This window comes from Cololabis saira, chromosome 17 (assembly GCF_033807715.1).
Source record: "Cololabis saira isolate AMF1-May2022 chromosome 17, fColSai1.1, whole genome shotgun sequence".
NCBI lineage: Eukaryota > Metazoa > Chordata > Actinopteri > Beloniformes > Belonidae > Cololabis > Cololabis saira.
This window is the reverse complement of record NC_084603.1, coordinates 40,799,991-40,944,169: the sequence shown is the minus strand read 5'-3', so window position 1 is coordinate 40,944,169 and position 144,179 is coordinate 40,799,991. Positions and strand designations below refer to the sequence as shown.

At 42.3% G+C, this 144,179-nt stretch overlaps 1 protein-coding gene across 1 annotated transcript; it reads left to right on the top strand.

Annotated features, from left to right (window-relative positions):
* The first annotated feature begins 40,418 nt into the window (after positions 1 to 40,418).
* LOC133463416 (collagen alpha-1(XIII) chain-like) lies at positions 40,419 to 137,769 on the top strand. The gene is made up of 39 exons (XM_061744949.1): positions 40,419 to 40,439; positions 49,184 to 49,219; positions 51,415 to 51,441; positions 60,186 to 60,236; positions 63,788 to 63,823; positions 65,043 to 65,069; positions 65,386 to 65,412; positions 73,531 to 73,557; positions 73,651 to 73,677; positions 75,896 to 75,922; positions 84,769 to 84,831; positions 87,495 to 87,587; positions 91,239 to 91,280; positions 91,372 to 91,389; positions 92,655 to 92,681; positions 93,089 to 93,133; positions 96,081 to 96,125; positions 102,522 to 102,557; positions 102,651 to 102,704; positions 104,755 to 104,841; positions 105,596 to 105,622; positions 105,701 to 105,736; positions 105,841 to 105,897; positions 105,987 to 106,010; positions 106,092 to 106,145; positions 108,787 to 108,831; positions 110,147 to 110,278; positions 111,376 to 111,447; positions 113,537 to 113,578; positions 113,668 to 113,718; positions 114,625 to 114,651; positions 114,762 to 114,848; positions 116,362 to 116,397; positions 118,379 to 118,432; positions 118,530 to 118,583; positions 119,896 to 119,931; positions 126,841 to 126,927; positions 134,529 to 134,567; positions 134,681 to 137,769. Exons 2-39 carry the CDS (start codon positions 49,217 to 49,219, stop codon positions 134,681 to 134,683), a joined length of 1,725 nt encoding a protein of 574 aa, XP_061600933.1. The 5' UTR covers positions 40,419 to 40,439; positions 49,184 to 49,216; the 3' UTR covers positions 134,684 to 137,769.
* The last annotated feature ends 6,410 nt before the right edge of the window (positions 137,770 to 144,179 follow it).

Sequence of the window (144,179 nt, the reverse complement as noted above, 5' to 3'; positions counted from 1 at the left end):
GTGCAACAAGACAGCATGGCGTTGAGAGTTTGATTGTGATTTGGGCCCCCACCCCCACAGGCCGTCTCTGCATCCGCTGTTGAGCAACTGTCTATAATATTGACATCTTTAAGCAATTTCAGCAATCCTTCTGTGTGCTGGGAACATGTTTGCTGCGTACATGCATATGTTTTATTTAGCAGCATGTACTGTAGATGGTCGGTTTGTATGATACTTTTTTACATTCAAACAAAATATGAAACTCATCTCCAATACGGTTGAGGTTACAGAGTTACAGAATCTCTGACTTCTATCCAGACCTTTATACCTTCCAGTGACTTTTGGTATTCTGCTGTTATTCATCCTAAAATGACAAATGACCTGTCAAACACTGTTGCAGCCGTTACGATGACAGTGAAGTGATTCTGAGCCTGAACAAGCGTGTTATCTTTAAAAATAGTCTTCCAAAGAGACTGAAAGGAGCCTGAATGGGACTTTCTTGTCTGGGACAATTTTTTTACCAACCAGGACTGACGTGCCTCCTCTCTCTCTGAGTTCCTCCAGCTCTGAGAGGAGGAGGGAGTCATTCATTCACCATCAATAATTACAGTCTATCCAGCAGGACAGCCGCTACACAAGCACTTTATTCTCCTCACATACGCCGATGACATAAGTCTAGCTGGAGCCTCACGCATTGGTAAGATCTGACTGTTAGAGCCGTCAGACATATGAATGAATGAATGAATGAATGAATGAATGAATGAATGAATAAAGTTTATTCAGTCATGACAACACAACACAACACAAAAACAACACAACACCAAAAAACACACACAGCATTAACATTTCACACCAAACCAATAATCATGTGTTGAACAATGACTGAAAAGGCTGAAGCAAACTGCTTATAAAAGCCTATCCTTTATAATCAACTTTCTTTTTTTGCCTACCGACCTCCAGAAAACCAAAAAGAGAATAGAAAAGCAAAGAAACAACAGAAAAGCAAAGAAACAACCAATGGCAAAGAAACAACAGAAAAGCAAAGAAACATTAACAGATTTGATAACAGAATCGCACTTATAAGCTTCAAAAATAGCTTTACAAACCATTTTCTTAAAAACCCAAAGAGAATGATGTTTTTAAATTTATCTTTGCATCATTCCAGAATTTAACTCCAGTAATGGAGACACGTCTCCTTTTGAGACCTTTTTTAGCTTTTTGTTCAGTAAAATTGCAGACACCTCTAAGATTATACGGAGTCTCCTGAATTGAAAAGAACCTCTGTATTAAGTCAGGGATCATTTTTGATTTTGCTCTGAACATAATTTGCATGATTTTATAATAAAACAAATCATAAAATTTAATAACATGAGAATTTAGAAAAAGTGTCTCTGCGTGAGCGTATAGTAATCAGCATATCAGCAACATATCAGACTTTGTAAAGGAGTTGGGGAATGTGGGAAAGCCAAAATCCACAATGTTGACTACAGGAAAGGCCGAGGTGAGCGGTGTTTGGGTGTTTGGGTGTTCAGAGCAGCAGTATTTTTCTGGGAGAAGACTTTCAGGAAGCAATGTTCTGCCAAGCAGGTAGGCCTTAAATCAGGATGTTTCATGTGAAGAGCTCTCTGTGGTCTCAGGATCACCGTGGCAGCATGTGAACAAATCCAACAGCACCCGCAAAATACTGCACTCCTGTGTACAAAGGTGCACATGAAATAAAGGATAATAAAACATACTGCAGGATCAACTTATTATGAATGACTTGTGTGGAATAAAGGGCTTGGGAATGCTGATTGGGGGTTGTGGCAGACAGGTTGGTGGATATTAAAGTGATGAGCAAACAACAAATCAAGAAACGACGAGTCATAAAAAGACAGAAAATACATAATCGGGGAAGGAAAGGAGGCCAGTAATGAGTAAAGATTCAGAGTATGAGACCATCAACCAGAGGGAGGCGGTGTCATCTTTACCCATCTTTATTTACGATTTTAATTCTAGGAGACGATCAAACCAGCCAAACCAAAGTGGAATCTTCATGTCTCTAATATTGTTGCTGAAAGCTCGGCTCAGACTTCACCGCAGATGATTTAATTTATTAGTTCTCTGGTCTATGTCTGGACAATTACTCTACTGTTTCACTTAAAGATTTACAATGAATAATTTGATGTTACAGTCAGTTCAAGTTACTGTAGACAAACCAGTGTTTTACAGCTCTATATATCATGTCAAGTTACATAAAGTAAAATTCAATTCAATTAAAAATCCCTGAAGGGGAATTATTTAAATCATGTTCAACTTGAACTGAGCTGTGTGTTGTTGGTACAGTTTTAATTGTTTATGGTATAAAGTCGTGTTGTTTGAACCCCATATTACATAAATCTTCATCTATCAAATGGATATTTAACTCAGCTTTATGTATAGTCACAAACGTCCATGTGGTGTTGGGAGGTATCATTGAGAAATCCTGAATCCGACTTGTTAAAGCCAAATCAAAGCACCAACGGGTGATTGTGAGCAAACCCAGTGCCTTTATGCTGCTTTCATATCACGGATGACTTTTCCAGATGTGCACTGTTAGAGGCTTCAGTCCTTTTGTGTTGGACATGCAGCTCTGATTCGTCCTCGCTGCCTCACTGCTGGTCTTATTCCATTTCCCCTCGATGGAAGTTTCAGATGAAGCAGGAAGCCACAGAGTTTGTGATGCATAAGGTCACATAATGCTGTAATTTGACCCCGAGGGCATTGATAGCGTGATGTGTTCACTTCCCAACTTCCAGCTGTGGCTACCTGACTGAAGTTCCCACCGCGCTGTGCGATTAGCAGTAGCTGTTTCAGGACACCCACACTTTTCAAAGTGATCTCATTTAAGACTAAAGTCAACGAGTTTAAGTCCTGCACTTTAACCCGCGCCTGACATTGTCATTAGTTCAGATTCATGAACAAAAGAAATTCATTTTAGTCACGATAACAGACAAACGCGATGTTCTTCATCTGATAACACAAACAATAGTTTCTCATACGTCCAAAGGGCTAGAACAGGGGTCTGCAACCCAAAATGTTGAAAGAGCCATATTGGACCAAAAACACAAAAAACAAATATGTCTGGAGCTGCAAAAAATGAAAAGTCTTGCATAAGCCTTAGAATGAAGACAACACATGCTGCATGTTTCTATATTAGTTAGAACTGGGGGAGGATTTTTTTTTTCATTATGCACTTCGAAAAAACAGTCGAAATGTCGAGAAAAAAGTCGAAATGTCGAGAAAAAAGTCGAAATGTCAAGATCAATGTTGAAGTACAATCTCGAGAAAAAAGTCAAAATGTTGAAAAATAAGTCAATGTTGAGAAAATAGTCAGAATTTCGTGAAAAAAGTCGAAATGTCGAGAAAAAAGTCAAAATTTCAAGAAAGAAAGAAAAGAAGAAAAATAAAGAAAAAAGGAAAAAAAGAGAAAAAAGGAAGAAAAAAAGGAAAAAAGGTAATACATTTCTGAAAAAGCTCCAGGAGCCACTAGGGCGGCGCTAAAGAGCCGCGGGTTGCCGACTCCTGGGCTAGAGTAAAAATACATTCATCCATATAAAACTAACTGTTTGCATACCTGGAGTCCAGTTGTTTTAACCTTCTATGATTAATTAAAAATGGAAATGAGACATTTTAAGTTTGCTGTTCATGTGAATCATGGCTCACACTTTCTCGGCCAAATATCCTCCCAGCGGTGACGTACGGTGACGGCAGCATCATGTTTGGGGCTGGAGCATCATGGAGGGTCCTGGAGTTGACCTACTGTAGATCTCACTCCAGGATTACTCTTAAGGCCTGATGTGTGCTGATACATGCATTTCTGAGAGCTCTGCACCACGGCCATAATTACACATTATACAGTTTTATACCGTTGAGAAATCTAAAAGAAAACGACTAATAAAATTAAAAAACAATGCATGTATTAAAACATATAAGTAATATGAATTCAAGTAAATCCATGGAAGTAAATCCACCACAGAAGGACTTGAGAGAAACCAAATCCACCTTGTGGAGTGGTACGGTCAGAGTCCACACCTGAACCTCCAGAGAGCTCAATGTGTCTGAGCTGAAGCAGTTCTGGAGAGATGACGGATCCAGAACGTTGTTCAGCTCTGATCCAGAGATCCTGAAGTCTCAACACGCTGTCGAGTCCAAGGGTTCCCTTCCCTTCCCTCTAGTACTGTGGATAATTAATATGTGACATCATCACAGTTTGCATGCCATTGCTTCAAGCACATTGTGTTTGTCTGTTAGTGAGTTTGATAAGGATCAGATCAATTTAAAACCATAAATCCAAAATGCTCACAGCCCTTTTCTTTACTATCCTTAGGATACACATATTTTTCTTTTTTCCGGTTTGATTGACAGATGTCCTTCACCTTGCCCCCGAAGGTGATCAGTAATGTATTTTTCATAATTAGTCTTATCTCTGCTGTGTGACCTGGAAGTTTCTTTTGGATGAGTGAGAGGAAGGAAAAGCGTTTGCAAAGCTCCCCGTTGTTTGAGTTAATGACGCCGTGCAAACAGACGGTGAAGATTAATGAAAGCCTGTGTTTCCTTGCACGAGTTTGAGAAAATAAGAAGCACCTACTTTTTCTCCATTTGCATATTTAATGCTATCAGATACTCAGGCGCAAACAAAACTGCCTTTTTTCAGGGAATCTTTGCTGTGAATTTTGTCATGGACCCAGAGTGCCTGAGATTCCTCTCAGCAGCCAGAGAATGCGCCTTCACCCCCGTACACGCTATTTCTTTGCTTCTTGTTGTCTTGTAAAGACGTTAGAGCGCAGGTCTCTGAGGTGAGCTGAAGAATGCGGCAGGAAAGCTACGACTTTACCAGAGAGCTCCAGGAGCAGTGGAGCTTTGCATGGCTGCAGCGTTAGGTGCCCTGGCTGCTGCACATATGTGATACGAGACTGATTGGAGATGAAACTTTATTCCAAGTTCTTCTGCTTCAAAGTGTCAATTCATCCCAGGCCCTGAAAAAGCCAGCTCTGATGTGGTCCTGCGTGCACCACTTCATCCATCCAGAGCTCTGCTCTGCGGGTCACGGGGACTAAACAAGTCATATGAAAGTGTTGGCTCTCTCCTACTGCAAAGCTCTGGGAACTCATTTCACTGGTGACTGAGTCACCGTCCAGCTAAGCTTTTCTCCAGAACCCAAAATAATATTTCCCAAACGCACACTTATCAACCACATTCACCGCAGAGGCCCTCATCTAAGTATAATTTGGTGTTTGCTAAGAAATGCCTCGGTCATACTTTGGAGCTGTGAGGTGACTGAATTCTACGACGTTATGACTGACGATGTTTAAAATTACAGCGTTAGACCTTTTTGAGGAAATCCAGATTGGTGGTGTGATGTTGAAAGCAAAGATTACAGTCTCTTTTCAGAGTAAAGGCCCCTTCCAAAGCATTTTATTTGTATCCATGTACAAAAGTTGTTCCCTCCGGTCACGCTTTTATGCTTTTGCTTGCTTGTCGGATTTTTCTGTAAGAACCTAATGAACGTAATCTGATCACAGTCGGTCTTAGTATTAAGTCAATCTAACCTCAACCTACAACTAATTGCACTTCGTCAATATTTATTCAAGAAAAATTGAACCAAAGATTTAAAAAAAATAATAATTTGGGCAGTCCCAGCACCCGTCTATGACCATGGGGCGTTGGGTGGGAAGGTGCAACCAGGACCACGCAGACCTTTACAAAAGCAGCAAAGGGGATCCATTTTTGGTACACACCCCTCTGCAAAGGTTTATAAACTAGTTGGAAATGACAGTGAGAGAAGTTACTCAGAATCAGAACATATTCAAGACTCTTTTTAATCTTCCCAGGAGTACAGTTGCTGTGAATTTTGTCATGGACCCAGAGTGCCTGAAATTCCACTCAGCAGCCAGAGAATGCGCCTTCACCCCCGTACACGCTATTTCTTTGCTTCTTGTTGTCTTGTAAAGACGTTAGACTTTCTACAGTTGCTGGGCGTAACCTCCTGTCTCTAAAAGAAACAAAAACAAACATTGAAGCACCACCAACGTTCACAAAAACTGCATCTGAGCAAACCACAAGCCTTCAAGGACAATGTCCTCTCTGCAGATGAGACCAAACTGGAGCTGTTTGTCCTTAAGCTCAGCACCGCTTCTGCAGGACAGAGGCGGGACTCTTAGCCCAGTGGGAGGCACGGTGGCGGAGGGATGATGATCTGGCTCTGTTTGTGCAGCCTCGTCGTATTTGAGAGGACCGTGACCTCCTGCATATACCGCAGTACTCATGGTACACGTGAGTCCGCCTGTCCAGCGATCGAGAAGCTGTTAAATCATGGGTGAAGCTAATGTTGTGTACATGATTTCTATCTTCGGGGATTCATATTTTGTTGAATAAATAACTGTACTGTGAAATTGTTGTTGTTTGCCTGAGCTCCTGACATTAAAGCACACTATGTTCAGATTATTTTTATTGATGTTTTTACAGCAGCTAACAGGTGTCTGTTCCCGTGCTCCTTGTTCCCTGAGATCTGCCCGCAGCAATAAACCTCCACAATATATCTTTCTATATCTTTTGAGAATTAAATCATGACTTTATGGCTAATTTCCCTTGTAGATCAGCCGCATCGCCGTGGGCGATGGTTCTGCAGTGTCCCCCTTTTACGATGACTTGTACACAGGCAGGCTAATTCAAGAGATGAAAACAACACAAGATGTACTATCATGGCTGGAAAGAAAGCAGCAATGGCATCCAGGGCGTGTACCAGCGGATCCAGCATTTACATTTTTAGCAGTTTCTACTTCACCGGTGCAGCAATGGCGAGCACCCACGGGGTCGGTGGGTCAGAATGGAAGTGGAGCAGATGTGATCCAGGTTAAAATGGATGGAGTTTTAAGCTGGGCCTCACAGCCTTGGATGGGTCATGCGCCCCCTCACAGCGCTGCTGTGTTCATTCAATACAATTCAATTCAATTTTATTTATATAGCGTCTAATACAACAAAGTTGTCTCCAGACGCTTTCCAGAGACCCCGAGCAATTATTACATAAACAATGGCAGGTAAAAACTCCCATAGTGGGAGAAAAGCCTTAAGCCAAACAGTGGCAAGAAAAACTCCCCTTTAGGAGGGAAGAAACCTGGACCAGGACCTGGATCATAAGGGGGGACCCTCCTGCCGAGGGGTCAGACTGGGGGTTGGGGATGTCAACAGCACAGCAGGCAGGTGGAAGCAGCAACGGGATGACCGGGGGTGGGGACCGCAGGCCAGCACGCAGCTCCCGAAGCTCCGGCCCAATCAGCAAGCCCCAGGTTAGGTTCAGGGTCGGGGAAAGGTTGAGAAGGGGGCAGGGCCAGGGAGAGGAGTCTTGACGGACAAATCTCTCCCCCGCCTGACCGGGCCGTTACCCTGCCCCACCCACGCTGCAGGTTCCGGTGTTGTGCATTCAGAGATGCTCTTCGCCACCAGCAGAGGATGCTGCACCATGTACAAAAGAGAAAAAAGAGAAAAAAGGGGGGCCAGCACAAGAAACTACAGGAGCGATGGACAAAAATGATAGCTATGTGATACTTATAATAAATAAAAATGGAAATGGAGACGAGAGGAAGGGAAGAGGAGAGGAGAAGAAGGGTGAGAGGCACCGCCCAGCGGATCATGTCGGTGCCCCCCTGCAGCATAGGCCTATAGCAGCATATCTACCACCAAGCTATATTTGAGATTTACTATTATAGTTTTGTTCTATAGCTGCAACTATGACTACTGACTCTAACACACTAGAGTTTACACTACCTAGAGATTTACCAACACCAGCTAGATGTTTACTAAACACTAACTATAGGCTTTACTAAACAGAAAGGTTTTAAGTTTAGTTTTAAAGGTGGAGGTTGTGTCAGCCTCCTTAACCCAGATTGGAAGTTGGTTCCAAAGTAATGGTGCCTGATAGCAGAACGCCCGCCCTCCAAATCTACATTTGGATACTCTAGGAACTACGAGTAAACCTGCACTCCGAGAACGGAGAGCTCTGCCAGGGACATAAGGCACTATCAGGTCTAGCAAATAATGCGGAGCTAAGCCGTTTTGGGCTTTATACGCAAGTAATACAATTTTGAATTGGATTCTGAATTTTACAGGTAACCAATGGAGCGACGCTAACACTGGACAGACGTGGTCTCTCCTGCTGATTCCTGTCAGTACTCGTGCTGCTGCATTTTGGATCAGCTGGAGCCTATTCAGCAAATTACTTGGACTTGTATTTTCATGTACATGTCTTTCCAGTCATAAAGACAGAAGTGTGTCAAAAGCTGCCGTCACAGTTGTTCGAGGCTCCTTTAGGTCATTTACCTCCTAACGTGTGTTTCTGTCAGCTGCTTTTATTTTATTATTTTATTTACAATTTTAATTTCTTTGAAGACCGTTTGAACCAAACATGTTATGTCATCACTTTCTCGTCATATTAGTTTAGATCCATCTTGGCATTTCAGACCTGTGGCACATGAAACATTTCCTTGTGCATTCGTGCTTGAGTCTGTTCACGCTGGTGAAATGATCGTGATCTTTGTCGTTGCCACAGCAAATCTTATGGTTCTACAGTGGTTTTGATCAACTATATTTGTGAGAAATGCACCGCATGGAAAGAAAAGTTACAGAGTGTGGAAAATACCCAGAACGTGTGTGGCATCGAGTTGGTTGACGGTACGGTACGTTGTTGTCCGTTTTCTTTCCTCAAGCATTCTACTAATTAGAGGTGAATTGATCTCAAGTCTCTCGGGGCCTCCACTTAGCGAAGCTCTTGTCCCCAGGGGTCAGAGGTCGGAGCCCCTCCCCCGGCCTGTCGGAGAGCGTTTGTGTGTGAAGGTAGATGATGACACCGCGAGAGTGAGCACAATGACTTCTCCAGCTGTGAAATGAGAGAGTGCTTTGTGCTGGTAGAAAGAGAGAAGGGGAGAGGGAGGTGTGGAAGGAAAAAAAGGTGAGATGCCATTTAAAGTGGTGTGACAGGGCTGGGGGGACAGGGCTGGGGTGGGGGCAGTTGGTTTGCTCATCTAACGGCGAACTGAGCGTTTCAAGTCACTAACATAAACAGGGTTATTTACAGTGCAGGTGAATCGTCAGGCCACTTGTTCAAGCTGTTTGGCAGAATGTTTACTCAGGAAGGTTGAAAGCAGCTCATGCTGTGTTCCAGCTGCAGACTTCTGCACATCCACCCCGAAGGCCCGCTGCTCCGTCCTGTGCCCCATAGGTATGAGAGCGCTACAAGGACGTATAGGTGCCGCTAACCATCCGTCCTCGGCGATCAGCAGGTTTTCTCTTCATTTGATATTGTGCCAAGAGGAACTAACATGAGCCGTAATCGGTTTTCCTCGAGGAGTTCATGGTTCTCCAGTCATTTGTGGACGTACCAGCACATGTTCCTCACGCAGTGTTCAGAGGAACTCCTTCAGGCTCCTTCAGGCTCCGTCAGCCTTAAGAGGCGTTCACATGTCATGTCATCACAATGGAGGGAATGTGCATAACGTCACAGATGCGACTTCACAGCGGGTTACGCCCACTGAGTGGCAGAAAGACTGAGTGTCAGAAAGACTGAGTGGCAGAAAGACTGAGTGTCAGCGTAAACTTTCAGTTTGAGCAACTGGAAAACATCTAAAATGGGAAAGAGCTGTTGTGCCATCGACTGTACTTGTAGGTTTAGCAACAAATCAGAGTTATCGTTTTACAGACTGCAGAAAAACAAGCTTAAGAAAGACAAATGGATCGCTGCAATTCACAGAAACAACTGGATTCCAGTTACCGAAACGTGGATTTGTGGTTCCCATTTCGTATCAGGTAATGTTGGATTTTTGGGTAGCTAACGTTAAACGGTCAAATCATAAAGTTCAGTGTCCTCATCACTTTAATTTCTACAACAAATCCTGCCTTGAAGTCGGAACAAGCGTCAAGACTTTTGTAAGCCTTCAAGCTTTGCTTCGTGTATTTCCCCGGCGTAGAAACTATTTTTGCTGATGTTTTGCCACTCAGTGCGAGTAAGGGGGTGTGGTACAGTGGGAAAGTGACGTAAATGCAGACCCTCTATTAGCAGGAAACTGAGCAACATGGTTTTGTTCGTCTAAAAAGAACACGAGGCACGACTCAGATTCCCAGAACGCCTCTGAAGGAACCAGCAGCCTTCTGGAGCCAAGACGAGACAGAGGTGGAACTGCGTGAGATAGGCCTTCAATGCACTTCATACAGAGGAAAATGGCTGTGATTGTGTACTAGTCAAGATCCCGCGCTGTGCATTCAAGGATTAAATCTCCCCCCATGTGTGAGAGAGAGGCCACAGGGGTGTGTGTGTTGTTCTTTTTGTTTACTTTGTGTCCTAGTCAGCTCAGCAGGGGGACGATGCAGTGCCTGAGACTAATCCAGAGGCCGAGCGCGAGAACGTTGCCGGGGCACCCTCCCCTCCTATCCCGGGTTACAGAGTAGTGTGCTAGTTAAGTTTGAGCTGTCTGTCTCTTTGATTTTTACTAAACTTGTGTTCTGTGTTTTTGTTGTGCAACGAAATACTTTCCTCAGTTGGATATGGCTTCACTTGTAATGATCTTATATTCTTGCATCATCAGGAGTATATTTGACTTGTACGGTAAATGTACAATGTTGTATTTCCTGGTCTGCTGGCATCTGATCAACTTCTTTTTATACCACGGTCTGTGTGAATACTCAATTCTGATTGGCTGGCAGGTGTAGGTTATAAGTGATAACCTACACCTAGGTGTAGTTCGGCCAAATTGCCCGATAACTTTAATATCATTGCGCTGGATCAACTGCCAGGTGGTAACCACGGCAACAGAGATTCAGAGAAGAAGAGCCGGCTACTGCAGGACGGCGACATGAGTGATTTTGTAATTACTTTTAATTCAATTCAATTCAATTCAATTTTATTTATATAGCGTCTAATACAACAGAGTTGTCTCTAGACGCTTTACAGAGACCCATACCCAGAACATGACCCCCGAGCAGTTATTACATAAACAATGGCAGGTAAAAACTCCCCTAGTGGGAGAAAAACCTTAAGCCAAACAGTGGCAAGGAAAAACTCCCCTTTAGGAGGGAAGAAACCTTGAGCAGGACCAGGCTCATCAGGGGGGACCCTCCTGCCGAGGGCCAGACTGGTGGGTCAGGGACGGCAACAGCACAGCAGGCAGGTGGAAGCAGCAACGGGATGACCGGGGGTGGGGACCGCAGGCCAGCACACAGCTCCCGAAGCTCCGGCTTTAATTTATTTGGTGAATTTAACAATTTAGATGACTGGGATGCAGAAGAGGAGAGAAAAGAAACAAGCCGAGCGGAGCTGAGCGGACTAGAATATCTCCCGTTACCAAGGAAACTGAGTTATGGCTTGTTAAAAAACTTTGTCCATATATTTCTGATAATGTACACCTCGTCGGGGATTATCCCTTACATAACTACTCTGGGGTGTGACTTGTCTGCAGGAAGGTCTGCTCCATCTGTCTCACAGGGAGAGCTGGACTAGACTACCAGGAAACCTCTGTGGGAATTATGGGGAATGAACTGCGTTAGGCTAACATGCAGCTTAATTTTAATTGGCAAAAAAAAAATCACATTTAATGCAAATTCACCAGATGGTTGTTGAAAATGGCATGTCTCATCATTGATGTCTATATGTTTGTATTAACTTATGGAAAACTTTCAACTTTGAAAATGTGAAACTGTGTCCTTAAAACGGTCTCGGAGCTGGTGTTGGGTAGTACGTGGACTAATTCATGTCACCATTTCTTCCAGTCATATATAGAACACACAACGCTGGTAATACGGCTGTGGCGCTGTGGCGCTGCGTCAGTCGGGATGTGTCGTTCCCTCTGTGTTTGTCAGTAACAACGTGAGCTGGTGGCGGTTTCCCTCCATTAACAGCGCAGGCACTCGCTTCCAAACCACACAGTCTGGGTTGTCACATATCAGTACCCAGAGAACAGTTTTGCTTTTCAGCCTCAATTTTGATGATAGAGGGGTTGGAAAGTGAGCAGTGGGAGTGCAGGAGGGGTCGCTGGTGGGGGGGTGGAGGAATGTGCGAATGTCTTGTCAGTCAGAACTACTGAAGCTGGAGGTAAACGGCGTTCCTAGCAGCCGGGCCTGCTTTTCTCATTTGGGGCAGCTCCAGACGAAACCAGATCCCATTGTGTGATCGAGCTTTTCATTTTGTTTGTCTTTGCAGTTGATGTTGAATACCTCGTCAGCAATTACTGTTTATTTTGATAGGTGGGTTTGGGAGTAAAATGAGACCGTTCACTGACCACTGACCCGAAGGTTTACCACAGGAATGACAATGTCCCCCCTGTGTGGGGTCAAGTTCTCATTAACTATGTGCCTGCTAGCATAAATGAGTAAATGAGCTCTGTTTCACTAAATATCTCATTGTGTGCAGTCCTCGTGCTCGCAATGATAACAGGGTACAGCAAAGGTCTGATTACTGATCACCTTATTTGAATGTCATTTCAGTTTTTGACGTTTTCCTCATTTTATCGTCCACTCTCATCTCATCTGTTTCCTGTTCATACATGGAAACCCTGCTCACGTGATGGCATAAAGCACCAGAGCGCACGTGTACGTTCAAACCTTAAAACTTAAATGATGTGGTTTGTGAACATTTCCAGGACTGTGTCGGCCTGCTCGGATCAACAGATATGGAAGCCTCAAACTAGAAGTGGAACCTGGCTGTTTAGAAATGACATTAAAGGAAACATTATTTATGGTACTACGGATGTCAGCCTTCCTCAGCCCCGTATCCATGTATCCATGTCCCTCAGGGGTGCTTTGTGGGGGCGCTCGAGACTCTGGGGCACTCGGTCCTTTGCTATGGACTATTTAGCCCCCACACAAACGGAACGAGAGTTTCACTGACTACGTTTACATGCAGTCAAAACTCAGGTTATTGCTAATATTCCGGTTACTGAAACATTGGGAATATTCCGTTTACATGGTAATTAATCATTTGGGATATCTGGATCAAACCAGCGACGCGCAGAGAACGTGATGACTCAATTCCCGTCATTTCCACTTCTTCTTCCTGTATCCAAATTCAAAACAAATGCTGCTTCGCGCAAATTCTTGTAAATCTTCTATCCCGGTACTTTCTACCGTCTACAAATGCAGAAATGTTCATATCCTTCATTCCATTTATGAAGTGATTAGTCTCCTCCTGGTCTTGTGTTTCTCCGTGTTTATAAGAACTTCCTGGACTCAAAAGACCAGGATTCCTTGTGAACAGAGCATGAGCAGAAAACAAATTCTTCTTCTTCTTCTTCTTTGCATTTTTTGGCGGATTGCAATACCAACTGTAAGGTGCATACCGCCACCTACTGAAGCGGAGTATGTAGGATCTAGTTGTCTATAGCTTTACATTAAATTATCTAATATAATAATAATTATAATGAAAAGAGAAAAAAAACTACAAAACAAGGCCGCTATATACTCACTATATCCTGTAAAACAGAAAACAGATTCCTGTTCCGTTTGATGGGGATATTCCGTTTGGTGTTTACATGACCCAATATTCAGGTTTTAAAAGGAGTAACCCAGCAAATTCTGGTTATTCAAAGGGGTTATTGGTGTTTACATGGCCGTGCAAATTCGGGTTATTGCCAATATTTGGGTTTTAAAAGGGTTATTGATGCATGGAAACACAGTCATCGCATCTCCCATTCCCTACAGACATAGTGCTCATCTAACTTTTCTGCTGATATCAAGCTCATATTAAGGGGACAGTTTGCGATGGACTACTGAGGGCTGATGTTTTTGTGTATACCTGATTCATGTGTTTTGGACGGGGGAGTCCAGCTGATGAACGGCAGCGATGACAGCTCTTATTCTGAGCCTGGCCGCATGACATTTAATTGCTAATGGCAAACAGGACATTTTGAAAAGATGTGACTGTTTTTCCTCGTACACTGACACTGTGTTATTACCCTTTCCTCATCTGGGTTAGTGTTTTAACCACATACAAATATACTTAAGGATATTTCAGTGCTGTGTGGAATTAGGTTTTCTTTTACCTACCTCCTCAGTGCCCGTTGATGTTGATTCATGGATTAAGTTGAGGCTGGTGGAAGAATTCCGTTGTGGTCCTTATGTGAGCATGTTATTTGATGAGAGATGAAACTGAGACCAACCTTGAGAACATGTGTTGGTATAAGAAATGAAAAAATGTTATGGAGTCTCTTTAACCAGAGCAAGAACCAAGCTATTGCTGCATGTTACTTTGCATATTGTTTCCACTGTATTCAAGACCAGAAGAAAATGAAAGTCTTTCATGAAGATCCTCGTCGCCTGACCGCTGAAAACACAGGAAGGGTCATTTTGTTTTTAGGGGGGTGAAACTTAAATTTCTTAGTTTCATACGGTTTTTACTGCTTTCTCCACTGCTTTGTTAATCAATTTAAACATTATACACATGGTTTGACATATAGTTTTATTATTATTACAATGTATTCTCCATTGACTGAAAAGATCTTCTGGTTTATGGTCCAGGACAAGGAAGGGTGGAAAAGCTTTCCAGAAACTTTTCATGCAAAGTTAACCTGGGGAATTTTGGAAATACTCCTATTTTGAAATAAACTGAGCAAGTGGTACTGTTCTGTAGATTATCATTGGGATGAAATAAGCACGAATGTACATAGAAACAATTAGAATCAAGAATGATTCAAATGTTTTCGAGTTTGTGCTGAACAAATGAATAGAAACAGACTGGATGAACAGGTGAATATTACTTTTTTTTGTCTGCATAGATATATATTAATGGTTAATACCAAGTTTGGTAAAACCAAAAGCATATATATGCATTTTAATATATAGTCTAATCTATAATGCTTTTTTTTAATAATTAATATTAACATATTTGAGGAGTGGTTCCCACAACGGGCACACAAGCCTTTGGAATCTGCAAGAGAGAAAACAAACAAGCAAAGAAAGAGACACGAGAACAGGTAGAGACACAAACAGCAACCGTTCCAGGTCTCTAAACCTAAATCAAGCAGGCTACTGCGATTATCTGTCCCCCAGAACTGTGGGGTGAGCATGTAGGTGAGTGAGCAGGTGTGTATGTCTGTGTAACTGTGTGTGTGTAAAGTGAAAACAAGGCTTTACCTGATCTGTAAAGGCTGAGTTATGGTTCTGAGTCAAAACGATGCCATGCCTACGGCGTGGGCTACACGTCCACGGAGACCCTTGTGATCACTTCACTGTTAACCCTTGTACTGTCTTTGGGTCAAAATGACCCAATTCTCCTGTTCCTTCTTTCCTCCTGCTCACTCCTTCCTTCCTTCCTTCCTTCCTTCCTTCCTTCCTTCCTTCCTTCCTTCCTTCCTTCCTTCCTTCCTTCCTTCCTTCCTTCCTTCCTTCCTTCCTTCCTTCCTTCCTTCCTCTTTTCTCCCTTCCTTCCTCCCTTCCTTCCTTTCTTCCTTCCTTCCTTCTTTCCTTGTTTTCTCCCTTCTCCATCCCTCCCTTCCTTCCTTCCTTCTTTTTTCCCTTCCTCTTTCCTTCCTTCCTTCCTTCCTTCCTTCCTTCTTTCTTTCCTTCCTTCTTTCTTCCCTTCCTCTTTCCTTCCTTCCTTCTTTTTTCCCTTCCTCTTTCTTTCCTTCCTTCCTTCCTTCCTTCCTTCCTTCCTTCCTTCCTTCCTTCCTTCCTTCCTTCCTTCCTTCTTTCTTTCCTTCCTTCTTTCTTCCCTTCCTCTTTCCTTCCTTCCTTCCTTCCTTCCGTTCTACCTTATTTCCTTCCTTCTTTTCTTCCTTCCTTCCTTCCTTCCTTCCTTCCTTCCTCTTTTCTCCCTTCCTTCCTCCCTTCCTTCCTTTCTTCCTTCCTTCCTTCTTTCCTTGTTTTCTCCCTTCTCCATCCCTCCCTTCCTTCCTTCCTTCCTTCTTTTTTCCCTTCCTCTTTCCTTCCTTCCTTCCTTCCTTCCTTCCTTCCTTCCTTCCTTCCTTCCTTCCTTCCTTCTTTCTTTCCTTCCTTCTTTCTTCCCTTCCTCTTTCCTTCCTTCCTTCTTTTTTCCCTTCCTCTTTCCTTCCTTCCTTCCTTCCTTCCTTCCTTCCTTCTTTCTTTCATTCCTTCTTTCTTCCCTTCCTCTTTCCTTCCTTCCTTCCTTCCTTCCTTCCTTCCTTCTTGCTTCCCTTCCTCTTTCCTTCCTTCCTTCCTTCCTTCCTTCCGTTCTACCTTATTTCCTTCCTTCCTTCCTTCCTTCCTTCCTTCCTTCCTTCCTTCCTTCATTCCTTCCTTCCTTCCTTCCTTCCTTCCTTCCTTCCTTCCTTCCTTCCTTCCTTCCTTCCTTCCTTCCTTCCTTCCTTCCTTCCTTCTTTCTTTCCTTCCTTCTTTCTTCCCTTCCTCTTTCCTTCCTTCCTTCTTTTTTCCCTTCCTCTTTCCTTCCTTCCTTCCTTCCTTCCTTCCTTCCTTCCTTCCTTCTTTCTTTCCTTCCTTCTTTCTTCCCTTCCTCTTTCCTTCCTTCCTTCCTTCCTACCTTCTTTCTTCCCTTTCCTTCCTTCCTTCCTTCCTTCCTTCCTTCCTTCCTTCCTTCCTTCCTTCCTTCTTTTTTCCCTTCCTCTTTCCTTCCTTCCTTCCTTCCTTCCTTCCTTCCTTCCTTCCTTCCTTCCTTCCTTCCTTCCTTCCTTCCTTCCTTCCTTCCTTCCTTCCTTCCTTCTTTCCTTCCTTCTTCTCTTCCTCCTTCTTTGACCCGCAGACAGCACAAGGGTTAAGTTAATTTTGCCGCAGTTCAAAGTCCGGCTAATTCCATGGGGATCTGTGTGTGATGTAACAATCGCCTGCAACTCATCACATCGTATATTCAGGCTGCACAGACATTGAAACGGTTTTGGGTTTTTTTGTAGTTTCTGAGTTGGTGGTGCTTTTCAGACACCCAAACATATGCTCTCAAGCAATGGAACAATAGATTTGTTTCATAATACATCCCCTTTAATCGTCTGTGAGCGGAGACAGACATGTGGTGGTTTTATTGGTGGCCCTGCCTTTGTTGTTAGATAAATAGGCCAAGCCTGATGGAGTCAAAACCACCTTTCCTACGCAAGGAGTAGTGCAGAGTGTGAAGCTGGACAAACGCCAGGCTCCAAAAGCACATCTGGCAAACGCATTGACTCCACTTGCATTTATTTCAACAATCTCCCTCCCTCTCTCTGTCTGAGCTTCTGTTTTAATAGCTTGCATATCATAGTGTGTCGCTACTATTTCTCCTGCCTGGCAACTCAATTTAAGAATGAATCACATCTTTAAATCCTCACAGCACTTCATTGTGAAACCTGGCCAGAGGCCGACTTATGAAGTCACACGGGGGAATATGGTTGCAGCGCCGCTGCTCCTGACGCCGGCGAGATTTCCCGTCAGTGTTGTGACGAAGCCGGGATGAAAGTTCTTATCTCAGTGCCCGCAGTAGGATGACAGAGAAGAGTTCACATGAGAGACCCTCGTGTGATTTGGTTGTTTTAAGACACAGGAAAGCGACTAATTACTGTGTAAAATCTATGATATAACTACATTCCTCAGAAAATTACGTTCAATGTCCTTCGCTCAGTAATGGATATCACTGAGACATACACTCACATGTTGAAAAATGTTAGCTCATAAAGGTTCCTGCAGCGTAAAAGACACATATTATGACTTTTATACAATTTCTAAGGTGTGGACATATTTTGGTCAAAATACCATTAATGTGCAGTACAACAGCTCCCCCTTCCCTCCTGATTTTGCAGCTCTGTTCATAGCAGCTGGTTCTTGGGAGTGGCAGCAGACACGCCTCTTTAAGCTGCTGAATGTGCCTCTGTAAAGATCCATGTTCCGGCGTTATGTTGCCCACTTCCGAGGTACGGCAAATATGTCCCGATGTGAAGCTTGTCCGGATAAACTCAGCGATGCAGGATAACCCGCTCTGATTGGGTCAGTTGACGGCGCAGCATTGATGAATGACAGATATCCAGTTCTAAGTGATCCCAGGTAAAGTGACAGACTTGTCTGATGAATTAAAAGGCCTTAGCAAGGTTTTGAACGGAGATTCTTACCTTTGTAAAGCTCCAGGACGATTCAGATATCCTGAATTAACATAGTTGTGGGGGTTTTCAGGGGGAATAAATTGATTGCGGAAATGCTCCCATTTGTAACAATTTCATACCGTGAGTGTGACTGAAGCGATAATTCATTAATCAGATTCTGAAAACAACAACACCACCATTCAACTGACCTCTGCGAAAAACAGACTTCAACATGAAATTATGCAGGAAGGGCAACTGTTGAACCTGCACAATGGACTGTACTGTTGTGTTAACCCACACTTAAAACCCGACGATGAACTTGTTGCTTTAACCTTTCCTGAGATGTAATTTGTCTGGGCTGAGTAAAGTGCTGCAGGGTGAGGTAGAGGTGTGGTTTCTCCCACTTGTCGCCCACTGTCTGCTGCTGATGTGGAACTTGGAGGAAGAGAGTGGCGCCTGCACGCTCTTACATCACAAATGACATGTGGGCGACCTACCGTTAGAATCTGGAGACAGGAAATGGACAGAAACGACCAAGAATGAGGTTATCTTTAATTTGTCTTAATGCTTAAGAACAACCTGACTCTGATGGATGGATGGATGGATGGATGGATGGACGGACGGACGGACGGACGGACGGACGGACGGACGGACGGACGGACGGACGGACGGACGGACGGACGGGCGGGCGGGCGGGCGGGCGGGCGGGATGGGTGGTTGGTTGGATGGGTGGGTGGATGGATGGAGGGATGGATGGATGAATGGGTGGGTGGGTGGGTGGATGGATGGATGGATGAATGGGTGGGTGGATGGGTGGGTGGATGGATGGATGAATGGGTGGGTGGATGGATGGATGGGTGGGTGGTTGGATGGAGAGGGAGGGATGGAGGGATTTACAGGTTTCTACTGAGTGTTTGTTCCAGATTAAATTAGAGATTGTCCATCTTTTTGGACTTCCTTCCCTTGTTGCCACCAGTGACATGTTGATGCAGTTGCCTACGACCTCACTGGATTGATTACAAATGAATCAGTGAGCTGCTGCTTTGGTTAGTAGAAACCCAGGGAGAAATCTGAAGGGACATCCCAAAAACCCTGCACACAAACCCAAGTGTAAAACTGATGAAACTCTTCTAGCTGCCTCGTCGCTCAGGAAACACGCTTAATCACAGAGACAAATGTCTTGAAGGTTGTCAATTAGTCATTCAGAGAAACTTGCTTTACAAATAATCTAAGCACATTAATAGTCGCAGACGGTTGGCGTTGATTTTTTAGCACTTTAGCACTGTATTCCTTTTTTTTTTGGATGCAAAAGGTTTGCGTGATGCAGAGCTGCAGCCGACTGACATTTGTGTCCCTGCAGGAATCTTACTTTGGCTCAGCTTTTGTCCATTAACTCAAGCCCTCAAGGTTTGGCTTGCAGCTCCACCTCTGACATCCTCTCACTTCCCCCACAGCTTCTGTGGTGCCTCTCCCTAACCCACAGGACACATCGGAGCCTTTCCTGATGATTTTAAAACCCTAACAAAGATGGATTGCAGCTACAATTACTCTGTGTAGCACTCTCCTCTATCTCTGCTTCACTTCCCATTGTGCTGCCTCTTCCTTTAGTTGGTGACAGCCTGCACAGGAAGTGTGAGCTGGATGACACATTAGTTTTCATAACAGAGGTCTGTGGACTGTTGAAGGGGAGAAAGGACCCCTCTTGCGTTACAGTGTGGGACGTGGTCGCATCCTTGCCAGAAGTTTCGAGAACACTTTTTCCTCGTGTCTCCATTGCTGAAATCCTTTCCTTTTTTCCTCAATGTGTTTATTTCTCCATTTTTTTTTCTAAATCACAGTTTGCACATTTTAATTTTCTTCCTCTTTGCCCTTTTTTACACCAGTGAATCATCAGAAGTGTGTTTCCATTTCAGCCTTAAGGTGAGATTGGAAGGAATTACAATTACATCTCCGTTTATAAAAGCACCAACCCATCTTCCTGGAAAGTCAAACTAATTTCTTTTCCCTCCAGAGATCTTCTGTGTTCTGTTAATCCCCCCCCCCCCCCCCCCCCCCCCTCAGGGCTAACAACAGTTGACTTTGTTCAAAAGCAAAACTTGAATTAATTCCTGAATACAACCCACCATTAACTCAATGAGAGAGGAGCCGGACAAACAGGCTCATTAAAGCCTCGGCCGATTGGAAAGAAGCTCTGACTGTGCATTTCTGGTGTTTAGGGGAATTAGTGTGTCAAAGAACTGAAGCCTTGCTTCCTGGGGCACTGATGAAAGTCACAAAAAAAGTAAGAGAACATTTGGAGTTGAAACTGCAGGTATTGTGGACCGTTCCTTCTTGTAGGATTGCTTCAGGTCAGATACATCTCTATTGGCGCTTTTCCACAAGTACCTACTCAGCTCTACTCATCTCAGCTCGGCTCGGCTCAACTCGGCCAAGTTTCTTTTCCATAACAATTCAGCACCTGGAGCAGAAGTGGGAGGTTGGAAAGAAGCTGCTGTGACGTATTTGATTGTGTGATCTAAATGAAGAAGACAACAACACTAAAGATGTAGAACCTGGAGGAGATGATAGATGTGCTGCTGGGTCTGTGGCTTGTCTTCGATATCAAGTTAAAAAATGACAGTGAGAGAAGCTTCAAGGGGCAACGCTTTTTTTGTTTGTTTGTCTCTGCGCTGCTGAAAAGTCAGCTGGAGCCGTGAGCAGCTATGAAGAGACAGAGTTCCTGGTAGATCTGGTCGTTCCTTATCTCCGTCTAGATCCCTTTTTAATTCTCTCCTCAGCACCAGGTTTATGAACATCTGACCCTCAGAGTTGGATCATGAAACAGACTTTTGCTGCCATTGCCTTATGAATAAAATGAACAAGAATCCGTCAGAGTCTCTTTCTCTGATTTCCTCCTCCTGACTCAGACGTCTGACTCCAACCCCCCGACCAATCGGTGGCCTGTAGTGTGATGATGTCAGATACAGCCGACTCAGCAGCTTAGAACCTCGGCAGAATAGATACAGAAAAGTATCTACTCGGCACGTTAGACGCCTAGTGGAAAAGAACCAAACTGAGGCGATGCGAGTCGGGCTGAGTAGCTACTGGTGGAAAAGCGCCATATGTTGGGACTCCAGAAGGTTTTCACGAGCCAGTCATTTCCACATTGGCTTCACTTTTCAGATCCAGTGGGTATGTCTGTGTGTTTGCATGCAGATTGGTGCGCTTCCCTCTGTTTTCCTGCTCCAGGCTGTCCAGTAAAGGCAGTATTTGGGTTGTGGAAGACAATTAAAAGGCTGAACGAGATCATTATTCATGTGACTCTGCCTCAGCACCTTTCATTGATATACACATTTTTGGAAGAATGTCCTCTTTCCAAACTGGAATTTTCTGGGCTCTGGACGTTTCTGAGACATGCCTTTTCCTTCTCCTGACTGCAGTTTCAGAGAATAATCGTTGAGTCAGGTTAATGGTGGTTTTTCTGGCATATAAACAATGTCGTCTTTGTGGTGGTGTGCTGTACGAGCCACTGTGTAATTACTTAATCCTTGGCTGAGTGTTGTTTTTTCTTTTCCTTAATGTCTTTCTTTTCCATTTTTGTAGTCTCTGGCCTGATGGGAAAGAAAGTGCACGCTCTCCACAACGTAATTTTGCATTTAGAGCGAGTGTCATTAATTATTATCTTTTCATTCCTTGAATTAGAAGAGCAACGCATGATACAGGTAGAGAAGGCATTGTAAAGTCAGATGCCGTTTGATTCATTGATGTGGGTTCATTTCCCCTGAAATTTATTTGATCCATTGGATATCCTGCAAGACTTTCATACACAAATAATCCTTTCATAATTTCCACATGGATATTTCATCAGTGTGAACAATGTGCTTTCCCCAACCCCTAAAGCATGTTGGCTCTAAAGCCTGGACTCTGGAGTCGTGTCCCAAAGAGACTTACGGGTGCAGAATTGGGATCTTCTGACCGTGAACCTTCCTCTTCATGTAGGAAATTTGACTTAATGCACGGAGTCACCCTATGTGCAATATTTTCCCCAGGAGTTTCCAAATAACTTTTAAGCAGTATGGGAAAAGTCTTTACACAAGAATATGGCCCCTGACATTTCCTTAAAACATCAGTCGAGCTTGGGGCCAAAGAATTCGCAAGCGGCTTTATAACTTCGACTTCATGTTTTACAAGGCAGCACATTTGTAAGAGTGCCATGGGAACAGCTATATTGTCTTGTTAATATGCAGGGGATGATGATAAAGAGTGAGCACCTAAGTCTGAACTCCGTCTCCGAACTGTCTGCTGCCCAGGACTTTCCTCTTTGCAGGCCTTGCAGCTCACTGGACTCGCTGATGGAAGATCAGTGTCACTGAGATTCACTTGTATTTAATCTTATAGACTTAGGGTGCTTTCAGACCTGTGGCCCGTTTGTTTTGTTCCGATTCAGGGGCTAAATCGATACAGTTGTTTGGTTTTTCGTTTGTGGCGTTTGTGTTCACAAGGCAACCGTCTGTAGCGGTTCAAAGCTGATAACATGCGTGAACCAACTATTCTCTCATTGGTCAGAAATGAATGCGGAAGGAGTTTCCTCTTCCGTACCCCGGGAAAAACAACAATGTTATGAGTGAGTTGTGTCGGTTGTTGTGTGGATTCTGTCCTCACTGCAAACGAACCGCTCCAGATCTGGAATGGAAGCGAGCAGAGACCACCTCTCCTAGGAAATCTCGGCTCGCTTGTTTTGTCCCGCATCGGCGCAATTGCTGTGTTCACATGTACCAAACAAACCGATCTTTAGGGGGAAACGCTCCCTGTTCCGGAACAACTGCTCTAAACAAGACAGGTGTAAAAGCAGCCTTAGACTTCATTGGGGTGTTTTTTTTATGAATTCCTCTGTAAATACATCAATAACTAAGCAAAAAAGAGGTTTTCATTTTGTCATTCAGCTGGCCTTATGTTTAGTGGCCTTTGCTCACTGAGAACCCAGAAGCCTGGATGTTTTCGGGTTGGGAGGGGCATATTTGCCAGAAATGGTGAAAGGTATGAAATATTAACCAGGATTTTTCCACATTGAAAAAAGCGGTGTAGGCGTTTTCCCTGGCTCTGACGGGGAGAAGTGCAAAAGTTCACTCAGTTTCATCCTTTGATAGATACACTCCCCTCAGCAAATCCCCTCGGCTGTTTGCACAACTGCAGCTGAAAATCCTCGAGGTGTGAAAGTGAATTTACATTGAGTGGTATTCTTTGCTGCTAAAAGAAAATAATCCACGATTTGGAAGTGGCTTCGGCTTCAGTCAGATGATTAATGCTTGGCTGTGAAGGTGATTGGACACTCTCTGCTGACAATGTAAGCAGGCTTTCCACTTTCCTGTCACCGTATCTGTGAATGAAGCCTTTTGACGTCAGGGTGTTTTCAGCTTTCTCAACCGTAGACAAAGATCTCAGGGTCGCCTCACACCACCTGCACAATTCATCAGGCAACTTAATGAGGATGAATGTCTGATTTACAGTAATGTTTCAGACAAGCACATGTAGCTGATACCTGCAATAAGCCGCTCTGAAGAATAAAGCATCTCAATGTGTCCAGCAATAGAACAAGAGCAGCACAAAAATGGCTCAACAGCGCCCCCTAGGAAACTTTGCGCCTCAAGCCCCACAATACGGTTTGACGTACATGCACGAAAATTGGTACACACCTGTATCATGTCGCAACAAAAAAGTCTCTTGGCGCCATGGCCGAAACCGAACAGTAAGTCGGCCATTTTTAATTAATCGTGTAATTTTGGCGCAATTTATGCCATTTCTTGGGCCGTACTTGCACCTAACATGTGCACCCTACTGTGGACCGTGACTTTCTCAGCAGACCTTTGTGTTCATCTTTGTGCTTTGTGTCGTCCTCTTTCAGCCTAGATTGACACATTTCCTTGAATGTTCTCTGAGATCTGTTGAACCTAACAGAAAGCTGACAGCTGACACGTTTTTACCGACCGCTGCTGTGTGTCCGTGGACGCAACTGGAGAAGCCGGGAATCCGATAGATGGCTGGGGATGAGTGGGTGGCTGTGCCGGCCTTTGATATCCGTATTTTTAAAGATCTGAAATTCCACACGTTATTCCTGGATTGTGCATGCAGAGACAGAGAGTCTCAGGAGAGCCTGAAGAGAGTCTCAGGAGAGCCTGAAGAGAGTCTCAGGAGAGCCTGAAGAGAGTCTCAGGAGAGCCTGAAGAGAGTCTCAGGAGAGCCTGAAGAGAGTCTCAGGAGAGTATGAAGAGAGTCTCGGGAGAGCCTGAAGAGAGTCTCGAGAGAACCTGAAGAGAGTCTCAGGAGAGCCTGAAGAGAGTCTCAGGAGAGCCTGAAGAGAGTCTCAGGAGAGCCTGAAGAGAGTCTCAGGAGAGCCTGAAGAGAGTCTCAGGAGAGCCTGAAGAGAGTCTCTGGGGTTCCCAGGAGACCAGCCCACCGGGCCCTCTTGCTAGTTTCCTCTTTGAAACACACAAGGCCAAGTAAACATGCACATCAACCTGATGTGAAAAACCCTGAATGCAGGCATTGTGATGTAGAATTTTCAAATTGGTTTGATTCACCGCACGAATCGGCACAGATTACTTTTGTAATACTGTATTTGACCCACTCTTGTACGATTTGACCGTACAAGTAACATACATAAACATTATATATATATATATATATATATATATATATATATATATATATATATATATACGGTATATATATACGGTATATATATATATATATATATATATATATATATATATATATATATATATATATATATATATACCGTATATATATATATATATATATATATATATATATATATATATATATATATATATATATACCGTATATATATATATACCGTATATATATATATACCGTATATATATATATATTTTTTTTTTAATATATATATTGTAAAAAATATAGTCTCTCATTCATTCATACAAAATACATATATAAGACTGCACAATTTTCTTTAAATTGTTTATCAAATAATTGTAGGGAATTATATTTTGTCCTGTATTCATTAACGATATGTACCACAATATTTGATTTTTGAAAAAAGAAATAACATGATAGCGTTCAATTTAAATAGAAAGAAATTTAAGCTGAGAAGTCAGAGCTAGACCGTTAAATCATTATATCCCAATCAAAAGTTTGATGAACTATTCTAGTGACAAATTTCAAATTTCAAGCTTCAAGTGTGACGTATTTAATGAGGCTGTAATACAGGACAAAATATAATTCCCTACATTTATTTGATAAACAATTTAAAGAAAATTGTGCAGCCTTATTTATGTATTTTATATGAATGAATGAGAGACTATATTTTTACAATATTTATATATATATATATATATATATATATATATATATATATATATATATATATATATATATATAATATTTTATACAATATTTTTATTATAAATTGGGGCAGAAGCAGAGACATAATTAAACGGTAAATGACAAATAAAATGATAATAACAGAGGTAAAATAAGAAGAAGCACCAGTTGTTAAAAAGTAAGGGCAGTAGAGTCCAGCAGGTACATCACATTCTTACAATGGTAAGAATTACGTTTCTATACGGTCAAAACGTACAAAGGCAGGTCAAATACAGTATTACAAAAGTAATCTGTGCCGAAATTTGAAAATTCGACGTCACAATGGCTGCATTCAGGGTTTTTCACATCAGGTTGACGTGCATGTTTCAACGGACAAACTTATAAATACTTATAATGAGGTGAGAGCACAGTCTTTTCACTGTGTTATATTTACAGATCTCAGATTTTTGGTGAACTGCCACAAACTAACGAGCCTGAGTGCTGAGTAAAGGCCTGACTCAGAGCGGCGCTGCAGAAGGGGGACACTCATTACCATGATGGTGTGAGATATTGGATGTCCATTTCCGGCCCCAGCTCACCAGGGCTCTTCCATAAGCAGAAACAACAGGTGTTGGTGATGGACGACATTAAGCCCTGGGGACGAGAACACTTCAAATACATGATATCAATGCAGTTGAGCAAATTCCTGTTTCATGTGTGTGTTTGTGTTTATGGCTGCCAAGATTGCCCAGATTGTTTCATGTCGTGCCCATTGCTTGTTGCATATGCCGTTGCTTCAGAGGGCCCACGTCAGGCGCCGCTTCATGTACTATATTTGAATCCACCCCCACCCCCCCCGGCCCTCCAATGTGCCTTTGGATCAAGGTGATCCGCAGCGTGTCCCGTAGGTGAGCGGGTTCAGCCAACAGGATGTGATGGCAGGCCCAGAATGCAGCAGTAATCTGCCGTTCAGGTTTGGTTTCCAGATTCCTGCATGCGTCGCTGGTTTCAGCTTACCCATCGGGGCGTGGATGGACCGCAACTGCTGCAACCCAGACTGGGTTGGCCGGTTCTTCTCAAAACAGAAATGTCACAAATGAAAAGATGATGGGTGCTCACAAATTAAAGTCGGACATTTTATTTTAAAATTATAGACCAGGGGTCTTCAACCGGGGATCCACGACCCCTAGGGGGGCCGCGGAGGGACTGCAGGGGGTCCAACAACTTAGAAAAGAAATAAAGGCAATTTTAACCAAAATAATTTGTGAGTTAAAAAAATAATAATGATAATATATAGGCTATATACAGGACTGTCTCAGAAAATTTGAATATTGTGATTTTCTGTAATGCAATTAAAAAAACTAAAATGTCCTACATTCTGGATTCATTACAAATCAACTGAAATATTGCAAGCCTTTTATTATTTTAATATTGCTGATCATGGTTTACAGTTTAAGATTAAGATTCCCAGAATATTATAATTTTTTGAGATAGGATATTTGAGTTTTCTTAAGCTGTAAACCATGATCAGCAATATTAAAATAATAAAAGGCTTTCAATATTTTAGTTGATTTGTAATGAATCCAGAAACCAGAAACATTTTTGTTTTTGTAATTGCATTACAGAAAATCACAATATTCAAATTTTCTGAGACAGTCTTGTACAACACTTGATGGCTGTAATAAAGAGGTCTGCAGATACAATAACAAAGCTCTAAACAGAACCAAGAAAACTGCAGATTCATGTTATATGACATGTTTTAACTGCAGGTCTCAGATAAAATCAGAACGTACAATCAGCATGCAGCATAAATCAGAGAGCCACTCCTTCAAAAATAGCAAAAAAAAAAAAGGAAAAATGCTCAGGCCTAAAGAGGGAACCTGCCAACCTCAACGTTTTTTTTGGATGCTTTGCCCAAAAAGTTATTGGGGATGAAGAAATGATTGCATAGCTATTTTTTTCTTTCATCTATCTCAATTTATACTAAATGTAAAATGTTTTCTTTTGCTCTGATTCATTTAACAAATTACGTTTTATTTACATTCAAAGACATTTTTCCTCTTCTAAATGCACATTATGTCAGTACAAAGAGAAGAAAGTGAAGTGTGAGCAGACCTCTAGGTGGGGATGGGTTTGGAGATGGAGCAGCCTGCCGAGCAGACAGATTGAGTCCTAGATAAAGCAAGGGATTTGATTTGACATTTGACAGAAGAAGTGTGTCGTTAGTGACAATCCCCACCTGAGTGTGACTGACGTAGCAACAACTCTGCTGACCCATGTCTGCTTTCAGCAGTAATTGATTTTTTCCGATCCCTCTCAGCTCTCTCATTGTGCTCCTGAAAAGGTCAGGAGCAAACATATTGGTTTCTGTGAACGGCCTGTTTTCTGTGAGTCATGGAGGACCTGATGAGCGTCTTATCTTTCAGCGGGAAGGTCAGCGGCCTGAACTCTGCCCCACCACATGTGCACATGTCCAAACCCCCACGTCACCACTGACTACGTTTACATGCTGTCAAAATTCGGTTTACGGTCAATATTCCAGTTACTGAAACATTGGGAATAATGTGTTTCCATGCGTGAGCAAACAGAGTTATCCCTGTTTACATGGTGATTAATCATTTGGGATATCTGGATCAAACCAGCGATGCACGGAGAACATCATGACACAATTCCCGTCATTTCTGCTTCTTCTTCCTGTATCCAAATCCAAAACAACAACAACAGCAGCACGGTGGATAATCAACAGCCCAGTAGAAGTCGCCTTCTTTTGTGCTTTGGTGCTGGTACTGACCCACCAGGACTTAACACTGTTCCTCGTCGCCTTCTTCATTAATGGAAGGCGAGAACGTGAAGAAATGGCAAATGGAGCCGGAGCTGAAAAACCCCGTTCCACCAGAAAACCCCGGACACTTTGGATGAATGTGCAGTCAGGACTGGTGGGAACGGGTCGTAATGTTGGAGTTCACCGACACCGACTGGCGGGAGAATTTCCGTATGTCGCTTCCTGGACTCAAAAGACCAAAATTCCTTGCGAAAAGAACATGCACAGAAAACAAATTCATGTTCCTGTTGATGAGGATATCCCGTTAGGCGTATACCTGACCAAATATTCATGGTTAGAAAAAGAGTCATATGAATATGAGCAAATTCCGGTTATTCAAAGGGGTTATTGGTGTTTACATGGCCGTACGCAACCGGGTCATTGCTAATACTCCGGTTAGAAAAGGGTCATTGATGCATGGAAACGTAGTCACTGACGTCCTCATTCATGTGTGATCGTAGAAACAAAACGTTCTGAAGCAACTTTTCCTAAGTGCTGTCTGGAGACCCTCAAGGGCATTTCTGTGATGACTGTTGGAACTCTGTTTTCCCATCTTTTATATAAAATTATAACTTGAAGAAACACTGATGTACCAAAGGTGTGATTATGAAGTGAAATGGTGGAAATTGGTGGGAAAATGTCAAAAATTGGCAGCTGTGGTTGGGTTTGATATGGGAGCTTGAAATTAATCTTGAGAAAAGCAAATGCTTGTACTTTTTGTACCTTGTACTCGTCTCAAAATGTTCTGGAGCTGGGAGCCAAGTCGTAAATCACATTATTATTGTGCCATTTAGCGACCTGTCCCGTACCTACAAACATCACAGACCCATGCAAGGTTGGCTGTTTGTCTGATGTACAGCTTTTGATGTCCAAACACAGTTAAAAATCAGAGTATAGTATATATATATAGTAATCCTTAAAAAAAAAAACGTAACTTTGTTCATACCCCTACCCGTTGAAGGATTTAGGTGCATGTTTGACACGCTGCTGCCCTGAACGGTGGCTGTGCTGCGTTTCTGCGGTCGGATTCATCCAAATTCAGTTTTTCAATCTATAAATCAAACTAAGTAATTTAGTGAATCCACAATGTGGCAGGGCATATGAAATGTTACTGTCATTTTCAGTCTCTTCTGAAGAATAAGCAGCAGATTTATGGTTAAAGCGTGCAGTGGAGTCAGCAAAGTAATTTTCCACTCAAATGTTTGGTCACAGTGAGCGCAGCGCAGTCAGCCGCCGGTTCCCACCGAGTCTCCTCCCCAGCAGAGCGGGAATGATGGACTCTGGTGCGTCAGGAAGGTTCCCAGTCCCTCGGCCAGTCTAGTCAGGCTTCTTTACAGTCTCTCTCATGACAGATGTGATGAAAATGAAATCTAGATTTTAAAGCTCAAGTTCTGAAGAGCAAAAAACCAAACCAAGACATTCCATCATCTGTGAGCCAATGGCGGCTGGATGTGAAATCAAAGCCCATTTTTATACAAATCCTCCTCATGGACCATAACTACACATACTTTTCTTTTCTTGGAGGGACTTCACTTTTATTTCAACTCAGTTTTCACATAAGCTTCCCAGTCCTTGACCCTGGAGCTCAGAAGAAGCATTTTTCTCCCTTAGCCGGTTCAGCGCACCAGAATACTTCACAGCCAACATTTACAGAAGCGTCAGCAGGCTCTACGATCTATTTTGAATGAGAAATTAATATCACCACGGATTCCAACCATAAAACCTCTTTAGCAAAACGTAATAAGATACAGTACATACAGTGTGACCAGTTTTTTTTATTAAAGTTCCCTAAATGCTTAAGCCTGACCTCCGAGTAAAGTGATCTGATGATTCATTGAGTCCAGTTTCTTCCCGAAGGCCAGCATGTGCAGCAGACTCAGGTAGAGAGGTGTAGGAGGGCTCTGGCTCTCATTGGCCACGGTTACATGATGTTTTTTAATTCTGAATTAATTATTACGGATGAAATAAGTCAGAATTAAACTATTTTCCTTCGAGTTTACATGGAAATACTAATTCCAAATTGTGGTTTACATGGAAAACACATTTCAATTCAAGTCAATTCAATTTTATTTGCATAGATTCTAATACAACAAATGTCTCTAGGCGCTTTCCGGAGACCAGAACATGACCCCCCGAGCAATTATTACATAAACAATGGCAGGTAAAAACTCCCCTAGTGGGAGAAAAACCTTAAGCCAAACAGTGGCAAGAAAAAACTCCCCTTTAGGAGGGAAGAAACCTTGAGTCCGGGCCTGAAATTGGTGTTGCAATAGTCCAAGCGGGAAGTGACGAGGCTGTGAACAAGGATGGCGGCAGTGTGGGGGGTGAGGGAGGGGCGGAGGCGATGGATGTTACGTAGCTGGAAGTAGGCAGACCTGGTAATGTTATTGATGTGGGATTGAAAAGATAGTGTGCTGTCCAGGATGACAGCCAGGCTCTTAGCTTGGGGGGAGGGTGAAACAGTGGAGTTGTCGATGGTAAGAGATAACTTTTGGATAAAGTGGATTTGGTGCCAATGAGGAGAACCTCAGTTTTATTACTGTTTAATTTTAGGAAGTTTGGGGTGAACCAGGTTTTTATTTCAGAAATGCAGTCAGTAAGGGAGGTGGGCGGGAGAGAGGACGAGGGTTTGGTGGTGAGGTAAAGCTGGGTGTCATCAGCAATGGAAATGAATGTTGAATTTGCGGAAGATATTGGCGAGGGGAAGGAGGTAGATGATGAAGAGTAGGGCCCCAGGACAGAGCCCTGGGGCACACCAGAAGTGACGGAGGAGGGGATGGATTTCAGGGACTTGGGTTGAATGAACTGAGTGCGGCCAGAGACGTATGAGGTGAACCAGTCCAGTGGAGTGTGGGTGATGCCGATGGAAGATAACCTGTTGAGGAGGGTGGTGTGACAGATGGTGTCGAAGGCCGCACTCAGGTCAAGGAGGATGAAGATGGTGAGGAGTCCAGAATCAGCTGCCATGAAAAGGCCGTTGGTGATTTTGATGAGTGCTGTTTCGGTGTTGTGAAGTGGGCGGAAACCGGACTGGAACTGTTCATACAGGTTGTCATGGGACAGGTGAGAATGGACAATGGAAAATTTTGGAGATGAAGGGTAGATTGGATATCGGACGGAAGTTGTTGAAGTTGGAGGGGTCGGCACCAAGTGTTTTCAAGATTGGAGTAATGGCAGCAGTTTTGAAGGATGCAGGGACAGTTCCAGTGCTGAGAGAGGAGTGGATGATGATGGCAGAGATGAGGGGAACCAAGGAGGGGGAGCAGGCTTTAACAAGTTGTGTGGGGAGGGGGTCCAGTTGGCAAGTGCATGGCTTGGATTTCTGGATGAGTTCTGTGATTTCTGAGAGAGTGGGGAGATGGAAGGAGGAGAATGGGTGTGTGGACGGATGAAAGTCGGCCTAGGAGCTGAGGTGAGAGGTTGATCCGAGGTGCTGGTGGATGGTCTTGATATTTTCATTGAAAAATTACAATAATGGAGTTGCAGAAGGAGGTTGTGTAGAAGTGGGAGGGGAGAGAGTCCTGGGGTTGGGTCATATTGTTGAGTAGGGAGAAGAGTGACTTGGAGTTTCCTTTATTGGCAGTGATTATACCGGAGTAGTAGTGGGTTTTGATGCTGACAATGGCGTCCTTATAACATCATATGTGATTATTGTACATTTCCTTATGAATAGTGAGACCAGTTTTTCAATGGAGGTGTTCCAGTTGCCGACCTTTAGCTTTCATGAGACGAAGATCGGGGGTGAACTAGGGGGCGGAGACAGAAGAGGAAACTGATCTGGTTTTTAACGGAGCAAGGGAATTAAGAATATTATCAATCAATCAATCAATCTTTATTGTCACATCATATTACTGAGTAACATGGGTACACATCTTGTTTGTGCAGGCTCATCATTGCAGTTAAAAGATAGACATAAAACATAAATGTTATATGTTATATGGAGTCCAGAGTTGTAATGAGAGACCAGACCATCAGGGGTGGATACATGTGAATGTCAGGGAGGCAGGAGGAGTGGACACATGAAGTGAGAGTGGCGGGGTTAATATTTTTTAAATTACGGAATGAAATAAGGTGTGTTTTTTTAGAAATGGAGAGAGTGAGTTTCACTGTGAATGAAAGGAGAAAGTGGTCGGTTATGGGAAGTTCATCAGCTGTAAGGTCAGAGGGAGTGACACCGGAGCAGCAGGTTAAATCAAGAATGGGAAATGTCTCCCAGGGCTTTTCTTGGTGCTGCTTCCAGATGATGAAGTCTCATCTAGCATCTTCCTCCCGTTCTTTCGGCTTCCATCAGTGACTACGTTTACATGCAGTCAAAATTGGGGTTATTGCTAATATTCCAGTTACTGAAACATTCAGAATATTCCGTTTACATGGTAATTAATCATTTGGATATCTGGATCAAACCAGCGACGCACGGAGAACGTGATGACACAATTCCCGTCATTTCTGCTTCTTCTTCCTGTATCCAAATTCAAAACAAATGCTGCTTCACGCAACTTTTCGCTCACCTTCTTGTAAATCTTCTATCCCGGTACTTTGTACCGTCTACAAATGCAGAAATGTTCATATCCTTCATTACATTTATGAAGTGATTAGTCTCCTCCTGGTCTTGGTTTCTCCGTGTTTATTAGAACTTCCTGGACTCAAAAGACCAGGATTCCTTGTGAACAGAGCATGTGCAGAAAACAAATTCCTGTTCCGTTTGATGGGGATATTCAGTTTGGTGTTTACATGACCCAATATTCAGTTTTAAAAGGAGTAACCCAGGGCTCATATTGGGGTTTTTAAAAACCGGAATATGAGCAAATTCTGGTTATTGAAAGGGGTTATTGTTGTTTACATGGCCGTGCAGATTCGGGTTATTGCCAATATTGGGGTTTTAAAAGGGTTATTGATGCATGGAAACACAGTCACTCCCAGGATTGATTGGTAGGCAGCATTTTCCGAGTGCTGCCAGTGAAACTCTGTAAAGCGTCAGGGTTGGCTGTGGCGGTCCCGGGGGAGCTCATGCAGGGTTGCAGACAGACGCTGCTTGAAACCACTGAAAGTGATACCGCGGTCGGTGCTTTGATGCTTAAAGATATGGCTTTGGGAACTCTACCCTGGCTGGCTGTGAGGAGGGTCAGTTTTCATGTATCCTTACTGGTTGAAAAATATTTCTGGAGTACCAAAGTAGGTAATTAGACCTACTTCAAAAATCTGATTGGGGTCAATGATTATGGCCCATTATCAAAATAATCATTTTAGACATGCAGACTGTACTAAATGTGATGTGGACTGAGATGAACTGTGATCGACTGTTACATATTTTCTCTTTGTCTGTCTTGCAGGACCTCCAGTAAGTAGATCCGATGCCTTTGGTGACCTGCATGTGGTAAAGTGACAATTTATTTTCCTTTCTGGGTTTTGGAGTGCAGTAGAAGAATTAAAAAGTGATCTAATACTCCCACGGACAGTTCAAAGCCTCGGCCTGTCAGGATGCAGTGCTAATCTGTACATTATATTGCTTCTTGTTTCACGAGCCAAATATTTTACACAGACTTTATGATCGTCTGCTGTCCTTTAAACCTGTCTACACGGCGGGCACAGTCTAACGCTGTTGGATAGATGGGTAGTGGATGTGCAGTCCTGTCTCTGCAGCAAGAGGCTTCTGGCTTTAGATCTGCTTCTCAGAAGGGTTTCCACCTAAATGCATTACCTTTAACTCACCAGTAAGTGTGAATGTAAGCATTAATGCTTGGTTTCTGTCCTGTGAGTCACCAGTCACATTCCCAAAATGACATCCTTCCTCTCGCCCACTCAGAAGTTTTCAGTTTAATGCAAACAAACAGTTCACATCATCATGATATTTCAAAGTAAAAGCTCCTGACTTCTGCGCCTCTGTGGCACATAAATTAGGAAGCTGCTCCCAACAGCTGGCTGCTCCAGCTACTCAGGCTTTTGTACAACCGTGTATGTATGAGCTCTGCCAAATGTCCCTCCCTGGAAAAACTGAAGGAGTTCTTACACTGGAGAGTCTGAAGTAAAAGGTCAGACAGCTTTCATTTGTGCTCTGGGCAGGACCATCCCCTGAGAATCAGCACATTAGATACAGCTCAGAAAATTACACATATTTTTACTCCATGTCTCACAGTAAACTTCCTATTTCAGGTTAGTTAGGGTTCCGGATTAAAAAAAAAATGTATGCAGAGATGTCTGATGAAAGTGTGAAGTACAGTATGAAGGTGGAGCCGTCATGATGTCTGTTGCACCTCACCCACTAGACAGGACAGGGTTTAGTGAAACAGCATCTCTAGACATGAACCAAGTAGTTAAAGTTTGGATGTGGATGGCTCTTCGGTATTCCAGTGACCCCAAACATTCCTTCAAATGAGTTGGAACCAGAGTTATTATCGTTCACAAAAACAAAACAAAATAACAAAAAATAAAATTGAAAAAACAATTTTGTTAACTGAACTAAATAAAAACGAAAATTAAAAGACAAAAACGATAACTAACTGAAACTATATTGCGTGTTTAAAAAACGAACTAAAACAAACTGAAATTATGGATATAATTTCCTCCGTTTTCGTCCCTGTCAATATAAACCTCTTGGTTTGATCAATTTATTCCTCTCTGGCCGTTTATTTCCAACTGGCAGCTCCGGCACCTGAACGCCTCACGGTCCGTGACGTCAAAACTAAAACTAAAACTAATAAAAACTAAACTAAAACTAAGCATTTTTGAAAATATAAAAACTAATAAAAACTAGCAAACCCACACTAAAAACCAATTAAAACTAACTGAATTGAAGGTGAAAAAGTCAAAACGAAATAAAACTAAACTAAAATGAAAAATTCAAAACTATTATAACCAGGGCTGCACATAAGTGGGCCGCCAGAGCGCATGCGCCGTCAAAATCCACAGTGCGCTGCCAATCTTGTGCTGCGAAACGCTTTTGCGTACCAACAGCTGGGGCTCATATTATTGGTTGTGGCCAGACCAGAATACTAATATTAAAACATCTATTGGGAGAGCTTTTCCCCAGAACTGCCACTCAAAGTTGGTACTGGGCTGGCCAATCACAGCGCGTCCGTTGCTGCGGTGGGTTGCGCAGGGAGAGAGGTAAGGATCAGTTTTACTGAACAAACCTAGACCCCGACAAGTCTCGTCAAAATGTCCAAGAAGCAAGCGCCATTAAGTAATTTTTTTGGCGTTCCACCACCACCAACTACAAAGAGACGCCAAACTGAACCACTACCCGAATCAAACAGAAAACGTGTGTTCCGCCGAGAAGTGGCTGCATGATGTTACGCGGCGACGCGCACCGTACGTTCGCGCTCCCGCGTATCCTACTCCGTAAGCTCTGCGTTGGTGCAACGCGGAACCATGAATCAGCCGGTGTCCGTCACTGCGTGCAGCAGTTACCTGCGCCAGCAAGACGCTGCTCTCTGATTATGGCTCACAGTTTATGAAAACCCCAAATAAAAAATAAATTAGAGAATATTTTATGAAATCAATAAACAATTCCATCATCAAAATTATAACAAATAAAGGTTTAACATATCTTGCTTTGCATGTAATAAGACTAGGTAATATATTAGTTTCACCTTTTAAGTTGAATTATTGAAATAGATTAACTTTTACACCATATTCTAGTTGAATTATTGAAATAAATTAACTTTTACACCATATTCTAGTTGAATTATTGAAATAAATTAACTTTTACACCATTTTCTAGTTGAATTATTGAAATAAATTAACTTTGTAAAGGACCATATTGAGCCATTCATCTTTATAAGTGAATAAATATCGTTTTGCCTATAACTTATTCCTGCATCCCTCTTTTATCGATCCGGCGAGACGGGTCACCGCGTTTTTGGAGGCCCAAGTCACATATCCAGGGGCTCCTCTGAGCACCAGACCAAAATAATTATGTGCAGCCCTGATTATAACCCTGGTTGGAACACGGCTAAATAACAATGAAGGGAAGGTATTGCAGTGCAATCACAAAGTGACCTCAGTCCAATAAAAAATAAATAAAAATAAAATAAAAAAAAACAAGACACGTGAGAGCAAGATGTTAGAACTGGATCCAGCAGTTCTGTCAGGAGGAATGGACCAGAATTCCAGTACGACATTGTGAGAAGCTTGTGGAGGGAAAACCAAAATGTTTGAGCCAAGTTAAACAGTTTGAAAGCAATTCTACCAAGAGCAAGTACACTTATGTCCATGAAGAATATGAGGGAAAAGACATGAAAATAATTTTAAACATTAAGATATGTATTTTCTCAAATATCCAGGGAATGGAGATTTCTTGGACATTTGATCTGTTTTCCTCTGGTCGGTGTTTGTGGAGGCTAGTGAACTGTGAGCAGGTCTGCCATCTGCACGCAGGCAGACGGCCGTTACCCACACCTTTACAGGAAATTGGAGCACCTTGGGAAAAGACAGGCTGACCCACAACTGGTCCGACACCGGCACTTCCTCGCCGGGAAGCCACCGCAATAACAACCGCGCTCACTTATTTTTAACAACCGATAACAGAAATTAATACTTTCGGAAGATGATTCATTTATTATGACTTTGAAATCTAATACAATGAAGAACAAGAAAGTTTCTCACCTTTTTAAAATCCGTTTGATCAGAGCAAGCGATTGTAGTAAAAAGCCATCACCCCCCTCTGTGCAGGTTTCTGGGAAGATGGACTTTAGGTAAACTGAAGTTAAATGTCCCATGCAGAAGCTCCACAAGGGAATGTCACGCTTCAAGGCCGAGTTATCCATCGCTTTTCTGTGCAGTAGCCAGTTCTTCTCACGTTCACACGGGACCGTGTTCTCAGCCCGAGTGTCCATCACGGCGCTCAGAGAGACCCGGGAAAACTTTAACCTGATACCACGTTTCTCTCTTCATCCATCCGCTCAAACGCTTTTTGCATCCTGTTTAAAAGCATAATAAATTATGTTTGATAATGTGCACTAGGAATAGGCGATATTTTACCGTTCACGATATACCGAAAAAAAAATTCCCCACGGTAAGAATTTGTCATCTCGCGGTAAAAACGATAAATTCCTGTTGATGATGTTTTTGTGTAAAGCTGATTTATGGTTCTGAGTTAAATCAAAGGAAGGAAGGAAGGAAGGAAGGAAGGAAGGAAGGAAGGAAGGAAGGAAGGAAGGAAGGAAGGAAGGAAGGAAGGAAGGAAGGAAGGAAGGAAGGAAGGAAGGAAGGAAGGAAGGAAGGAAGGAAGGAAGGAAGGAAGGAAGGAAGGAAATGAGCCAGAAAGAAAGAAAGAACAAACATGGCGGAAGGCGGATCTGAGAGCGAGGAGCTTGAGTCATCAATTCAATGTAATTGGTGTAGTTTAGTAGCATTTAGTATCTTTTAGAGCAGTGATTTGGGGGCTCCAAAGACTGAATGTGGTGATAGATTTATAGTTACAAAGGTGGAGTTGAATTGGTATTTTTTTTATCGTCATTTTTATCGTTATCGGGATAAATGCCAGAAATGATCGTGATGAATCTTTTAGTCCATACCGCCCATCCCTAAGCACTTTAATAATCACAATCAAGAGAGATCTCGCTCTGAGCTGCCAGTCAAAACATCAAAACACGTAACGCGGTTTAAGGGAGTGCTTTCAGACCTGTGGCCCGTTTGTTTTGTTCCGATTCAGGGGCTAAATCGATACAGTTGTTTGGTTTTTCGTTTGTGGCGTTTGTGTTCACAAGGCAACCGTCTGTTGCGGTTCAAAGCTGTTAACAAAGGCCACGAACCAACTGTTCTCCAATTGGTCAGAAATGAACACGGAAGGAGTTTCCTCTTCTGGGAAAAACAACAACTATGGAGGTTGAACCACAGTTATGAGTGAGTTGTGTTGGTTGCTGTGTGGATTCTGTTCTCACTGCAAACGAACCGCTCCAGGTCTGGAATGGAAGCGATCCGAGACCACCTCTCCTAGGATCTCGCCTAGCTTGTTTTGTCCCGCATCCGAGCAGGATTGCTGTGTTCACATGTACCAAACCAGGGAGCGTTCTTTAAGGGGAAACGCTCCCTGTTTCGGAACAACTGCTCCAAACGGGACAGGTGTGAAAGCACCCTAATATTCGTCCAGGCAGTCTTTTCAACTGCAAACGTCTTCACGTACGTGTCCGGTCGTAGCGATGCAAAAGTCCTGCCTAAAATAACACCAGCAGAACTGGACCTAATCAAAGCCCTCTCCCGTCCAGCCCAGACCACGTCTTATTGAGCAGAGAAGCCCCCATGAGACCGTACACGCCACGTACGATTGCCAAGTACACCCCCCCCCCCATTCATTCAGAAGCACTTGGCCAAATGGGAGCCACATGTTGGAGGGTTCCTGTGTAGTTCAAGTGAAGGGTTCCTTCCGGTGTGGGCTGACCTTTGCCCCGTCCAGACGTTCCCCGGAGAGCCGCTGGCTGCCGGGCCGGGCAGCACCTTGGTGCAGCATGTTCACACTCAGCACCTGGCAGTGCACCTCATGCATAAGGATGGGAATCTTATTCTTTATCGATTCTCATTTGGAAAAAAGGAAAACAAACAGATCGATTAGCATCAACTTTGAACAAAAAAATAAAGGTGAGGTCAACAGTGAGGTCTTAAGAGGCCCAGCCTTGGGCTCCTCGTTGGTGTGCCAGGGGGTCCCCAGAAAAAATGATTTGTTTTGAACATGAATATAAAATAATAATGATAATATAAATATTCTTCTGTAGAAATTAAGTAAATACAACATATTATTCTGTGGCAATTACACAAGAATGTCCAGTAACATGTTCAACGCCACAAACTTAGTCACTGCTTGGTGACATTCATCTATTCTGGCCTGATACTCTTCCCTGCCTTGATGAAAGGAGAAACTAGCGGTATATGCTCTTTAACTTCTCCATAGATGAGCTGACGAGCTGCAGTTGCCCGCCAGAGCCCGGCTCGTCCTTGTTGCCAAGCGTTTAGCTCTTCTGGCCACACGCCGGCCGACTCCGCGCTGTTACCCTACGGTGATTGTTACCCACCAAAAATAAACACATATATAATTAGCAGAGCATGTACTCACTTTTCAACATGTCTAATGACACAAAGCTAATGCCGTATTAAAATGATTTTAAAAAAAATTATATTTGGTAAAAATCCATCAAAAACTAGAGGATGTTTCAAATGTTAGGTTTCAAAGGACTACGATCAGTAGATCCAGTATCTCAGGTTGTTCTCACACAGTCCTCTTTGAGGAATAAAAGTTACAGGTATGACATAAAAGAAAATGCTCACATGCTCTAAAAAATAAAAATAAAAGTCATTCTCAGAAGTTAAGAAAATAATAAAAAACATGGAAAGAGTACTCTGCTTGTAGAGAGTAAAACTAAATGATGTACAAGTCACAGTGTCCTGAACCCAGAAAGGAGTAAGTCAGAGCAGCCCAAAAGCCTGTCTCTGCTCCCAAATGTAATACAGCACAGAGGATAACTACATATACATTGCTGAGGGACGGACTAAAGACATGTCTAGTGACACAAAGGTAATGCCGTATTAAAATGATTAAAAAATATATATTTGGTAAAAATCCATTAAAAACTAGAGGATGTCTGTTTCAAATGTTCGGTTTCAAAGGACTACGATCAGTAGATCCAGTATCTCAGGTCGCTCTGACACAGTCCTCTTTGAAGAATAATGATGACGTTCCCAAACCGAGGAGAAAGCCGCTCTCTTCAGCGCCAGCTCCTCCACGGCTTCCAGGAAAAGTCAAGAGTTCCTGTTCTACTTCCCCCCAATTAACTTTTGGTCCTTCATATACGATTTGTCTCCGGAGTGAAAACAAAACCCTTTGGACTGTTTCAAAGTGCTCCCTCTTGTTTGTAGCCGCTGCTGAAAGGAGGTCCTCGTGTTCTTGTTTCTTGTCTTTTGTTGTGTGATGGATGCCAGCATGAACGTACCGTAGCCGCCATGTCCGCTTTAACAGGACGTCCAGGCCGAGAGAGGCCGGTTCAGAGGTCTGGACAGGGTTTCTCATGCAGAATCACAAAGACTTGAGCATCCGTTCACCTAATACCAACATGTGCATGAGTATTTGTGGTGTTTTTGAAGTGGCATGCCACTGCATCAACAGTGTATTATTGTGTACTGTCACTGAGCTGATGGGTTAAAATAAAACACAGGAACAAGGTGGTATCCACCTCTGTCCTAGTCTTTTTATTTTGGCTCAGTTCAGCGCAGGTGTCTCATTGTGTGGACTTTATCTGTAAAATGTACTCTTTCCTTTTTGTACCAATTTTCTTGCACCCCTTTTTCAGGGTCCTCCTGGACGAGCCGGCTTTCCGGTAACTGTCTCGTTAACTTGTGTCTGTGTGTCTCTCTGTGGAACTAAAATTGCATGCTTAAGTGGTGACCGCTGCAGTAGTGATCTCTCTGCATGTTGCCTGCTGCCTGGAACTGTCTCCATTTAGATCACAATACTTCCAAAGGTGTCTCTGGGACAGTTTTAATAGTTTTCACTAACATACCACATCTCCATCCATCCATGTTAAATACCCGTTGAGTCCTGTCCAGGGGCCAGGAGCCTATAGAGGGAATGCACATGACGTCACAGATGCGACTTCACAGCGGGTTACGCCCACTGAGTGTCAGAAAGACTGAGTGTCAGAAAGACTGAGTGGCAGAAAGACTGAGTGTCAGAAAGACTGAGTGTCAGCGTAAACTTTCAGTTTGAGCAACTGGAAAACATCTAAAATGGGAAAGAGCTGTTGTGCGATCGACTGGACTCATAGATTTAGCAAGAAATCTGAGTTATCGTTTCACAGACCGCCAAAAAATAAGCTTAAGAGAGACAAATGGATCGCTGCAATTCACAGAAACAACTGGATTCCAGCACCGAAACGTGGATTTGTGGTTCCCATTTTGTATCAGGTAATGTTGGATTTTTGGGTAGCTAACGTTAAACGGTCAAATCATAAAGTTCGGTGTCCTCATCACTTTAATTTCTACAACAAATCCTGCCTTGAAGTCGGACCAAGCATCAAGACTTTTGTAAGCCTTCAAGCTTTGCTTCGTGTATTTCCCCGGCGTAGAAATTAAGTACATATAAATATCAGGAAACTGGATTTGTGGCCAAATATTAATGTCCATGGACCACTGGTTCTTGGTAACTGTACCAAATATTAATGTCCATGGACCACTGGTTCTTGGTAACTGTACCAAATATTAATGTCCATGGACCACTGGTTCTTGGTAACTGTACCAAATATTAATGTCCATGGACCACTGGTTCTTGGTAACTGTACCAAATATTAATGGCCATGGACCACTGGTTCTTGGTAACTGTACCAAATATTAATGTCCATGGACCACTGGTTCTTGGGGTAACTGTACAGGTCACTGTCAAGTCCAACTGCCTTTAATGTAAGCTGATAATCAGCTGTTATCCCGTCTTCTCCACTAGTTGCAGCTGTTTTTGCTGATGTTTTACCCACTCAGTGCCAGTAAGGGGGCTGGTCCAGTGGGGAAGTGACGTCAATGCAGACCCTCTATTCCAGCTCCTCAGGGCTCCACCTGGACACTTGGAATTACTCCAGTGATTAAAGTCAGCCTTTGCAATTCGTTGAAGAAACACAAAAATAAAGGTATTAGTTAGGTAAATACATCTTCATACAAACTACAATACATTCATTTTTTGAATTGCCTTATTACTTATTTCCCAAAAAGGAAACTAAAAAGAAAACGATTATGGTCACAATACTAGGTACATCCATGGTTCAGCATCTTGTAGTTCCAAAGTTTATCAGAGTCTCACATGGTTCTTGGGTCCAGGATAGTTTTACAAAAGAATAGAATAGAAGAATAAACTTTATTGGCCAAGTATGAACATGCCTGACAGGGAATTTGACTTCGGTTGTTTCGGTCACTGTACCCAGATTTAAGGGTCTAATTGATGGACAATTTACAGGGTCTAATTGATGGACATGTGTCTCCATTACCAGGACTAGCCCCGCAATGAACATTTTCAGAGACTTCTACAGGGCCAAAGATGTGCCTGCTGTGGATTCGGACTGGCAGGCTGAGACTGGACTCAGAGCAGCCCACCGGTGGGCCGGTGATGGCTTTGTTTAGCCGTGTCAGAGTATGGAGCTAGAACAGTCTCATAATTCACAAATGCACACGTCGATCCACAAATACACAGGACAAAATTCACAAATGCACAGACCGATTCACAAATGCACACGCCGATCCGCAAATGCACAGGACAAAATTCACAAATGCACAGGACAAGATTCACAAATGCACAGACCGATTCACACGTGTTTAGGACAAGATACACAAATGTATTTTTGATGCACACACTAATATAACCTGATTTACAAACGTTTTTTTTGTCTGTGAGCTGCGCTGGATTTGCGTGTGACTTTTGAGACTCCCCTCCCCACGTGTGAATTCACGTGTGAACACACGCCGATCCATTTGTGGATCGGCGTGTGTATTTGTGAATTATGAGACTGTTCTAGCTCCATATCTCAGAGTGCTCCTTGAAGTTAAAGTCGTGTCTTCGTTGCAGTCTATGCAAACAGAAACACAGCACCAACTCATCTCATTTTAGTTACTGCTCTTCTTGTATTTAGTGGCAGTTATCAAACATTACAAGTGGTGCACTGACACCACCAGGTGGAGGGTCAGGGACTTTGCTAAGTCAGAACATCCGACCAGCTCCGGTACTGTAAATAGACACTGGTTTAAGACTGAGGGGAAGGTCGGGTCAGTTATAATTTTAGCCTCCCAGTTTTTTACCCAGGTTCCCTGCTAATGGAAAAGGGACTAATGACTGCAAGTTGTCCGGGTGCTCTGGCCGCGGAGCAGCAATGTCTGCCTTTCGGCTAACAAGGCATTGGGCAATAAGGCCAAGCGACTCCACATTCGACTCATGTGTTCATAGTCTCATGTGTTCATAGTCTCTTGGACAGATGGACTCTGAAACAAGCCTTGTGGGTTGTTCAAATACTCATTTGGGATTCTCGCTTGTTTTTCCTAAATGTCTTGGTCTCTGAGAGTTGTATAGTCTGAAGTTGGCATCAATTTTCTGGGATATATCTTCCTGGGAAACTGTCATGGTTGTTTTCCACGTGTTAAAAATGGTTTTTACTGTAAACCGTTGAACTCAAAATTGTTTGGAAATACTTTTATAACCCTTTACTATTGATGTGCAGCAACAGTTGTCTCTAAGGCCATTGCTTATGTTTTCCCCTCTTGGCAGTGTGTCAACACACACCTGACCAGCAGACTGCCAGAATGTCTTCTTTTATAGAGGTCTGCATACCTGCGATCATCGATTTTTTATGGGCTAAAGTTTTTACACACAAACAAAAGTTCCCAAGCCACATTTGACCGTGAGGGGAAATGATTTGGAAAACAGTTGCTCTTTTAACATTTGGATGTCATAATGTAAAATTTTACAACTTCTGCAGATTCTGCCTCTGTCTGCCAAAGTCTTCCACCTTCTACAATGCTGCACTTTAAAATCCTCACGAAAAGGAAAGGTGCTGCTCGCTGCTCGTTTCTTCCATGATTCAGGTTTTCTTGTAGATCAAAATGTGTTTTTCTTTTTCTTTATTGAACAGAACATGTAAAAAACATTAACTGTAAATCACTTTGAGATATTCTCCAAAAGCACAGCAGGTTGCATGTTTTTTTTCCTCCGTCACTGGAAATTCAAATAAATAAACAGATGGAGATATTTGCTCACGACTCAACAGGAAAGTGAGCAGATTTGCTGCGTACCACACAATCTCCTGGATATTTAAAGCTTTTCAACTCTTCCTAAAATATACTGAAGAACAGGGTTTTTTTTTTCTTTTTTCTCCTTTGCTGTCCTTTTATAAACTTTTATTGTAGCTTCTTAAGTTTGGTTAACTTCCTTATATTGGACATATTCAGCAAGTCGATGCTTTGGCCTAATTTAACCACAACTTTGTAGGAGATGTTCTGGTTTTAATTTTTTCCTCGTTTTTATTTTCCCGACGAAATTAGGGCCTTTTTGCCCCCCTAAACGTGCCCCAAACATGCCCCAAATTTTGCATGCAAGCCAGGCCTGGTGAAAAATGTGATATTTAATGGTTTGCATTAATGGGTGTGGCAAAATGGCTCAACAGCGCCCCCTAGAAAACTTTGTGCCTCAAGCCCCACAATACGGCTTGACGTACATGCACGAAAATCGGTACACACCTGTATCATGTCGCAACTTAAAGAAAAGTCTCTTGGCGCCATGGCCCAAACCGAACAGGAAGTCAGCCATTTTGAATTAGTTGTGTAATTTTGGCGCAATTTATGCTATTTCTTCGGCAGTTAATACGGCCCAAGCCGTAATGTGCACCCAGGTGTTATACATCAAAATGTGCGTCTCCATCCTGCGACAATGGGCATTACTTTTCTCAGTCAAAAGCGTTACCTAGACGCCAAAATGCGTGCCCTCCCTTTACTGTATCTGATTGGTCCATATTTGGTAGTCCCTACTTTCTGCCATAACTTTTGAATGGTTTGACATAAAGACTCGTGGGTGGTGTCATCGGACTCGGATTTGACTCCTTCACCTTAATAGGTGCAAATTAGCCCCGCCCCTTCTTCTGATTGGTCTATATTTGATAGTTCCTATTTTCTGCCATAACTTTTGAATTATTTCACATAAAGAGTTATGGGTGGTGTCATTGGACTTCGTTTTGAGTCTTTGACCTTTATTGGTGGAAATTGCACACGCGAGGGCCCGTTCATCGCTGCTTGCAGCTTTAATTGTTATTGCATTGTTAAAATATGGGGAGTGATGAAAGACAGATATCTGTATATTATCTGTCAGATATGCAGATGTAATCCAGACTTCCGTGGTGGCAAAGCAGTCGTGAACAATCACGCTGCACAAGAGTTCATGATGAGCTGTGTTTTCTCAGGAGGATGTAGGAGTTAGATCTGTCTCTTGTTTAGGTTGTTCTTCAAATGTCAACAGACTGGACGTCGCCCAGAAATCCTTTACCTTTTTAAGCACAAAGAGAATTGAGAATAAAAATTCCCATTTTTCTTGCTTTTACCATCAAGTTGCATAGTTGCAATCACATCATAAAAACACAAGAAGGGCATTCCTTAAATGTGGATCAACTTCTTTAGAGGAATGAGTCCCTCACTAAGTTGAAAGTCAGGCCTGTTAGTCCACCAACAACCTTCTGACCAGAGGATCCCAGAGTTTGACAAAACCATGCAGACCTTGAAAAGTTAAAATGATAAAAAAAGGGTCTTGTCAGCACTTTAATAGGGCTTGGTCGTCTTGACGTCACCACTTGGTGGAGCCGCCATGTTGGATGCTACCTTAGCTGCTCTTCGGACCACTGCGCACTGTGTACAGACGTGCTCCCTGTTCATTGTGTCTTACTTGTAATCGTTACTTTCCGTTATTCTGTGAACCATGGTAACCCGTTGCTGTGTTGTGGGGTGAAACCGCTCCGCACATAACAGATGGGGGAAAAGATCGCTAATAGTTTAACTTTTGTTCCCACTGTTTGCCGGCTTTGTGATCTGAAGCTCTTGCATCCATTAGTGAACGGCACATGAGACTCCAACGACTTATAGCAACGGAACTGCTCCGAAGTGCAGGCGCTCACACCACAAACAAGGTAGCTGAAGACGTTGGTTGTGCAGAACTGCAGCAATGAATCCAAACCGTTATTTTCTCCATATACCGGTCCCTGGCTTCCTTGTTTAAAGTATCCCGGTAAATTCCAGATCCTTTCCGGCATTTTAACTTTTTTTTGTGCGTTGCATCTGTTCACTTGGTGCTACCACACTGCTACTACACTGCTGTTTGTTTACACTCACGAGGCTGCCAACATGGCCGCCGCGTCCCAGATTTCAACTTGGCGACCAAGTCCTATTAGTTCCAGGAAGATGCCTTACCTTTGTTTTTGTTAAGACTGGTCAAAAAACATTACAATCATCTAAATGGGGTGAAATAATACTCCTCAATTTGGGCTTTATAATGTACACCATATAATACATTTAGATTATGAAGGAACAAGGGCTCATAGTTCAAAACGTTTCACAACATCGGCTGTCAACATGTGGGTGCAACCCACATGCCTTGTGAAGAGTGTTGCTCACAGCTCCAGGTGGAGGTTCCATCCACATGATCTGGAGGCCAAAAATAGTTTTAATGAGTTACTAACTATTGCAAGCAAATATATTGTGCAATTTTACTGAGTATTTACGTATACCAAATTTAAAAAAAAAAAAAGCTTAAAAGTGGTGCACTGCAGCAACATTAGTGTGTCTGCAGTATGATCAACTACTAACAGCATTGAGGGGATTTTTTGGATTTATTTGAAAAAGCAAATTTTATACTACAGGTGCAAACTCAACGTGCTTCAGACAGAGAACAGAGGTACATTGTACATGACAAAGACATTAAAATGATTGCACGTGTATTGGTAAGGGAAGCTTCTCAAGATACTTTTTTAGTTTCCCTTTACAGCAGGATAATGTGGCAGTGGAGACAGGGACTGCACCATAAGCTGATTCAGTTTTAAAAAACCCTGGATACCAGTACTGAAACCTGGATTTCCACTTCTGCATATTCAAATATTTAGGTCCAGACCTAATAAGCCTTGAAATCAAGCTGTGTTTTCATTGAATGTAGTAAATGTAGCATTTAAGGTCTGATAAACCAAAGGAAGTCGACTGCTCTGTTAAGATGGATGGCGTTTAAGTACAGTATTCCCTCCTCACCTTTTGCAACACACATTACTTGTATGTCTGTTTCCAGGTGCACAACACTTAGAGACTTATTACTACAGTACTGTTGCGATCAATAAGGAAAAATAAATAATTCACTTGTGATCAGTGAAAGCTAACATGATTTATGTGCTTTCATCCGTTGAATAAGTCTTCATTGGCGGTAAACGGAGGCGGGTGCTGGTGACTGTGCTGGGCTGTGTTTGTGTTTTGGTGGGAGTCGGGGGCTCAGCCAAGGCACGTCCAGGCTGTAAATAAGCCTGAGCCGGCCCGACACCGCACCGCTCTGGGCCCCGAATAAATCCTGCTGAGTGTAGCCAGTTTGTCAGAGCGAGGCCCGCTGTGTGAGCGTGTGGTGAAAACCCTAATGGAGAAGACGCTCTGAAGGCGCTAATAATTTGAGAATCACATAACAGAGTGAAAGGTATGAGGGAAAGTTGAACGGAAAACAGAGAAATTGCAACCATTTAGATTCTTTCAGTGGAATGCCGTGTAAAATATGACCTGAATGAGGTTTTACAAAACACTCAATTCATCTCATGGCTATAAAAACAGAGTCTAGCGAAGGCTGTATTTTGTGGAAATAGCAAATAATCATGCTAGGCACTTTGAAAAAGCCCCCGTCTCTGGATTAAAGCCACATTTGCTGGTGCCATGTTCTCCCCGAGGGCTGGGTTTATATCAGGACCTTGGACAGGGCTTCAAAGAGCTGCAGCTGCAGCGTGATCGTATTTAAAGGCTTAAAAAATACACCACAAACTAATGACAGAGATACCAGCACATGTGATGCAGCAGGACTAAAAACAGATGAATCTATATCCAGACACAGCGTGTGCAGGAGATGAGGGGAGCAGTTTGATTAAAATGTCAAAGGCAGAAAACATTTTTTTTAATACAATTGATGGATACATTTCTTCTGCTGGCCTTAACTATCTCTTATATCCAGTTAACATGAATTGTTTCCATATGTGTTAAGAAAAATACAATTATGTGAAAAATGAATCCCTCAATCTTTCAAATTACAGTGACAAAAAATGAATAAACTATTTTGATTGAAATGTTTTTCTGCCTAATTTACAATCAGCTGTGAGCTGAGTGTTGCCCCTACACACACACACACACACACACACACACACACACACACACACACATCACATGTAAGTAACGCTGACTGTTTGGCTGTTGATACAGTTGTCAGGAGAACATTAGAGCTCGGATCTTTGTTTTGTTGAGACTTTCAGACACTTAAGTAAGTTATTTTGACCTAAAACGTGAGTGGCATGAAAGCTTACAGCTGTATGATGTAAAGTGAAAGTAGATGCCGAAGCACACAAGTATTCTTAAAGCTGAAGATGCACGGAATATGAATTTGCACGGCCATGTAAACACCAATAACCCCTTTGAATAACCCGAATTTGCTCATATTCGGGTTTTTAAAAACCCCAATATGACCCCTAGGTTACTCCTTTTAAAACCCGAATATCTGGTCATGTAAACGCCAAACGGAATATCCCCATCAAACGGAACAGGAATTTGTTTTCTGCACATGCTCTGTTCACAAGGAATCCTGGTCTTTTGAGTCCAGGAAGTTCTTCTAAACACGGAGAAACCAAGACCAGGAGGAGACTAATCACTTCATAAATGTAATGAAGGATATGAACATTTCTGCATTTGTAGACGGTAGAAAGTACCGGGATAGAAGATTTACAAGAAGGTGAGAGAAAAGCAGCATTTGTTTTGAATTTGGATACAGGAAGAAGAAGCAGAAATGACGGGAATTGCGTCATGATGTTCTCCGTGCGTCGCTGGTTTGATCCAGATATCCTGAATGATTAATTACCATGTAAACGGAATATTCCCAATGTTTCAGTAACCGGAATATTAGCAATAACCCCAATTTTGACTGCATGTAAACGTAGTCAGTGTTCCAAAGATCCTCCAGCAGGAGTCCAGCCCTGGCATGACTGCATCCACATCTGCTCCTCTCTGCTCTCAGCTGCAGGCATGGCACGGTCACATGACTAACACATGATTCCTGTCCTTAAAGGGATACCATGACACGAGGACATTCAATCCCCTGCATGAGCAACGTTTCTTCTTTCATCTCTAATTAATGGCACTGAATCACCGTAGCAACTGCTTCTGTTATGCCACATCAGTGGGAATAGTTTACCATTCAATTCTGATTAGATTACTTGTGAATCTAAAGTGACAAAGCACCTGTAAGTCACAGTATCCCTTTAAGAATTCACGTCAGTCTAATGATCATATTGATCCCCATTCCTTCTGAATCTGTATTGGTCAATAGGGCGGCAAAGGAAGTTTGGGAATTCCTGGAAGAATGGTGAGTGACCGTTTCCTGCGTCCAAACACACTCGTGGTTGCAAAGCAAATGTGAAATATAATCAGGCAAGCATATCGTTATCAATACAGCAACTTATCAGTACTCTTATTAATTAAGACTTGTTTCTGTAATTTGGAATAAAAGTTACAGGTAGGCCTATGACGTAAAAGAAACTGCTCACATGCTCTAAAACAGGGGTCTTCAACTGGGGTTCCGCGGCCCCCCTAGGGGTCACGGAGGTCCTGCAGGGGGTCCAACAACTTAAGAAGAAATAAAGGCAATTTTAACCAAAATAATTAAAAAAAAAAAAAAAAAAATATATATATATATATATATATATATATATATATATATATATATATATATATATATATATATATATATATATATATATATATATATATAATCTGATTGAGAAAACTCCATTAACAGACGATAATAATCAACTTTTGACAATAACTATTTAGTCTCCAACTCTACATAAATGATTCCTATGACGTGAGTCATGTGACTAATGTCAACTTTAGAGTGGGAAAATGAGCTGGCTAGCCGTAAGAAAAGAAAATTCGTGCGAAATTGACTTGTCTATTTCTTATTTAACGCTAGTTAGACCTGAAGGATAAATTAGTGACAATAACGAAGCCTAAAGCTGGAGATTGTAACGTTCCAGCTCGGCCTAACGTTACTCCTTCCACGTCTGACGAGGACAAATAACCTAGGCTAATAACCCAGTCAGGAATTGGTTAATAAGGTGATATAAGCAGAATAAAACACATTCAAAAGTTATTATAAGCCAGGCTTAAACTTTGACACATTAAAAAAAAGGGAAAAAATAAGAATTACAATCAGGGATCCCTGCTCTGTTTTTCTCTCATCCAAGAGTCTCTGGGGTAAAAAAGGTTGAAGACCCCTGCTCTAAAAAATAAAAATAAAAGTAATGTATACTTCTCAGAAGTTAAGAAAGTAATACAAAACATGGAAAGAGTACTCTGCTTGTAGAGAGTAAACTGAGATGATGTCAGCACAGTGTCCTGAACTCAGAAAGGAGTAAGTCAGACTCCAAAAGCCCGTCTCTGCTCCCAAATGTAATACAGCACAGAGGATAACTACATATACGTCTCTGAGTGAAGGACTAAAGACGTAGTTTTAATACTGGGATGCTGGGATGAAGATGTAGCGGCTTTGCTGAAGCGGTTAAACACACAACTCTACTTTTGGTTGATACTGTGTCACATGTGTCTTATGTGTCTTATTTGCAGGTGTTTATGGTGGTGTTACTATCAAAATACTCCACATATCTTAATACAATTATTGTTTACTTGACTTAAGAGCTTGATGCAGATTACTGCACCTGTTTGCTGTTTCCTTGCAGCCTTAATCAGATTAATGTTAGACATTGCTGTCCTTGTAAATGCACTCAATCTAGCAACAAAGCTGCTAAACACAACTGTCTCGTATTTTAGCGTGGCCCTTTTAAAAGGGGTTACTTGGTGGTATAAAATAGCTTATTAATCATTTTCCAAAGAAAATGTGAAGTAAAAAGTATGCTGAATGATTCCACCATAAGAAAGGATGTTCAGTCAAAAGCTGTGAGAAAATCTGACAATATATTTTCTGGACTATAAGCCGCACCTGCATATAAGCCCCATCCGCTCTATTTTTAAATGATGTACATATTGTACCTAAATAGATCCTTTCCTAACAGTGTCTTTTAACACGACAGCAACTTTGCTGATTAAAACGGGACAGAACCAAGAGAAAATAACCGGTATTTATTTATCTATTTATCTGTTTGAAGTCTGCTTCTACTTCTATCTGCTAAAGAAGAAGTAGCGTATTCTTCTTTGCATTTATTTTGTCTTAGTTTTGATTCTAATTCCGGTTAGAGCGCCCCCGAGTGGTGGAAGAAAAATCTACAGAATAGCTGCACCTTTGTATAAGCTGCATGGTTTAAAACCTATGAAAAAAGTAGCAGCTTATAGTCCAGAAAATACGGTAGTTTGTTTGCAGCTTCCATTTAGCTCCACCTGACCTCCACATTTGTACTGCAGCTCCCTGTAACTCCTTCACCACTCCCCCATCAGTGGGCTGAGGATGCTGCATGTCCCGAACCCTCTCCACGTCTCTAACACTGGTTCCTCTCTTTCTCCCTTCACCTACTTGCATGTGACTGTATCTGCTGTGACTGATCCCAGGGCTTAAAGGGACACCCAGGGGAGAAGGTAAGTTTAGGAGCATGTGCCTTTAAAAAAACAAAGAAAAAAAAAAAAGAAAAAAAACATCATTATTTGACACACATCAGAGCCAATCTACAACTTTGTCCAAAAAAAATCTGGCTTCTGCTTGGCGTCTTTCGTCGTGCTGGTTTGAGTCAGTGTCACGATCATGCTATACACAGGACGCAGATGCAGGGTATTAGAGTCTTTAATCAGAATTTCAGTTTAATCCCAAGGAGAAAAAAAGCAGGCTATGAAATATTTTGTCTAACGTGCTTCTTCACGAAGAAGCAGGGTTAATCAATACCAAAACTCAAAATCACTCCACATGGAGGAAACAAAAGGCTATGCAAAAATTTACTAGAAAATCCAACTACGATATAAGACTTACAACAAGAAATCTCTCACTTGGAGGAAACTGATAAGAACTGTGGCAACAACTGTGATCTAAAACTGTGAAGACGGCTGGGGTGAAGCACATGAACCGAGACGAACACACTGGCACAATTTCCCCCTCTACGTTTTGAAAAATACCATCATTTCCATGAACCCGCATAAATATCTGTTAAGGTGCTATGAGCAGCCAAACCTGCAGGGGGCAGTGTAACGAGAAGATAAGGTCATGCTAGCCAATCAGAATCCTGGAAAAAAACATTAACAAATGACACGAGTAACTTCCAGTTACTTCCAAGATGAACGGGAGTCTTTCTTTTGGAGTGACAGAGAAGTTACTTTTAAGTGTGACGTTAGAATATAAATAAGGTAAAATAAAATAAAATATTGACGGTGGCCGAACAAATTGTAAACACAGGTCACACACATGACGCTGGTGACGTTTCTGTCGCATAATGTGACGTTCTGAAGCCTAAATGTCCGTTTCTCTCCGTTTACAAGCAAACGTGAAGACGGAGTTTTTGAAAATCTCCACTTTGCCCGGAGTTTTCAGAAATGATGGTTTTTGGAGACTTTGAGCTTCGTTTTAGTGTAAACGAACGGCCAAAACGCATGAAAACACCACCGTTTTTGCTACGTGGAAACGGGGCCGCAGACCATTTGAACACATGAGGGTGATGATCAGGAATCAGGGAGGGTGTGTGGTGACACATGAGGAAGGGTAAGTGACCTGAAACGAGAGTAGAGTTACTTCTTTCAAAAATAAACCAGGAAATGACAAGACAAAAAAGGCCCAGGACAAGACAACCCCACCACGGTGTGACGGTCAGATGGGTTAGGAAATGTCAGAACTGCTCGGCCAGCTGCAAGTGAGCGGCCTGCAGGCACATGATCCAGAGTTCATCAAGAGCAAGTGTTTTTCACCCATATAAGGCATCAATCATACAGTATATCCATGCAGCACACCGAAGGTACGAGAAAAGCTCCGCTTTAGCCATATAAACACCACATCTTAACACCAAGCAGCTGCTAAGTGAACACATCATCAAAACATGGCCAGCTGTTCTGAGCTCCACCAGTCTGTGTTGTAGCTTCTATTATGGCCTGTCTCAGACCAGGCCGTGGGTCGCTAGAAAAAAGTCCAGTTGGGAGGGTTGAGTCTCCCATTTGCAACATTCCTCAGATTGGGCCCGTTGAGTCGCGACGGCGTTCAGACGTGCAGATCTGGGCTCAGGGTTGAGCGCACTGGTAGCATGTGATATATATCACAAACCTGGGTCTGTATTTTAAAACACCACTGGGGTCACACTCTGTAAATGGTTTTCCATCTCGGTTGGATTACCTGAAGTCTTTACACTGTGAAACACGATAGCAACTATTTGTCACATAAGTGTCTGAAAGCGCTAATTTAAGGCTCCCCAGAGAAAGTGGAGAGACATTTATGGAGGCCACAGCAGAGTACATGAGGAGATTTTTGACAAGAACTTGACATAAACCAGGTAATATTTGGAGATAATTGTGTTGTTACTGGTGTGTTGCGCAACACTTAAATCATTAATTTGAGCTGCCAGCTGGATGCAAAAAAGACTGATATTTGCCTCAAGGTAGACATTATATGACAGATGACTTTTACCGTACACTTCAGTTCTCCCACTCGGCTGTATAAACTGCAAAAGTGTTTAAAAAATATGCTAAATATGAAATAAATCTGTTAAAGTCTGCAGGACATGAGCATAAGAATGGAAATGAATGCTTTCATTCACACTAGGGTAAATGTAGAAGAATTGGATGTCAGCTGCAGTTTGCTGAAGGTTGACGCAGAGTTCAACAGTGAAAGTCAACTCTGCTGTAGTTGTATTATGTCCTTTTTAAATGTATCGCCAAATAAAAACCAATGCTGAGGAGTTTTTAAGAGATGTGTAGTGTAAATGAAAACAAGTAGGCTTCCTATTGTTCTGTCAAAGAAGCAGTCAGTTGTGCAAACTCTGAGTTGTTTCTTTGAAACATTTTAGAAATGTTCCCTAGAAAATTAAGCTGTCTCAGTGTCTCATGGATGAGTTTTGGTCCAGTCTTCTTTTTTACAACACTGCTAGTAGTTCATTGAGGTTTTTTGGATATTCATTAATTCACAGATCTTTTAAGGTCCCACCATAGCATCTTAATCAGGTTTGGGTCTAGACTTTGTCTAGGTTGTTCCAAAACATTGATTTCTTTATTTTTATTCTGATGCAGATTTGTTGGTCTGCTGAGTTTCCACCAAGCTTTAGTCGTTGGACAGATAACCTATTGTCCTTTAAAATACTCCAGCTTAAGCTTGAATTATGGTTCTGCGTTAAACCAACGCAGAGCATATGGCGTTGCTGTGACGCCGTTGTGATGCCGTCGTGACGCCTAGGGCTAGGGTTAGGGTTAAGGTTAGGGTTAATTGTTAGGGTTAGGGCTAGGGTTAGGGTTAGGGTTAGTTGTTAGGGTTAGGGCTAGGGTTAGGGCTAGGGTTAAGGTTAAGGCTAGGGTTAAGGCTAGGGTTAGTTGTTAGGGCTAGGGTTAGGGTTAGGGCTATGGTTAGGGCTAGGGTTAGGGCTAGGGTTAGGGTTAAGGTTAGGGCTAGGGTTAGGGCTAGGGTTAAGGTTAGGGTTAGTTGTTAGGGCTAGGGTTAGGGTTAAGGTTAGGGTTAGTTGTTAGGGCTAGGGTTGGGGTTAGTTGTTAGGGTTAGGGTTAGTTGTTAGGGTTAGGGTTAGGGTTAGTTGTTAGGGCTAGGGTTAGGGTTAGTTGTTAGGGTTAGGGCTAGGGTTAGGGCTAGGGTTAGGTTTAGCTAAAGCTCTGAGCTGTTCTTGTTTTTTGCATATCTCTGAGCATTGCATGATTTGAGCTTGGAGACTGGATTGAGGTCTGTCTTGATTGTTTTTCATTTGGGAATAGTATCTCTCACTAGATCATTGGACTCCAATTTGTCTGGAAATGGTTTCATGACATCATCATTGCTTATGTCTTTCCTTTTGTGAATTGTTTTAACAAACACACCTGAACACAAACCAGCAAACTGACAAAACATGATATCACATATCAGGAGATGTTATCAGTGAAGGTTGATGAGTTAAAGGAGAAGGTGATCATTTAGCAAATGACAGTAAAGCTAAATCACGTTTTTAACTGTTTCTGTATCGTGGGCATCGTTAGCTCGTTTAGCCGTTGCTGGTGACTACTTTAACCTCTCATCGCCCTCGTAACCAAAGTAACCACATCCCTGCAGATCGTCACTTGTCTGGTTTACTGAAGCTGAAGAAAGCAGATGAGGTACTAAAAGCTCTTTTTGATGTTGTGGATGTTCTGTTTCAATCACTTTGTCTCATGGAAGACTGGGACCACCGGACATGTCCTAGCGGCAGCTTTACCCTTTGGAGCAGAGAAGCTAATTAGGGAGAGTGGTGGAAACCTGAGCGGGACCTCAGTGGTTTGTGGGATTGGTCAGAGACGGTCAGGAGAGCTACAGAGACGGCCGCTGTCGCGAAGCAAACTTCTCTTTTCAAAGCGAGGGGGTTGAGGCACGCTGCTGTTTGTCCTGTAGCGTGGCTGGAGAAACACTGGACACTGCAGGATCAAAACCATAAACGATGCGGACACTTCAGTTCTGTTTAGCTACAGAACAAAACGCGGGACGCCGCTTTCACGCTGCAGTTTTAGGCCCAGTCTGCCGTTTGGCAGCAGCCTGTGTTGAAAACTACTCCACCGGCATGTGTGAACGCCTCAGAGATCCAACTGTAAGATGTTTAGTGTCCCAAATATCTGGAGTAAGCCAATTCAATTCAATTCAATTATATTTTATTCATATAGCGTCTAATACAACAGATGTTGTCTCTAGACGCTTTCCAGAGACCCAGAACATGAACATAAACATAAACATAAACCCCCGAGCAATTATTATATAAACAATGGCAGGTAAAAACTCCCCTAGTGGGAGAAAAGCCATAAGCCAAACAGTTGCAAGAAAAACTCCCCGTTAGGAGGGAAGAAACCTGGACCAGGACCAGGCTCATAAGGGGGGACCCTCCTGCCGAAGGCCAGACTGGGGGAGTCAGGGACGTCAGCAGCACACAGCAGGCAGGTGGAAGCAGCAGCTGGATGACCAGAGGTGTGTGTGGGGGGGGGCGTCAGCAGCACACAACAGTCATGTGGAAGCAGCCACATGCAGCCAACAGCCAATGAGAAGTAGAGCACGGGCTGGCGTCATAGTAACTGCCATTCCATGACTGTTTTGGCTCAATAGAGGGAATGATGTCACAGATGCAACTTGACAGGGTTACGCCCACTGAGTGTCAGAAAGACTGAGTGGCAGAAAGACTGAGTGTCAGAAAGACTGAGCGACAGCGTAAACTTTCAGTTTGAGCAACTGGAAAACATCTAAAATGGGAAAGAGCTGTTGTGCGATCGACTGTACTCATAGATTTAGCAAGAAATCAGAGTTATCATTTTACAGACTGCCGAAGAATGAGCTTAAGAGAGACAAATGGATCGACTGGATTCCAGTTACCGAAACGTGGATTTGCGGTTCCCATTTTGTATCAGGTAATGTTGGATTTTTGGGTAGCTAACGTTAAACGGTCAAATCATAAAGTTGAGTGTCCTCATTATTTTCATTTCTACAACAAATCCTGCCTTGAAGTCGGACCAAGCGTCAAGACTTTTGTAAGCCTTCAAGCTTTGCTTCGTGTATTTCCCCGGCGTAGAAATTAAGTACATATAAATATCAGGAAACGTGGTCAAATATTAATGTCCATGGACCACTGGTTGTTGGGGTAACTGTACGGGTCACTGTCAAGTCCAACCGCCTTTAATTTAAGCCGATAATCGGCCGTTATCCCGTCTTTTCCACAGTTTCCCCTACTAGTTGCAGTCATTTTTGCTGATTTTTTGCCACTCAGTGTGAGTAAGGGGGCTGGTCCAGTGGGGAAGAGACGTCTATGCAGACCCTCTATACTTCAAGGGTGTTTCAAAATGACTGTTTCCACTAAGTCATGTAATGTGACTAAGTCATGTTTTCTTCTGAAACTGATGCTGACGGATGTGTTGGATGTGAACGCCGCTGCAGCGCTCACTTTAATGCAACCCCGTTCCCTTGAGGTTCAATATAAGTGACTTCTGCAGTGATTGAATCATTTTCTGGCTCTTCTAAGAAGACAGCTGAGGTCCCGTAAAAGTCTGCAGGTTACAGCCCCACGCGTTCATGTCCAGAGGTCGTGGCGCCGCCGTTTCCACAGCTTGACCTTATATAAATGCATCATTTACCAAGTCATCAGCTGTTTCGACCGCAATTTGCCAACCTCTATAAAATCTTTAGCCGTGTAAGAAAACCTTTTAAAAACTCACATTTTCCACTCGCAGGTGCCGCTGTTAAACTCTACATAAAGTGACTGGTGGGGTCTTTCGGCTTTAACAACCCCACATTTGTTGGAATGATACTTTTGTCTGTGTTGCTTCTCTCAAGAAAAATGATTTAGACGCCACTCAATCCATTAAAGTAAAATTAGAATAAGATGTCAGCCTTCAGACTGTGCGTGTGTGTTTACCTGTCATTTATTCTACAAAACTGCCTGATCATTGGATCATTTGACGGGTTAAAACAGTTCAAGCCAACCTTTCAGAGAACATGTACCCCTCCAACAGATGAAAGGTGATCCATTTAAGTTTAAGGGGTACCGTATTTTCCACACTATAAGGCGCACCTTCAACGAATCACGTACTGTAAAACCTTTTCCATATATAAGGCAGACCGCATTATAAGGCGCTACAGTAGAGGCTGGGGTTATGTTATGCATCCATTAGAGTCTAATGATTAGACGGTGCTGCGCTAAAGGGGATGTCAACAAAACAGTCAGATAGGTCAGTCAAACTTTATTAATAGATTACAAATCAGCTTTCTGACAACTCCATTCACTCCCAAAATGAATAAACAACTGTTTTATTATTTTCGAGTTGCGAGACCTGTTGCGGCTCAATATTGATCCATATATAAGGCGCACCGGATTATAAGGCGCATGGTCAGCTTTTGAAAAAATTGAAGGCTTTTGGGTGCGCCCTATAGTGCGTAAAATACGGTAAACCCAGGAAACAACAGGTGGTCACAAAAGACCAACCTGTCCGGGCGAAGGACGGCTCAATGAGTTCAGCGCGCCCCAGTTCCGAAGGCTGTTGCTCTGGTGTCGGCAGCGCAGGTTCAAGTCCCGGCTTGTCGCTCTTTGCTGCGTGTCTCCCCCTTCTCTCTAAAAAGAACTGTATACTTATTCTTGCGTATACTTATTCCTGCGGGACAGCTGCTACATCACTGGCCACGTTATTTGATAAATTAGTTTTACATATATTTGTTTGTTTTTAACATTTATTTATTTACTTGGTCGGTTGGTTGGTTTGTACTTTTGGCTTTAAATTGCTTCCATACTAGTTTTTTTCTGCCAGACATGTTTTTTGTCAATTCAGCCATTTACAAAGAATTTTCCCGCCAACAACCCCGAAGCTGGCTACCAGCGTGATGAGGGTGGACCAGCGCCGCGCAACCCGCAGCTGCAAACTGTAATCTGGCATTTCATGGTGGTTTTAGAGCACGGTGGTTTTCTGGTGGGGGGTTTTCTCACTGTAGTCTTTCAGCTCATGTTGGTACAGAAGGTGTTTCACTGTTGATCGCGATGCTCTCCTCCAACTTTACAAAGTCTTACGTTTTCATTCTGGGCTTCATTTCACACCAAACCACGTTCATGTCTGGGTCACAAGAGTGGCGACGGCTGATGTGTGCCGTTTGTGTTTGAACAGAAAAACCTGGGACCTTCAGGTATCTGGACATCCTACCCAGGGATGAACCAGACCAGTTTCCTGATGTTTAACTCGTTGCCGCACGGGGGCCCGCCCTCGCCCCCTCCAGCCCATATTCGGTGCAAACTCACTCCAAAATTTACAAAACAAGGTCATTTACAAATCTTGTACAAACCAAAGGTCTAGTAGATCCTATCCAGTAAAGTATTTAGTCCAAAATACATTATTATACCAGTAAATATCCACAAACAGCCGCTCTTCATCTCGAGCGTTGTCGGAGAAGCACATGTTATTATTTGTTTACACTCGGTAACTCCTCCGTCCTGCATGTTTTCAGACAGGAGAGCGCAATGCTAAAATGGAGCGTACGCTCTACTTTGATTGACAGGTCATCTGGCCATACAAGAGCTTCCTGTCCCCTCATAGCGAATGAGCCTGTGTTGGGGCGGGACGAGCACGTCCGGCTTTTGTCATGAGAAAAACCTCGGCAACTGCAGCATTCGCCCAGAAGATGGTGCAACTGTAAAGCAAATGAAATGCTGAACACAACGATATAGATCTGTACGTGGTAAATTCAACGGTTCAAAAGTTATGCCCATGGGACATAATTGTTATAACTGTGTCTCAGTGTGTTTTAAAACCAATAAGTCACAGATTCTCTCATCTGCAGACATCTGATTACAAAACACATTTCCGGCTGAAATAAAAACTTTCTATACAGTTGGGGGAAGAACTTCCGAGTGTTACCTTTCAAAAGAGACCAGAACCATCCATGTACTTCAAACGGTTCAAGAACAGCTTTCAATTTACTTTGGGTATAACTTGGATAGGCGTTTTGGGCGACTTTTACAAGTGCAGGAACATGTTAAGTAGATGATGTCACAACAAGAGGTCCTTAAAATGCATCCTGCGTCTTAAAGCACGTCCACATGTGTCTCCAGCTAACTCAGTTGAAGTCAATTATCTTTTCAGAAACTTGTAAAGCCCAAAGATTCCAAGCTGTTCTCCAAGTCACCCCACTCTTGAAATGTTTCACTTTTCAGAAAGCCATAAAAAAGTTTTATTTCTAATAACAAATCTTATTAAAAATAAACATCTGGTTGCAACTGTATATTGTGCCGTGTTACATGCTGGAATGGAAGCGTTATCTTGCAATTAACCTTTTTTCGTCTCATTAGGTTAATACTCTGGGCAAAAGTAGTGATATTTTAAAGGAGGATGATTGATGGTGGATTTTACACTGAGACTACCCCCACATTTCTGAAAATGAAGCATGTTAACTTGGGAATCCTTAAAGCCTGATTTCCTTGCTGGCTGGCATGTTAGCAGGTAGCTGACAGAGTTTAATATCTGAGCCACAAAACTGTCCCCAGCTCCCGCCAGCTCTACATTTCTGTGCATCAGCAGCATATTCTGGTAGATTCATGCGGCCCTGCTTCAGCTCTTCCCCTTCAGAGCAACGTGCTCCTGAACCTTTCTCACTGTGTTTTAGAGGAGGCTTGGAAAGCCCAGAATCCCCTCTCACTTACTGTTTCATTTCCATTGTCTGTTCATAGGGTGCACCAGGAGAGCCGGGTCTCTCCATCATCGGACCGCGAGGACCTCCCGTAAGTGTCTGCACCTCTCAACATGTCAGCCTGCAGCGTTTCTGCCGTCCACTCCTCCTCGCTGCGCAGCACATCCAGGCTCCCCACCCGTCCCTTGAAATACGGAATTGTTACGTAATTGGGAATTAAAAGTTGCGTTCCGTATTGAACCAATACTATTTGCCATTTCTTCACATTCTCGCCTTCCATTAATGAAGAAGGTGACGAGGAATAGTGTTAAGTCCTGGTGGGTCAGTACCAGCACCAAAGCGCAAAAGAAGGCGACTTCTACTGGCTGTTGATTATCCACCGTGCTGCTGTTATTGTTGTTTTGGATTTGGATACAGGAAGAAGAAGCAGAAATTACTGGAATTGTGTCGTTCTCCGTGCGTCGCTGGTTTGATCCAGATATCCCAAATGATTAATCCCCATGTAAACAGGAATAACCCTGTTAGCTAACGCATGTAAACAGATTATTCCCAATGTTTCAGTAACCGGAATATTGACCTTAACCCGAATTTTGACTGCATGTAAACGTAGTCACTGAGACGGGCTGCTGCCAGGAATTACTTTCTTTTCTCTCTTAAGAAGACACGGTTCCGTTTTTTGTGTTTTTACTGAGAATGACATTTGGGTTTAGCACATTTTAGTGATATTTTTGCATTGTTTTTATTTACATTTTACAGTGTCCCAACATCTCTGGAATGAGAGTTGTAGCAGATGTTAGATTTCCCTAGAATAAACTCTGTTGTTGCCTCTGGGGTGCTGGACTCAACCAAACTGTATTTATTTAAAAGATGGTGGAAGTACCACAAATGCTAGAATAATGCTATATAATTACAGCCTGTGTGGAGAGAGCGGTATTGTTGTAGAGCGATGGAATGGAGATTTGGCCAAATCTGGGCTCATTAGTCATGCTTGTTTTATAAAGAATCAGAGCGAGGGGCTCCGTCCCGGCCAAGTCACCGCCACTATTACTTACTCAGACACCAGGACTGAAGGGCTACTATACCACCCCAACTCTGGGGAAGCCAATTGCTGCATTTTCTTCATTTCCAGGAGCACAATTCACAAGTTACATAATTTATCCTTCAAAAAAAGAAAAAAAAAGATAACCTGGAACCTGGCCATTGCCAGGGGAGCACACATCTGTTTTTCTAATTGGCGGTTATTGTGATCTACACTGGTATGTGCCCGATCGTCCTGGATGGTGATAGGCAGTTATAATGAATAACAGGCCCCAAAGAAGCCCCGCACAGCCGGAGCACAGGTCCAGATCTCAGATAACCAGTCAATCAGGAACAGTAGGAAGCCGCTTCGCCTCAGCAGGTGACGTTAGCCCCGACCCCGAGGTGGAACAAGGAGCTGGATTCAAGAGAGGTGAATAAAAGCAAAGGAAGTGACAGCTTAGGCAAGCCGAGGGCCGTGACCTCGTCACCGCCGCGTCGTCTCATTGGTCGAATGGAGGGAAGGGTTTAAAACGTGTCCACTAGGAATGGGCGATATTTTACCGTTCACGATATACCGTCAAAAAAATTCCCCACAGTAAGAATTTGTCATCTCGAGGTAAAAACGATAAATTCCCATTGATGACGTTTTTGTGTAAAACTGATTTATGTTTCTGTGTTAAATCCATGCACAACAAATGTGAAGGAAGGAAGGAAGGAAGGAAGGAAGGAAGGAAGGAAGGAAGGAAGGAAGGAAGGAAGGAAGGAAGGAAGGAAGGAAGGAAGGAAAGATATGAGCCTGAAAGAAAGAAAGAAAGAAAGAAAGAAAGAAAGAAAGAAAGAAAGAAAGAAAGAAAGAAAGAAAGAAAGAAAGAAAGAAAGAAAGAAAGAAAGAAAGAAAGAAAGAAAGAAAGAAAGAAATGAGTCAGAAAGAAAGAGCATGAAAGAAAGAAAGAAAGAAAGAAAGAAAGAAAGAAAGAAAGAAAGAAAGAAAGAAAGAAAGAAAGAAAGAAAGAAAGAAAGAAAGAAAGAAAGAAAGAAAGAAAGAAAGAAAGAAAGAAAGAAGGATAAATTCCTGCTGATGACGTTTTTGTGTAACAAACATGGCGGAAGGCCGATCTGAGAGCGAGGAGTCATTACAGTTTTGCAGTACAAGTGTACTAATTTAATTGTTTTTTTTTGTTTTGGGGCTCCAAAGACTGAATGTGGTGATAGATTTATAGTTACAAAGGTGGAGTTGAATTGGTATTTTTTTTATCGTCATTTTTATGGTTATCGGGATAAATGCCAGACATTATCGTGATACATTTTTTAGTCCATACCGCCCATCCCTAGTGTCCACCGCAACGGCTGAAGATGTGAGCAGCATCGAGCCACCCCAGTCACACCGCGGCCACTTGCCCTTCCACCTGTGTCACCAGTCTGATATCTCCCCTGATTCCCTGATTGTTTCCACCTGTGTCTCCTCCTCATGGGTATTTAGTCTTTGTCTTCCCCTGTCTGGCTGCCAGAGTACCTCGTCCTAGCTAGTACATCCAGCCTGTCACAGCCTTGACTAAGAACCTTCGACCCCTTGCCAAGTTTGTATTTCTATGTTTTTGTAATCCCTCTGAAGAAGAGTGACCTTGTTTTTTGATAACGTTTTTGGTTAGACATCAAAAGTAGTTTTGATTCCCTTTCTTGTTTCCTCCCTTTTGGAGCGCCTAGTTTCTTTATAGTCCTGACTAGTGTAGCTTAGTTTTTTACTATTGTCAGCTTAGTTTTTTTCCCTCCGTGAGAGTATTGATTTTGAGATTTATATAGGGTATTTAGATCAGTGTAGCGTTTCTCCTCTGGTTGGAGTGATTTTTATTTTCGTTTCTTTCTCCTGGGTTTTTGTCACCGCGCCCTTTGGTGACGTCTCGTTTTTCATAGCCTGTTTGTTTGTCACCCTGTCTTGAGAGATTCAAGAACATCTAAATAAAAACCTGTCATTACCGTTCTCGGTCTACATCTGAGTCCTCCTTTAAACCCAGGTCTGACAACCCTGTCAGCGGGACGCATCCCTCTTGTTTACAGTTTAAAAATAAGATGCTACATAAAGTTGTTTAGCAGCTGAAGTCTGAAAGGTGACTCATTACCTTGAAAAAGTATCAGCTTTTGAGTTTTTCCTGGATTTTCAACCACACGTCATGGTCTGAAATTGATTTGAAATTGGAGCAGTCTAGTAAATTCTTGACCTTCAGAGGAAAACTTAAAACGTCATCATCTTTATTTTTCCTCCGCTCTCTTCCCAGAGAGCGTTGACTCCGGCAGACCACCGTGGACGAGAGCGAGGGCTCGTTGTTATCACTCTGCGCTCGTTGAGCTCTATTCCCCAGTCGGCCATTTTTGTTAGATCAAAAGCTCTTTTCTCTGAATCTGTTTTCCTCCTGTGTTTCCTCAGACACGCTGAGACACTCGTACCGGACGTACTCTCCGGAGTCTTCAGTATCACTCCTTCAGTCAAGATCGATTTAACTGCTTACCAAACGCGTTGACGAAGTTGACAGGCCGAGGAAGACGACCGCTTCCTTGGACCTGTTTCTAACTTACTGTATACCAAACTCTCCAAAGTACATCATTCTTTTCTTTCTGTCTTTTTAGGGACAACCTGGCACGAGAGGATTTCCAGGCTTCCCGGTAAGTTAGGACCGTGCCGTCTCCCAGAACGATGCAGTGAATCGATCATTGGGGATTTCAGAAGACAGCATTGCATCTACTGTACATCACGACTGTTGCTGACATGACTGTTACGACGTGTTTAAGATCAGGGCCCTCGTTTACAATGATGCAAACCTTCAGAGCAAACTGAACGATGTGCACTTCGCACGCCAGGACGTCTGCGACACCAGATCACCAGGCGCATTAGCAGCACAGATGACGAGCTGATGAACTGGTAGAGAAAGAAAACGCACATATGGACCTTGAGCTGTCGTTCATAGATCCATGATCTCATACAAGATGAGCTAATGGGGATCCATTCAAATGTCAAGAATCGATTCCATTCTGATTCCTAAGATTCGGAATCGATTATCACGCTTTGATTCAATCCGATTCGATTTCATTCTGATATCAATTTGGGTTAGTGTTATTAAAACAGTTTTTTCAGCTGTTGCATGAATTATGACTGTAGTTCTGCAACATATTAATACTAGTATTATATTGAGATTCAACAGCAAGTATTGCAGCTAATGATGCTGTAAGGACCAATCAGCTCCCAGAACTGCTTTCAGAAACATCGTGGGGCAGAATTACCAAACAGATCCAGGGAGGAAACAGAGACGGAGGAAATCAGTTTTATTTTTTCCCACATTCCGTTTAAATTTTTTTTTTATTTTTGGTCTATTTCAGTTTTGAATTTTCGAGAAATTTGGTTTTTAAGCATTTTATGCAAATGTGACCCGAAGACAGTATATAAAGTAATGAAATGTTGACAATTTATGCAATTATAACTGAAAACTTTAATGTTTTCATACCTTTAAACATACTGTATTTAAAGGCAAAAACATTGTGTCCGACAAAACATTCCTTTTTTTGGGCATAAACAAAAAAAATACCAAAAGTTGTAATGTAATGATGAAAAAAAATCGATCTTTAGACATACAAATCGATTTAGAATCACACAGGTGTTATGTCTGAGTTTGGAGATCAGCTCATCAGACCTGCGCCATGAACCAGGAGTTAGCTACACCTAACCATCAGAACATACATACGTCTTTCAGTCTCATTCCTCTCCAGATTCAGCAAGCATCACTTTCAGTCTGATGTGATACTGGCACCAGCTTCTCTCAGATATGCTTTAGGGTGTCACCACTTCTCCCTGCATGTTCTCACACATCTGCTTCTGCTCTTCTTCCAGGGTCCTATTGGGTTGGACGGCAAGCCTGTGAGTAACCCGTCAACACGTCAATTAACTGAATAACTGAGTGCAAAAATGGATGAGCATTTCTTCAGTGCCCAGATGGATGGGTTGGGTGGCTTCATGGATGGATGGATGGATGGATGGATGGATGGATGGATGGATGGATGGATGAGTGGGTGGATGGATGGATGGGATGGATGGATGGATGGATGGATGGATGGATGGATGGATGGATGGATGGATGGATGGATGGATGGATGGATGGATGGGTGGATGGGTGGGTGGATGGGTGGATGGATAGATGGAAATGACTGTGTCCACTGTCTTTTTCTTCACACAGGGGCAGAACGGACAAAAGGGAGACATGGTAAGTGTTTACCCCTTTAAAATCTGACATATGAAATAACAAAAAATCCCAAACGTCTTTTTATTTGCAGTGTTAAAAAAAACACGCCCGGAAAAACCTGAAAAATGAAGGCGATATATTAGTATACAGAAAAGGTTTCAAAAGGTTGCCAAAAAGCAAAAAAAAAAGGCGAAAAATCGGACGCTTATTGCTCGGCCGAACTTTATCTTAGAGACATCGTTCAAATTTACAAACACTTGGCCCGATTGGCACTAAAGGACCGTACAACCTCATCATGCTACTTATTGCTACTTATTACGGTTTTTGCGATATATAACTTTCAATTAAAAAAAAAACCCGGGACGCGTTGTACTACAACATATTTTAGTCTCATCATGCTAGCTATTACACTTTTTGAGATAGTCAACTATTCTAGTTTTCAAGCTAACGGAAACTTGTTGCTCGGCAATGCGATATCGCAGAGACATCGATCCAACGTTAAAAGACTCGGGATGATGTGGATTACAACATACTGAGGTTCTCTTTCTAACTCCGTTCGGTATCTCCTACTGTATAGGAGAGCGCTCTCATGCGGTCAAACTAAGGAGGCTCCAATGACACTCCGTCTGTCGGAGACAGACCAATGACAGCAGTGATAGGAGAGCCCGCCCCTCTCCCTTATATTCCACTGCCGTCAGTTTCATTAGGCTGTTGTTTACAACTTTTGAGATATTGAAGCCAAATTGTCCCATTCTATCCTATGGGGTTTGTTACCATGGCAACAAAACCTATGCATTTTTATGGGGGGAGCATTTGAATAAATCATCCGTATATGTGGCCCGAACCGCAATGTGCATCCGGGCCTTAGTTTGGTTTATTGGCCATTATTAATAACCCCAAACATGGCCAGAACCACCTCCGATACAACCAAAACAACCTTAAACACAACCAGTACCACCTTAAACACAACCAGTACCACCTTAGACACAACCAGTACCACCTTAGACACAACCAGAACAACCTTAAACACAACCAAAACAACCTTAAACACAACCAGTACCACCTTAAACACAACCAGTACCACCTTAAACACAACCAGTACCACCTTAGACACAACCAGTAACACCTTAGACACAACCAGAACAACCTTAAACACAACCAGAACAACCTTAAACACAACCAGTACCACCTTAAACACAACCAGTACCACCTTAAACACAATCAGTACCACCTTAGACACAACCAGTACCACCTTAAACACAACCAGTACCACCTTAAACACAACCAGTACCACCTTAAACACAACCAGTACCACCTTAGACACAACCAGTACCACCTTAAACACAACCAGTACAGCCTTAAACACAACCAGTACCACCTTAGACACAACCAGTACCACCTTAGACACAACCAGTACAACCTTAGACACAACCAGTACCACCTTAAACACAACCAGTACCACCTTAAACACAACCAGTACCACCTTAGACACAACCAGTAACACCTTAGACACAACCAGAACAACCTTAAACACAACCAGTACCCCCTTAAACACAACCAGTACCACCTTAGGCACAACCAGTACCACCTTAAACACAACCAGTACCACCTTAAACACAACCAGTACCACCTTAAACACAACCAGTACCACCTTAAACACAACCAGTACCACCTTAGACACAACCAGTACCACCTTAAACACAACCAGTACAGCCTTAAACACAACCAGTACCACCTTAAACACAACCAGAACCACCTTAAACACAACCAGTACCACCTTAGACACAACCAGTACCACCTTAGACACAACCAGTACAACCTTAAACACAACCAAAACAACCTTAAACACAACCAGTACCACCTTAAACACAACCAGTACCACCTTAAACACAACCAAAACAACCTTAAACACAACCAGTACAACCTTAAACACAACCAAAACAACCTTAAACACAACCAGTACCACCTTAAACACAACCAGTACCACCTTAAACACAACCAGTACCACCTTAGACACAACCAGTAACACCTTAGACACAACCAGAACAACCTTAAACACAACCAGAACAACCTTAAACACAACCAGTACCACCTTAAACACAACCAGTACCACCTTAGACACAACCAGTACCACCTTAAACACAACCAGTACCACCTTAAACACAACCAGTACCACCTTAAACACAACCAGTACCACCTTAGACACAACCAGTACCACCTTAAACACAACCAGTACAGCCTTAAACACAACCAGTACCACCTTAGACACAACCAGTACCACCTTAGACACAACCAGTACAACCTTAGACACAACCAGTACCACCTTAAACACAACCAGTACCACCTTAAACACAACCAGTACCACCTTAGACACAACCAGTAACACCTTAGACACAACCAGAACAACCTTAAACACAACCAGAACAACCTTAAACACAACCAGTACCACCTTAAACACAACCAGTACCACCTTAGACACAACCAGTACCACCTTAAACACAACCAGTACCACCTTAAACACAACCAGTACCACCTTAAACACAACCAGTACCACCTTAGACACAACCAGTACCACCTTAAACACAACCAGTACAGCCTTAAACACAACCAGTACCACCTTAAACACAACCAGAACCACCTTAAACACAACCAGTACCACCTTAGACACAACCAGTACCACCTTAGACACAACCAGTACAACCTTAAACACAACCAAAACAACCTTAAACACAACCAGTACCACCTTAAACACAACCAGTACCACCTTAAACACCACCACTACAGCCCCGAACAAAAGCAGGGAGAGGGGACGAATGGGCAGTAGGGCATGCCCATATCAAAATTTCCTATTTTTCCAAGTTTTTTAGTTATATATTGGAATAGAAAACACATTAAAACAATTTCTAGATCATTATTTTCCTCATCATTTGGAATATGTTACGTACATGTGCATATTTTTTATATTGTTGTTTTATTTTTTTGGTTTGTATGAGACTATTTTTTATAAAGACTCGTGGGTGGTGTCACCCAGTCTTTGACCTTCATTGGCCTGAATTAGCCCCGCCCCTTCTTCTGATTGGTTGTCCCTATTTTCTGCTATAACCTTTGAATGGTTTGACATAGAGAGTTGTGGGTGTGGTGTCATCGGACTCGGTTTTGAGTCCTTGACCTTCATTGGTGTGAATTAGCCCCGCCCCCTCTTCTGATAGGTCGATATTTCATAGTTCCTATTTTCGGCCATAACTTTTTAATGGTTTGACATAGAGAGTTGTGGGTGGTGTCATCGGACATGGTTTTGAATCCCTTGACCATAATTGGTGTGAATTAGCCCCGCCCCCTCTTCTGATTGGTCGATATTTGATAGTTCCTATTTTCTGCCATAACTTTTGAATGGTTTGACATAAAGAGTCGTGGGTGGTGTCATCGGACTTAGTTTTAAGTCCTTGACCTTAATTGGTGCAAATTGCACGCACGAGGGCCCGTTCATCGCTGCTTGCAGCTTTAATTTTACTTTTGTAATTAAAAGGATGCTCCAACATTCTCAGAAATTCAGGTATCAAATATGATGCATGTGGCATTATGGGGTTAAATGTGCCACACCGCCTTCACAAAGCCACGATCACGCCGCCGGACTTTGTTTTCCTAAAGTCACTTTTGCTGCTTGTTTATTTTGTAGCCACAAAGCATGAAGGAAAACAGATTAGTGGCCGGCTCCGGCTCCAGGCCGCGCAGCGACGGACCAGTGCAGAGCTGCAGGGCTGCAGGGCTGCGTGCCGTGCAGGAGAGGCTCGGCCACATGGAAACGCTTAGCTACGCTCTGCTTTCAGTCCGTGAGAGCAGGTAAAACTCTGCCTAGGAGGTAAATGAGCTCCGGGGGAATTCAGACGCTGCTTCCAGAGGCCTGACAGCATTAAACAGCGTTTAACATGAGCTATCTGTATTTTAAAACCCTTTGACTCTTAATCGGCCAGCAGCCTGGTGACCAGAGCTGGTAGAGGAGCCAAATATTGTACTCAAGTAAAATTACTGTTACTTCAGAATAATATGACTCAAGTAGAAGTAAAAAGTAGTCATCCAAATAATTACTTGAGTAAAAGTAAAAAAGTACTTGGTGAAAAAACTACTCATGTACTGAGTAACTGTTGAGTAACGTCTGATTTACTTTTTTAACACAACCGTTCAAACAGACAAAAGTACAAAATAATCATCTTCAGGCAAATTAAATCAATAAAATAATACAATAAATTACAATTAATAAAAAATTAAAAATAGCTTAAATTAAAATAATCTTAAAGTAAATTCAAGTACTTTAATAAATAATAAAATAACAGAATAAAAAAATAACAGCTCAATGTAGCCTAATGTAAGAGTAACAGTTTCTTCTTCACAAATCTACTCAAGTAAAAGTAAAAAGTATAGTGATTCAAAACTACTCCTAAAAGTACAACATTTCCCAAAACTTACTCAAGTAAATGTAACGGAGTAAATGTAACTCGTTACTACCACCTCTGCTGGTGACACAGGACTTACTAAAACACAAGGAAGTTTGGATGAAATGCAAATTAGAAATAAACACCAAATTAGCACAGGACTCCCACACTTAAATTGACTTATTTGTTTGAAGAAAGTATGACCCTAAGAGGGTTCAGTTATCCCTCATGAGCTTCATGTTCCTTGTTAATTTGCATCTATTTTATGCTTTTCAGCCTTGCAACACTTTCCGATAAACATTGTTATAGAGGTAATGTTCTGCTATTTCAAACTAGTGATTTTACATGTCACTTCAAACTTCATTCTCCCATGAATGTCTACCTTATCCAGACCTCTGGGCTCAGCAGCATCTGGGGCCGTTCCATGTGTGGAGAAGTTTGAAAATAAAAGCTGTCGCAGAGCTCAGGAGAATGAGAGACGGAGTAACTGAAACCCTTATTGTTTGGGGGTTGTGTGGGGGGCATGTGTTGCAGGTCTGATTGGATAAATAGATGTGTATCCATAAGAATATAAGAATTAAGTTGGGATCTTAAAAACATCTTGGTATCAAACTTTTTTCTACTTATTTTAAGTGAAAATCTACTTGAAAAAGGTGAAAATTGTAGTTTTTTTCCAGTGATGACTCTTTTTTTAAGTGTCATGAGATTTTTTTTACTAAAAAAGAGAGATTTTAACTAGAAATAAGACAAATATTCTTGTTAAGATTGGAGTTTTTGCAGTGTGATTTAATCAGCTACTGCAAAGTGAAACGGCTGTGGAGATTTTCACCTTTGACTGGCTGTTCATGTTTATTTTTGCATTCAGTTTGAATTGAGGAAGGAGCTTGTGATTTTAGAGTGTTTGGTGAACGTGGAGATGCTCCTGTAATGTTTCATCATTGGTGTTCATGCAGGACGGTGCAGCCATCGTGGTCTGTTTTCTAAAGTTGGTCAGCTTATCCGCAGCTCCCCCAACTCCAAGGAGCTTGTAGCACCCTATAATGTAATAATGTCCTATAATGTAATAATTTCCTATAATGTAATAATTTCCTATAATGTAATAATTTCCTGAAAATGTAATAACGCCTGAAAATGTAATAAAATTTGCACTTAACTCAATCGAAAATGTAATAAAACCACATAATGTAATAACTTGACCAATAATGTAATAAAATATCCTGACTGATATTGTAACATTTTTACCGGAATTTATTACATTTTCAGGTGGGTCTTTTTTTTTCTCCAAAACTGATAATGTAATACTTGACAAATAATGTAATATATATGTTAATTTTCAGTCCACAGTTCTACATTTTGTGTTTTAAGTATCTAAGAATGTTATATACGCTGGATTTGAAACACCAGAATGACTATTGGGTTAAATTGCAGACTTTGAGTTCCATGTAATGAATTCCCAATAATGTAATAAGGTATTAAATTATATTGGCAAAAATGTTATTACAATATCAGTCAGGATATTTTATTACATTATTGGTCAAGTTATTACATTATTGGGTTTTATTACCTTTTTGATTGAGTTAAGTACAAATGTTATTACATTTTCAGGCATTACATTATAGGGTGCTACAAGCTGGAACTGAACACTGGAGGTGGAGTGCTGGAGAAGTAAATGTGAATGTTGATTAATGGCCCTATTAGAGTGTCAAATGTGAGGAAGTATTGAGGTTGAAGGCGTTATTTGGTAAAACCTACAGAAATGCTTCTTCATTGACGAGGTGGCTGTGGGGCGGCCCAGTCTGTGGGGTCAGAAGCGCGGGGGGCCCTGGACATGTCCTACTGGTTCCTACTGGTTCCTTTCCCAGACTTCATTAATCAAACAGCCGCTCAGCTTTGACAGCTACGTACACCAGACCTGATGGAAAATCACACTGAGAGCTTTTGTCCTCGCCAGTAATAAGAACAGGCCAGTGCGTCAGCTAAGCTATCAGCGTCAGGACTGTGTGTTTTTATCACGTTTGGTCTAATGTAGGGATGCCCCCATACCATTTTTCTCCACACCGAGTACGAGTATTTTAATTTGTGTACTTGCCGATACCGAGTACCGATACGATACTTCTACCACAAGAATAACTAGGCTAAAAATGTAATGAAAAATGCAGTGAATTGGAAGACAGATTTATTTGCAACAGATAAATTCAATAAAAATAAATAAAATGAGTAGAATAACTATTTTAAACAAAAATTAATCTTTCTGTGTAAATAAAAAGTCTCCACACTGGCACTGTCTTCACATTTAAGAAAATATTAAACATATAACAAATCAATGAAATATCATATCGTGGCTTGAGGGCGTCAAGAAGAGAAATCCTTCGTCTTGTCCCACTGACAGTGGCTGCTCAATCCAGCGCTACATATAGTATAGTAGTAGTAGTAGTAGTAGTAGTAGTAGTAGTAGTAGTAGTAGTAGTAGTAGTAGTAGTAGTAGTAGTAGTATATAACGGGTTAGAGCCTCCGTTATTTGTCTGTTGCTTTTGCAGAACCTGAGCTAATGTTGTGTTCTTGCAGCAGCATCAGTAAACTCTGTATCCTCAGCTTTATGATGCAGCTGGAAATGTTTTATCAGGTTGCTGGTATTAAACGACGTATCCTCCTTCCCTCCTCTTGACTCCTTAGCATCAGTAGCTTCAGTCTGTCTTGCTTCTGTCCTCGTCCCTTATTTTGAAATATGTCCACACTGCTGACGTCCTGCTGCATTAATTGTTGCTATCTTGCCTGAAACGGAGCTGCCAGTCTCACTCATGTATCACTCTCTTCTCACTCATGTATCACTCTCTTCTCACTCATGTATCACTCTCTTCTCACTCATGTATCACTCTCTTCTCACTCATGTATCACTCTCTTCTCACTCATGTATCACTCTCTTCTCACTCATGTATCACTCTCTTCTCACTCATGTATCACTCTCTTCTCACTCATGTATCACTCTCTTCTCACTCATGTATCACTCTCTTCTCACTCATGTATCACTCTCTTCTCACTCATGTATCACTCTCTTCTCATCCCCACGCTGACTGCTTTAGTTTAGTTTAGTTCTTATTTAGCACATACAATGAAAATAACATCACACAAATAAGTGCAGTTAAAAGAAACTGTGCAGGGAGGAGCGAGCAAGCCAGTAGGCTTATGAGGAGCCCCCACCTAATAACATTTAATAATATAGTTATGAGGAAACAAAATATAAAATAAAAAATAATATATCATAAAAATTGCATGCAGAACATGAATGGAAATAAAAATTACTGTTGACCTATAAAAACATGATCATGAAAATATGAATATTATGCTGAACAAGTGGCAACACAAAATATGAAGTACAAAAGAAACATTAACAGTGGGAAAAGCAAGAGCTTTCTTGGCTACACTGTTGAATTAAATGTTCTCTCGAGCGACTTTATAACTGCAGCTCCACATCTCCCCCTAGAGTCACTAACCAGTAACTACAACAACAATGAAGTATTGGTGTGTGTTATCGGTGGATTTTTGCGAGTACGAGTACATGAGAGCAGTATCGGCCGTGATACCGATACCAGTACCGATACCAATACTGGTATCGGTATCGGGTATCGGTATCGGGGCATCCCTAGTCTAATGTAACTTTTAAATCCATAACTGGTTCACGTCTAAGACAGACTGTTGCTGTGTCTTCCAGGGGCAGCGTGGAGCTAAAGGACTCCTGGTGAGTTTCTCCAGTCGTCTTCCTCCCTCCATGATAACCTGCCAGTGTTCTCTGCTAACTGACCAACCACCCACTGTTGTGTTTTCCTTCCAGGGGGAACCAGGACTCAAAGGCGAGAAGGTGAGACATGCTTTTGAAGAAACTTCTCAATGTTACCAGTGAGTTAGAACAATTTACCAGAAAAGGCTGCGGAAGCAATGAAACCATTCAGTGTCGGGGGAAGAATGTGAACTAAAAACGTCTCTGATCTTCTTCTAATATCTGTTGAAGAATATTATCAAAACCAGTTGAGAAGTCCGCTGTGGTGTAGAGAGTTTTATTCAGTAGCCGGCGGTGAGCAGACCTACGCAGAGCGTGTCTGGGTTGGTGTGCTGACCCAGAGTGGCTGGAATCATGACTTTTATACAGTAAGTTCAAAGCACAAAAGGCAGGAATAAACAAGCCAAGTGAGAGACAAAAAGCAATTTACAGTCAGATGTGATCTGTGGCCAAATGCCGTTATCGGGCATTTGGCATGACTGTCACTAAGTTGTAAATTACCCCATAGGGTGTTCTCGTGGTTCAGGTCTGTGGCCAAATGAGTTGGTATTAACATATCAGTCAGTCAGGAACTTCATCATATGGCATTCCCGTGGTTCAAGTGTTTGTTGAAGCCAGTTCCAAGGTGTGGCCCCTGCAGGGGGTAGGAAGCTGGAGTTTCAGGTCAGCCACGGTGTCACAATACCTCATCATATCACAACAGCAAACACAATGGGCTTTACCTGATAACACAAATAATTTTATTTTATTTATTTTTTTATTTAATGCCCATTAAACATTAACAGTGCCGGACGAGAAAGTACGTGCAGCCAGACTCTTTGACAGGTTATTTGAAGTAGTTTGCACATCCCCAGTCTAATTGGTAAAACCAGTTTAGAGTGACTTAGAAAAGACAGTTTTAGGCAAGGCAAGTTTATTTGTACAGCACAATTCAACACAAGGTCATTCAAAGTGCTTTACATCAACATTAAAAACGGCAAGACACAATTAAACAGTAAATAACAAATAAAATGAAATAAAATGATAAGAAAAGAGGTAAAATAATAAAAAGCACAAGTTGTTAAAAAGTAAGGGCAGTACAAATACAGTATTACAAAAGTAATCTGCAATAATTCGTACAGTGAATTAAACCAATTTGACAATTCTATCCCACAATGCCTGTTTCCAGGTCTTATTTCAAACAACTGACGAAAATGAAGTTTCTATACAGTCAAAACGTACAAAGGACGGGTGAAATACAGGATTACAAAAGTAATCTGTAACAATTTGTACGATGAATTAAACCAATTTGACAATTCTACGTCAAAATGCCTGCACTCAGGGTACAGTTTTAGTATGGTGCCTAATCTTAATAGTCCCCGGTAATTCACTTCCGTTGTGGTTTTTTTATTTGCGTGGTTTTTTTATTTTATTTGCAGCGGGGTTTCTTCATATTTGCAGCGTTTCTTTTATTTGCAGCGTTTCTTTTATTTGCAGCGTTACTTTTATTTGCAGCGTTACTTTTATTTTTCTGCAATGGCGGGTCTCGGCCACCGTAGTGGCTTGTGTTTGATACCAATTTAGAAAATGAGAGTGAGAGAAGCTTCAAGCGGCGACGCTTTTTAATTTTTTTTTGTTTGTCCCTGCACTGCTGAAAAGTCAGCTGGAGCCGTGAGCAGCTATGAAGAGACAGAGCTCCTGGTAGATTTGGTCGTTCCTTATCTCCGTCTAGATCTTTTTAATTCTCTCCTCAGCACCAGGTTTATGAACATCTGCACCTCAGAGTTGGATCATGAAACAAACTTTTGCTGCCGTTGCTGGTTGAATAAAATGAACAAGAATCCGTCAGAGTCTCTTTCTCTGATTTCCTCCTCCTGACTCAGACGTCTGACTCCAACCCCCCGACCAATCGGTGGCCTGTAGTGTGATGATGTCAGATACAGCCGACTCAGCAGCTTAGAACCTCGGCAGAATAGATACAGAAAGTATCTACTCTGCACATTAGACCCCTAGTGGGAAAGAACCAAACCGATGAGAGTGGAGTCGGGCTGAGTAAGTACTGGTGGAAAAGCTCCAGTAGAGAGTCTGAACGTCCTCCAGAGAGCCGTTCACACCAAACGTGCTACAGATGTGTCTGGAGCAGTTCTGGAGAGAGGAAGGTCCAGAATTAAGGGTTCACATGTGTTTCCTTTGCCACTGTGAATGTTTCTGCCAGCCGACACCGAGCACAGCTCCCTTGGCTTCCACATACCCACTGCTCTTCATGTGTTAAGTTTGTGATTTCCCCCTTAATTCCAAACTGTTTTTCTGTTTTCTCCAGGGTGTCTGTGGAGACTACACACACCGGGTGAGCAAACATCACGCTGGAAGTCCTTCTTTCTCATTACTGTTTCACAACAAGTTGCCACTTCATCACCAGTGTTTATGTACCGTGACTGAAATGCTGTTATCAGGAGACGGACGTAGTTCGTCGGCGTTGTTTTCCATTCCAGTGTCCACTGCTTCTCTGTTTTATTTCTCTGTTTTTTCCCTCAGAACAAAATATTAAGCAAGGTTGTGTGAGGTGGGAAAAGTGCAGAAGTTGGATGGATAAATGGCAGGTAGCACCATGATGGGTAGCACATGTGGAGCTTTTCCTCTCTTTGGCCCGTCGTCTCTGGGGCTTTGGCTAGTTGAGAGAAAACAGTGCAATTATGGCAGACTTCTGGTTGTGATAAGAGCCGTGTGTGCTGCTGCCAACAATAAGAGTTTCTTATGTAATTGGATTTTTGTCAGAAAGATAAGTCTATTTTCAGTGTAACTCAGCCTTTCAGTTATTACTCTTCTACCACACAAGTTCTTTAGAGCTATAATAAAAAGCTCCTGCTAATAAGAGAGAGGTTGTGACGCAGCGCTGAGGTCAGAACTGCTGCAGGATTAAGAGGAGGAAGGAAGGAAGGAAGGAAGGAAGGAAGGAAGGAAGGAAGGAAGGAAGGAAGGAAGGAAGGAAGGAAGGAAGGAAGGAAGGAAGGAAGGAAGGAAGGAAGGAAGGAAGGAAGGAAGGAAGGAAGGAAGGAAGGAAGGAAGGAAGGAAGGACCCAGACACATACGGAGCTGGAGGTTTCTGGTGTTTCAACTCACCCACTTTAACACTTGTGATGTCTACGGGTCAAGGATGGAAGAAGGGAAGAAGGGAGGAAGAAAAGAAGGAAGGAAGGAAGGAAATAAGGGAGAAAAGAAGGATGGAAGGGAGGGGAAAAGGAAGGAAGGGAGGAAAGAAGGAAGGAAGGGAGGAAGGAAGGAAATAAGGGAGAAAAGAAGGATGGAAGGGAGGGGAAAAGGAAGGAAGGGAGGAAAGAAGGAAGGAAGGAAGGAAGGAAGGAAGGAAGGAAGGAAGGAAGGAAGGAAGGAAGGAAGGAAGGAAGGAAGGAAGGAAGGAAGGGAGGGAGGGAGGGAGGGAGGGAGGGAGGGAGGGAGGGAGGGAGGGAGGGAGGAAGGAAGGAAGGAAGGAAGGAAGGAAGGAAGGAAGGAAGGAAGGAAGGAAGGAAGGAAGGAAGGGAGAAAAGAAGGGAGGAAGGAAAGAAGGGAGGACAGAAGGAAGGAAGGGAGGGACAAAAGAAGGGAGGAAGGAAAGAAGGGAGGAAAAAAGGAAGGAAGGGAGAAAAGAAGGAAGGAAGGGAGAAAAGAAGGGAGGAAGGAAAGAAGGGAGAAAAGAAGGAAGGAAGGGAGGAAAGAAGGAAGGAAGGGAGAAAAGAAGGGAGGAAGGAAAGAAGGGAGGACAGAAGGAAGGGAGGAAAAAAGGAAGGAAGGAAAGAAGGCTGGAAGGGAAAAAAGAAGGAAGGAAGGAAAGAAGGAAGGAAGGAAAGGAGAAAACAAGGAAAGAATGTACGAGGGGAGAAAAGAAAGAAGGAAAGGAGTAAAGAAGGAAAGGAGTAAAGAAGGAAGGGAGGAAGGAAGGAAAGAAAGGGAGAAAAGAGGAAGGGAGAAGGAAGGAGAGAGCAGGAGGAAAGAAGGAACAGGAGAATTAGGCCGGCTGAAGGAGTTTTTCCTGCACCTCTCTGAGCCCCTGCAGCAGTCTGGCTGGGAGGTCCGCTGGTTCCCAGCGTTCCCAGCGTTCCCAGCGTTCCCAGCGTCTGCACATAATCCAGAGAGAGTGGGGGGGGTGTTTGTGGAGGTTCCTTTTCAGGTTTCAGGACGGATCCTGCCAGATCAGCAGGTTATTGATCTATCCTAGTGCAGAACAAGCCTGCCCACGTCTGCACTGAAATACGTCAACCACTGAACGTCAACGCCAAAACAATAAGTGGTTGTGTGGAGACATTTTGGAAATATTTCCTAGTGAACGACACTGTGCACCGTTTCTCCCATAATATGATCCTGTCAAGTCAGACTTCCCTCTCAGTTTATTATTTTACATATCTGCTCATTTTTAAGTGAATCTAATCAAGTGAGTCATGGAATTAATGTTTGCAGAGCTCATTTTTCCTGCTTCTGGTTTATTCTCATATCTATCATGTATGTATCCATATGAACTACCGTTCAGCCCTGTGTTTGTGGTTTTGTGTGTAGACCTGTATGAAGTTAGATGCTCTGCAGGTTCCTGACGTAAACCGTCCCAAAACATCCCAAAACAATGGTTTCAGAGATGCAGTTGAATTGAATAGAGGGTCTGCATTGACGTCACATTCCGACTGGACCCCTTACTCACACTGAGTGGCAAAACATCAGCAAAAATGGCTGCAACTAGTGGAGAAGACGGGATAAAACCCGATTATCGGCTTAAATTAGCGTCAGTTGGACTTGACAGTGACGCGTACAGTTACCCAAAGAACCAGTGGTCCATGGACATTAATATTTGGTACAGTTACCAAGAACCAGTGGTCCATGGACATTAATATTTGGTACAGTTACCCCAAGAACCAGTGGTCCATGGACATTAATATTTGGTACAGTTACCAAGAACCAGTGGTCCATGGACATTAATATTTGGTACAGTTACCCCAAGAACCAGTGGTCCATGGACATTAATATTTGGTACAGTTACCAAGAACCAGTGGTCCATAGACATTAATATTTGGTACAGTTACCCAAAGAACCAGTGGTCCATGGACATTAATATTTGTCCACAAATCCAGTTTCCTGATATTTATATGTACTTAATTTCTACGCCGGGGAAATACACGAAGCAAAGCTTGAAGGCTTACAAAAGTCTTGACGCTTGGTCCGACTTCAAGGCAGGATTTGTTGTAGAAATTAAAGTGATGAGGACACCGAACTTTATGATTTGACCGTTTAACGTTAGCTACCCAAAAATCCAACATTACCTGATACAAAATGGGAACCGCAAATCCACGTTTCGGTAACTGGAATCCAGTTGTTTCTGAGAATTAAGCTTAAACTTATTTTTCATCAGTCTGTAAAACGATAACTCTGATTTCTTGCTAAATCTATGAGTACAGTCGATCGCACAACAGCTCTTTCCCATTTTAGATGTTTTCCAGTTGCTCAAACTGAAAGTTTACGCTGACACTCAGTCTTTCTGACACTCAGTCTTTCTGACACTCAGTCTTTCTGACACTCAGTCTTTCTGACACTCAGTGGGCGTAACCCGCTGTGAAGTTGCATCTGTGACGTCATGCGCATTCCCTCTATTCTAATTTTGCTAAAAAGGAAAAAAAAAAAAAAGACATGTTTTTCATGTGAAGGACAACCCCCAAATCAGATGACTTATTATGTTTTTGGACAAATAATATTTGAAAAGAAGGAGGAGGGACTAACTTTTCCACGTGACTGCTTGGATGTGGAAAAAGAAGAAAATACTTCAGCCCTTTGAGTAGACTGACGTCTTGATACGGTTGAACATATTGGTACTGGTTACTGACTGAAACACCACTCCCTCACATGTAGGGCCTGTTTGTGCAGGATCTGCCTCGGAAAACCCTGGCTGCCTTGCGCTCCAGTCAGGCCATGACGTTGAAGGTTTGTGGGTGCTCCCACCCTGACAGATAACCAGGTGTCACCAAGTCGTGCCGCAAAGAGAGCCGCTGCCTCTGAGCAAGGCAGTCCTGAGCCGCTGCCTCTGAGCAAGGCAGTCCTGAGCCGCTGCCTCTGAGCAAGGCAGTCCTCAGCCTGCTGCCTCTGAGCAAGGCAGTCCTCAGCCTGCTGCTCTCCACCGCCCCAAAACCCCCTCTGACTGCCAAACAAAACGCTAGCTTTTTACTTCAACTGGCCATATTATGCTTGTTTTCAGTCGTCTAATCTGAACATCTGGTACTTTGGGAAAAGCTTGAAACTAAACTTAACACCAAAACCTTCTGTTTATCTGGTGAAAGAGCAAAAGTCACAAGGAGAGGCTTTTTCTGAAAATATTTTCTGATTGGTCGAATTCCTGGAGGTTTTGTAGATGGGAGGAGCTAATGGCTAATCTTAACCCTGGTGCTGTGTTCGGGTCCAGGAAGGAGGAAGAGAAGAAGGAAGGAAGGAAGGAAGGAAGGAAGGAAGGAAGGAAGGAAGGAAGGAAGGAAGGAAGGAAGGAAGGAAGGAAGGGAGGGAGGGAGGGAGGGAGGGAGGGAGGGAGGGAGGGAGGGAGGAAGAGAAGAAGGAAGGAAGGAAGGAAGGAAGGAAGGAAGGAAGGAAGGAAGGAAGGAAGGAAGGAAGGAAGGAAGGAAGGAAGGAAGGAAAGAAAGAAAGAAAGAAAGAAAGAAAGAAAGGAAGGAAGGAAGGAAGGAAGGAAGGAAGGAAGGAAGGAAGGAAGGAAGGAAGGAAGGAAGGAAGGAAGAATGAAAAGAAGGAAGGAAGGAAGGAAGGAAGGAAGGAAGGAAGGAAGGAAGGAAGGAAGGAAGGAAGGAAGGAAGAAAAGAAGGATGGATGAAAGGAAGGAAGGAAGGAAGGAAGGATGGAAGGGAGAAAAGAAGGAAGGAAGGAAGGAAGGAAGGAAGGAAGGAAGGAAGGAAGGAAGGAAGGAAGGAAGGGAGGGAGGGAGGGAGGGAGGGAGGGAGGGAGGGAGGGAGGAAGGAAGGAAGGAAGGAAGGAAGGAAGGAAGGAAGGAAGGAAGGAAGGAAGGAAGGAAGGAAGGAAGGAAGGAAGGAAGGAAGGAAGGAAGGAAGGAAGGAAAGAAAGAAAGAAAGAAAGAAAGAAAGAAAGGAAGGAAGGAAGGAAGGAAGGAAGGAAGGAAGGAAGGAAGGAAGAATGAAAAGAAGGAAGGAAGGGAGAAAAGAAGGAAGGAAGGAAGGAAGGAAGGAAGGAAGGAAGGAAGGAAGGAAGGAAGGAAGGAAGGAAGGAAGGAAGGAAGGAAGGAAGGAAGGAAGAAAAGAAGGATGGATGAAAGGAAGGAAGGAAGGATGGAAGGATGGAAGAAAGGGAGGACAGAAGTAAGGAAGGAAGGAAGAATGAAAAGAAGGAAGGAAGGGAGAAAAGAAGGATGGAAGAAAGGAAGGAAGGAAGGAAGGAAGGAAGGAAGGAAGGAAGGAAGGAAGGAAGAAGGAAGTAAGGGAGAAAAGAAGGAAGGAAGGAAGGAAGGAAGGAAGGAAGGAAGGAAGGAAGGAAGGAAGGAAGGAAGGAAGGAAGGAAGGAAGGAAGGAAGGAAGGAAGGAGGAAAGAAGGAGAGCAGGAGGAAAGAAGGAACAGGAGAATGAGGTCATTTTGACCCAAAGACAGTACAAGGGTTAACAACAACTCCTGCTACTGGTCAGACACATGTTTTTAATGTTTTTAATGTACCAGTTTATTATCAACGCTACTGTACCTTTTCAACATTTCCTGTGATCGACCTCAACACAAACTCCAGTTCTTTAGTCGTAGCTGCAACAGGTTTACACACACAGCAGCTTCCTGCTGCAGCTCAGCACACACAGCCTTACCATACCTGGCAACGCGGCACAACTGGTTTTAAATGTCTTTCTTTTGGAGACGTGTTAGAAATAAAAGCAAAATTAGAAGTACTTGCAGATCCACCAGGAGGGAAAAAATATTCAGTACTATAAACGTACACATTTAAAATGATCAGAATCAGGTTTATTTGGCCAGGTCAGGTCAGACAAGACATGGAATTTGACTCGGTTATTTTCGCTCACTCTACAGTAAATAGGTAATAGACAAATGACAGCTCTTATTAACATATATACATTTTTAAAAAGTGAAAGGTGCAGCAGAATGAGGTAGACATGATTATTGGAAGGTGGAAGAAAACATAGTATTTTATGCTTATGAGTACCACAACATATACGTCGTTTTTTTGAGCTTCAGTAACGCCTTATAATATCCTCATAATAATACTGTAGATTGACAAAAAACCTAGAAAAGCATAATATGGCCACTTTAACACAGACACAAATTGTTTTTTTTTTTGTTTTTTTTTTATATCTTTCCATTTTTTCATTTGGAAAACCTGCATATATTTCTCTGGTACGGTGAGGCACAAAGCAGCACACTTGCCTACTTTTTAGAATGTCCCTAATTATATTCACTTATAACATGCTGTATATATTTCCATTGAAAAAATAAATCAGCAATGTTTGGCTTTTAAATGAAACTGTTGTTGATCCACACAAAAACAAGTCATTCAAAATTGCACCATTACACTGCAAAAACTCAAAATCTTACCAGGAATATTTGTCTTATTTCTAGTTAAAATGTCTCATTTTAGTCAAAAAATCTCATTACACTTAAAACAAGAGTCATTACCAGAAAAATAACTTGTTATTTGACAATTTTCACCTGTTTCAAGTAAATTTTCACTTGAAATAAGTAGAAAAATCTGCCAGTGGGACAAGATTTATCTTCTCATTACAAGCAAAGAAATCTTGTTCCACTGGCAGATTTTTTTACTTATTTTAAGTGAAAATCGACTTGAAACAGGTGAAAATTGTTGTTTTTTCCAGTGATGAGTCTTGTTTTAAGTGTAATGAGATTTTTTGGACTAAAAATGAGACATTTTAACTAAAAATAAGACAAATATTCTTGTTAAGATTAAGAGTTTTTGCAGTGTAGTTAAAAATACATTTTGGAGAAGCAAAAAGAGCAATATTCCAAGTGTATGCAGATTTTGTTTTAACATCAGTTCGTGACAAATATGGAAATATGTACACGTGTAAAAAGAAGGCAAGTGTGGTGCAGCCGGCTGTACTAGACGTCAGTGGTTGTTTTCGGTGGGAACTCCTCTGTTACGCTTGTATCTGATCATGCTGGTCGTCTCAACAGAAGCGGCGTATTGTACAGCCGTGTGTTGGACAGGCGGCCTCAGTAAGTCTGGACGTGCTCTGTAACTGTAACTGTAACTACACTCCTGTACTCTCTTTGTGGCAAGACTGGCGCCCACCTCTGCTTTGCTGCAACCTACGGGTCTAACGGGGTAACGGGGATGTTGGTGCTGCAGGAACTGGATAACCTAGACGGTTCTTGTTTCTGGACCCCGGTAGTCGCTACAGGCCCCCCATGAGACAAGCTCCACCTCAAGATACTGTGTTTGAGGAGTAGGGGTGTAACGATACACTAATGTCACCATACGGTACCATACACCATATTGATGTCACGATAACAATACGATATTATAGCAGTATTTGAATGAGGAACATACGGAAGCGTATTGCATTCACTTGGGAAAAAAAATCGGCTCTGTTTTTCTGAATTAATGAGATAATTATCTCAGAATTCTGAGAAAAGTTTTAATGAAAAAAAATAATTCTGCTCTGTTTTTCTGAATTAACCAGATCCCTCACAACTTGCAAGAAGCTGTCATTTCCTTGAGAACTCGATGTCATGAAAGCAAACATGTCCCGCCTGTTCAGTTTTATTTAGCTTTTAGTTTGAAACATTGGGAGATACTCTTGCCTTTATGTTATATACAGTAGATGGTATTGTTATTAGTTTGTCGACTTTGCGCAGGCACCTCAGGACTTTGTGGTTGTGACAGCTTCTCGCAGGTTGTTAACAGAGCAGATTTCTTTTTTTTCATTAAAACTTTTCTCGGAATTCTGAGAATAATTAACTCGTTAATTCAGAAAAACAAAGCAGATTTTTTTTAATCCAAAATGTATCTCGTTAATTCAGAAAAACAGAGCAGATTTTTTTTTTCTCAAGTGAATGCAATACGCTTCCGTAGGAACATATGACTAGAAAAAATTGTCTTTTATTTGAAAGACACAAAATACAAAACAATGCTGTACGTTTGCCCTATTGTTACACTTTGTAATGCTTTATAACTATTTAAGTTTTAAAGAGAAAGCAGTAAAAAAAAAAATATTGTTTTGCCACAAACTGAATAGTTTCTCTCATTTATGACTTGACTTTTTTCTTTTCCAGAAATTTAACAACTAAAATTAAATAAATAAACTATGAAAAGTCCCAAACTTTTCAGGCGCGATCGTCACGTGATCCCGCTGCACCAATAGGATGTTACTAGTCAACACAATATATTCATATTAATAACCCAATATCAGCTACAGTTTGTCACCTCCACGACACGTATCGTGACGTTTTTGTATCGCAAAATTTCGTGGCACGATATATTGTTCCACCCCTACTGAGGAGAAATAAAATGACCCGTCATTTGTTGCCACGTAAATAAGGACATCTCTGTGAAGTCTCTCTGTCAGAATATCCTTTCTTTTTTGTTTCTTTTGTTCTGTTTTTTTATGCAAATGTGTGACCTAAAAAAGTCAAAATTTCATTTTTTCCTGGAAATTGGAGTTTGTAAGTAAGAAATTGTATCAGATTTTTTTATAATTTATTTATTTATTTCAAATTTGCGCGTTTAGCTGAACTTAAATTCGAGCAATGAGATTCACAAATCTAGCATGTGACTTCTTGAAGTGTAAAGCATTAGTGCATAGGCATAGGACCCCTCAAAAACAAGCCTGCTCATAATTTGCCACAATAAAACACTCCTGGTTTAATTGTAAAACGTGTATGTCATTTAGAAATAAAGAAATCCAGAGTGAACGCACCACCCCCTTACCGGTCCAGGCCCATAGTTTGCTGTGCAGGTGCCTCTTTCTTATCTTTCCTTTCCAGGCTCATTTTACTCCCTTTTTTACGTTCCATTTCTTTGCTTTTCACAATCATTGTTCTATTTCTCTTTTTCTTCCATACCCTCCCCCTGCCTTCTCTGGTTTTTCCTGGTTCTCCCCCGTTTCCTTTCTCTGGCCTCCTGGTGATCTTTGCCCCGTGACCTTTTTGCACTGCTGGCCACCTGTGCTTTGTGACTTCCCCTGGCAGATGTTGCCCATCACCGTGCGCAACATGCCCGCAATAAGCCCTCTAATCTTAAAACGCCTCAAGGTACAACTCTCTCTGCCCCGACGTCTGCTGCTGCTCCCTCTTCATCAAACCTCCCCGGCTCTCCTCCGCCACCGTGCTGCAACTAACTAGTTGGCTGCAACTGCATCCGAATGTTTAGTGATGTTCCAAATCAAATACTGTCCATGCAAAGCTGGGAAAAAGATCAAACTGCTTTTTGAATCAAAACTGTGGATTAAAGATGAGATAGGCAGTGGCAAGAAGAGATGACAGCTACAAATAAAAAACCATTCATCAACTAATACAGGACTGTCTCAGAAAATTAGAATATTGTGATAAAGTCCTTTATTTTCTGTAATGCAAAAATGTCATACATTCTGGATTCATTACAAATCAACTGAAATATTGCAAGCCTTTTATTATTTTAATATTGCTGATCATGGCTTACAGCTTAAGAAAACTCAAATATCCTATCTCAAAAAAATTAGAATATTCTGGGAATCTTAATCTTAAACTGCAAACCATAATCAGCAATATTAAAATAATAAAAGGCTTGCAATATTTCAGTTGATTTGTAATGAATCCAGAATGTATGACATTTTTGTTTTTTTAATTGCATTACAGAAAATAAAGAACTTTATCACAATATTCTAATTTTCTGAGACAGTCCTGTATTTACCTCACTTTAGTCTTGAGTCTCATACAAAGTTATACATTATTTGCCATAATGAGATTTCATGCAGGTTTCATAATATTGTGTGTTATCGTATAGTAGCCCGGTGAGTCATTAACCTTTAGCTGATTAGCTGCCCTGGTACTGGGAAAAAAGATAATTCAAGCCATCTTTACTCCCAAAAAGCCTACAATATACACATGCAGCACATCAAAGGAATAAGCACAACTCCTAAAGGAAACAATTCCATCACCAAGTGAACACATCGTAAAAGGACCAGACTGTGGCCAACCTGAGGAAAATAGAACTAGCCTGTTTTCAGTTTCAGACTAAAACTCACAGAGTCTGCAGTCTAAGAACAGCTTAAAAACAACTTCACTTTCTTTAATGCAAAGTTTTGCATTCATAGATCATATTTCTAGTGGAAAAACTCCACCTTTATTTACTCCTTGCTGTTAATAACAATTTGATCTGAATACACCCGGTAGCTGCTGAGACACACTCATTATAATTAACTCAGAAATGCAAAAATTCACCTCCTTTAGGAAAATATTCATTTACTTGCTCAGTGATTATGTTTAACAATCATCTTATTGTCAAACCATATGAATTTCAAGCAAAGCCTTCGAAAGTTTCGAAAACAAGATTGTGAAACATGAAGATGTTTATGATTACATTTACTCTTTATTTCTCATTAGACCATTAGTTTGCCACTGCCCAGCTCCTCAGCCACTTACAAGATACAGCATGTGATGTCTATTTGAATATTTCCTAAACCGAAAATATGTTTATAAGCTCTCTGAGGCTCCATTCATGATCTTCAGGAAGCAGAAGTTGCTCAGGGGTCAGAAAGACCGGCATCAGTGACGTATCAGAGAAATCCAGCGCTGTTTCTGTTAAAGACGGAGCTCTGGAGTTACTGAATCTCTTTAATACTTTATACTTACACTGTCCTCAGTGTGCTCAGCTGTTTCCAGGTTCTGAGCTTAGCTTTATACTTAAAAAGGTCCTGTGAAGTGTGGAAGAGTATTAGGCCCATGCAGGAGAAAAATAAAAATAATATTTTAGAGGAGGAAGATCTTTTTTCATTATGCACTTCGAGAAAAAAGTCGAAATGTCGAGAAAAAAGATGAAATGTCGAGATTAATGTTGAAGTACAATTTCAAGAATAAAGTCGAAATTTCGTGAATAAAGTCGAAATTTTGTGAATAAATTCGAAATTTCAAACATTTCAACTTTATTCACCAAATTTTTGACTTTTTTCTCAACATTTCGACTTATTCTCGAAATTGTACTTCAACATTAATCTCGACTTTTCGATCTTTTTTCGACATTTCGACTTTTTTCTTGACATTTCGACTTTTTTTTCGAAATTGTACTTCAACATTATTCTCGACATTTTGACTTTTTTCTCAACATTTTGACTTTTCTGTCGACATTGTACTTCAACATTAATCTCGACATTTCAACTTTTTTTCGACATTTCGACTTTTATCTCGACATATCGGCTTTTTTTCGAAATTGTACTTCAACATTAATCTTTACATTTCAACTTTTTTCTCCACATTTTGACTTTATTCTTAAAATTTCGACTTTTTTCTCAAAGTGAATAATGAAAAAAAAATCTTCCTCCTCTAAAATATTATTTTTATTTTTCTCCTGCCTGGCCCTAATACTCTTCCAAATGGAAGTGATAAAACCACAGGTTTTCCATTGAGACCGTCCCATAATGGGAATACGGGCCCTGCGACCAGGTCTCATATTTATTGAGCATGGTCTTGTCTTTGGCACCTGAGCATGTTAAATTCCCTGAAGAACACGAGTATCTCAAACGCCTCAGAAAGACTGGAAAATGAAAAAAAAGACAGATTTGATCACTGATTAGTTTTCCTGCCCAGCAGCTTGGTAACGGCTTGCCCTGCCCCCCAGCTAACCTTGACCCCCCGCTGCCCCCCGTGCTGCAGGATGAGCTTGTGTTGGCATGGTGAGCTGCTGCACCCAGGATGTCTGGTTGTAACTCCAGGTCTCTCAGCAGGGTGAACCTGGAGCTCAAGGACCCCCAGGACCTCCAGGACCCCCGGGGCTTCCAGGTAACCCGGGCTTCGATGGAGCCAGTGGGCCTCCGGTGAGTACCGGTCCTAGCTGGGGGGGAATGGACACTTTACTGATCAAATCAGAGTTGTTTTTTTCTACAGTCATGTCAGACCACAGTCTTTCAACAGAGGGGAATATGTCATATGTTCCTGTTGCTGACAGTGTTTTAGAAAGTCTTCCGGCCGTATCTCACACACACACACACCGCTGGTCACGGTGTCGTTGCTTGAAGTGGTTTTTGTTGCAATAATAGTGTTCAGAGGAATCAAAAATCGATTAGACATCATCACGTTTCTGTGAAACTGCAGCCTGACGGCAAAGTTTAAAAATAAAAAAAAAATTTAAAATTAATTTTCACACATTTAACAATTATATATTTAAAATATATTTACACAAATGTGTGTATCATGCCCTTAAACTACTATGTGCACTCTTATTTTAGTATTAACAACCTCCATTTCTGTGAAAAAAAATCATATTTGCTAAGAACTACATCTCCCTAGAGTCATGCTATACAGCTTTATGCTAATCAGCGCCATATTTGTAGTCACTTCTGTTTGGGTTAACCCTAACGTATGAAAACGTTTTAAAAAACATATATCAATTGAATATATCTATTATGTAGTGCATCTGAAATAGTAACTACATTTTATAGAGATGATGTATGTTAAGGAATTGTAAATATATTTATTTATTTAGGATAGTCTATTTAACGTCATGTAACTGACTGATGTATTCACAGTGATTCAATGTAAGTTGTAAATGTACCTGTGTACGGTTTATTTTAATATTTACCGTTCAAAAGCACAATATATTTAACGGTTTACTTCCATGTCCATAGCAACAGTAATCAATGACCACACATCCGTGATCGGGGCACTCGTCACGTGATCAGGATCTCTGCTCGTCACTCTATGACATAGAGGGGATGCCCAGGGAATTCCCTGTGGTTGACGAAATGGCAGAATGGTTAAAACAATGAATTTAAATATCGCCTGTCTCCTCTTCCTGGTTCAAAAGCAATAAAAAATGATATTTTGTGGCTGGATGACGCTCTGGTTAAGGTCTGGTTAGGTTAGGCATCACTTATGATTGGTTAGAAGTAGGAAACGCTTGTGGTTTTTGCTAAAAATAATAATTTCACATCACTTACGCCACCTCCGTCGTCATGGCGACAGCAAACAACATGGTTAAATACTCAAATTTACGTTAAATACTAGAAAACACGGTTAAATACTCGCCGTCAAAATACTGTTAAAAATCATCAAAACACCATTAAAACACTGTTAAAACAGCATTAAAAACATGCTTTTACAAACTGACAGTAACAAACAGTAACTTGCGCGTCAAAAACTCATAACTTAGCCACTATAATAAAGAATAATATATACATAATAATAATGTAATAATCCATGTATATATCAGGACAACGGATTCCAATTGACTTCGCATAGTACAATATCTGTGGTGCTCACACAGAATTTACCACTATTTTCCGTGTTGGTGACACGGAAAATAGTGGTGAGAGGTCGTGGGCATTTCACGGATTTTTGTGAGATCAGATTCCATTCAATTCAATTCAATTTTATTGATATAGCGTCTATTACAACAGAAGTTGTCTCTAGGCGCTTTCCAGAGACCCAGAACATGACCAGGGAGCTAGATTATGGAGCTAGATTCACTACTGCCTTTTTAAACTTTACTGCACAACAGAAAAGACTATTGTTAAGTTCCTTCACGGATGTGGGAGGAACCATCATCTATTAGGAATCTGTATTCCAGATCATGTCTGGAGGAAATAGGGCAGCGTGCAAGAAAGATGAGAGGAAACATCCAGACTGGTATCAGCAGAATGAGATGGTCTGGGGCTATCAGGGTCCTTGCCAAAGTTCGTCTACTTCTGTGATGGCAGCATTTATGCAGAAAAATGCTCTGAGATTCTGGTGCAACAGAGTTCAGCAGAATTAAATCAAGTTTCATGACACAAACTTGGATAAAGTCTAAAACCAGTTCCAGTACGGACGACCAGCGGTCGACCTAAAGATGAACGCACTTGCCAAGATGTAGGTAAAAAGACAAAAACAGCCCAACATCCTTTGCTGGATTTTGCTTCAAGAGCCTTCAAAGTCTAATTGAGTAACAGGTCAGAAACAGGATGTGGTTATCAGACACAAAAACAGATGAAAACACACTTAGATGCATCCTAGACAAAAAGAAATCCTCTGGACACCGAGTACAGGGCCGCAGGAGTATTTACACAGACCGATGATTGAAGTCAGGTAACGTACGACACTGATGGAAAGACAACACAGACAGAAGCGAATGAACCCAAGCTCTTTCCAAGTAAAACAGGAAATGTCAGTCAAGCAGCAGAAAAAAAAATGTTGAAGTTGTTTCATACATTGGTGTGTAAATGCAAACACATGTTTGTGTCACGCTGCATCTCCCAGAACTGTGAGGAGGCTGGTCCCACACCAGCGCTGAGCTGGCAGACGTCAAACTCTGGAAAATAAAACCGCCCATCAAGATCTGCTGTCATGCATAGTGAACTGATTTAAGGCAGCGCTGAAGGGATTGTATTATTTTGTGGTGCTCTCGGCCCCCTCAGTTCCTGTGAGGTCCAGTGCTGTTGTAAATACTAGAGGACAGTCTGGCCGGACCTGTAGTATCATAGTATCATGGTATCCCAGTATCATAGTATCATAGTATCATAGTATCATAGTATCATAGTATCATAGTATCATAGTATCATAGTATCATGGTATCCCAGTATCATAGTATCATAGTATCATAGTATCATAGTATCATGGTATCATGGTATCATGGTATCATAGTATCATGGTATCATGGTATCATGGTATCATAGTATCATGGTATCATAGTAAAATGGTATCATAGTATCATAGAATGATAGTATCATTGTATCATGGTCTGATAGAATCAATGTAAAACTATGAAACCTGATGAAGAGGGACAGAGCCCGAGCTTCACCAGTACCAGTGCCTGGACACTGCAGTCCTCTGCTGCAGTCTCTGCTAACAGACACAGAGTCAGCTCAATTTCTATCGGTCAGCTCTCACCGATGAAAGCTGACTCAGGTCTGCCGGATCCGGACCCGTGTCTGGACCCGTGTCTGGACCCGTGTCCGGCCCCTGTCCCGACCCCTCTCCCAACCCCAAACCTGGTCTTCTTGGGTTTGGTCGGCACACCTGTGCCGATGGACGTGCAGGTAACAGTGAACAGTGAAAGAGATGCTGGTGTCAGAGGTCCCGCTCATTCTGATATGAGTCAGTAAAATATCAGAAGGATTTTGAAACTGTCATTTTAAGATTAAAATGTTTTGCAGCAGTGATTTAAATGGCTGAACTTGGCAGTGATTACCTGATCACCTTTTTATATTGGCTTTTAGCTGATTCCTTTTAGTCTTTCTTGTATACCCTTGTTTTAACTAGCTGTTCTTGTTTTAACCCAGGGTTTATGGTCTTACGGTCTTATGGTTTTAAGTTGTTCTTATGCTTGTTTTAGCATGTCTTTTAGCATGGATCCATTATTAAGTTTTATGTTTTACGTAAAGCGCTTTGCGTTGCATTTTTTATTTGTATGAAAAGCGCTATAAAAATAAAGTTTGATTTGATTTGATTTGATCATTGTCCATTGAAACACAGCTTCTCTCTTCATCCAGGGTAAGCCTGGGGAGCCGGGCAAACCAGGAAAAGACCCCCGGGTAAGCGCTGCCCCGGTGACCCCGTCCTCTGTAGGCTTCCACTTCTGCTTGCTGTCACGTTAACTTTGTTTTCTCTGCTTTGTTTCCACAGCTTTTACCAGGACTGAAGGTAAACACATTTACTCTCTTGTCCAAACAGCTGAACGTCACCCTGAAACAACGTGGCCAGCATGACTGCGGCCCCTCAGGGTGACCTCAGAGGCCCGACAGCCAAACGCACTCAGGCCCAAACACAACACCACACACGAAACAAAGACCTGGTCCAGATGTGTCCAGATGTGTCCACCTGGCGTGGGTCGGGCGGTGCAGCTGCTCCCAACGTCAGACCAACGCCGCCTACGCAAATGTTGCTCGTCTTTCTGCTTCCTTTGGAGCCACGTGATCCATCCATCATCATGGGTTCCTACAAGGGAGGAATGCTGATTGTTAGGCCACACAGCCCCATGAAGACCCCACTGCAGGGGTTGTTATGGGGCACATATATGTTGATAAATCTCCGGAATCTTTCCGGAAACTTTCCATGGGAAGTTCATTTGGGGAATTTTGGAAATATTCCAATATAGAAGCTTTCCTTTGGAAGTGATAGGAAGAAATGGGAGTTGAGGGGAATTAATGGGTCATTTTGGTAACTTTCCAAGTATGAATATGAACTTTTGTTTGGCTGTAAACAGACAAAAAGGACAAAAAAAATTAAATAATAATTTAAGTTAAATTCAATTCAATTAAATTTTATTTATATAGCGTCTAATACAACAAAAGTTGTCTTCAGACGCTTTCCAGCAATTATTACATAAACTATGGCAGGTAAAAACTCCCATAGTGGGAGAAAAGCCTTAAACCAAACAGTGGCAAGAAAAACTCCCCTTTAGGAGGGAAGAAACCTGGACCAGGACCTGGATCATAACGGGGGACCCTCCTGCCGAGTGCCAGACTGGGGGGTCGGGGACGTCAGCAGCACAGCAGGCAGGTGGAAGCAGCAACGGGATGACCGGGGGTGGGGACCGCAGGCAGGTGGAAGCAGCAATGGGATGACCAGAGGGGTGGGGAACGCAGGCAGGTGGAAGCAGCAATGGGATGACCAGAGGGGTGGGGACCACAGGCAGGTGGAAGCAGCAACGGGATGACCGGGGGTGGGGACCGCAGGCCAGCACGCAGCTCCCGAAGCTCCAGCCCAATCAGCAAGTCCCAGGTTAGGTTCAGGGTCAGGGAAAGGTTGGAGCCCTGCAGCCCTGCAGCCCCGCAGCCCTGCAGGAGCACTATGACTGACACATACAGCCCAGACCGCCTGCTCTTCCTGACTCTCATCAGTCTTAAGTCCTGAATCAGCCTCCGGACTTGGGCCGCATATGTGAACACTGTGTTTTGTCTCGACAGGGTGAGCCGGGAGTTCCTGGACAAAAGGTGGGGTCCGTTCTACTTTCTCATTTCTGAACTAGAATATTGGCCACAAAATGCATGATATCACTACACAGGAAACACGCTTGTCTCTGACCCGGAGGGGTCAGTTATGATTAAAGATCGAACGAGGACCGTGAGCACACGACAGGAAATGATGAGCAGCTTTTTCACATTTCCTTCAGATCCCTGTTTTTGTTTTTTGAGAAGTATATTATGTCAGTGGTAGCATGTTGTGAGCCATCTCACGTTTGACTCCCTTGGCTGTTTATGTAGTTTCACACTGTCAAGTCATTGAAGTGAAGATCCAGTTCGACCCATGATACAGCAGACACAAACAAGACTGTCTTTTGTCCTTCATTTGTGTTCTTTTTGCAGCGTCATCATGAATGTTTGTCTTTGTGTCTCCACAGGGGGACAGAGGTGATGTCGGCTCAGCAGGCCCTGAAGGCCCAAAGGTATTATTTAACTACATGACCTTTCTGAAGCTTGGGAACCACAGGATTTCATCTCTGCTTTTTGCGGATGACGTTGTCCTGTTGGCTTCATCAGACCGGGACCTTCAGCATGTGCTGGGGCGGTTTGAGGCCGAGTGCGACGCGGCAGGGATGAGAATCAGCCCCTCCAAAACCGAGGCCATGGTTCTCCACCGGGAAAGGGTGGGATGCCTTCTCCGGGTGGGTGGAGAAGTCCTGCCTCAGGTGGAGGAGTTCAAGTATCTCGGGATCTTGTTCACGAGTGAGGGAACGATGGAGCGGGAGATTGACAGACGGATCGGTGCAGCGTCCGCAGTTATGCTATGCTATGCTATGATGTACCAGACCGTCGTGGTGAAGAAGGAGCTGAGTCGAAAGGCGAAGCTCTCGATTTACCGGTCAATCTATGCCCCTACCCTCACCTATGGTCATGAACTTTGGGTAGTGACCGAAAGGACGAGATCGTGGATACAAGCGCGCGAATTGAACATTTTTTAATTTCACCATACCGCGCTGTAACGACATCTCGGCGCGTCCAATAGGAGAGAAGGGACAAGAGAGAAAGTTGTGTCCAATAGGAGAGAAGGGGGTGAAGGCTGCACCGACTCTTCTCATTGTGCCGCGGTAGCACATACACATGAATGGAGTTGTGTCGGTTGCTGTGTCGATTATGTTCTCACTGCAAACGAACCGCTCCAGGTCTGGAATGGAAGCGAGCCGAGACCACCTCTCCTAGGATCTCGGCTCGCTTGTTTTGTGCCGCATCAGGGCGATTGCTGTGTTCACATGTACCAAACCAACCGATCTTTGGGGGGAAACGCTCCCTGTTTGGGAACAACTGCTCGAAACAGGACAGGTGTGAAAGCACCCTAAGTTAGTTAGTTACGGCTGCTGCTGCAGAGCTGTCAGTCGCTCTCCTAACTGGATTTGATGGGCCAGAGGAGACAATTCCAACTTTCAACTTTATTCTCGAAATTTCGACTTTTTTCTCAAATTTCTCTCAAATACTTTTTCTCCTGCATGGTCCTAATACTCTTCCGTAGGAAATGCCACCAAACACAGAGAGAGAACAGAACAGCGCAGCAGGACTGAGCTCTGCAGAACTGAGAGTCTGAGCAGACCCTCAGTCGCTTGGAACAATGTGCTAAACAGATCTATTTAAGTTTACCGATTTGTTTACTTTTGATAAATGGCAAATGTGGTCCTGCATAAGCAATGGTGAATTTGTTTTTGGCCCGAGCTTTTGAAGCGGTCCAGGGCTGGTAAATAAATCCCCCACAGAGCGGTGCAGGCAGAGCACGTTGGGACGGCTCTACACTCCAAACGGGTTTGTTGGGATGTTGTTGTGACCCTGACAGAATCAACAAAAACCAAGACAGCAAGTGCGCTCTCACAGTCACACTCACACACCGCATGGACGGCAGCTTAACAGCTTTAACCTCGGCTTTGAAGCTGCCGGGGAGCAGAGCGAGCTATGTCCGCTCCGCTCTCCTCATACTTGTCCTTCTGCACTTTTCCATTGCTGAGCAGTCTTTCTCTAGAGGACATGTGTATATTTAGCAGGTTAAAGATGCTATTACACAACACTACTAATGCTTTTGGAGCACTGCAGATAAAACAGACATCAAAAATGTGGAAAAAAAGAGGAAAAGTCCTATCAGTATGATTTGTGCATACAGGAGTGCATGTAAACCTGTCATGTAGTCACATTGCTGCACAGTACAGGACTGTCTCAGAAAATTAGAATATTGTGATAAAGTCCTTTATTTTCTGTAATGCAAAAATGTCATACATTCTGGATTCATTACAAATCAGCTGAAATATTGCAAGCCTTTTATTATTTTAATATTGCTGATTATGGTTTACAGCTTAAGAAAACTCAAATATCCTATCTCAAAAATTAGAATATTCTGGGAATCTTAACCTTAAACTGTAATATGCTGCAATATTAAAATAATAAAAGGCTTGCAATATTTCAGTTGATTTGTAATGAATCCAGAATGTATGACATTTTTGTTTTTTTTAATTGCATTACAGAAAATAAAGAACTTTATCACAATATTCAAATTTTCTGAGACAGTCCTGTATTTTAACTTTTTAATGTAGTGAAGTAAAAGTCCTGATCAAAAAAAAAAACGCAAGTAAAGTACAAATCCTCAAAAAAACTACTTAAGTAGTGTAACGAAGTACATTTACTTGGTTACTATATACCTCCGGTCTGGATCTGGACTACAGAGATCCCGGGGAAAGTGAAGGCACTTCCTCTCAGACTGGACCGCAGGAAGAGCCGTGCTGCTGCAGCTCCTAATCCTGCTGGTTTCCTCGTGGAAGCAGCCCAGACCCTCGCTCTTCTGCTGGGATCTTCATCCATCAGACCAGACCAAGGTCACGGAGAGGACAGCCGTCTCTGCAGACGCCGCTGCCCAGTCAGCCTGGACAGGAACCTCACAGCAAACTCTGCAGTGGCTTTGGTGCTCCATCTAGTGGTCGGTAGCCACCAGTCGCTGCAGGGGAGTCATTCATTTTCTGAACTTTCACATGAACCTGAACATTTTCAGAGTTATGGTGGGAATGTGAAGGGTTTGTGTGAATGTTTCACATGTGGTTGATTTTTGTTTTTTTGCAGTGGATCTTAGTATTAAAAAAAATACAACTGGGATAATAAGTAGCCCTTACTGGCAGCACAGGGTTTAAGGATTTTAGCGTGCAACAGTTCAGCAGCCTATAATGAATTTATGGAACGCAATTGTTGCATCACATCAGTCTGGAAAGGAAGAGAAAACCAGCTCTTAACGATGAGGAGTTTAAGGTTCTGCATGTGTGCTCCGGGCCTGGGCCGCTGCCCCGGGCCTGGGCCGTCCCGGGACTGGGCCGCTGCTGTGATTTGTGCTGACGGGGCGTATCAGCTGATGTTTCCTCCACTCTGCAGGGACATGAAGGGAAGAGGGGTCTCCCAGGAGACACGGGAGGCAAGGTAGAGTGGAAACCAGCATGGAGTTGTGTGTGTGTGTGTGTGTGTGTGTGTGTGTGTGTGTGTGTGTGTGTGTGTGTGTGTGTGTGTGTGTGTGTGTGTGTGTGTGTGTGTGTGTGTGTGTGTGTTTCCGTCCTGCATGTCAACATGTGTTTCTGCTGGAGCCTGAATGATGAGTTTGCAGTGGGGCAGCTGTCTCCTGAACACACATAACCCTAATCTGTCCTGAGCCTGGCTTGAGGAGACCAGGTAACGGCAACGGGATGACCGGGGGTGGGGACCGCAGGCAGGTGGAAGCAGCAACAGGATGACCGGGGACGGGGACCGCAGGCAGGTGGAAGCAGCAGCGGGATGACCGGGGGTGGGGACCGCAGGCAGGTGAAAGCAGCAGCGGGATGACCGCCTGCTGCTTCTGCCTGCGGTGGAGACCGCAGGCAGGTGGAAGCAGCAACGGGATGACCGGGGGTGGGGACCGCAGGCAGGTGGAAGCAGCATCGGGATGACCAGGGGTGGGGACCGCAGGCCAGCACGCAGCTGCCGAAGCTCCGGCCCAATCAGCAAGTCCCAGGTTAGGTGCAGGGTCGGGGAAAGGTTGAGAAGGGGCAGGGTCAGGGACAGGAGTCTTGATGGACAAACCTCTCCCCCGCCTGACCGGGCCGTTACCCTGCCCCTCTGCTAATAAATGCAGGTGAAGTCAGCCATTGTGAATCCAGAGACACTCCTGATCTTAAAGGTTTAGAAGTTGTTCTTTCCACGTCTGCTTCTTGCATGTGGCCCCCCAGAGGAACTGATTTGGCTGTGACCCAGCACTGGAACCACGTTGGTGGAAAAAGGTCCATGAGCGGCTCTACCAGTCCCAGCACCTGCATGTGGGATCTTTTACCTTTTCTTTGAGCCAGAGTTCACCCAGATTCTGTCTTTGAAACAGACTCTCGCTGAGTTTTACTGCTGCCAGTGCTTGAAAGAAAAGTACAGTATGAAAGCTTCTGTCAAAGACACATTGTAGATTTATCCAAATCAAAGGAGCAGTATTTCAGCCAAGTGACAAAAGCGATTAAGTCCTGAATGCTACCGGCCGTCTTTTCTGCTTTCTTCGTGCCTGAACATGCAAGTGTGGTCTGCAGGGAGTTTTAAACCAGCTGAGTCTAGACGTCCATATTCCAGGCAGAGTCTGTTGGTCGCCTCTACCTGGCCCACTTTGCAGCGTCTGACTGCGGCGGACGGATTTCCCGGAGTTGATGGAGGTCTTGACTCCTGAGGCAACCATTTCTCAAACGCAGAAGGAACCGCCTGCAAAATCACTTTCCTTTTTTTTCTCCGAGAGCCCTCGTTGTTTCCTGGGGATCTCCATGGATATGCAAGTTTTCTTCTTCAGTTTTCTTTCCTCTCTCTCTTTTTCATCTATCTGAGCTCCTTAATGGTGAAAACACACACGACTTGAGCAGCTGCTGCCATGCTGACTCTCCCGGGGTGGAAGAGTCTGCCAGACAAATAAAGTAACTACAGTCAGGCCAGGAAGCCAATACCCCCTCTTTTAATCTTTGTTTATCTTTATACAACCGTGATATTATTATTTGGGCAATACAGCTTCAACTTCTCAGGTGATTAAGCCTCAGACCAACTCGAGACTAGGGTTGCAAAATTCCGGGAATTTTCAAAGTTGGAAACTTTCCATGGGAATTAACGGGAATATATGGGAATTAACGGGAATATATGGGAATTAACGGGAATAAATAAGAAATTTACACAATTGAAGGTTGTCCCTTAACAGGGAACTTAAATATAGTTGGGGGAAATATATTGTAGCATAGTCTTGGCTAAAACAACCAGATTTAATGCAAGTACACTCCTCAATCACATGCACACAGCACATTGCTTACTGCAGGGCTATTGAGGCCACGCCCCCTACAGGCACTGTGCATTCCTCCATCACATGCACAGGTGATTTCTTGAACCCTGGAGGCCACACATTTGAGCTCAAAGCACAAGACTATTGAAGCCACACATTTGAGCCCACAGACTATATAAAGTCAAGTAAGTTTTTATAATATTATGGGGTAAATATATTTGATCTATAATGGTATTAATGTTTAACTTGCAAATATTAAATAAAAATGTATTAACACAGTAGCTAGCTAGCTGGTAAGTTAGGTGCTAATGTTTGGATATGATACAGTTTGTTTAAATTACCCCCAATTTCCAGTTAATTCCCATAAATTCCCAATAATTCCCATAAATTCCCATAATTCCCATAATTCCCATGGAAAGTTTCCAATTTGGAATATTTCCAAAATTCCCCAGCTTAACTTCCCATGGAAAGTTTCCGGAAATTTACCGGAAATTTTCCACCCCTTTGCAACCCTACTCGAGACTGATAACGTTTCATCATTTACTGCGTTTACATGCAGTCAATAACCCTTTTAAAACCCGAATATTGGCAATAACCCGAATTTGCACGGCCATGTAAACACCAATAACCCCTTTCAATAACCAGAATTTGCTCATATTCGGGTTTTTAAAAACCCCAATATGAGCCCTGGGTTACTGCTTTTAAAACCTGAATATTGGGTCATGTAAACACCAAACGGAATATCCCCATCAAACGGAACAGGAATTTGTTTTCTGCACATGCTCTGTTCACAAGGAATCCTGGTCTTTTGAGTCCAGGAAGTTCTTATAAACACGGAGAAACCAAGACCAGGAGGAGACTAATCACTTCATAAATGTAATGAAGGATATGAACATTTCTGCATTTGTAGACGCTAGAAAGTACCGGGATAGAAGATTTACAAGAAGGTGAGAGAAAAGTTGCGTGAAGCAGCATTTGTTTTGAATTTGGATACAGGAAGAAGAAGCAGAAATGACGGGAATTGCGTCATCACGTTCTCCGTGTGTCGCTGGTTTGATCCAGATATCCTGAATGATTAATTACCATGTAAACGGAATATTCTAATACTCTTCTGTAGTTTTCATCTTTAATGAGGAGGGTTAGGGTTTCTCCAGGAGGAAATCACTCCTGTTCTGGCTCCCTGTTTCAGGATCCAGTTCAGACTTTTTTTAGCTTGTTTTGAACGTCTCAAAGGCTCGTCTCCACCCTAATGTGTCATCTGGTGAACCCTCACACCCCAGCAGCTCTAGGTCTGCTCAGCAGCTGCAGGATGTTCCCAGACCAACAGCAGCACGCTCAATCGCTTTAAAGTTCAACTCAAAACATGGCTGTTAGCCCCAGTTGAGCAAATTGTCAGGGTTTTTATGTTGTTATTTTCATTACTCGAGTTGTAAAAAAAAATCAGGGGGGATGGTGGATTTGATCATATGGGGACAGATAATTTGTGCTGATTACAAATAATATAATATATTACAAATAATAGCAGTGACCAAAACACCTGCAGAAATACTGCAGGAATGACATAGCAGCAGTTAAATGCAGCCTTCTGTAAGCTTTAAATATCCACTGGGCTTACATCAAATACATCAAAACACAACAATAAAAAACACTTTTCTGAACTTATCAATATGACTCTGTCCTTCACAGGATAAGTAACATGGATCACTGCAAAAACTCTAAATCTTAACAAGAATATTTGTCTTATTTCTAGTTAAAATGTCTCAATTTAGTAAAAAAATCTCATTACACTTAAAACAAGACTCATCACTGGAAAAAACAACAATTTTCACCTGTTTCAAGTAAATTTTTCACTTGAAATAAGTAGAAAAATCTGCCAGTTTTTGCTTGTAATAAGAAGACAAATCTTGTTCCACTGGCAGATTTTCCTACTTATTTCAAGTGAAAATTTACTTGAAACAGGTGAAAATTGTCAAATAAGTTATTTTTCTGGTGTTATTTTTCTGGTGATGACTCTAAATGTTGAAATAGCAGTAAAACCACATTCATTGATGAAATGACATAAGGGATGGAAAGGAGGGATGGCAGTTTTACAGGGGGGATGATTTGGACCGTTTTTATTTCAGGGGGGAATGCCATCCCCCTTCATCCCCCCTCAGCTCCAGTACTGGTTATTTTCATCTTTTACTGCATAAAGTTCATTGTTCTTAGTCAATATTTATCTGTGCAATTGCACAGCACTTTGGCCAACAGCTTGTTTTCAATATGCTGTAGAAATACAGCTGGACTGGGCTGAACTGTAGTGGAGGAGCCTCCGTTTCTGGCTGAGCGGCAGGTCGTTGGATGTGTCTGGTGTACAGAGCAGATACATGTCTCACCTTGTTTTATTAAGTTTATCACATGATAGCAGATGATTTAGTTTAAGCACACAGGTGCTGCTGCCACTCCGACACCACTGAGCCCCCCACCCTGCATATCAAATCCAAATTTAACTCCAGGACTGTGCTATTTCATCACATAAGACCTGCACCTTCTCTTATAAGTCATTACATAGATGCATTTCCTTCCCACAGACCAGAGATTGATGGGACAACTTGGCTGCAGTGCAGACGGAACAAAACAAGCAATCCCCCAGCATCCTCTGCAGGAAATAAAATAATGATGACCGGCCGACTTTTCTGATCTCAGACATCTGTGTAACTTTTAAAAAGATGATCATATTGATTTATTATGACATAGTATAGTTGTAAGACAGATTGTAAGACAATTCTCTGTCTGTAAGACGGACAGAGGTTTGAGATAACGAGAGGGGCTCAACTCCTATCCGTGATATCTGCAAACAGCCCTGGTGAAAGCTGGATGATGGAGAGGATCATCTTTGACTATGTTTACATGCAGTCAAATTTGGGGTTATTGCTAATATTCCAGTTACTGAAACATTCTGAGTATTCTGTTTACATGGTAATTAATCATTCGGGATATCTGGATCAAACCAGCGACGCACGGAGAACATCATGACACAATTCCTGTCATTTCCGCTTCTTCTTCCTGTATCCAAATTCAAAACAAATGCTGCTTTGCGCAACTTTTCTCTCACCTTCTTGTAAATCTTCTATCCCGGTACTTTTTACCGTCTACAAATGCAGAAATGTTCATATCCTTCATTACATTTATGAAGTGATTAGTCTCCTCCTGGTCTTGGTTTCTCCGTGTTTATAAGAACTTCCTGGACTCAAAAGACCAGGATTCCTTGTGAACAGAGCATGAGCAGAAAACAGAACATGCGCAGAAAACGCCCGTTAGGCATTTACATGACCGAATATTCAGGTTTTAAAAGGAGTAACGAATATGACCTTATGTCATATTGGGGTTTTTAAAAACCCGAATATGAGCAAATTCAGGTTATTCAAAGGGGTTATTGGTGTTTACATGGCCGTGCAAATTCGGGTTATTGCCAATATTCAGGTTTTAAAATAGTTATTTACTGCATGGAAACACAGTAAAGAAATTTCAGATAGTTTTTGGTTTTCATGGTCAAGTTTGACAAACTATAACTGGGCACACATGAACCTGTTGGTACTGGGGGTGGATGACACAGAGATCATGGGAACCTCTTTTAATCACACGAGAGCGTGAGTCACTACTTCCATAGAGCTGGGTCAGGACTTGGATATTCTTGACAAAATAAGCAAGTGTTACAAGCAGAACTCGTGAACGCTCCTCTTTTGGCGTCTATGCCATTATAACCAGCTGGCAGTGACTGCAGGCCGATGCCGGACAAACAGTCCTTTTAATATATTTATGTACTCTGACAAAGTTAGAATGTCCTCAGTTCGTCTGTAGGGTTCCCATCCACACTAAGTGGTATGTCATGTTTGAGTCTTATCACAGGACAATTTTTCTATTTATTGCTTTAAAACTTGAATATTTCATTTGTTTATTGCCCCAAAATCAAAAGTGCTTCTTATGGAAGAGTATTAGGGACGGGCAGGAGAAAAATAAAAATAATATTTTAGAGGAGGAAGATTTTTTTTCATTATGCACTTTGAGAAAAAATTCGAAATGTCGTGAAAAAAGTTGAAATATCGAGAATAATGTTGAAATGTATTTCAACTTTGTTTTCGAAATTCCGACTTTATTCACGAAATTTCGACACTATACATGAAATTTCGACATTCTTCTTGAAATCGTATTTCAACATTAATCTCGACATTTCAACTTTTTTCTCGACATTTCAACTTTTTTCTCAAAGTTCACAATAAAAAAAAATCTCCCCCGCGCAAATATTTTTTCTCCTTATTGGCCCTAATACTCTTCCATAGCTTCTTTATCTTGTTCCTTAATGCAAGTTTTAACTAACTAGCCCCTAGTGGTTGTTCAGGGAACTGCATGTTTTGGCTGCCCCTTGGATGTGGCATATGCATAATCGGTGCATGTGTTATCTGCATGTATCTGATTGTATCTTCGAACGTTATGATGAAAAAAATGTTTATCATTTGTGCTTCTTTTCTTCTGACTTATCTCTTACCTTTATGCCACATTGGCTGTTGCAGGGAGAAACAGGTTTCCCAGGTGCTCCTGGGTTGAAGGTAAAATGATTTTTGAGTGCTCATTAGGAAGTTCTTGCATACTGTAGGTCTGAAGAGTTAGTGGTCAATAACCGTCTTTCTTCAACTGCAAAGGGCCAGGCTGGAATCCCTGGTATACCTGGCATCCCTGGCAAGAGGGGCTACAGGGTAGGATGGAGGAGCATGCACCCCCGCTGTCTGCTTGTCCCCGTGTCATTTCATGTATCTTGTAACTGAATGGGCAGCACTGTCAGCAAGGAGGTTGCCGGTTTGGATCGGGGCTTGATTCTGTCTGTGTATAGAGGGAATGTGCATGACGTCACAGATGCAACTTCACAACGGGTTACGCCCACTGAGTGTCAGAAAGACTGAGTGTCAGAAAGACTGAGTGTCAGAAAGACTGAGTGTCAGAAAGACTGAGTGTCAGCGTAAACTTTCAGTTTGAGCAACTAGAAAACATCTAAAATGGGAAAGAGCTGTTGTGCGATCGACTGTACTCATAGATTTAGCAAGAAATTGGAGTTATCGTTTTGCAGACTGACGAAAAATAAGCTTAACAGAGACAAATGGATCTCTGCAATTCACAGAAACAACTGGATTCCAGACACTGAAACGTGGATTTGTGGTTCCCATTTTGTATCAGGTAATGTTGGATTTTTGGGTAGCTAACGTTAAACGGTCAAATCATAAAGTTCAGTGTCCTCATCACTTTAATTTCTACAACAAATCCTGCCTTGAAGTCGGACCAAGCGTCAAGACTTTTGTAAGCCTTCAAGCTTTGCTTCGTGTATTTCCCCGGCGTAGAAATTAAGTACAAATAAATATCAGGAAACTGGATTCGTGGCCAAATATTAATGTCCATGGACCACTGGTTCTTGGTAACTGTACCAAATATTAATGTCCATGGACCACTGGTTCTTGGGGAAACTGTACGGGTCACTGTCAAGTCCAACTGCCTTTGATTTAAGCTGATAATCGGCTGCTATCCCGTCTCTTCCACTAGTTGCAGCTGTTTTTGCCACTCAGTGCTAGTAAGGGGGCTGGTCCAGTGGGAAGGTGACGTCAATGCAAACCCTCTATAGTTTGCATTTGCTCTCTGTGTCTGTTGGTATTCGTCGGCTACATCCCACCATCCAGAAACGTGTGTGACGCATGTTGACTGTTGATAGCTAGTGGGAGCGTGAAGGGTCATTTGTGTCTGTGTGAACCCTGGGATGGGCTGGCAACATGTCCAGGATCCAAGCGCTGCCTCACTATCCTGGGATAGGTTCCCTATTCCTGCCAGAAATCAAAGCTGCATGGAGCAGTATGAAACCGGATGGATGACCAGTGACTAAGCTAGATAGACAGCATGGATACTGTGCAAAATGTAATTGAAAAAAGATCTACAAATCTCATAAACAGATATTTAATTAACAATAGAGCAAAGTAGACGCACTAAATGTTTAAACTGGGAAGTTAAGGTATTTTATTTTGTTGCTCCAAATGTTTTCTAGTGGTGAGAGGTCTGGACTCCAGGCATCTCAGTTCAGCACCTGAACTCTTCTACAAATCCATGTTGTTGTAATGGATGAAATATGTGGGCTAGCACTGTCTTGCTGAAAGATCTCAGGTCTTCCCTGACAAAGAAAGCTCTCTTGATTGGAGAATAGGGCTTGGTCGCCAAGTTGCATTCTGCGACGCGGCGGCCATGTTGGCAGCCTCGTGAGTGTAAACAAACAGCAGTGTAGTAGCACCAAGTGAACAGACGGAACGCAAAAAAAAAATTATAAAATGCCAGAAAGGAACTGCCCCATCTTTTTTGGATTTCGCATTATATATTAGATTTGTGATTTTGTTTGTAACTGTCAAAAGTTAACCATTAAGAGATGCTGCAACATATGAATACTTATGTACCCATGCACAGCAGGAGCATCAGCTCTCAATGGTTGAACTGTTGTGTATGTATTCTGCATTGTTCTTTGTCTCTTCTTGTTGGTTGGAGTGCTTTTTTAGAAGTGATAATTAGCTTTGATGAGTGGTACTAACTTAACTGTACAAATCATATTACATCTAGCTACATTCTTCATTTTATCCCACAGATAAATGTGTCTAAGTACAGCTGTGTATAAAAACATAAGCTTGTGTTTGTGCACACCTGTACTTTCATAGATGATAATCCATTTATTGGGCTGTTAAGTAAATATATGTTAAGTAAATATAAATGTTTGTCTGTCAGGGGGAGAGAGGAGAGCCGAGCCTTCCGGCTCCAGGAATCAAAGGAGAGCCAGGTTCACCGGGACAGCCAGGCTTAATGGGATCCAAGGTAAATGGGAGTGTCTGCTGGTAATCAATGTGAGGAAGTACATTTATTGATGCTAATAATGCTAATAATGCTTATAATGCTAACGTGGCTTATGCCAACTCATTGGACAGAAATGTAGTTTTCTTTAGTATCTGCCAGTGTAACTTGTAGGTTATACAGTTTCAGTACTGAAACAACTGAGAGCATCTCACTTTTCAAAAGCCTGCTTGTCATCTACACTGCACCAGCCATCAACAGATACTAGCACAGCATGAACGATCCCTACAAAATTCACTACGCAAATTGACATTTTTTTATTTGAAGTAAATCACTTTCCAAAAAAATTAAAGAAGGAAAAGAAAACACCAGAAAAAGGGGTTTAACGACTACAGGAGAAGTTACTGAGGTCTCCAAAGGAATACTTTGATCAATAGATGTATTATTTGAGTGCTCAGGAGTAAAATGTAATGATGGATAAGTGGGTAGAGTCTGACACCCTACTCCATTCAGCTATTTAAAGGGGTGTGCCTCCTCTGAAACTGATTTTAAAGCCGTGCTACCAAGCTCCCAGATGTAAGTGCAGCAGGAAGTCAGGTAAAGATAAATATGTACTCTGATCTGAGTATAACCCTGCAAATCTGAGTAGCTCAGCAAATGAGCTGTTCAGAATTTTTAGGCCGAGGTTTCCCCAAACCGAGTGACAGGGATGTGTTTTTCTGAGTTGGCAGTGGTGTCAATCACCTAAATTGTTTTAAGAATGTGTTTCTTCTTTCAGGGCGACAAAGGTGACCGGGGAGATAAGGTAAGAAAGAAAGACTTGAAAAACAAACAGACTAAGAATGTGACAGGGACATCTGATCCATTTTCATTTAAACTCTAGGGAGAGGACGGTCCTGAAGGCCCAGTCGGATCAAGAGTAAGTCTTCACTGACAGATTGACATAATTTCATCAGTGAGATGTATAAATGAGTATAAATGAGTATTGATTTCAGTTTACAAGTGATCCTTCTCTCCTCACAGGGTCCTCCAGGCCCAACTGGGGAGCCAGGAAGGGCTGAAATCCAGAGCAATGAAAATGTATGTCACTCTTAAAAGTTGTACTTGCTGGAAAATTAAATTAAAATCAATAAAATAACATGTTATTAATGTTAAACTTTCCATCACAGTATATCCGCAACATACCCCTGATGGTGAGTAGTTTTAATGTAGCTTCATGTAGACACAGTTCTTACACTTACTCTATTTAATGACATGATCTTGTGTCATCCTAGGGTCCCCCTGGATTACCTGGACCTCCCGGCTCGCCTGGAGGCCCTGGTTCCAAGGTGAGATGAATTTGAGACTTACAGTTGATATAATGTGCTCACTACATTACAATGGCAGTAGAACGTATTAAAACCCCCGTAAAGAAACTTGTTTTCTGTATTGATTTGCCATAAAATGAGACCTGATCTTCATCTAGGTCACAATAACAGAATTAACCTCAAACAATTATCATTTCTGGTGCTTTATTGAACACACGCGTTAAAACATACAGAGTGGCAAGGAAAAGGTATGTGAACCCACCGACTCAGTACTACAACAACAGCTAAGTCCAACTCGTGAAATGAGTTTGGCGGTTAAGTCTGGAGCTGCTTTGACTGGTAAGACACTTGCTTTTCATAAACACCATCTGCTGATGTGAACCATGCCGTACTAAAAATTGAGCTCTCTGAAGATGCAGTAGTTGACCCGGATAACACTGGAAAGAGTTCAGCACTCTTCCTTGAAATGGATGTCCAACCAAAAAGCTTTCGCTTACAAACATCAATACATCATCCCAAGAGCAAAGTATGGTGGAGGGAGAATCTTGATTTGGGTTTGCTCTGTGGGTCAGGACCATTTGCTACCATGACATCATGGGTCCTGGACTTCCTAAATAAGAGACCACAGAGGACAAGAGGCTGTGTGTCTGACACAGTGGTCTGCAGCACAGGAGCTCCACAGGGGACCGTCCTGGCCCCCCTCCTCTTCAGCAGGAGCTCCACAGGGGACCGTCCTGGCCCCCCTCCTCTTCAGCAGGAGCGCCACAGGGGGCCGTCCTGGCCCCCCTCCTCTTCAGCAGGAGCGCCACACGGGGCCGTCCTGGCCCCCCTCCTCTTCAGCAGGAGCGCCACACGGGGCCGTCCTGGCCCCCCTCCTCTTCACCGTGTACACGGCCGACTTCACCCACCAAACAACAAACTGCCACCTCCAGAAGTTCTCGGACAACTCCGCCATCATCGGTCTCATCAACAATGGAGACGAGACGGAGAACCGAGAACTGAACCACAGATTTGTGGACTGGTGCCAGCGGAACCGCCTCCAGATTAATGCTGGGAAAACGAAGGAGCTGGTAGCCGACTTTCGTCGGCCCAAAGCCCCCCCTTCTCTGGTGAACATCCAAGGAATGGACATAGAGATTGTGGACTCTTATAAGGACCTGGGTGTTCACCTGAACAATAAACTGGACTGGACTGTAAACACCCAGGCTCTATACAAGAAAGGCCAAAGCAGATCCACCTGCTGTGCAGACTGAGGACCTTTGGAGTGAGGGACGGCCTCCTGAGGTCCTTTGGAGTGAGGGACGGCCTCCTGAGGACCTACAGAGTGAGGGACGGCCTCCTGAGGACCTTTGGAGTGAGGGACGGCCTCCTGAGGACCTTTGGAGTGAGGGACGGCCTCCTGAGGACCTACGGAGTGAGGGACGGCCTCCTGAGGACCTTTGGAGTGAGAGACGGACTCCTGAGGACCGTTGGAGTGAGGAACGGCCTCCTGATGACCTTTGGAGTGAGGGACGGCCTCCTGAGGACCTTTGGAGTGAGGGACGGCCTCCTGAGGACCTTCTATGACTCTGTGGTGGCGTCGGCCGTCTTTGATGGTGTGGTCTGCTGGAGCAGCAACATCACAGCAGCAGAGAGAAGAGACTGGACAAGGTGGTGAGGAAAGCCGGCTCTGTCCTGGGCTGCAGTCTCCATCCAGTGGAGGTGGTGGGGGAGAGGAGGATGGTGGCTAAGCTGTCCTCCATCATGGACAATGTCCCCCCCCCCCCCCTTCATGAGACTGTCAGAGCCCTGGAGATCTCCATCAGAGCCCTGGAGAGCTCCATCAGAGCCCTGGAGAGCTCCATCAGAGTCCTGGAGAGCTCCATCAGAGACCGGCTTCGTCACCCGCGATGCGTCACTGAGAGGCATCGCAGGTCCTTCCGCCCCGCTGCCTCAGACTCCACAACCAGGCTGATCACCGTAGCAACAGTAACAACATGTGCAATATTTGTCTACTTCATAAACATCCTACCTTTTTGATATTTTCCCGAATTTCCCCACTGAGGGAGGATTAAAGGACAATCTAAGCTCATGACTGGTGAAGCTGAAGCTTGGTAGAACAGTGATCCTAAGCGGGAAAGAAAATCAACCACAAAATAACCAAAAGTGAGTTCAGAAAAACCAGATGCACCTTCTGGAGTTTTCCCATCAGAGTCTAGACTTTAACTAGGTGCTGTGATCTCAAAAGAGCTGTTCACACCAGAGATCCTACAGATGTGTTTGAGCTGAAGCGGTTCTGGAACGAGGAATGATCCAGAGTTCCTCCAGAATGCTGTTCAGCTCTGACCCAGAGATACTGGAAGAGCTTGTTGAAGTCTAAGCTGTTAACAAGGGTTCACTCACGTATTCCCCAAGTTAAGTGAATGTTTGAAAGCACAAGAACATATGTTTGTGTGGTTTCAGATTCAAGACATTGTGTTTGTAAATTCTCGCAACTTAGACGGTGATCAAATCACACATATTCCAATGGGTTTACATACTTTCTTTTGCCTTCTCTTCCTTGTCTTCTTTGAATTCCAGTTTGTTCATTGAATTAAGCTGTTACCTATAATTTCCATGGTCAGTCTTGTGTACAGCTTCTGTCTATTACTTTTTTGGTAATTCAAACTTGATACATCCTCAGGGTGAAGTCGGTCTACCTGGTGCTCCTGGACTGGATGGAGAAAAGGTAAGACTTGATCAGTGACACATGATAGTTCTATAGCTGCATCATAGCTGCAGCTATAGAACAGGGTGGTAGATATGCTGCTATAGGCCTATGCTGCAGGGGGTACCGACATGATCCACTAGGCGGTGTCCATCACCCCTCCTTCTCTTTCCTTTCTCAGTTATTAATTACAAGTATCTCATCACCGTCATTGTTCTCCAAAAAAAAATTCTCCTTTAGGAGGGAAGAAACCTTGAGCAGGACCAGGATCATAAGGGGAGGCCAGACTGGGGTGGTCGGGGGGGGCAATCCAGGATGTCAGCATGTTTGCAGGCCAGAGCTTCAGGAGCTGCATGCTGACCTGCAGTCCCCCCCTCTGATCATCCCACTGCTGCTTCCACCTGCCTGTGTAGATGTCTGCTATATGCTTGCTGACATCCTGGCCTGCAGTCCCCCCCCCTCCGTGTCTACTGTATACTTCTGCTTGTATAGTCATCCCTGTATTGCACCAGTTAGCCATTGTGTCTGTGTCTCTCCTTTCAATTCAATTCAATTCAATTTTAGTTGTATAGCATCTAATACAACAAAAGTTGTCTCTAGATGCTTTCCAGAGACCCAGAACATAAACCTCTGAGCAATTATTACATAAACAGGCTCATAAGGGGGGATCCTCCTGCCGCCAGACTGGGGGTCAGGGACGTCAGGAGCACAGCAGGCAGGTGGAAGCAGCAACGGGATGACCGGGGAGTGGGGACCGCAGGCAGGTGGAAGCAGCAACGGGATGACCAGAGGGGGGGACTGCAGGCCAGCACGCAGCTCCCGAAGCTCCGGCCTGCAAACATACACAAAAGAGAAAAAAGGGGGGCCAGCACAAGAGACTACAGGAATCTCTTTTCTTCCTTCTCTCTGTCTGTTCCCTCCGGCAGGAGGGTCCCCCCTTATGATCCAGGTCATGGTCCAGGTTTCTACCCCCCTTATGACCCAGGTCATGCTCCAGGTTTCTACCCCCCTTACGATCCAGGTCCTGGTCCAGGTTTCTTCCCTCCTAAACAGGAGTTTTTCTTGCCACTGTTTGGCTTAAGGTTTTTCTCCCACTATGGGAGTTTTTACCTGCCATTGTTTATGTAATAATTGCTCGGCGGTCATGTTCTGGGTCTCTGGAAAGATTCTAGCGACAACTTCTGTTGTAATAGACGCTATATAAAAAAGTTGAATTGAATTGAACATGATGCCTGTGATGAAAGTTTACCATTTTATAAACTGCATCATTATGTAAAAGTTACATTTTGAAACACACTGGTGGTGATGGTGCAACATCGATCTCCCATGTTATCAGGGACCCAGAGGAAAGCCCGGAGAGCCTGGTCCTGGAGGCCCAGCTGGTCCCGAAGGTCCCAGAGGAGAGGGTGTCATGGGCTCACCAGGACCCAAGGGGGACAAGGGAGACATGGGTCCATCTGGATCATCTGTGAGTGACTGGCTGAACCACACAGCACACTTCACCCACCCGGGTTGGCCTGACCAAAATCATGCCCCACGTCTGTAATTATTCAGAGGGAAGGATCTACTTTTCCAGATGCCTTCATGGTATCTAATTAGAGACTCACTTAGTCCAGGAGACCCCAAAAAAGACACTGGACTCAAGTGTTTTATTCATTTTGGCAGAGATCTCAAAAGGGTCCACTATGCTATATGCCACTCTGCTATTAGTGACTGTGTGCTGCTTTGAGGATAAAAGTTTGTTTTGGAAATAAATGTGTCAGAATCGGCTGCATCACGTGGGTACAACCCAAAAAATGCAAAACTCTATTTCTTATTTTTGACATGTTAAATGTTAGATAGTTGATTTGGACATTAATCATGTATTTGAAATGGTTTCAGTCTTTTAAAGCCTCTCTCCCATCATGTGCATAAACATTTTATCGCCTTTTTTATGTTGATGTGCAAGAGCGTCTGTGTGATGATAAAAGAACCTTATATTTAGTGACTTTATATATATATATATATATATATATATACATATATATACATATATATATATATATATATATATATATATATATATATATATATATATATATATATATATATATATATATATATGCACATATACACAGAAAGTGTATGAAAGATTTCACTCAGATCATCTGTCCATCTTCGCTCCTCCTTTCATGGAAACTGCTTTTGTAACAAATCCTCATCTGTTAACACCAGCTCATTGAAACAGCAGTTGTGTTTCTCTACCACCTCGTACTGGGGCTGAACTGCACCATAGAAACCTTTTCTGGAATGCGCTGCAGGTCTTTGCCTTCATTCGTCTCTTCTCCACCGTTTCTGGTTCGGAGTTGTACGTACAGCTCAAGCGAAACTTGAAAGAAGAAACCTAAACGCAGAGCTTTACCCTCTGGTCTGCTCCTTGATTACAGATTGAGCATGCAATGCTAACATTGGATAAAAACACATTATTTTTTTAACCATGTTTTCATTAATCAACTCTCTTCGATCTCTGAACTGAAACGCTCTGCAATTATTGTGATGTCTATTTCTTGCTTCCCTGTCCTGTAGGGTTTAGATGGGCCTACGGGTGAAAAGGGGACTACGGGGTCCCCGGGCCCTATTGGATTACCTGGCATCATGGTACGCAATGATGCCCCTCAGGCTGCACTACTTTGGCCTGCACGGGGGTATCGCTGGACAAACTTCATTTCATGAAAATTTGTCAAAAATGAACAAAAGCTTTTATCTCTTCAATGGCTTTGATTGCTCATTCAGCTGATGACAGAACACAGAGAGAACATTCAGCGTCTACTGACCCACGTTATCGCATTTAGATAGTTGAAACAAATACTGCGTTTAACTGGATGCTTAGACAACTTAAAAGAATATTGACAGTCAAAGAAGAAGATAAAAGAGCAGTTAGGACGAGACTCCAGAGTACGCAGATCCACTAGTGACAGGGGACTTCCAGGACCAGCTACTAGATCAGGGGTCGGCAACCTAAAATGTTAAAGAGCCATATTGGACCAAAAACACAAAAAACAAATATGTCTGGAGCCGCAAAATATTAAGTCTTGTCTAAGCCTTAGAATGAAGGCAACACATGCTGCATGTTTCTATATTAGCTATAACTGGGGGAAGATTTTTTTTTCATAATGCACATCGAGAAAAACGTCAAAATGTTGAGAAAAAAGTCTAAATGTCGAGGAAATAGTCAAGATTTCATGAAAAAAGTCGAAATGGCGAGAAAAAAGTCGAAATGAATGTTGAAGTACAATCTCGAGAAAAAAGTTGAAATGTTGAGAAAAAAGTCGGATTGTCGAGAAAAAAGTCAAAATGTCGAGCAAAAAGTTGATATTTCGAGAAAAAAGTTGAAATGTCAAGATTAATGTTGAAGTACAATCTTGAGAAAAAAAGTCGAAATGTCGAAAAAAAAAAGTTGAAATGTTGAGAAAAAAGTTGAAATGTCGAGAAAAAAAGTTAAAATTTCGAGAAAAAAGTTGAAATGTCGAGATTAAAAAGGAAAGGAAAAAGGAAGATAAAAAGAGAAAAAAAGGAAAAAGAGAAGAAAAAAGAAAAAAAATAAGAAAAAAAGGAAAAAAAAGGTCAAACATTTTTGAAAATGGTCCAGGGAGCCACCAGGGCGGCGCTAAAGAGCAGCATGCGGCTCTAGAGCCGCGGGTTGTCGACCCCTGTACTAGAGGAACAACACGCCAAATATTACGCTCAGTGTTAACTACTTGAATATGCCTGTGTGCAGGACCTATATTATAGTTACTATAGTTATTACTGCTTGTGTCATTCTGTAGTGACACCATCAATGCTCCAGGGTGGTGATGGTTCCCATCTATTTTATTTTATTTTTATTTTATTGTTTGCACTCGTAAAAAGGAACATTACACAGAGGAAAAAAGTTAAGGAAAGATGTGCAGGAGAGGTCATAAAAAACCGGAAAGGCTTATAAACGACTCCCCCCCCTCATAAAAACAAAAAAAAATTAAAAACTATAATTCACAAAACCATATAAGCACAATACCTATACAGGTAGGCCTATACAGTATAACTGATAACTCAGTTATACGATACTTCAGACTTCATTTCTATATTTCTATATTTATTTTTAAAGTTGCTAAGCTGCAGCTAATTTTTTTTATTTATATTAAAGTGGGGTAGTTTTTATTTTACTTTTACACAAATATAGACTGAAATAGGCCTACAGTTCACAGTTTAATTTATTTCAAAGTACGCCTACAAATGCACACTGCACTTCTGTTGTTATATTTAGGGGTTGTAACCGCTAAAATAAATAAAAGATGAAAACTTTTAAAATCTCTGTTATTTCTTGCAGCTCCCGACAATTTTCTTTCTGTAGTAGTGGGGGCAAAATGGCTCTTTTGATCTAAGGACTCTAAAATCAGTTCCCCAACAAAGTAAAAGTGATGTACCCCACTGGTAAACATAAACATTTATATGTGGTATATGCATTACAGTTGGGCAGTAAAGACACTTGAAATAATATCATCTGTACCATGTCTGTTGAAAAAAGTTCAAAATTAATAAATTACAGATTTAAGTTTTTGTTGCATTTTAGACAATGTCAGTTTTTTTGAAAATGGGGTTTGTCATTTATTTTGTGTTCGTCCAAAGTGCTGAGTGAGAAGGTTTTTTATCCAGTAGTTTGTGTTGCAGCTGAATGATTAACAAACGTCTCTGCATCCGTCTGTTTCAGGGTCCCAAAGGTGAAGCTGGAGACGGAGGGAGGTCCGAGCTGGTGAGCATCATTCATGCAGCCACAGTACCGGTTAGCCCTTTGAATGAAACCCCATCACTGATGAAGAGCCTTCGTTCTTATGTTTGTAGATCTATGGTCCCCCGGGGCTCCCAGGACCTCCCGGACCAGTCGGCCCTGCAGTAAGTTTGCTTTTAAGATTAACGTGCATGTAAAGTTTTCAGCAGGAAGATCGTCCTCAGTGGAGGCGTCATTACTCCATGCGTCCTCCTCCTTGGACACCACTCACCACTCTGTTGTTTATAATAAAAAAGGTCAGGGAAGCTAAACTCAGTGGATCTAATTCAGTCCAGTTCTAGTCAACATTGAAATCAATTTATAATCCAAATCATTCTAATAGTCCAAATTCAAAGTTCATATAATGCCAGTTCAGGCCAGCATGCATCTCCCGAAGCTCCGGCCTGCAAACATACACAAAAGAGAAAAAAGGGGGCCAGCACAAGAAACTACAAGAACGAAAGATTTAACAGGAAGCCCATGAAGAGAAGTTGAGCTAGGACAAATAGTGTCACAGTTGGTGTTTGTTGAGGACCCAAACGCAGGAGAGCAGCAGGCAGGAGTTCGCAAAAACAGGATTTATTGAACCAAAACCAAAAGCGCTGCTGTGCAGGATCAAAAAGTCTGAACAAAAAACAGGAATCCAAACTAGGCGAGCGGAACATGGAGGGAGCAAACAGTACGGACCAGCAGGGAGAAGGGGAAAGACAAGACTAGATATACACAGGGGATAACGAGCCACAGGTGCAGACAATCAGGGCAGATGGAAACAGGAGGGACAGAACTGAAACTCAAACTGGAGGAAATGTCAAACCCTGACAAATAGGATCAGCAGTAGGTTTGTCCCAGTAGTAGGCCATCCAGACTTACTAAATGGCTAGACGGTTCAGTTCTGATGTGTTCAGGTCCAAATACAATGACCTCAGTCGGACCCGAGTTGAGTGAAAAACTGCTTCATCGTTTAAAACTTGTTGCAAGTCCAGGACAGGAGTGAATGCTCGTAATCATCCCCTCTGTTTTTGTCCACATAGGGATCTCAAGGATCTTCAGGGCCCAAGGTGAGACAGGTTCCCATGAAATCCACTTTCTGATGTTTGTCCCTTATGCTTCTAGGAACGTGCGGTGTACGTGTGAAGGTGTAATGGATGGTGTTGTGTCTCCCCCTCAGGGAGAGCCGGGCATAGGTATCAAAGGAGAGAAGGGAGCCACGGGCCAGAAGGGGGACAAGGGGGACAGAGGGCATCTTGGACTCCCAGTGAGTTTCCCACCTGCCTCTTCACTCCCACTCACACTCCACAGCTGACTGGCAACGTTATTTAGCGCCACGCTTATTGAAAATGTCACTAAGATTACGCCCTGGATGGTTTATATTAAGATACTTTTGTTCTGTTCAGGATGGTGTCGGCCAGCTTTTAGTCCTTGTTCCTGCTTTAAAGTGTTTCTGATGTGGGGTTGTAGTGTAATAATAGAGGGAATGCATTGACGTCACTTTCCCACCGGACCAGCTCCCTTACTCACACTGAGTGGCAAAAATGGCTGCAACTAGTGGAGAAGACGGAATAACAGCCAATTATCGGCTTAAATTAAAGGCAGTTGGACTTGACAGTGACCCGTACAGTTACCCCAAGAACCAGTGGTCCATGGACATTAATATTTGGTACAGTTACCAAGAACCAGTGGTCCATGGACATTAATATTTGGTACAGTTACCAAGAACCAGTGGTCCATGGACATTAATATTTGGTACAGTTACCAAGAACCAGTGGTCCATGGACATTAATATTTGGTACAGTTACCAAGAACCAGTGGTCCATGGACATTAATATTTGGTACAGTTACCAAGAACCAGTGGTCCATGGACATTAATATTTGGTACAGTTACCAAGAACCAGTGGTCCATGGACATTAATATTCGGCCACGAATCCAGTTTCCTGATATTTATATGTACTTAATTTCTACGCCGGGGAAATACACGAAGCAAAGCTTGAAGGGATACAAAAGTCTTGACGCTTGGTCCAACTTCAAGGCAGGATTTGTTGTAGAAATTAAAGTGATGAGGACACCGAACTTTATGATTTGACCGTTTAATGTGAGCTACCCAAAAATCCAACATTGCCTGATACAAAGTCCACCTTTCGGTGCCTGGAATCCAGTTGTTTCTGCGAATTGCAGCGATCCATTTGTCTCTCTTAAGCTTATTTTTCAGCAGTCTGTAAAACGATAACTCTGATTTCTTGCTAAATCTATGAGTACAGTCGATCGCACAACAGCTCTTTCCCATTTTAGATGTTTTCTAGTTGCTCAAACTGAAAGTTTACGCTGACACTCAGTCTTTCTGCCACTCAGTCTTTCTGACTCTCAATCTTTCTGACACTCAGTGGGCGAAACCCGCTGTGAAGTTGCATCTGTGACGTCATGCTCATTCCCTCTACAGCAGTGAATGTCCCTTATTGGACGGTGTTACATCCACCCTGGGAGGGGGCTCAGCTAGTTCACATTTGTGTTGTTATATCATCGTCCTTAACATAGGAACAAGCATCGCTGTGATGTCATTGTCTACTGGGACCAGTTAATGCCACTCACCTTAGCTCCACCTTCAACACCTCCATCACCCTTCATTTGTCATCATTTGAATGTGTTGTTTAAGTCACTGCTTCACTCACTTCCCACCCCCCCACCCATCCCCACACCCCACCCCCTCTGCCCACCTTCCTCCCACCATCCTTCCCTCCATCTCTGCTCTCTAACTGTGTACAACGCTATCCAGGGGGCTCATGGGTTAGACGGCAGACCCGGTGCAGTGGTGAGTGGCGCAAGTCCGGTTCCGGTACCCCAACCCTTCCTCTCCTCCTTTTCTTGCTCCTCTTCTTCCTTCCATCGTCCTCCCCCTGCGGATGCTTGCTTGCCTTACTGTGTCTGTCCGTCCCGTTGGCTTGCTGCTCCTCTTTCCATCTCTGTCCGGTTTCCTTTCCTTCGGGAAGCAGCTCTGTGAGGACAGGCCTGTCCAGGGCCTGGATCTGAGGACAGGACTGTCCAGGGCCTGGATCTTAGGACAGGACTGTCCAGGGCCTGGATCTGAGGACAGGACTGTCCAGGACCTGGATCTGAGGACAGGACTGTCCAGGGCCTGGATCTTAGGACAGGACTGTCCAGGGCCTGGATCTGAGGACAGGACTGTCCAGGACCTGGATCTGAGGACAGGACTGTTCAGGGCCTGGATCTGAGGAAAGGACTGTCCAGGGCCTGGATCTGAGGACACAGGGCCCCCAACCTCCCCTCAGCAATAGACGTAGTACCTGTCACATCATGTACGCACTGCGTTCAGCAGGGTTCCTCTAAGGACTCCAACCACCGTTAAAAACAACACCTTAAAAAACGTGGTCAAAAACCTGTAGACAACCACCACCCTCGTAACCAAACATTTAGGTTTTCCACGCTGCGCCGCACAATCACCTGACCCATAAATCCTCCTGACGCACACAACACGCCCTCCGGAGACAAAAAAACTAAAAACAATCATATAAACATTCTTAGCAAAGTCATAAGCAGAATAAACACTATAAAACTAAGACTAAAACTAAAACTAAGTTAACAAATATATAAAAGTAATAACTTCAACTTAACGGCTGCAACATACCGGCCCCTAATTGTAATACTCAATTACCAATTATCCAACAATTACCAGAAGCCGTTATTACACAGTAACGAAACATTTCCTTTTTTTTTTTCTTTCATAAACATTTTCATAGACATTCTCAGTCCAGTATAGACGTGAGGAGACCCATCCAAGATAGCGGCGACGCTGAATTACGTTCCAGCATGTCATGAGGCGTCTACGTATGTCTATGGTTGCGAGACCTGTTGCGGCTCAATATTGATCCATATATAAGACGCACCGGATTATAAGGCGCATGGTCAGCTTTTGAAAAAATTGAAGGCTTTTAGGTGCGCCTTATAGTGCGGAAAATACGGTAATAATATTATATAATGTCATCTTGTTTCGGCCAGAATAAATGGGAAATAGCGGAGCGATGCTGCTACTGCTGCTGTTACCATGGTAACAGCTGCTACTGCTGCTGTGACACGTCACTTCCTCCCAACGACAGGAAGTGACACTACTGATATTTACTCAAAAGTGTGCCGAACCTAAGTATACTTTTTAGTATATACTGTTTAGTATGGCATTTCGGACACAGCGAATTTGAAGCCTGTAAGAGCCCAGTCCTGGATCCGGCCTCCTGGTCCTCCTGGTCCTCCTGGTCCTCCTGGTCCTCCTGGTCCTCCTGGTCCTCCTGGTCCTCCTGGTCCTCCTGGTCCTCCTGGTCCTCCTGGTCCTGCATCAGCAGCTGCAGAGCTGTCCTTGCTTCCCGTTACCCAGAAGGAGCATGCAGAGATGTGAGAGACGTCTGCGCTGCATGTTGACGTGTCCTACGGCACGTCTGGACGGCCGTGTCCATACTCATGTCCATCCTCTCCTGCCGGAGGTGCAGGCTCTTCCTCTGCAGCCCCGACTCCTCTGACGGAGATCCACAGCTGCTCATTTCTCTTCTTTCTTTTTAACTGATCAGACAGTGTTTCAACAAGTTTGTTTGGGGCTTTTATTTTGTCCAGACTGAAAACAAATTTGGTCTGAATGGTATAAAACCGGATGTTTTGAGACATTAGTTAACCTGTCCTCCAGAAAGCTTGTTGATTTACTGATTTGAGACTTCTGAAATTTTCTCTTCTTTTCTTTCTTGTGTCCAGATGTTTATTGTGTGTTTGTTTCTAATTATCTTTTAAAGGGTCTAATAGGACCAGCGGGCGTCTCAGGACCAGCCGGACCAAAGGGAGAGAGAGTGAGAAACTTAGCTCAATCTTTTTGTTTTTTACGGAAAAAATTAACAAACAGGTTTAACTGGATTTAAACTTTTCATATTTTTCTCATTACAACAGGGTGAAAAGGGAGATGCAGGTTTTTCAGGACCAATTGGGCCGCAAGGCATCCCTGTAAGTCACAAATGCAACTTTACACACTAATCAGAAACTAATCTTAGATTATTGAACGCAGCGTTTTTATAAGATAACAATAAGATTCCTCTGAGAGGAAGTCTGACATGATGAGAATAATAAACAGAACGTTTGAAGATATTCAGCTGAAACTCATTCATTCTTTCTTCATTTGAATGAAAGAAACAAGCAATGACATTAAAAATCAATATGAATGAGACTGTTATTATCCTCAAATTCAGTTGTCGTCTTCCGTGACGTGAGGACTTTAAGATGAACAGATGTTGCCATCCTTCCATTAAAGAACTAAAAACAACCTGAAATTGGCAAAAGTTACGATAATATGGCGCTTTTCCACTAGTACCTACTCAGCCCGACTCCACTCACCTTGCCTTTTTCAACACCCAGATCAGAAGTAGGAGGTTGGAGAAGCTGCTGTGACGTATTTGATTGTGTATCTAAAGGAAGAAGACAACAACACTAAAGATGTAGAACCTGGAGGAGATGATAGATGTGCTGCTGGATCTGTGGCTTGTGTTTGATATCAAGTTAAAAAATGAGAGAGAGAAGCTTCAAGCGGCGACACTTTTTTTATTTTTTTATTTTGTCTCAGAAAAGTCAGCTGGAGCCGTGAGCAGCTATGAAGAGACAGAGCTCCTGGTAGATCTGGTCGTTCCTTATCTCCGTCTAGATCCCTTTTTAATTCTCTCCTCAGCACCAGGTTTATGAACATCTGACCCTCAGAGTTGGATCATGAAACAGACTTTTGCTGCCATTGCTGTTGAATAAAATGAACCAGAATCCGTCAGAGTCTCTTTCTCTGATTTCCTCCTCCTGACTCAGACGTCTGACTCCAACCCCCCGACCAATCGGTGGCCTGTAGTGTGATGATGTCAGATACAGCCGACTCAGCAGCTTAGAACCTCGGCAGAATAGATACAGAAAAGTATCTACTCGGCACGTTAGACCCCTAGTGGAGAAGAACCAAACCGAGGCGAGTCGGGCTGAGTAGGTACTGGTGGAAAAGCGCCAATAATTGAGTAAAGTCAAACATAGCTTTATAATTGTGTCAAGATATAATAGTTTCAAGATCTATCAATTTATTTTAATATGAGGATGCCAACAAATGTGCTTGTGTGTAAATAAACCTGTGACTTTGAGGAAAGTCTTTTCCGTTCCTCACAAGAATGGAGACATGAAGACAGCCTGAGATGACAGACGGGCTACATTTAGCTAAAACTCAGCGCATCTATGTATTTTCTTCAGAAGACAGATGTCCATATCCACTAAAATGTCTCATTTTATTTTTCAGGGTTTAGTAGGACCACACGGACTCAAAGGAAACCGGGTAAGAAACAGCCAGTAGTGTTTTTGGCTGCAATGAAAATAGTAGAAATAAGAAGTAGATGTTGTCTAATGAACTCACCAGATTGTACTTGTGGAGAAAAGCAGGTTATCCTCTGCTTGACTCGTGACTTTAAGCAGCTGAACTTTGCACCAGAACACATTATTAAGCTGCAGCCGCCCCTCGGGGCCGTAATAGACGACAGAAACAGAGCTGTTACGGCTTCAAAGGCACCGTCAAGTCAGAGATTTGAATTAAAGAGCTGCATTTCAATAAAACCCATCTCTTTGATATCATGCATGATTATGAATAAATTAGTTCAAGATGTCTTTTTCCTTTTCGAAGGAAATGAACTGTTTTGCAGTGGCTTTGTTTGGAATGATGCATTTCAGAATAGACTTTATACTATAAAAGTGAATAATGAATAATTCTAGGTCATACTTAAGATATGCTTAATGAACAATTATGTTTAATGATCTTGGAACAGTGTTTGCAACACATTTCCTAATTTATTGGTTATTAGATTGGATTGATAACTCTGTTCTTGACCCTTAATGCTCCCTAGTCGCTGTGCAAAATGGCAGACCTCTGCTAGTTTGACTAGAAATGGGTTAAATGCAAAGATTACTAAGGATCACTAAGGGAAAAAAATATTTATTTATTAGTCTCATCTGTGTTAAAAAAAAAAAACTTTAATAAATGTTAACTTCAGTCCTGCAGTTGGGTCTCCTAACTGCACTACCTGGCCAAAAAAAACAAAAAAACAGAATCACTAACTAAGTTTAATTAAGCCAACGGATAAGAACCTCCCAAAGGAAATACATCTATCACCTGCAGTAACACACTCAAACAGGCTTTGGTTTAGTTGGAATCATACATTTAAAAAGGTATGTGTCCAGATTTAGCTTCTTCTGCAGTGATGTGGGCAGAACAATGTCTGCTTTATGAAGTGGGATTTATTTTTCTATGGAGTAACTACGCTTGTAGTTGGGGTGTACTCAGTACTCGAGTTGTAAAAAAAAAATCAGGGGGGATGGTGGATTTTATCATATGGGGACAGATAATTTGTGCTGATTACAAATAATATAATATATTACAAATAATAGCAGTGACCAAAACAGCTGCAGAAATACTGCAGGAATGACATAGCAGCAGTTAAATGCAGCCTTCTGTAAGCTTTAAATATCCACTGGGATTACATCAAATACATCAAAACACAACAATAAAAAACACTTTTCTGAACTTATCAATATGACTCTGTCCTTCACAGGATAGGATTATTATTTCTAGTTAAAATGTCTCATTTTAGTAAAAAAATCTCATTACACTTAAAACAAGACTCATCACTGGAAAAAAACAACAATTTTCACTTGTTTCAAGTAGATTTTCACTTAAAATAAGTAGAAAAATCTGCCAGTGGAACAAGATTTTTTTGATTGTAATAAGAACATCAATCTTGTCCCACTGGCAGATTTTTCTACTTATTTCAAGTGAAAATTTACTTGAAACAGGTGAAAATTGTCAAATAAGTTATTTTTCTGGTGTTATTTTTCTGGTGATGTTTCTAAATGTTGAAATAGCAGTAAAACCACATTCATTGATGAAATGACATAAGGGATGGAAAGGAGGGATGGCAGTTTTACAGGGGGGATGATTTGGACCGTTTTTATTTCAGGGGGGGGATGCCATCCCCCCTCATCCCCCCTCATCCCCCCTCATCCCCCTCAACTCCGGTACTGCGTGTACTGTATACGGGCCAGTGGTTGTTGGTGTAATTCCAACCCCAGACACTTGATGGCGGTGTGGGCTCTCTTCTGCTACTCTGGGCTGAGGCCCTGAGCTTCATGAAGTTCAGACGGCAACACAAGAAATGAAACAGTTTATACATGTAGGAACTGATACGTAACAGAGCAGTAGATGGAATGAGCATTTATTGCCCTACACGTCCACCCACTGCATAGTTACCTCTGTGATGTGCATGTCACTCCCCGGCTAAGACACGTCGCTGGTTCAACATGGAAACATGAATTAGTATAAGCCTGCGGCGGCAGTGTCATGATCTGGGGTCGCTTCGGTTGCTCAGCTTTTTCTTTTAACCCTCCTATTGTCCTCATTTTCTGAATACAACCCATGTCCTCCGGGTCAAAATGACCGGTCTTCAGTAAACCCCCATTTTAAGCACCTTAATTGAATTTTTAACACCAAATTTCATCTTGCTTGAAGAAACAACTTGTCATTCATCACAAAATGAGTGAATGCTTAAGTTTTCCCTCTTCATTTGTATTTCTATAGGTAAAGAAAAAAAAATGTGCAAAAGGGAGTTTTGAAAGCATTTTTTATTCATCCCAATGACTTTTTTTTCTTCTTTTTTTCTTTTTTTTTCTCCAGTGAACAATTTTTGATAATGTACAATACAGAAATATCAAATATAACATATCCCATTCAACTAATTAGCACGTATAGGGCAGTATGCAAGTGCACAGCCTTTGCAGATATTTATTACACCTGCAGGACACAGTATAGTCCTTCTTTTGAGGGAAGAACTCACATCTCTTCCTCTTACTCGCCTTAGCTGGGGAAGTTACATTTCAAGTTAAAAAAAATATTGTTTAAAGGATTATATTCTTTTTTTTTAACACAGTGGCGGGTCATTGTGACCCGAGGACAACAGGAGGGTTGAGTGTTATGTGACTCACTTAAAGACAAGCCAAAGTACTTTCTACAAGGCATTAAAATGAAAATAAAAGGAAAACCAAATAAAAACAACATAAGAATGCAGATTAAAACCCCAGAAAATAGTAACAGCGCATAAGCTTCTTGAGACAATGCGAGGGCAAACGTTAACCCAGCTAAAGGTGCCTCAATAAAATATTAGTAAACACTGTTTTTCCAGTTTTTTTTGGCCTGGTAGTGCATGTGCTGATCCCAGCTCTGAATCTAACACACAAAACAAGGTTGAGAGGATTCTAGTACTAAAAGAAAAGCACATAGTGCTTATTTGCTGCTGACAGTCCAAACAGCCCTGCAGAATAATATAGTGTATTTCCTCTGCAGGTTTCCCCCCCCCTCACCCACCCTTAGAGAATGTTTTTGTTTCCATCCCATTAACCTGTGACTCTAATGTTTCCACTCCCGTCTCTAGTCATCGTATTTCATAAGCTCTCTCAGCACATTCAACTGGCTGCCGTTTCAAAGTACAGCTACAGAAACCTGGTGAAACTGACCCCGACGGTCCAGTTGAAAGTGTTGAAGTCAAAGCTGTGACGTAATCCTGGTGTTTTCACTCTGTGTCCTGTCTTCCTTTGTTTCCGCAGGTCTTCCTATCCCCTTTTCCTTCCCTCCACATTGCTCTGTGGCCTCTTTTACTGCTGGGGTTGCCCTCTCTCCCTCTTACCAACCTTGGCCTCCTGCTCCTCCTCCTCCTCCTCCTGCACCCTAATGTCCACCCGGGTTAATCCTCCTCCTCTTACACCTCCCTCTACTACTCCTCCTCCTGCTTAACTCCACCTCCTACTTCCAACCCTAATTCCTTACAATATATCTCAAACTGGTTAGCTACGGAAGAGTATCAGGGCCAGGCAGGAGAAAAATAAAAATTATATTTTAGAGGAGGAAGTTTTTTTTTCATTATGCACTTAGAGAAAAAAGTCGAAATGTTGAGAAAAAAGTCAAAATTTCATGAATAAAGTTGAAATGTTGAGAAAAAAAGTAGAAATGTTGAGAAAAAAGTCAAAATTTTAAGAAAAAAGTCCAAATGTCTAGAGAAAAGTAAAAAAGTCGAGATTAATGTTGAAGTACAATTTCGAGAAAAAAGTCGAAATGTTCAGGAAAAAAGGCGAAATTTCGACTTTTTTATTTTTTTCTCGAATTTCAACATTAATCTCGACACTTCGACTTTTTTCTCGACATTTCGTCTTTTCTCTCAAAGTGCACAATAAAAAAATTCTTCCAATCTCAAATTTGTTTTCTCCTGCATGGCCCTAATACTCTCCCGTAGGTTAGCACTATCATACTGTACTCAATTTCCTATACACAGTTTCTATTCTTATTTTTTTATCCTTTTATTTTCAAGCGTGCAGCCTTTGTCCTTGGTGAGCAGGTTCTGTTAATTCTGAATGAAAATGGCCATTCCGAATTAAACTTAATTCCGAAGTAAGTGGCTGGTTTATTCCGATTTTAAATCTGAATAGAATAATTCCGCGATCCTGTATGTATACACTGACTACGTTTACATGCAGTCAAAATTCGGGTTATTGCTAATATTCCGGTTACTGAAACATTTGGAATAATCTGTTTACAAACAGGGTTATCCCTGTAGACATGGTGATTAATCATTTGGGATATCTGGATCAAACCAGCGACGCACGGAGGACGTCATTCCCGTCATTTCTGCTTCTTCTTCCTGTATCCGAATCCAAAACAACAACAATAACAGCAGCACGGCGGATAATCAGACCCTCTGGTACCGTTTTGTTTCTTGTCCCTGTAGTTCCTTTTCCAGCATCTTCCAGCAGAGCTTGATCTGGTCTGGCGTTCCTACAAATGCTGCTTCGCGCAACTTTTCTCTCTCCTTCTTGTAAATCTTCTATCCCGGTACTTTCTACCGTCTACAAATGCAGAAATGTCCATATCCTTCATTACATTTATGAAGTGATTAGTCTCCTCCTGGTCTTGTTTCTCCGTGTTTATAAGAACTTCCTGGACTCAAAAGACCAGGATTCCTTGTGAACAGAGCATGTGCAGAAAACAAATTCCTGTTCCGTTTGATGAGGATATTCCGTTTGGCGTTTACATGACCCAATATTCGGGTTTTAAAAGGAGTAACCCAGGGCTCATATTGGGGTTTTTAAAAAACGGAATATGAGCAAATTCCGGTTATTCAAAGGGTTTATTGATGTTTACAGATCAAGGAGGCTCCGGACGTCCCTCAGCGCTGCTGTTGGACCAAAAACACAACTCTGATATAAATGCAGTTCAGTCTCATCGTCGTTTTAAATATCAGCACAACCTGGAGGCGCTACCCTCTGTGATTCTGCAGGATTTAAGTAAGGGTTAATGCCCGACGAGGTGTCCATTAACATAAATATATGGACGACGTGGGGGTGTGAACCGTTTTCCCTCGGCGAAGAATCAGTCCACAGATAGTTTTCTAAATGTTTTTATTAAGCTACATATATGATCAACCATTCAAAAAAATAAACGTTTCATTAAGCTACAAATATTATCAATATAAATAATAATAATAAATAAACGAAACAAGGCGGTCGGCTATCCCAGAGTAGAAACTACTTAAAATGAAATGCTACATTTCCATTAATTGTGAAATTGGAAAGAGATACTGGCATGTCCATCATCGTTGCATTCGATGGAGGAATATTTCAAGTTTGTGGCTCACGATCCCCGGCACTGCTTGCCGGAGCGTTGGGAGATGATAAAATGTTGCTCCATTTTCGTCTCTCCTGTACTGATGGAGCCCAGTAAATCAAAATGGTTAAATTCACCAAATAAATTAAAAGAAATTACAAAATCACTCATTGGCCGTCCTGCGGTAGCCGGCTCTTCTTCTCTGAGGCCCCGTTTACACGGAGCAAAAACGGAGGCGTTTTCATGCGTTTTAGCCGTTCGTTTACACGAAAACGGAGCTCAAAGTCACCAAAAACGATCATTTCTGAAAACTCCGGCCAAAGTGGAGATTTGCAAAAACTCTGTTTTCACGTTTGCGTCTAAACAGAAGAAAACAGACATTTAGGCTTCAGAACGTCACATTATGAGACAGAAATGTCACCAGCGTCATGAGTGACACCTGTGTTTACAATTTGTTTGTAACCGTCAATATTTTCTTGTATTTTACCTGTTTTATATTCTAACGTCACACGTTACAAGTAACTCCACTTCTCTGTCACTCCAAACCAAAGACTCTCGTTCCGTCTTGGAAGTAACTGGAAGTCCAGGCTGATTTATGGTTCTGCGTTACACCAACGCAGAGCCTACGGCGTAGGCTACGCGGCGACCGTACGTAGGCTACGCCGTCGATTTAACACGGAACCATATTATTCAGGCTTCACACGTGTCATTTGTTGATGTTTTTTTCCAGGATTCTGATTGGCTAGCATGACTTTATCTTCTCGTTACACTGCCCCCTGCAGGTTTGGCTGCTCATAGCACCATAACAGTGTATTTACGCGGGTTCGTGTAAACGAAGAGATTTTGAAAACGATCTCTCGTGAACGATGGAATTTTTCAAAACATAGAGGGGGAAATATCTGTTTTTTGTAAATACCCAGCTATGTGTAAACGGGGCCTGAATCTCTGTTGCCGTGGTTACCACCTGGCAGTTGATCCAGCGCAATGCTATTAAAGATATCAGGCAATTTGACCGAACTTGTTTTCTAGATGTAGGTTATCACTTTTAACCTGCACCTGCCAGCCAATCAGAATGGAGTATTCACACAGACTGTGGTATAAAGACAGATACGTGATGACATGGTGCAGACTGTCCTCATGCTCGTTTTCAAAGGCCATCTGATGTATCAGTTTTATTTTCCATGTTTACGTGAAAGCCCTACAGTGTATTCACCAGTGGGATGTTTGTTTCTCGTTCTAAAACGCTGCTTTTACCGTTTACTTGCCGGATCATTGACGATAGAAACCTGCTCACCAAGTGGCTCGGATCTCCTTTAACGTCCTCTACTCACTTCCCCGTCCACCACATTCACGCTGCAAACCACATTGTCTTTTGAAATAGAAAAGACAAAAAAATTGGTTTATTAAAATAACTTATTTCCTTCACTGACTTCATATCATATTTGTAAGAACAGATTTTATTGCCTAAAAGTTTGAAAACATTAGCTGTGTATGTAGTTCACTGAGGAGGATTAAAGTGTGTCTTCTTTAATACGCTGTTGTTTGCAGGGAGAGAGGGGCAAGAAAGGCAACAGGGGGGCCAAAGGGGATAAGGGAGACCAAGGAGCACCTGGATTAGATGCCCCCTGTCCGTTGGTATGTCAACGGTTTGATGCAGGACACCGAGAGGCAAGGGGAAGAAGCACTACCTGAGAACATACAACCCAATCTCTCGGAGCTCCGGTTTCTCAGAGGATTTGTTCTCAGTAGTCAGCTTCCTGTTGCCTCTGGTACCAAGCATTTCTAATGAAACCTCAGGCAGACTTGTGGTCAGAGCGTCCAGTCAGTGAGAAGAAAAAATGTCTCCGTGCATTAAATAAAGGAAGGGCCACAGACCACAACTCTGCTTAAGGACATCTTCTTTTCCAGGGAAGTGACTGACAGAAACCAGGCAGCCACTGCTGGTGACTCAAAGGAGAAAATGATCCCAAACTACAGCCAATCTGATCCAAGCTTGAAACCAGGCAGTAAAACTATTTTAAAAAAAAAAGGTGGTGATCCCAGTGAGCCCGGTTCCTGTCGGTCCCGGGCTGCCTGCATGTTTAGGCAGCCTGCAACCACTCGTCCACTGGACTGAGGTGGAGATCCTGCTGTCGTGGAGCAGACGAGGAGGTTTCTCTGCACAAGAGCTGCAGAGATGGATCTGACATGGCTGGTTTCACAAACAGGGTTTCCGAGGCTTTAAAGGGGAGAAAGGTGAACCGGGCTTGCCGGGCCTGGATGGGCTGGATGCCCCTTGCCCTGTGGTATGGTGCTCTTCCTTTCCCTTCAGCATGTCTGCACTGGCCCTAACCACCGCTCCAGCTCAACACAGACATGCACATGGAAGTTTCACTTAGTTACTGTCATTTACTTTTACCTCATTTACCTCATACACATCCTACCTGCTTTTTTGCACTGTTTTTCTTTCTTTCCCTACTACCCTGCACTACTTTTTATTTTTTATTCCAATGTATATACTGTTTATATTTTTTAAATATATATTTTTAACTTTTTACCCTTTCCCTGCATGTGTGTGTTGTGTGTACTGCTGCTGCACAAAGACAATTTCCCCATTGAGGGAGAAATAAAGGACAATCTTATCTTATCTTATCTTATCTAACTCACTACCTTATTTGTAATAAACTTTTTCTAACTATCGTACTAAACTCTAATTACATATACATACCTTAATCAGTCAGTTAAAGTCTAAGTTTTATTCTGATGCAGAATGTTCTTATGTAACCTACCTCATTTTAACTTGTTTTAAAACATTTTAACCTATCCTGCAGCAGCGTTTGCATGCAGCTTCATGTTTATCACCATCATGCACAGTACCACGGGTAGGGGAGACCCAGGGGGGGAGATGTGTGTAGTTGTGTACGGTATAACCCTAACATGTGCGTAAACCTTCCGTTAATTCAATTCATTTCACATGTGAAACAGAAGTCCACAACAAAAGTCGTCTAAAGGCGGTTTTGAAAAGTAAAAAAAAAAAGGTTGCAGGCCACATGAATGCAGAATTAGTCCAGAACTAAAATCTGAATCAGAGTCAGACCCAGATTGCATCGGACTGGAAGTCCATGTCCTGCTACGGAAGAGAGGAGAAAAAATATTTGAGAGGGGAAGATTTCTTTTTTATTGTGCACTTCGAGAAAAAAGTTGAAATTAATGTTGAAATACAATTTCAAGAAAAAAGTCGAAATTTCGTGAATAAATAAAAAAATAAATAAATAAATGAATGTCTCTGGCCCATCAAATCCAGTTAGGAGAGCGACTGACAGGTCTGCAGCAGCAGCCGGAACTAACTAACTAACGTTAAGGCTACGTTTCTGAAGTTATGCAACTGCATATGTGTGATATGTGTTTCAAATCATCAATCAAAACTTTATTCTCGACATTTTTACTTTTTTCTCAACATTTCGACTTTTTTCTTGAAATTGTACTTCAACATTAATCTCGACATTTTGACTTTTTTCTCGACATTTCGACTTTTTTCCTCGAAGTGCCTAATGAAGTGCCTTCCTTTTTATTTTTCTCCTGCATGGCCCCTATACTCTTCCGTAGCAGGACATGGGCTTCCAGTCCGGTGCAAACTGGGCCTGACTCTGATTTCAGAATTAAACACAGATGTCTATGGTTTGAGCAGCCTTTGCATGCAATAAGCAACGCCAGCATTTGATTAGAATTTACTGACATTAATCCCAGAATATATTGTAATATTAAACTTTTATTGTCTGATCTTACCCTCCAGAGTTGGACTGTAATGACAGCAGGTCATATTTTAACAGTCTGGATATATAGTAACATCATCACTTGGATGGGGCATATGTGCTTCCGTTGTCATGGTAACAGCACAAAACATGGTCATTGCAGCACGTGAAGCTGCATTGATCAAGGCTCAAGAAGGGAGGGGTGTGGCTTTGACAAAGTTATCATCATGTAAATGTAGCTGCAGAACCTCCCATCCTGGAAAACTGATGGGTTTTCACTAGTTTCTCTATAAAATTCTTTTAAACCTCAGTTTGTCTTCTCTGTTTTGGAAAGTATTTTACGTGGGATTTTTCCCAGTGGTCAATTATTATTCCGATAAAGACAGTTTCTTCCTCCCATGAACTGCAACTTAACTAGACTATGAATTAAACAGCTCTGCTGGGATATTCCCCTCCACCTCTTCTGCCAGGGATATTGCCCGCCCACCTTTGTGACCCTGTGGAAAGTCATGTGCAAATGTTATGACCCCTTCTTTTGATTCTGTGTTTCGTGTAAAAAACTTTATACATCTTCTGATGAGGGGCTTAGTGTAATCACATACACCACAATACAAACCACAATGTATAGGCTTTTTCATTGTGCCATTACTGATTGGACCCCCCCAAAAAATAAAAAACAAAGGCAAAAGAAAATCGAGTCAGAATAACTATCCATCCATCCATTTTCTATACCTGCTAAAGACTGTTAATCCCCAGCCGATAGCTAAGGGTGCTTTCACCTCTGTCCCGTTTGGAGCACAGGAAACAGGGAGCGTTTCCCCCTAAAGATCGGAACGTTTGGTACATGTCAGCTGTCGGCAACCCAAAATGTTGAAAGAGCCATATTGGACCAAAAACACAAAAAAAAACAATATTTCTGGAGCCGCAAAAAATGAAAAGTCTCGTATCAGCCTTAGAATGAAGACAACACATGCTGCATGTATCTATATTAGTTATAACTGGGGGAAGATTGTTTTTATCATTATGCACTTTGAGAAAAAAGTCGGAATGTCGAGAAAAAAGTCGAAATGTTGAGAAAAAAGTCGAAATGTCGAGGAAATAGTCAAAATTTCGTGAAAAAAGTCAAAATGTTGAGAAAAAGAAAAAAAGAAGAAAGAAAATAAGAAAAAGGAAAAAAAAGGTAGAATGTTTTTGAAAAAGCTCCAGGAGCCACTAGGGTGGTGCTAAAGAGCCGCATGCGGCTCTAGAGCCGTGGGTTGCCGACCCCTGGTCACACAGGTGAACACAGCAATCACGCTTGGATGTGGGACAAAACAAGCGAGCCGAGATCTCCTAGGAGAGGTGGTCTCGGCTCACTTCCATTCCAGACCTGAAGCGGTTCGTTTGCAGTGCAGTGCAACATAATCCTCACAAACGAAACAACTGTATCGATTTAGCCCCTGAATCGGAACAAAACAAACGGGCCACAGGTCTGAAACCTGCACCCTAAAACACAGTCAGAGCTAAAGCACAGCGACAAGCCCCCATCAGTCCAGACCTCAGAGCAACCTTCATACAGCTGTGCATAAATCAAAGTCCAAACTGAACCCACTACAAGTTGGATTTTTATCATATTTTTGCATGAATAAATCCGGACTAAAAGATGGGGTAATAACTTCTGCACAACCGCACAATCTTGATTATGCTTTAATTTATTTGGTGTGGTTATGTGAAGGACTATCTTAGATTAGAATATATAAAAGGTTTTCACTTCACTCTGGTTCTGGAAGCAAACGTAAACATTTAGCGCTGTTGGGAAAGAAGCTACGCAGCGACTTAAATACGCCGATACGCATGAGATCTATTTTTCTCTGCAGCTGGTAAAACCTTGCAGTTCCTCAGTCATGTTCAACAGTTAACTTACAAGACTGTTTCTACTGATTTCTATGCACTAGAACATCACTTTTCTATTTTATCCAAAAACACAAGCTCTTGATTTGCCAAACTGTCCTCTTCTAGCTCACAATACCTTATGTTCAAAGACAAAATACGTGAGAGAGGCTCGGAAATAATTCCATTAATTGACCAATAAATGTGATCCAACTGTCATTTAAGTCAGTAGTAGATAAAGCAAGGTGCTTAAGCACAACCAGTTATCTTGTGTTTGTTGGTTGGTTTTTATCTAACACACCATTTGCCATTCCCAGTGCTGGAGGAAAAATGTTCAATGACCCCGTGGATTAACAACATGGTTGGAATCTCATTGGAGTCGGTAGTTTGAATGCATCCAAGGCAGTGTGGGGAATCACACCGCCAACTGTTGGATGGAGAGATACCTGTGTTGTGGTTGAGAGCTACTCCGTCTGATAAAAGACTCAAACTTCTTACGTTTGGCATTCGTACGAAGCGTCTGCTGAGGAAGAGTAGCTGCGCTACAGAATACTGGAATGGGATGCAAAGTCACTTCTGTGTTTTTACAAATCCAGCAGTCCATAGTTCACAGAGGCCAAGGTGACTCCAAGGATGCAACACAGAACCCTTGATGAGATACAATTCAATTCAATTACAGTTAAGTTGTCTCTAGGATCTTTCCAGAGACCAGAACATGAACCCTGTGCAATTATTACATAAACATAACATAAACACTGGCAGGTAAGAACTCCCCTAGTGGTAGAAAAACCTTAAACCAAACAGTCGCAAGGTAAAACTCCCCTTTAGGAGGGAAGAAACCTGGACCAGGACCTGGATCATAAGGGGGGACCCTCCCGTCGGAGACCAGCTGGGCAGAGCAGGAAAAGAGAAAACAGACAGAGAGAATGAAGAACAGAGAAAGGAGAGGGGGCAGGCCAGGACGTCAGCAAGCACAGCAGACATCCACACAGGCAGGTGGAAGCAGCAGTGGGATGATCAGAGGGGGGGATTGCAGACAGGTGGAAGCAGTAGTGGGATGACCAGAGGGGGGACCGCAGGCAGGTGGAAGCAGCAGTGGGATGACCAGAGGGGGGACCGCAGGCAGGTGGAAGCAGCAGTGGGATGATCAGAGGGGGGACTGCAGGCAGAGGGATGACCAGAGGGGGGACCGCAGGCAGGTGGAAGCAGCAGTGGGATGATCAGAGGGGGGGACTGCAGGTCAGCATGCAGCTCCTGAAGCTCCGGCCTGCAAACATACACAAAAAAAGGGGGCCAGCACAACAAACTACAAGGTTAAAGCTAAAGAAGGAAAGAAAGCTAAAAGAAGAACTTACGAGGAGCAGCTGAAGACTTGAAGTCACTGAATGTGAAACATATCTGTTTGGGAGTCCACCATAATGAAGCCACTGATCAGGATGATACTGGGTTCCTCACTGGCTACCCAGAACCCCACTGGGATTAGATTTGGTTCACTGAAACAGTTGAATTGTTCAGGAGGAATATTCAGCTCTAAGTGAAACAATGTATGAACATCAAAATATATCAAATGCGAAGAATGGTGGTGGGAGCATCATGATTTAAGCCTCAGGGCCCGGACATCACCAAGGAGGGTAAAGGAAATCTCCTCCAGGATGTCAGGGTGCCTGTCCACCAGCTGAGGGGGGGTAGACGGTGGGGATGCAGCAGAACAATGACCCTAAACATGGAAGTTGTCATGGAAAAAATTCAGACATGATATACTTTATAATGAAAGGTCAACAGCTGTGGGGAGGCAGGATAGTGGGGGGGGGGGATCAACGGCTGGGTAAATTCAAAATACTAACAAAAGGCCAGCTGTCAGAAAGGAATTTGAAGAAGGGGATACAATTCAATTTCAATTCAATTACAGAATACAGAAGATGTAGATGCAGATGAAAATGCTACATCTCTTTTGTAATTTATGCTTTCCTCTAAGAGAACTGGCACCTATGTGTCGGGTGCAGGGGGACACAGTGTCCCTTGAATGATCCATCAGGTTTCCTGTCTTCTGTGTTACTAGCTTCCAATGATCTGTCAGGTCTGACCCATTCCCATATAAAAGAAGTCAAACAACATGTTTCCTCAGACTCAACTGTCCAGCTGCTGCACCTGACTCTCCTGATTGCGCATCAGTTAAAATAATAGTTGGTAATCTCGAGCTCACTGATGTAGTTTGTTAAGGATCTGGGGCCTCATTTATAAAAGAGTGTGTAGGATTCATACTAAAAGTGTATGTGCGCCCAAAAGACGAAAATGCGCAAAAAAAAAATATGGATTCATAGAAACCGTGTGCACGCACACTTGCACGCTATGTTCTCTTTATAAATCACAGTCCAGCTGGAAGGTTGCGCAGGTGAATTCATCTCATACCCCGCCCTCTACACGGCCACTTCATACCATAAATGGTCAATGCAAAACACCTGGCCACTGTATTTGCATATAAATGAACCTGCCGATCAACAGTGTTTTACACTCAAAAATCATGGCAGGGAAGACCAGAAAGCGAAATTTCGCGGAAACTGAGATCGAGATGTTGTGGATGAGGTGGAGTCCAGGAAAACCACATTATTTGGTGGTCACAGTAGTGGCATCACTAACAAAAAGAAAGCGAGTGAGTTGCCTGCCAGAATCTGATTTCTGGCCACGGGAGCGCGCACAGCAGCCCGTTGAGCGATAGCACTGAAACGTCAGATTTTCAGATTATGAAGCTCAAGAATGAGATCAAATCATATTTAGGTAGAAACAACCTTTCATTAACTGTATTTGGCCTTCAATTAATTTTTGGCAGTCGAAAAGACCCATTTTCTGGGGAGAAATCAGATTCGCCAGTTCCCCATATCTTCAAAATGTTCGTGCGTGAGGGTCAGGGTTGGCGTAGAGGTTCCCCTTTTTTCGGTTTTCGGTTTTTCGGCATCTTTCAAGCCCTGTTTTGTGCGCAAGCAAGCTTTATAAATGAGGCCCCTGTACTTTACTTTGTGCAATTTATAAATTTCACAACAAAGTGACCCCACCACAGAAGGACTGAGGAACGGTCCAGTCAGAGTCCATAACAGATGCTGCAGATGGAGCTCCAGAGAGCCGTTCACACCAGACATCCTCCCAACGTGTCTGAGCTGAGGCCGTTCTGGGAAGAGGAATCACCCAGAATTCCACCTGGAATTAGTTCAGCTCTGATCCAGACATCCTGGAAGAGTTTACTAAATTTACTGACGATAAAGGACCTTTAATCCACTGGTGACGAGGACTTTTCCCACCAGCACTGTGAATGTCTGACGGTTGGTTTAGTAAAGACACGAGGAGTTATGACTGTGTGGGATCATCTCAGGCACATTGTGTTTGTATTCTATAGTGCCTTCAATTAATGTCGGATTACATTCGATGGTGAATTTAATCACAAAATGTAGAAAGCTAGTTCATCCATACGGGTTCACATACATTCCCTGCTTTTATTTGTGTTTGTATGTGTAAGGAATGGGATGTAAAACAGGACTTTTACTTCCAGAACCACAGTTTGCTTCATTGTTGAGCTCGTGTATAAACAGCATGCTTGTCTGTCACCCATTACCATCACTTACACCTGTTTTCTGTGGTTGCCAGGGAGACGACGGCTTACCTGTACCAGGGTGTTGGAATAAAGTAAGTGTTGGGTTCTGTTTGTTGCTTGTTGCTGTGATGTCTCACGTACATGCTAACTCCACCAGGGATGGTGTTTAAACTAACGTTTGTGTTCTTGTGCTTTTTCCTTGCAGTGACGATAACTTTGGAATGGCTTGTGTGATTGTACATAGGATATTTATTTTTTTACTTGTCCTATTCTGCTATACATGGAAAACGTTTTTTAATCCTGAAAAGATGACAAAAAAATGTTTGTACAGATTGTTTATTTTAATACTTATAACTGTGCTTATGTAATGGATTTTTTTTAACATTTATGCATTATTTTAATATGATTGGAAAAATGAACAGTTCTGAAGTGGATACATATGCATGATATTTGTGCATAATGTGAAGTGGATAATGCCTATTAACTTATTGCATTATGTCGTTTTATTCTGATGTAGTAGACCACGCTGCACTGACTTGTGGGGCTGGAAAGATTATTTTTGCTTTTGAAATGTCTTAGTTGGACTCTCCTCTTAGTGATGAAGTGTTTTAAAAACCAGAGTTTCAATGTTACAATATGGTTGCTTTTTGACAGAAGTTTGAGCATTTTAAACATGTGTTCATATTATGAAGATCATACTTTACAGACCAGATCTGAGACTTTCGTCAAAGTAAAACAGTTTTAAATGCAATGCAGGTCCAGAAGAGTTTATTCTAAATATCAGAAGCCATGGTTGTAAATGACAGTGTAATGTTCGTGCATAAGGTCTGACACTGAGTTCAATCAAATGAATAATTACATGACACCAATCTCAGCCCATGATATGTCTATATTTCCATACCGGAGTATTATCACTTCTACAATGAATTCCCCACAATATTTCGTGAACCCTTTGGAATTAACAAGTTTCCAGCTTGTGGACACCCAGCTTGACATTATAATGTAGATGTTGCATTTTTGTTTCTTCAGTCCACGAAATATTTTCCAAGCAATATTGCAGAGCGTCATGGCTTCCTCCGTGACGGTCTGCCATGGACATCCTGCCTTGTTCTAGTTGTCCAATCACTTAATAAACTATACTTTAAAGCAGCACTATGTAACTGTTCCAGCTTAATCTAATATTTCATCATCATCATTGTGATGGAACATCAACTTCCAACAGGTTTAATGAACCTCTGTCATGGTCTGAGGGGTCTGTATCTCCTTCACTGGCACTATGTAACTTTGAGGAGCATGGTAGGAACCCTGCCACACTAAAAAACTACACATTTTTACGGCTTTGACTGCTTTACGGCATACGTCACTTCCCCCTCCTTCCCCATTCGTAGTCCAGACCAAAGCTGGAGCAGAGCTCAGCAGAAGCTGGTATCATGGCCCAAGCAGCGGAAAAACCCAAGAAAATAAAAGTTTTATCGGAGGAGGCAAAAAACAGACAGAAACAGAATAATAATAGTGATCATAAAATTGTGTAATTTGCAATGAGGAAGCTTTATAAAATAAGAATACAATTGAATAGAATTACAGCACTAGAGGAAAGAATGCAATGCAAAGAAAATGTATAGAACATTTCTAGTATTTTTCCTGAGAACTGTAAAATTGTGCAGGGCTGATCTGCAAAACATTCAGTTATTCACAGGTTATAAAGTATGTTTTTATTTTGTCAGTAAGTATGTTGGACTAGCGTATGAGTTTGTGGTTTGGGAGCATTATCTGCTGAAACAGGACGGGGGGGCGGGGGTGACTTCACTAATAAAACCATGTTGAACTTAGTGATTTTCAACATCGTCATATTATATTGTTTAGCCAAAAATAGATACATTACCTCTTCACTATCAATCCTGCAAACGACTGCTGAAAACAGAAAAGTAGTTTTGGAAGTCCGTCCCGTCTTATTTCATTCACTATCAAAACAAATGCAACAAATATCACCTCAAGAAATCTTTTTTGATGTAGAATAAGATTTTAATTCTAAGGGGTTCACGTAACATTTCTTGTCACTGTAGAGGTCGTTTCAAGTAAATATATGAAAAGCTTTCTAGGCCCATCTCTACAAGAATGTGATAATCACCATAAGTTCTATAGTTCTGGCAGATTTTTGGCAAGTTTTCATGGCATAATTAGCACCCAGCTGGCCATGTTGATCAAACTCCAAGTGGGGATGAAACCGAGACTTATGCAGAAGGAACATTATAGCTGTTTCTTTCTCGAGATATTACTGTGCAGGCACAGTAAACATATATTACTACGTTTTAGTTCTGTTCCAGGTTCTGCATTGGCTTTAATGCATAATATATAGATACATATGCAAATTTGAACTTTCCTTATCCATCCCTAACTTAAAATACCCTGAAGTCTTAAATCAGTATTTGCTTAATAATGATAATAATAATAAAGGTCAAAGTGATCATTTTCTCCAGATGATCAGTCCTTAGAAGCTAATTTAAGATGATCTCTCTGCTTCAACAAGCAGCATTGAGTTGGTGAGGCACTAAATATTTAAAGAAAAGGACAAAAGAACATTTTATATTTTTTAAAGTTGCTCTAGCACTCACTCCCTCCCTACATGTGGTTTCTGAGACTCTGGCATTCATTGGTCGTGATGAGGAGATTATCAACCAAGATCGTTTCATCATTTCAACATCCAGACACAAAAACTAAATGTTTGGTTGCACAGCAGGAATGAAACCTTTAAATTAGATCTTTACGGTTTCAGCCTTGTGTAAATGGTCTTAGATTGCATGTGCAGCTGACTCCTGCTTCACGACCGCCCGGTTCCAGGCTAACTGCAGTATTTGTGGACAGTTAGCCGCTCTAACGCGGTATGTGTGGATGGAAACACTTGCTGCTCGTCCTTGCATGCTGCTGCATTCATCACAATGGCTCGTCCATTTTTGAGAAAAGATGTAACCTTCTTGGAGAACGAATACGGTTCCTCCGTTAAGCCAAGAACTCTACGTCCACAAGTGTTTCGATGAAGACGCTGTGCTCTTTAAGCTAACCTCATTTACTTCCCCCCTGTAATTCAGTCTTGAAGGAATGAAGGAACTGAGCGGAGTGAAGCTTGGTCCATGATGCTGCTGCTCTGTTTGTCTTGTTCTGCCTGTTTGATGTTGCCATGAGATTTGATTTGTAGTTCTTGGCTCGTTTTGTCATACTGATCTACTTACTAGTGTTAAACATGCCAAAAATCATTGTTTTGAAAGTGACAATCACAATTAAATGTACTTTTCTGAGTATGTTTGTCTTGTTCTAAAAGTGTTTGAGATGTAACGTTGAGTTGTAGATACAGTAGGACCCAAATGCAGGAGAGCCGGGGGGGCAGGAGTTCCAAGGATGGGGATTTATTAACCCTGGTGCTGTCTTCAGGTCAAGGAAGGAGGAAGGGAAGAAGGGAGGAAGGAAGGAAGGGAGGAAGGAAGGAAGGAAGGAAGGAAGGAAGGAAGGAAGGAAGGAAGGAAGGAAGGAAGGAAGGAAGGAAGGAAGGAAGGAAGGAAGGAAGGAAGGAAGGAAGGAAGGAAGGAAGGAAGGAAGGGAGTAAAGAAGGAAGGAAGGAAGGGAGAAAAGAATGAAGGAAGGGAGAAAAGAAGAAAGGGAGGAAAGAAGGAAGGAAGAAAAGAAGGAAGGAAGGAAAAGAGTAAAGAAGGAAGGAAGGAAGGAAGGAAGGAAGGAAGGAAGGAAGGAAGGAAGGGAGTAAAGAAGGAAGGAAGGAAGGGAGAAAAGAATGAAGGAAGGGAGAAAAGAAGAAAGGGAGGAAAGAAGGAAGGAAGAAAAGAAGGAAGGAAGGAAAGGAGTAAAGAAGGAAGGAAGGAAGGAAGAAAGAAAGGAAGGGAGGGAGGAAGAAAGAAAAGGAAGGAAAGGAGTAAAGAAGGAATGAAGTGAGAAAAGAAGGAAGGAAGGGAAAAAAGAAGGAAGGAAGGGAGAAAAGAAGAAAGGAAGGAAAGAAGGAAGAAAGAAAATAAGGAAGGAAAGGAGTAAAGAAGGAAGGAAGGGAGAAAAGAAGGAAGGAAGGAAAGAAGGAAGAAAGGGAGGCAAGAAGGAAGGAAGGAGAAAAGAAGGAAGGAAAGGAGTAAAGAAGGAAGGAAGGAAGGAAGGATGGAAGGAAGGAAGGGAGGAAACAAGGAAAGAATGTACGAAGGGAGAAAAGAAGGAAGGGAGGAAGGAAGTAAGAAAGAAAAGAAGGAAGCAAAGGAGTAAAGAAGGAATGAAGTGAGAAAAGAAGGAAGGAAGGAAGGGAGGAAACAAGGAAAGAATGTACAAGGGGAGAAAAGAAGGAAGGAAAGGAGACTAGATGAAAGGAGAAGGAAGGAGAGAGCAGGAGGAAAAGAAGGAACAGGAGAATGAGGTCATTTTGACCCAAAGACAGTACAAGGGTTAATAAAAGCAAACCAAAGCAAAAGCGCTGCGAAGCAGGTTAAACAAACACACCTGAGAACAAAAGAAAAACCTGACAGGACACACACACAGGGATGGGAATCCAGAACCGGTTCTTGGTCAGAACCAGTTCCCAGTGTTTCAATTCCTTGGAATTCCCTTTTCGATTCCAGTGGGAACAAACGATGTTGTTACACACGTTGCCTAAGCCAGCAGTCAATAGTAAACATGGCACCCAAGCAATGCCCACGCTCAATAGTCTGGTTACATTTCAGTAAAAAAAGACAACAGAGCAACTTACATTACTTGCCGAGTGCATATTTCGTCAAAGGGAGGAAATTACGGTGGCCGAGACCCGCCATTGCTGAAAATAAAAGTAACGCTGCAAACAGTAACAAACGCCGCTGCAAATAAAATAAACGCTTAGCAAAAAAAATAAATGCTGCAAACAAAAAGAAACGCTGCTGCAAATAAAAGAAACGCTGCAAATATAAAGAAACCCCACTGCAAATTTCTCCTCTAAGCCCTGCCCCATCCTCCCCCTCCCGTCAGCGCTCCGTCCAAAGCCACGCCGTTTGCAGTCGAGTTTTCCAGGACATTTTGGACAGCACATTTTCAACAAAACCCCATGTGTCATTCACCTGTAAGCGAGGCCGGTTTTAGGGGGGGGAAGGGGTGGCCTGTGCCCACCCAAATGTGCATCCTGCCCACCCAATCAAAGTTATGGGGATCCTTTATTTTTTTATAATTGTATTTTTTTATAAATATAAAAAAATATCACAGAATATCTGTACCGTTTCTGATTGGGTGGGCACTGCGCAACAACACCGTACCCTACGGCGTAGCCGTGGCTCCAGAGCACAGCACCGCAGCGTACCGCCACCGCACCGGCGCTCTCCGCCCTCACCGGGATGGAGACAGACCCCCAGTATGGGGGTCCGTGGGGATGGAGGCGTCTCCATCCCCACGGACCCCCATACTGCGTTGGTGTAACGGGGAACCATAAATCCGCCTTCAGTGTGTGCTCCGTGGCAGACCCCCAGTAGCGGACAACCTGCGCCACAGAATCGCACTTTGGCTTTCTTTTTTTAGCTTTTTTAGCAGGACGAACCCTTACAAGTAACGCTGGAGCTGGTATTTTTGCCTGGGTTTTCTCTGCCATTCTTCAGCAAACGTGACTCAAGTGTGTGAAGTTTTCCGGCAAGATTTTCGACGTGGCGAGTGCGCGCATGGGAGGAGGGCGTGGGCGGGACTTAAAATAAGGCATCTGATTGGTTCTTTCTCCCCTGCCAATCCTCTGGTCCTCTGACCAATCCGTGCCACTCGGTGCACAAATAACAGATTGGTCAGAGTTTTTACAGGATTAAAGATGTCAGAGAGGTCGGATTTTTTTCTTTCCTTTTTCTGAACACATTATTCACTGGCTACTCTCAGGATGGAAGGACCATTTCACCCAGTATAACAATAAATGTTTTTGAATACGATCACAGACTATACCTTTAATTCATAACCAATTTATTATTACTATTATTACTAATTTATTATTACTAATTAATTAATCTTAAACACTTTTTCTTGTGCTTGTGAAGGGATTAAACTGTATTCACGTATGTTTAAAGGGGCAGCATCCTTTCCAACTGGCTAAGAAGTAGCTCAAGCAAACATCTCTGAGCAGCGACGGAAAGGAAAGGACATCTGAAGATATCCGGGGACACCTTTGGGTGGCCACCACCTTTGGGTGGCTACCTAAACCTGGAGTTGGCATTTCAACAGTTTTTTCAGGAGGTCGGACACAGGGCCAGTAATGTTGGAGTCTCTGGAGGCAAAGAGCAGATTAACTTTGAACAGCACGGATCTTTGGCAGAGATCTTTGGTCATCCTGTAGCACTTCACTCACGACCCCGGGGCAGGACAACACGGCCGTCGTAGGGACGTAGGTAGGAGCACCCACGCGCCTGTCCTGACTGAATATACACTATGATGTACTTTAACTCATGGTGAAATCACGGCATGGACACTTTCTGTTTCTTTCGTTTGATATGACATCCTTACTGTAATTGTGATTTTGCAAAAAAGTTCAGAGCAGCTCAAAGAGCAGGTAGATGCCATGAATTTCCATAGAAAGTTAAAGATAACAAACATGATTCCTTCTTCATATAATTTGACTCACTGCCTTTTCAAAAATGTTCCCTTTTTATGTGCAGCTATGGCATTTTGTTGGGAATGTTTGTGCTGTCTGGGGAATTGTTTGAAACCAGCATCAGGTGTCATGACATTTTGCTCTATTCTTTACTTTATTTGTATGGAGGTGTGCTGAGACACCGTGTTTTGATGCAGTATTTGTAAGTATTCTGTAATATAAAACAAGATATTTTATGTATAAAAGTACTTTTTCAGTCTTTGTAAATAGAATACATTAATGCAGAGTTTTGGGCAGAGTTTTAGGTGCAGCCGTTCCCGGGTTATTATTCATTTCTGTTACATTACAACCTGGAAAGGGATGTTTATTTCATACATTACAATCACATCTTATAACATTTATAGTGATTACAGCTGCATGTTTCTTGGATTACTTCTCTATGGGCTCTATGGACCAGAGAAACTCCTTTCTACGGTGGCCGAGACCCGCCATTGCTGAAAATAAAACTAACGCCGCAAACAGAAACAAACGCCGCTGCAAATTAAAGAAACGCTGCAAATAAAATAAACGCTTTGCAAATAAAATAAATGCTGCAAATATAAACAAAGGCCGCTGCAAATTAAAAAAAAATCACGCAAATAAAAAAGCCACAACGGAAGTGAATTACCGGACTATTTTTGCCGATGCACCGGTGTCAAACCTGGGGCTACATGGCCTAACACATTAAAAATGACACGTAGCGACGTTGAACACTAACCTTTTCACTTATTTTCTCGTTCGTTGTTATTCTTATTCCTCGCTCTTTTTATTTCTTCCTTTTCACTTACGTCCTCTTCGTCTTCTTCTTCTCCTCTCACGTAAAAAACACCGGTGCATCAGCAAAAATAGTCCCCGGTAATTCACTTCCGTTGTGGGTTTTTTATTTGCGTCATTTTTTTTTTTTTTTTTGCAGCTGCGTTTATTTTATTTGCAGCAGGGTTTCTTTATATTTGCAGCGTTTATTTTATTTTCAGCGGCGTTTTTTTTTTTTTTTGCAGCGTTTATTTTATTTGCAAAGCGTTTATTTTTATTTGCAGCGTTTCTTTAATTTGCAGCAATGGCGGGTCTCGGCCACCGTACCTTTCACACGTTTGGGGAATTTTACACAAACGTCATGACATCAACATCTTTCCGGCCTCTAATCAGCGTCATCTCTGCCGAGTATACGATGTGTGGTGGACGGCCCTTCCTTGGTACCGTCCTTGGTAGCTTTTTTAGTTTTGTAATAACAGATTTAATGGCACTCCCTGAGATGGAGTTTGAATATGTTTTCCCAACCCTTTCCCATACTTCTCCACAACTTTGAGCCCGATCTGTCTGGAAAGCTTTTTGTTCTTCATGCAACTTCAGTGATTCCAGTTCAGTGATCCAGACTCTGCGGATCTTCCCTCTCGGGCCCTGCATACAGGACTGTCTCAGAAAATTTGAATATTGTGATAAAGTTCTTTATTTTCTGTAATGCAATTAAAAAACAAAAATGTCAGAGTTTTCTTAAGCTGTAAACCATGATCAGCAATATTAAAATAATAAAAGGCTTGCAATATTTCAGTTGATTTGTAATGAATCCAGAATGTAGGACATTTTTGTTTTTCATAATTGCATTACAGAAAATCACAATATTCTAATTTTCTGCGACAGTCCTGTATGCATCATGTGCAGTCTAAGTGACTGTGACATTTGCAGGTAATCTGACGTACCAGAACAAAAAGAGGTGAATACATATACAACACACCACTTATTTTGGCTTCTTTTTTTGGAAATTCTTCAATTTGGGTTTTATTCTCATTGGGTCCAAAGAATATAAACAAAAACACATGTTAAACTCCAGGCTGTAATGTAACAAATCACAAAAAAAAGACCTTCAGTATCAATGCGTTTCCACGGCAACTGTACAAGTGACTGAAAATGGTGAAATGCAGTTTATAAATTATTTTGGCCTCTTGCTCAACATGATTTTCACGTTTTACATTAACGTCCCATATAAACCCTCTCCGTTGATGGAAAAGGGACATCACATTTGTTTAATTTTGAAGTAGAAGAAAGCAGCAGAAAGCAGAGCAAGGTGTTTTAAATATTAGTCATGAAAACAAACGTTTCAGTGCTGTTATTGTAGATGTAAACTGACTAAAACATCCATTTCATAGTCATTTTTCTTTATTTATTCTTTTTATGTATAATTTTTTTCATAATACTCTTGTTTCATTTAAATTCAAATGCACGGAAGCATTCCTTACGTTGTGTTGACGGCTGCCATGAGACCGTGGTCAAATTGATATTTCGTTTTTTTATTCAGTTCTTTTTTTTTAGGTTATCTTTTGGTAGTGATAGATATATGTTTGAGTGTTTTTGAGATGTAACTACTGTTATATTGTCATTATCATTATTTCTAATTCAGATAAATGTGTGATGTGACTTGAAAAGAAGATCATATAAATGATTATCCTGAGTCACTTCCATATTGAAGAATAAGCAGATTATGGTCTAAGAAGCTCAAAGAAAAACTATTTTACAAAACATCAGGGAATACACAAGCAAAAAAAACTAAATATCAATGCTTCTGTGTTTTCTTCACATGCTTCTGTTTGCTTTGTTTCGTCTGTTAGATTGCTATGAGTATTCAATTCAGGTTGTGTACAATCAGTACAATCATTAAAAAATATTGTATTCTATTCCCACATGAACATAACAAATGATTCATTATTTGCAAATGTACCATCTTAAGATAAAGGCCGGGTTTCCCAGATCAGTTAAGTAGTTCTTAACAGCGAAAGACTTCTTTCAAACCTTCTTAAGGAGCCTGTGAAAGAAAATCGCGTTTCCCAGAGTCGCTCTTAGCTTAAGTATCTCTTTCATTAAGAAGGAAATGAAAGATGCTGCTGACCCAGTCTTTACAACCATCTTAGTGAACAAAGACTCACAGATCCAGCCGCGTCAGGCAAATCAATATCACACCAAGCAATGAGATATTAAAACAATGCACCCCGCACAAATTTTGATTTATTTTATACTTTAGATTTATATTGTTTAGCATTTATTGGTGACAGCAAAGGAAAAAAAAAAGAAAAATAAGGAATAACAAGTGTGTTCCTGTATA

Excerpts from the sequence above, each read along its gene's own strand:
- LOC133463416 (XM_061744949.1), top strand. Across the intron at positions 65,070-65,385 it reads TTGGGTTGGACGGCAAGCCT|GGGCAGAACGGACAAAAGGG; the intron begins GTGAGTAACCCG and ends TTCTTCACACAG. Across the intron at positions 93,134-96,080 it reads CAGGCCCTGAAGGCCCAAAG|GGACATGAAGGGAAGAGGGG; the intron begins GTATTATTTAAC and ends TCCACTCTGCAG.